A 144179-nucleotide genomic window follows, 5' to 3' on the forward strand; every position below is an offset into this window, starting at 1 on the left:
AGAAGAACAAGCCAATGATCCCAGTGGTTCTCATTTTGGGAGACTCTGGGAGGGAGAATGAAGGAGCCTGTCACTGGGAGAGCTAAGATCTGTGGATGATTCCCACAGATGCGTTAAGTTCAAGTTGGCAAATAAGCTACCCTGGTTGAACAAGCAGGCCTAAATAGAGATGTTCAGATCTTCAATGAGTTGTGTGGGATATTTCCATATGGACAAGACAAAGGGTAAAATGCATTTACAAACTTGCCTTCTCTATTGACACAGAGGACGGATCATTAAAAAAAATAATTCAGAATGATAGTAAAATAGGACAGGCACTCGTCTTTCATGCAGATTTCCCAACTTTGATCCATGGTACCATGTATGGTCCCCTGAGAACCACCAGAAGTGATTCCTGAGCACAGAGCTAGGAGTAATCCCTGAGTACCACCAGGTGTGGCCCTCAAACCCCAAACACCAAAACAAAGCTAAGAATCTAGGATAACTCCTTAAGGTACTTTAAATAGTTTTCTTGTCTCATAAATACACCTAAAATCAAAATAGATTCAGAGATGAAGCAATTTTCTCCAACCCCATGAGGAGATTCCTCTTGATCCTTACATGATCTCTGGGACTGTGGAAAGAGGAAGGTAATTTTTGAAGTGTAGGAGAATGTGGACATCACAAGTTGCACAACAGAGTGGACAGGGAAACTTTGACCAAATGTTGGTGCCTGTCTCTGTTCCCCTGACTATCTTTTAGTGCAGCTGGGTTGAGATACTGCCTCAGTCCTTAAAGCTTGCTAGGTCACTCAGGTTTATAGCCAGATTGAGAATGACCACCTTGAGGAGAAACACGTGTGATGTCATCAGACTTGAAGTTGCTGACACAGTATTTCAGGGGTCTTCATGATAATTTATTAATTACAAATAAATAATTTTCAAACTCTAGCAAATTAAAGAGATAAAAGTAAAGGTTGGCTGAGGAGGTAAGAGATGTTTTATTCCAGTGTTGGCTTACCTTTCCTGCATGGTCCTACTTAGAGTAAAAGTTATCTCTTCTCACTACTCTTTTTTTTTTTTTTCTTTTTGGGTCATACCTGGCAGGCAATGCTCAGTGGTTACTCCTGTCTCTGCATGCAGGAATTACTCCTGGCAGTGCTCAGGGAACCATATGGAATGCTGGGAATCCAATCCAGGGTGGCTGCGTGCAAGGCAAATGCCCTACCTGCTGTGCTACCACTCTAGCCCTTCACTACCTGTTTCTTACTTCCTTTTCTTTTTAGACAGAGAGCTTGAGATCAGTTTCTAAAAGGTCTAATTTTGAAGATTCATGATTTTGTTGGATATATATGGTTGCTGTGTAGGTCTGGCAGAATTGCCAAGTCACAAATTAATTTGAATGTCTAAGGCAACATTTATGACTGTCTTAAGGCACTCTGAATGTCTAAGGCAACACTTTGAATGTCTAAAGGGAACATCAGTGAATTCATCTATCCCCAAAGGACACATCTTGAGAGGCTGAGGTAATTAATTGTAAATGGACTGCATCCAGATACCACAGTACGGATTTGTCAACTCTAATGGAGCAACACTGAAGACTCTAACTTGGCCTCTCTAGACCTGTGGGAAAGCCTTGGAAGTAAATGGGATGTGATCATGTCTTATGCTAATTGTAGTGAGCACTAATTGAGTAGGATTTGTGATAATTGACTTAATAATTAAGCAGTACTGGCATTGAAGAAACACTTTTCTTTCTGGAGAAGATAGTGGGGCTGGAGTTGAGGAGGGCAGTTCTTGTCTGACTGACTTGAATGATATATTACATTGTATACATTATATTTATTTTCTCTCCATGGTTTGGGTTAGTTTAATATAGCAAAATAAAGAAAGCATCAAAGTATAATGAAAACCTATTAATTACATCATCATGGTGTATAAAATAGACAAATATTAACATGTTATATTAACATTTTTTGTAGTGTCATTAAGTCTTCCTTGCTCTTAATATCTATCATACAACATATTTTGAAATAAGATTTATATTTTGGCATGCTAACTAGGGGAAATGAAGCATCATGATACACTAAACTAGAGAAGTGAAAAGAATAGCAATTTTATTTATATAACACTTAATGACTTCCAGAGAACAGAATGAATAAATGCTCATGGAATAAATGCTCCTATAATGTGCCAGACTCTTAATCTTTCTCTCTTTAGAGAGTTTATAGATAAGGGGGCTAGAGAGCTTTGTATTATAGAATCTCATTTAAGCATTAAAATAAACTATTTTTTGGTTGAAGAGACAGGAGCACTGGGTTTATATCCTCTGTCCAGTGCCACCCCTACCCTCAAGTAGTGATTATCTGGATTTGAACTCAGTATGTTTGGGTCCATCTCTCAGGCTAGTCCTAAACACACCATCATTTCTGTTGCTATTAATTTAATTATGTAATGTCAATAGCATACTTTGTTATAAAATCCTCATTAGCTTTTTGCAACTCCACAGGTTGAAGCAATAGTCCAGTGAGTCAGGTACTTGCATGTGGCTGACCCGGGTTCCATCTCCGGCCTAGCAGGGGTGATCTCTGAGTTGCAGGGCAGGAGTAGGACCCGAGCACTCCTCAAAACAGCAACAAACAATAAAAACTAACAAAATACTTGTTTTCAAATCATTAGGGGCAAGCTTTTATTCTGTCTGAACAGATGAGACTCAAAGAAATATCCAAGGCTAGCTATAATAAATGGCAAAAGTGGAATTAAAATGATCATGTTTTCAAACACTAATTCCAGGGTTTTCTACCATACTAGGTCTCAAAGTTTTCAACACCAAGGAGTTTTTAGCCAATGTACCTGGTTTCCCTGCCCCATTGCCGTGCCTCTGTAATAAACACTTTTCTACTTTCCCCCCCCTCTTTCTCTTTCTCTCTCCCTCTCTCCCTTGCAGCAACCTTCAATCAATTCCTCCCATAATTCAACTACAACATTTTCTCCCGAAGCTGCTCTTTTTTATTTTCTCCCCATGCCTCCCCATCCACGCTTCCCCATGGGAAGAGTGATCAAAAATGTTTTTCCAGACTTCTCAACCACTTGCAGCCCACAAGGGCAAAACAGCTGTTAGGTATGTTTCTCCTCTCCTTATACCTGCAACTTAATTAGCATCTTTAATTCTCCTCCCTAATATTTACCATTCTGTAGGGACACAGTAATAGAGACACTTTTAGGCTTATAGGGTGACTCTCCTGGGGACATCTTACCATAGACTTGGACTCCAGTGCAGGCCGGATTAATCATTCCTAAACCCAGCAGGGTCCAAATCTAGTTATTACTTTTGGATCATGACAGAATTTGTCAATGACCAAACTCTTAACTTATAGTGAAGCATTAGGGCACTTTGGCCAGGCCCATTTTGATTCCAGGATAGCTCATACTTTACCACTTGCCCTGGGTCTATCCAGTCCCTCGTTGGGACCCTGCTTTTAGGGATCTAGGAAATAAGGGTAACATGCTTAAGTCGAGAGAGCAGATGTCCCGGAGGTAATATTATCTGGAGTCAATCAACTCCCAAACCACAAGCTTGTCTGTTTAACTGTCTTTCTGTATCCATACAAAAAGCAATTGCTCTGAAATCACTAACCATGCAAAGGACATTAAAGAGAAGATAAAGACAATATTTACAAGTCAGAGTCTGATCAGAAGACAAAGGTAATTGACAGGTTGGGGGGCAATCAACAAACACAAGCTCTTAGCGGCCAGGGAGGAAAGGGAAACCAACGTCATCTTACACATAATAACAAATATTTTAAGTCAGGAACTTAACCCTATGTCTGATCAAGCACTGGCTCCATGCTCCCTTCTCCCTCTTTACAGAATAGTGCTTTAGCTGTCTTGGGATTTTGTGAGCATTGTTGAAAGGCTGCAAACTCTGCTTTGTGCTCACCAGGCCGGTTTCCAATTACTATGTTCCAATTTCAAGGTTAGGTGTTTGTCAAATTAACAAGTGAAGAAAGTTACTGGCATGTAATAAAGCTCTGAGGAACTAAGGAGGAGAGATTAAGAAAGCACAGTGTAAAGTTGTGTGTTGTAGATACCTATCTTTGATCCTGTTCATTCTGAGCATGAGCACATTGGATGCTAGGTTTTGATGAAGGCATCTCACAGTATTACTGTTCTAGCAGGTGCCCAGGAAGAGCCTCGATGGTTGATGGTGGAGTGTGCACCTCACCTGACTCTGGGCAGATGCAGGATGGTTTGCTTTGTAGGATGTTGAACTGGAAGAAGGTTACTGACAACTCATTTTTATTGCGAGTATCTGAGGCTTACAATATAAGCATTTGAATGCAGATGGGAAATACCTGAGTTAGAATGGACCAGGAATGAGGCTAAATTGATAAGTGTCATTGAGAACTATTAAAAAACTCAGTCTTTGAAGCGATAACTAATTTATCCTGAAAAGAAACTCTAGTAAGGGCAACGGGGAACTAACTTGCCTAATTAAAAATAGAAAAAAAACTTCCTCCACTTTGCCATTTTCGTGGCAACCATATTGGTTATGGGGACTGCAAGTGGAAAGAAATAAAGAGAATAAAATGTAATAAATGAATGTAAGCTACGACACCACAAAGGCACCAGTCTTTGGATGCAGTGGGGTGGATAAGTGGCTAACATGAGGTGATGTGCAAGGGCTCTAGGGATTTACTACGGCCATCTACTAGCTTTGTGACTTTGGGCAGTTCTCTAAGTTCTTGGAGGCTTGGTGTCCACTCTTTAAAATATCTAAGTTATGGAGTTGATACAAAAATAAAATTTATTGTAATACACTCAGAGAGAGTCTGAAACTGGTTCAGACATTTGTGGACTAGGACTGAGTTTAGTATTTTATTTCTAAATCTGGAGGCATTGTATTTGCAATAAAATAAGACAGAATTGCAAAAGCACTTCAGCAAATAAGACCTTATGAATTTCACAGGATCCTTCCCCCAGCCTAATATCCTTCCAATCTGTAAGCACCTTTAAACACAGGTGTTTTGGTTCCCTGTCTTCTTCTAATTTTCATTATTTCTAGAAATATACATAACCTAGTGTTATGCATTCCTTACCTCTCATCTTCTAGTCAAGGTGGCTTTAAAAATATTGGGGCACACCCAGCAATGTTCAGGGGTTACTCTGGGCTCTGCAATCAGGAATTACTCTTAGCAGTGCTCTGGAGACAATATGGACTACCAGAGATCGAACATAGGTTAACTGTGTGCAAGTTCACATGTCCTACCCACTGTACTATTGCTTCAGCCCCTACTCAAGGTAGCTTTGATGAATGCACTATTCATATGCCTCTCTTCCAATTAGTGGGTTCTCTTGAGTCAAAGACTGCTGAGATATGCATTTGGAGTTGGGCCAACTATGAGTTACACTATCACCTGGGCATAAAGGAGGCACTTAGTTAATCCATCACCATGTCTAAGGTTCTTTTGCCCAGGCTGCTTAATGGTCATGTGACCTATATAGTGTCACAGGGTTTAGCACTCAGAAGGGTCTCATGTATATTTTAATGCTCTACTGTTTTTATCTTGAAATTCTTTTTTTAAAATTTTTTTTTAAATTGAATCATCATAAAATGTTCAGTTACAAAGCTCTTAATGATTTGGTTTCAGTCATACAATGCTCCAACACCCATAGTTCCACTAGTGTATATTTCCCACCATCAATGTCCTCAGTTTCCCCAACCCTCCCACTTCCCAGAATGCCTCTGTGGCAGGCACTTTTTGTCTCTCTTTCCTCTTGGGCACTATGAATTGCAATACAAGTACTGAGAGTTTAACATGTTTTTTCCTTTACCTGCTTCCAGCATGCAGTTCTTATCCAGAGTGATCATTTCCAACTACCATTATTATAATGATCCCTTATCTATCTCAACTGCCTTCTCTCTGCATCATTGAGGCAAGCTTCCAAACATGGACCAATCCTCCTGGCCCTTGTTTCTACTGTCCTTGGGTATTAGTCTCACACTATGTACTTTTTTATAGCCACAAATGAGTGCAATCATTCTATGTCTGTCCCTCTCTTTCTAACTCATTTAACTCAGCATGATACTCTCCATGTCTATTCATTTATAAGAGAATTTCACTACTTCATTTTCCTGGTGGCTATGTAGTATTTCACTGTGTAGATGTATTATAGTTTTTTTATCCAGTCATCTGTTCTTGGGAACTCAGGTTGTTTCCAGGTATTCTGAATTGTGCCTTAGGGAATATATAAATGCAGATGGGATTTCTGCTATGTGATTTTGCACCCCCAGAGCATATTTCCAGAAGCAGTATTGATGGGTTTTATGAAAAATCAATTTCTAGGTTTTTTGAGAAATACCAATATTTTCTTCTAAAAAAGGCTGGACCAGTTTAGATTCCCATCAACAACAAATGAGGCCCTTTTTTTCTGCATCTGCACCAGCACTGATTGTTCTTCTTATTTTTGATGTGTACAGTCTCTATCCTCTCGGAGAGCCTGGCAAGGAACCGAGAGTATCTCGCCCGCATGGCAGAGCCTGGCAATCTACGTGTGGTGTATTTGATATGTCAAAAATAGTAACAAGAAGTCTCACAATGGAGACATTACTGGTGCCTGCTCGAGCAAATCAATGAACAACGGGATGACAGTGATAGTTTCTGTGGTGTGAGATAATACCTCATTGCTATTTTGATTTGCATCTCTCTGATGATTAATGTAGAGCACTTTTTCATGTACCTTATGGCCATTTTTATTTCTTTGAGTAAGTTTATGTTTATCTCTTCTCTTCACTTTTTGATGGGGTTAAATTTTTTTCCTTATAAAGTTCTACCTTATATATCTACGATACTAACTCTTTTGCAGATGGATAGTGGGTAAATAATTTCCCCTCCCTTGGGCTTTCTTAGCATCTTTGTCACCTCAATATAAGACCTGATTCCATAAGATACATAGAAAACGTAAGCAGATCCCTCCATGGCACTGAAGCTAATGATATCTTCAAAGATGAAACACCACTAAGCAAGTGGAAGCAAAAATAAACAAAATGGACTATATTAAGAAGCTTCTGCACCTCAAATGAAGTGGTCATCTTAAAATTCCTAATTTTGTCTTTGGACTTTGGTTTTGAAAGCAAAGGCTGATGAATGAATGTAGGCATGTTGTGTCCATATAGTGTTGCTGTCCCAGGATCATGGAATTCAAGTGGATCCATGGTGTCTGGGACCTCAGAGACTCAAAGTCAAAATGACTATGAGTTAAGAATCTTGAGTCCAGGGAGTAAAAAGCTACGAGAAAGCTTGTGTCCTTGAGGAACTTATTGGGTTCTACATTTTCTCTCTGAGGAAAGTCTCTCCTACTAATATCAGTTATTGAAAAAAATGCTGAATAGCTTTTCCACTATTCCAATCTATTCATGACTAATGGAACGTAGGTTATGTATAGCCTACTTGTGATCAATGTATTTTATTAAGAGATACCCTTCTAGCCCTATGGCATCTGTCATCACACTCTGCACCAGTTTCTTATGCCAGTGAGAGAGAAAGGGAGGCCAATGTCCTACCAAGCCTTCCATTTCCTTTCTCCTTCTTCTTTGTTAGTTCCTGTATTGCTACATTCACTCAATCCCCTCAACAAAAGGCTCTGTGGTGATCAAGTAGTGGAAGGAGACACTGGGTAGAAGCAGTCTCAGACACAGCCCAGAAACATCTACAACTCAAGCTTCTGCCAAGTCCTTTAATGCTATCATCACTTCCCTTTCTTACAATTAAGGTGAGAAGGATAATTATAATCATAACTATAAAGTGATAATGATAGTAATAAAATTATCCAGAAAAAGGGAATGGGCAAAAACCATGACTAGTATCATAAGGAAAACTTAGTCATGAAGAATTTCAGTTACTTTTCGTTTGCTTTTTATAATCACTTTGTCCTTGGTCCTCCACCAAGCCCAGTTTCTTTATCACTAGTAGCCCACACTGTTGTCTCCCTGGAGACTGGAACTTGTGTGATTTCAGCACAGGGGAGAGGTTTCTTAATTAAGTATATAATTTTAGGAACACGAGCGTGAGTGAGGGGCTCTGTTCCTTACTCGCTGGGTTGACACATGGCTGGCTCTTGTTCATCACCGTGGCTGTAATTAGGACATGTTTAATAGGGCAGCTGCTACCACATAGCTTCGTGTGTGTCCATGTTTGCCATGTCAATTTAGCAGCCAGAGTCTGAATTTTTAATAAAAGGGAGTTGGTTAAAACTTAACATTTCCCAGCAAAAACCAGGCATTGTGTTATTTAGCAATCTGCTCTAGCTTAAATATTTACTAGGGACTTTTGAGGGACTCCTATCTCTCTCTAGAAGACTTTGTAATGCCCCTGTTCCGGGAATAGAGGTCAGAGTCCTCACTCATCAGCTTATTGTGGGGTTAACCAGTTTCCTGAGTTAGAGACATTTTCTGTTCTTTCCTCTCCCTGCTTTCAGCGCAAGAAAGACAGAGAAGCATATTATTTGGCTCTCTCTGAACACCCTGATTAACATTTTGGTGGAGACAGTTGAAATCACTGATTGAAAAGATTTCCCACTGAAGATAGTTTTATAATAAAATACCATGGAAACGGGTCCCTTAGGGTTGAAACATTGCAGCTGTTTTAAAGTGTGGATAACATTCTTAGATGAAAAGAGACAGTAATGGGTCTCACCTCACAGGGTTGTGGAAATAATAGAAAGTTAGTTATATCGTGGAAAGGGTAAAGCACTTCACAGATGCAAGATTATCTGAGAAAAATCAATATTCTACTCATTTCACATATTGTCTTTATGTGAGAAATAGGGGACACAATAGTCATTAAAGTTCAGCTTTTAGCTTAGATCTGATTTTTGAATCAAACTCCCTTCCAGGGGTGTTGAGTTACTATAGAAGCTGATCTTTGGCACAAAGGTTTGAGTATCATCATTACTGGAGACATTGTAAAGAAGACTGTTTCTACAGGGCCACATCAGAAAGTATCTTCCAGAAAGTGTCTCTCAGAGAGAGAGAGAGAGAGAGAGAGAGAGAGAGAGAGAGAGAGAGAAGAAAAGTACCTGTGCAGTGGGGGAGGGGAGGAAGGGGAAGAGGGAAATTGAGAGCATTGGTGGTGGGAAACCAATCATTAACAAATTGTATTTGTATATCTCACTGTGATTTGAAGGAAAGAAAGAAAGGAAAGAAAGAAAGAAAGAAAGAAAGAGAGAGAGAAAGAGAGAAAGAAAGAAAGAAAGAAAGAAAGAGAGAAAGAAAGAGAAAGAAAGAAAGAAAGAAGAAAGAAAGAAAGAAAGAAAGAAAGAAAGAAAGAAAGAAAGAAAGAAAGAAAGAAAGAAAGAAAGAAAGAAAGAAAGAAAGAGAAGAAGAAAGAAAGAAAGAACGGACCTCTCACAGCTTGGTAAATAGTAGTTTACCACAACAGAATTCTCCATTGCATTAAAATCAGTGCCCCCCCTCTTTGTGGACCATATATCGCCAAATCTTGCAGATGAGGTCACAAAAAAATAAGATTTGGATGCACTGCAGAACATCTGGGTAAGCCTTATCATCGCTTCAGCTCCTAGAGGCTACTCAAACAGGACGAAATATTAGAATAAAATGATTTTGAACAGGACTTTTGCTATTCCAGTTTATTGAAATGAGTAAATTTATAGCTTTATTTGCATACAGAAAAGTGCACGAGAAAAGAAATATGTACAAAACAGTTGTGTGGCTGATCATTACTTTCAAAATTGTATCTACTTCCAAAAAAATTCAACAAGCTAGAAACAATTGCCTCCAGTTTAGACATGTAGGTATTTGGACATATAAAATACTATTTCAAGTCTGGTTTTATAATGACTGAGTAGGAAGCCAGATGGAAAATTATGCTGTACATGGTCAGTTATTATCATTAAACAAAAACCACAGGACTTTAGCTTGGACTACTCAGGGTTAATCACAGAGGTTTGAGAGGCCACCAACTTGGTTAGATCCTGAGCAGTTCTCTTCTTCCACCTACAGGTGACGCTGCTACTTGGTGCATTAACACCCACAAGAACCTGAGCATGAGGGGTCAAGACACAACATTAAAGTACCCAACATGAACAAAACAAAACTTATTTTGGCAAGAAGTAAACCTTCAGAACTGTGCTAACAATAGGACTGAAGATAAATCGGGAAAGTTTCTAAGGCTATGAGAAGAAAAATATTGCAGGCTAACACCAAATACTTGCTCTTCAGCTGCTTTATTATTGTTATTATTATTATTATCATTATTATTATTACTCTTTTCCCATTTACCTTCCTACTGACTATGACACTGTGGCTTCCAGAAAGTTTTCCAGTTACTTAATAAAGGTCTAGCATAACCTTAAATAAGCACCTTGAATATTTGGCACACACACTTTTCAGCTTTGTGATGTGTTGCTTTGCAGATTATAGTCTTCGTTGCTGAGTTGAGTTTTCTTCCACATTCATTGCTTTTTCTGGAACTTTAGCTCAAAAAGATGGCCTCCAACTCCATAGAAGATAGAAAGGTTGTTCCCGTTTGCAATCCTAGTTACTTGGGTTAGCAATTACTGAGAAGGCAGAAAATCACTAGACTTTCCTTTTTTTTTTTTCTTTTGCTCCTTAGAACTCTGCTGCTTGTGCAAGAGAGGCAAAATGCTATCTGAAGCCAGGAGATAGACTAACTGAAAAGAGATTAGAGAAAAAAAAGCAGTGAAGAGACAAATAATGCTTTTGCCTATTTGAGTAGCAAGCAAGAATTTGGAAAAGGGACAATTTTGTCTTTGAGAGAAAAATTATTTTTACAAAAGCATTTTAGGTCTCATTCCAAAGTGCCTAAAAAGTTGGACTTGCTTCAATTTTACTGCAAAAATTCTGTGTAAGTGATCATTTGAAGTAAGATTTAATAAAGTTCCTTGTTCTACTGCGATCTTGAGATTTTAACGTTCTAAAACAGACAACTTTGAACAGTAAAGATTTTAAAATTTATTCAAAATAGTAGGATCTGTGCGGCTGCAGTGGCGCTATCTTCCAACCATAGGGTATAAGGCAGAGGGCTTGATAAGATTCGAGGGACACAGTAGGCAGGGTTCAAATAGGGAAACTATTTGATTTTGCATTTATCAGAGAGTTCAAGTTCTTAATTTATTTAAAGCCATAGGTTCAATTTGGATTTAACCTAAACAGAGAAAGACATTGTACAAGTGGAAGAGGCCACAAAAAAAATAATAATAAGGCGGTCGATAATATGTCAAAGCTGGAACAAGGGCAGGGGTCAGGACTTCCTGTGACTATTAGCTTTGTCCTTGACTATGAAGGCCAACCTTTGTGCTCCTCTGGACAATCAGCATGCCAGGTGCCTGGAGAAGAAAGAAAACTCATGGTTGGAATTTTTGGATTCAATATCATGGTGTTAAAAACTCTCAAGTCATGGGCTGATGTGACAGCTCAACAGGCTGAGCACATGACTTGCGTGCGGGGAGAGTGGGTGGTTCCATCCTGGCACTACTGCATGGGTGGGATAGGAGAATGACAACCGCTAGGAATGACCAGGAGTGACACACAGCCAGTGTAGCTTGGGAGCTACTCCCATTGGGGATGGGGCCACGGGCTGGGTATTTCAAATGGGAGAACAAAGGAAGTCTTGCATGTGTGATATTCTGAGTGTGGTAGCCAGCACCAGCACCCTCTGACTCTATCCCCTTCTCCCACCCTCCACCCTGGGATCACAACCCAGCACCACCAGAGTTGGTTTCCAGCACCTCAATAGCATCAATAACTACAATCAAAACAAGTCATTAAAAATATGCCTCTTTGGGGCTGGAGCGATAGCACAGTGGGTAGGGCATTTGCCTTGCATGTGGCCAACCTGGGTTTGATTCCCAGCATCCCACATGGTCCCCCGAGCACTGCCAGGAGTTATTCCTGAGTGCAGAGCCTGGAGTTAACTCCGGTGTATCACCCAATGTGACCCCAAAATCAAAAACAAAAACTAAAACAAATAAAAACATGCCTCTTAATGTCAATAATAGTATCTTCAAGGTCTATATGAGAATTGAATAAAAAAACACAAAACATGTTATACAGTGATTAATGCAAGTGCTCAATAATGTTAACTCTTTCCCCTCATCTATGGGCTCATCAGGTTAACAAAATTATTTTTTCCCTCATGTACTAAAGAAAGGGCCTTCAAAGAGGACTCTTGTAAATTCAAATGAATGCACAGTTCCTCCAGGAGTTCTACTGTAGTTTATGCCTTTCAATTTGATGCACTTCCCCTGGAATCCAGAAGAATGAATCTCTGCAAAGATCACTAAGCCTTTCAACATGTTTCAAGGATTTTATGAGCATTAGAATTTATGTGGAGGACTGGGCAGATAATACTGAGAATATGGTGCTTTTCTTGAATGAGACTAAGCCTTGTTTGATCCCTGGCATTGCACAGAACTCCAGCATCTCCAAGAGTGACCCTTGAGCACAAACCCAGGAGAGCTTTAAGCGCCCCTGCCTTTGGCCCCAACCACCCCCCTCACAAGAAATGATTTAGGAACTGGTTTCAAAGAAGCTCTGTGGGAGTGGCTCTCAGAAATTTTCTTTTTCAAGAAGATAACTGTAAAACCATCATGATAAGGCATACCATTAATAATGATAGGGCTAAATTCCAAATAAATTCAGTTTTATTGTATTTGTTTAAGATGCTTATCTATCTGAAATCACTAAATTGGAGTCAAGACAAGATACGATTTAGTTGTTCCATTCAGAATGATGCAGGGTTGAAAAACACAAAACAAAAGCAAAGGATTAGATTCTTTTCTTTCTGCTTTTCAGATGCTACCAGGTCTGCCAGACCTTCTCTAAAATAAAAAGAACTCTTCTTCCCCCAACTCACTTTTTTTCAGCCAAAGATGTTACCACCCACTTTTGAGAATAAAAAGCTTCCATGAGCTCTTCCAGATCTTGGCAGAAGGTGCTATTACCTGATAATTTATTTAGGGTAGAATCCACTGGCAAGAAGAGTTAGTCTGTACGTTCATCTTTACTTTTACTACTTTTGAAAGCAATCACTGTCACTGTCACTGTCATCCCATTGCTCAATGTGATTTGCTCGAGTGGGCACCAGTAATGTCTCCATTGTGAAACTTGTTGTTGCTGTTTTTGGCATACCGAATACACCATGGGTAGCTTGCCAGGCTCTGCCGTGCAAGCGAGATACTCTTGGTAGCTTGCCGTGCTCTCCGAGAGGGGCAGAGGAATCGAACCCGGGTTGGCCGAGTGCAAGGTAAACACCCTACCCGAGTTATTGAAAGCAATATTGGCAGCTATTGTCAGTCCTAGATTTAATACCATTGCACTGTTTCAAACTAACTCTGGATCCTCACACACAAAAAATCCATGCATTTTGGAGCTGACAAGTTGTGCTTATAATCTGCTTCTGCTGTCTCACTGGTGATTTCAGATTTTGAACCTTCTATGGGAGATCAAGTTAATTCTAAGACACTTTGCAAAAAATTTGGTATAAAAGTAAAATAACCCCAAATGCGATGTTAGAGTTTTATTTTTATGCAGAACTAAAATATTAAAATATAAGCTAGACACCATATCATAATGTGTTTATTACTATTTTTGATATTTAAAACAATTCTATTCTTAAATATCCAGCCAAGTCGTTAAATTGACTAAGTATGGATTCCACATCTGTTACTTCTAAAACAGTCCTATTTCTATGGTAACAAAGATTTAACCTCTTCCTAATTCTAAAATTCACCCTTACCCCATGCCACCCTTTCTCATCACTTCTACCCCCCCACCCAATTAGCTTAATAAAATCTTCTACTTACAGAAATTAGGCAAAAGGATTTCCAAAAGGATCCCTATATATACCAGAAGAAGCAAGTTGAGGAGACGCCATCTGAAGAGATAAAAGAACACAGTCAATAGGAATAACAATTTTTTTTAAAAGCCCACAATTAAGACATTCTAGATCCATTAATAATTAGCAGGCTAGAAGAGAGCTCAGTGGCAGTAGCACCTGTCTTCCAACTGAGTCAGGGAACTGAGTCAGAGTAATGCCTTGTGCCTCCACATGCCCCACGCAAAAGTCTGGCAGCTTTTCTGAGATCCTTGGCACCACACATGATTTCTAGCTACAAAGCAGCCAGGAGTGTTCAAACAGAGCAACTATAGGCGGTGGCCCCTAGGAATCACTGCAACTGAAAAGATGTAGGAGCCCCACAGTTGGAAATGTAACTCCTAGCAAGCATGTGTATGAGCACCACGTTGGCACTCAGTAAACATAGATACATATCTGCCTCAGAACTGAGGGAGTGTGACCCTTAGGAGCACAAGAGTGTGATCACCACAACCATGGGTGTGCAACACACTGTCACTGCATACAGCACGAATGGAGGGAGGGGAACAGGAGAAATGTCCTCAGTTTATAGTTAATGAGAGTTAGAATGAGTAACTTGTACTCTCTTGCTAGTACTCGGCCATGAGCACTTAAAATCCATATTAGTGGCATATATTTTATCATTTACATTAAAACCAAGGTCTGTGAATTTGCTTCCAACCAGATAGAAAATATAATTTTAATTTATCTTTTATTTGCCTATTTTTGAGTTTTTGGGCCTGGGTGTGTTTAGGGCTTACTCTTGGTTGTGTGCTCAAGACTCACTCCTGGCTGGAGTTGGGGGCCATATGGGGACCTGGGGATTGAATCTGGTTTGGCTGCGTGCAAAGTAAGTGCCCTACCTGGATGACTGTTTTTCCAGCCTCAGAAAATGTAAATTTTTTATGGGCTAAGGAATTATGGGAAATCAGAAACTTAACTATTTTCAAGATGCTTTAAGAAAGTATTTCAGCTCATGTTTTTTCTCCCCCAAATACACTTGCAAGTTAGATGAAGTGAGAAATAAAATCCTTTTTCTATATAAAATCATTTTTCAAATTCAGAACAATAAGTTGTTCCTGCAAAAATGATCCTTTCCCAGTTTGAATTGCTATTTAGACTGGGATAACTCTTAATGAACAATCTTTATTCAAACATCCTTTACCATCAACAGGTTATTATGGAAGAAATATTTAGTTAGAAGTGGGTAACTTTTTGTGGCATGGACTTGGAGCAGCAACTTCTAGTAGTTGATACTTACAGAGGCTTTTGATGAACTGAAGGAATCTTTAGAGAAAGGGTTCTCAAATGCACTGTCAGCAGATTTGGTAACTGGTAGGACGCCTTGTCTGGTAGTTGGCTTTGGTGGTTCTAAAAGGCGAAAGATTCAAGAAGTCAGCAGACAAGCCTTCGTCCAAAAAAAGTCACAATTCCCCTTGGAAGATTCAGCTTTGAAATTTTGTTCCATTCTTTGAAAATTTGTATCAGTGGAACAAAAATAATAAACAGATACTAGGCATCCTGGATTTTTTAACAGATAAAAGAGTAGGCTGGACCCCTTTACCCCGTATGGAGATTTTGATTTGAAGGTCGTGGAACAGGGTTGAAGTTTTTCTACACAACCGTTCTTAGCGGCCCTTTTATGAACTGTCACAAGAGGGCAGCATTGGGCCAGTCCTTAGAAACAATCAAGGCTAATGGTACCTTTTGCTACCACATTAGCATAAATGTACTGACAAATCATAACTATTGATTACCAAAAACACTAAGAGCAAGTTTATTGGTGGGTGGGAGAAGTTTATTTCAGGAACTCTGTGGGCTTATATGACAGAGGAAATAGCTGTTGGCAGAGTGGACAGGGAAGTGGGTAGCTTACCACTAATCTTTTTCAACAGTTGATTGGCATCAAAGTCATCATGGTCTGCATTCTCTTGAAGAATGCCAACTTTGCTGTGAAAATAATTCGAGAAGGCACTAGAAGTCCCAGAGGAAGACTGCTCTCCCTTCCTGGCGGGCACCACAGGTGGCTGCCGCAGCTGGAAGTCCTTGAACATTTCTTTTACTTCCTTGACTTCTTTATCGGCAAGTGGGTCCAAGGCAGTGAAGGCATCGCTGGAGATGTCCTTTGCAGAGCCAGTTCTGGGAGGAGGTTGAGGAGGAGTGGCCAGCATAGAGGAGAGCATAGAAGGGGATGGGGCAGACCCAGCAGAAGGTGGGAAAATATTGCTCTGGAAAGGATTCCCCAAAGGGCTTGTTGATGACCAACTATTGGTTGCCACTGGTGTTGATGGGCCCCAACCAGCAGGCGCTGGAGGGGAAATTGAGGCTGCCAATGAAGGTTGTGGGTTCCAACCTGGAACCGCTGGATTTGCGGCAAAAACGATTGCTTGACTGAATCCTGAAGGTTGACCACCCATCATGGCTCCTGGGACCACTGAAGTGGGCTGATTAAAGACTAAAGATGTTGGGTTCCATGGTCCTGCCTGAGGGGGTGCAACTGGTACACTGCCTAAAAGAAGAGGGAGCAAGGACTTGTCAGGGCACATGCTTCAAAAGACAAGTTTGAGTTTCAGAAAGTAAAAATGGTGTGTATAAAAGTAACTTACACGGAAAACATTTCACAAACCCTTGAGGATGATGTGGAAATAAACACTCTAAGGTATTTAAATGTCTTTAAAAGTTAACTAGCTAATACAGTATAGCTACCATATATAGTACACAATAACATTGCTATATATGCTATCCTGGTTGTATTTTTAGAGCCATGTTTGTTTTTTTTCTTCCCTTACTATTCTCTATAAAACAAACAAGCAAACAAACAAACAAAACCCAAATAATGCAATCCTTAAGTCAGCAAAAATGAAAAAAGCTCTTATCAGACATACACTGATGAGCTTCAAACCACTTGAGCGGGGTTTGTCAATAACACAACTTTATTTGCTGAGTGACACATTTACATATACAAACCAGGCTCATTATAAAGTAGTTAATTACGATAATCCTCTGGGTACTCTGAGTCATTGGTTTGGGTTTTGCATTTGGCAGCTGGCTCCTGTCTGGAGTCTTATGGAAACCAGCTATCACGCGTGTGCATTAGGCCTCGACATGCTTGCATCCCGAAGAAACCATTTCAAAGTTTCCTTGCTTTTTACTGCTGCCAAGGTTGACACAGTTATATAAAAAGATGATAAAGTTTAGTTGATGCCAAAATAGTTTCAGACTTTTATATATAAAAATGGAGCTGAGTCTGGATATCCTGGGAGAGCTGTTTCAAATAAAAGTGCTTCCTGCCATGTGTCACTCAATAAACCTTGCCAGAAGTTAGAACAGAGTATTCAGAAGAGGAACAGAAAGAAGACCAGGAGAAGCAACAAAAATAAACCTTCCAAGGTAACTGCTTGCCTGTCTGTGTCCGGGCACTGAATTTGGAGGGGGGTGGTGCAGAGAAAATCCCCTCATCAGGAGGATCAGGAATTAGTGATGTCGCTAAAATCCACATCCCTCCGATATTTGTACTTTCCACTTTCCTGAGAGGTTCACTGCCTACATCTTGTTTTAATCACAAGAGCATTTTCTCTCCTGCCTCTTCCCCAGTGAATCAGTGACTCAGTAAAACTGTCACTACTAACAGAAAACCCAAACTCAGGCTCAGACCACCTCACAAAGAAATAACTCCGCTCAAACTCAACTGGCTTTGAGCTCTGGAAGACAGCCTTCTGTATTCAGGGAGATTTCTTGGCCAACTAAGAAAAGGCCTTCAGATTTGAGTTAGCAATATTTTTATTTCCAGACTGATTTATGGGCTGGAGCGATAGCACAGAGGGTAGAGCATTTACCTTGCACACGGCCAACCCGGGTTCCATTCCTCTGTCCCTCTCAGAGAGCCCAGCAAGCTACTGAGAGTATCCTACCCGCATGGCAGAACCTGGCAAGCTACCCGTGGCATATTTGGTAGGTCAAAAAAAATAACAAGTCTCACAATGGAGGGGCTGGAGCTATAGCACAGTGGGTAGGGTGTTTGCCATGCATGCGGCTGACCCAGATTCGATTCCCAGCATCCTATATGGTCCCCTGAGCACCGCCAGGAGTTAATACCTGAGTGCATGAGCCAGGAGTAACCCCTGTGCATCGCTGGGTGTGACTTAAAAAGTAAAAAAAAAAAAAGTCTCACAATGGAAACGTTACTGGTGCCCTCTCAAGCAAATTGATGAACAACGGGACTACATTGCTACAGTGCTACAGAGTGACTTATATTTTGAAAGTGGCATACAGAGGCTGACATTTTACAGTCAGTACTGAAATTGTGTAGTATTATCGGAGATTGATATTACTTGTTTCCGTTCCACTGACACGAGCGCTAACCTTCACCTGGCATCCACACAACAGGTTTGCTAGCATGGTGGCTTTCAGACATGGTTTCACTAAATTCAGAATGTCTGAGGTAAGGGAACTGAGTACAAGAAGATTTGAAACTAAGTATGATTGTCTTCAGGCTGAATAGCAGAGACTGACACCGGTTTTGCATTGACGACCCCAATCCTTCTGCTTCCATTGTGCCCAGGAATGGGGCAATCTTTTAAATCTTGAATGTTAATTCAAATGCCTATTTCAGAGATATAGAAGTTAAATTTTACTTGCATTAAAAAATACACATTCTTCCTTCACAACAACTAATCTAGGGAAACATTCTCTTAGGTCCAGTTAAAGAGGCTTCTAAAAGTCTATATAGTCTGATGCAAGTCACGCTAATATTTTAAAAGAAATTTACCACAATTCTATTAACCAAAGCCAGAATCACTCATTTAATTTCTAGCCATTGGAGGTGCAAAAATGTAGGGAGGAGTTTTATCATCTTGTATGTTAGATTACTTACTTTCCTTTAAGAAAATGTGTGGCTTTAGTTATAGATGGCATTAGTGAGAGTGCTGGTAAAAGAGAAATACATATATATATATATGTATATATTTGCCAGGAATTAAAAGCTTTCCTTGCATATATTATATGACTTCTTTCATTCCCATCTACCAGATTCCATATATGCATTATGTTTCCCAGATATTGCATTTTAAGGCCTTACTGGAGAAAGTAGGGGCAAAGGTTAAAAAAAAAAGTGTGGGTCTGTTCTATAAAGTAAATTTTATTACCTTCTGATGCTAGAATAAAATAGAGGGTAGCTGGTTAAAGCTGAAGGCTCCCCTTTCTACAATAGCCTTTCCCCTCCCCCAGTTCTCCAGAGGAGACAGTCCCCCAGCTGGGTCTAGCGGAAGCCAGACCTACAACCTTCCATGGCTTGGCTGAGGATTCCTGCAAGTGGACAGGGGCTACACTGTAGAGCTCAGTTTGTGTCCCATGTCCAAACTTGGAAGAATCATCAGTATTCTGCAGTTGTCTACCCCAAGGCCTCCACAGGGGCACCTAGCCAAAAAGCTTCACTTCGTCTGAATAAATTAACAGTTATAGGGTCCAGCTGTATTTTCAGGCCAACTTGTTAAATATTGGCTGCAAAAATTCTTCAGGGCATTGATATTAGACTACAAAGCTCCGTGATGTGGTCTAGTCGCTGGCAGTGCCTGCAAGCTCTCTATGCCCCTCAAGGCAGAGCGCTGAGCAGCTCCACCATGGTAACAGGAGAAAGGGACATACCCCCAGGAGGTACATGGGCCTAAAGAAGAATCACTGATGGTGTAAAAGCAAGTAGAGACCTGGACAGGTTGGGTTCTCATGCCCACATATGGATTTCAGCTGTTCAGTAATTAGGTAACAATGCCACTCTTGCCACTCACCTCCAGAAAAGATTAAACAGATTCAATATGACAAAACCAAAGTATTTTCTTTGCTGGAAAATGGCAGAGTTCTAATGATGACAGGAGTCAGAGAAAGTTCCCTGATCAGATTTTATAGAAGGAAGACTTCCTTTATCTATACCCGCCTTATCCTCTCCCAAGCTGGAATCTACCTGGAGCTTGCAGAGCTACCAAGAGGCAAAAAGCCAAATCAAAATCCCACCAGGACAACAAAGATTCTTGGGGCTCCTGAAAACTAACCCATGGAGTGTGGAACATTGTATAACTGCAAGCACGAACAACTTTGTGATTGTGTATCTCTTGGGGATTCAATGAACAAGCAAAACAAAAAACAAAAACAAATATACCATGGAGGCAGGACAACACCTGAGACTGTGGGCAGAGGATGAGGTCCAGGCCAGGCCTGGGAGCAGTGGCTGTCTGTTGTCCTGCTATAATATAGCTCAGTGCTTCACATAAACCATTGACATATTAATGGATGGCAGCGAAAGTGCATCCTAAGAATGGGATAAAAGTCTATGTTTTCCTATATCTCTGTGCCCTTTTAAACTTCAGGCTTCTGGTACGTATCTTCTAACATGGTAGTAAGACACTTAGCCAGCTAAGAGATTGGCAAGAAGCTATCACCGCTTAAATATTTCAGACTGCTCAGGACAGCTAAGCATTCTAAGCAAGTCTTTCACTTGACTGGGAGCAGAACTGAATTATTTTCTATGATTTTTACTTTCTTGAGACTTATGTCCTTTTGGGGACGCATGTTTCCCCAAAGAGAAATTAGTCGAATAAGGGATAGTGCTTTGATGGAGATATATTAAATGACACTGAAGATATATAAGCTGTAACTTTTCCCGACAGAAACATTAGACAAGTGTCTCTTAGTTCATGTTCCTTCCACCCTCGATGTTAATCTGGGCTCAGGAGTCACCTATTACTGTCTTCAAGAAGCCATTCGCACTTGGCACAGGTAAGTGTGATTCTGAAAATAGATTTATTCACAAATCAACTCGTGGAACCAAATGTCAGCACTAAGGCAGGAGTATCCAATGGGGGTGGGGTTAACAGAAGCAAAAGTGGCAGAGGGCTGCTGAGGACATACACATCAAAGAGTATGCCCTTGACACTCCATGGCTAAGAGCCTTCCTTCTGTGCAGTATCATCTAATGAAAACAACAAAGCAAAGCTGAATGCCATCTTGAAGTACCTACCTAGACCTGCAAGAGGTCCCACCGGGATAGCAGCGTTTGTTTTGAAGAGATCCAGAGGGTTGGTCTGTACGGTTGCAGCTTGTCCTGTAGGTGATATCTGACCTGGAGGTTCTGAGATGGGAGGAGCAAAGATGTCTGATGCAAGCAAGTCATTTGCTGGAGACTGACAGGGTAGAGAAGGAGATAGAAGAGTTATTCAATAGCAGTGAAATACATCTTAATTCCATCTCCTACCCTGTGTCTTAAATTTTAGGAGCAAAGGCAAAAATTTCTTTCTGGTACTGATAGACTCACTCCCACCCCCACCCCCACAAAAAAGACATTTTTGTAATGAATGGAATATTTGGTCTTGCTGACAGATTAAAGACACCCAAAGAGAAATCTGCTTTGCTAATTTACACATTTGTAGTTAAGAGCTTGAAGCTGAGATAGAAGGATGAATGAAAATCAGTGGCCTTAATATTTTTGCCACTGGACTGGTTTCGAAACCAGCCTGCATAAAGATGACACAGTAGCCTAATCATTAGATCAATGAGATCAACTGCATGTTCTATTTAAAGAGACACTAATAGGAACTGCATTTTCGACTGCTTTTGAGTGGAATGGTTAAGAGTAATGTACTAGTTTCTCCCAGGACAAAGAATCATTTACTGATATTTCAAAGAAGAGACAAACTCAGAACCACCACCTGGGCCATGAAAAAACAGTGAGAGCAGCATGGAGGTGTGTGTTAGTTTGGGGGAAGGGACAAAAAGGACCACATGAGCCCGTGCCCTCCCCTCCCAGAACATGATGATCAAACTTACCGAGGTATAGAAGCATAGCAGCATTAAAAACGGAAAAAACTTGTGTTTAGTTAATAATAAGGGACAAGGCATGCACACGGAAAGCAGAATGTGACAAACACTGCCGAGTGAGAAGCTTTAGAAGGGCGACAAATTAGAGGAAGGTATTCGTGGAGAACGATGCGCCTTATCCCACCTTCTATTTTACAGCCACACGGGAAACTACTATAGCAGCAGGAAAGAGAGCTTGCATCACACCACCCTTTGGTACCGCACATGCATTCTGCCAATGGCTATGTGGAGAAGACAATTCACCTTAGCAGTCCTTCTGCCTCTTCCTGGTTTGGTACTTTGTGGAGGAGGGATAATGGCAATGGAGTCATGTGTTGAGGACTGGACAGAGCTTTCCAAGTCCTGCTTGACGCCATTCAGTACAGACAGTCCTTTGGGAGGGCTTCCCACAAAAGGGTTCGGGGAGGATTTGATATGGAAGCCGTTCTGTTCTCTTTCAGTTACCCCATTTTGAGTTCTCACTGCCGGCCACGGGCCTGCCTGAGCTTCCTGTTTGCCAGTCCGGTTAGATATTTGGTCAAACTGCTGACCAAAGTAATCAACATCCCCATTCAGGGGCCCATTACTCTGTGGAGAAGGCAAGTTACTCAAATTCTCTTTCTTCTGATCTGGAGAGTTGAGAGAATCAAACGAAGAGGGTGCCGATTGGTCTGGTTGTGCAAAAGGATCATCACGGAAAGGATCAGGATTAGGGGTGGGAAAGAAATTGAGATTGGCAGAAAAGGCATTTTCAGGCAAGAAAGATGCCTGAGGCTTTGGTCGAGGGAGAGAGCAGGAGGTGGCGATGCCATTTGTTAAGAATGAATTTTCTCTTAAAGAATTCTGATTGGTGTCGATTTCAGAGTTTAGATCCACTAACAGGATATCTTTGCTTTCCTAGCATATTTGGAAAGAAAAAAAAAAAGAAGTGTTAGTCCATGTTGTGAGTTTAAATAAGAAAAGCTACATAAAAATGACCAGGATTATCCAAATTTCCATTTGATTTTGATCTTGACAGACTGGTTGGTCAGTCCTTGCTCCATTATACCTTCCTGAGTGTTTTCATTAGCTGTTCAACTGCCCCCTCTGTCTGACCTGTACCCCTTCACTGCAGTCTTGATCGCGCCTCCTTCATTAAATGAGATGTTACTCTGCCGACTTTAATCATGCCTCTGCCTTACAGACTGCTTCAGTTCATGCTCATCATTGTTTCTGTGAATAATTGTCTAAAGGTGTCAAGCTCAGAGGACGAAATGGTCTCAGAGTCCTACTCCGGCCTTCAGTCTGATGTGCATTTCTTTCTTTTGTGCCTCAGACTTAGTAATATCAGCTCTTTAAATGAGTGAATACCATCACATTTTATAGTTCTGGTTGTAAAGCAGTGTAAGGGCAAGTATATATTCTGATACTTGGTCTTTTTTTTTAGTGGGAGGGAAAAGAAAAGATTTTCCCCCTTATGTTATAGCCATCCAAGCAGCGTCTTTAACGTTAAGGGTCCTTAAAGTGTTAGTCAAAAGAGAGATTGCTCATCTTCACATCAAATCTTTCCTCTGGACATGCCTTTTCTTTGTTCTTCAAAGAAAATGATACTCAAAATACTGATATAATCTAACATAATTCACCATAATATTAATCTCTCATATTTGTAGCTTTTCCCAAACCTAGATTAGAATTGTCTGTGCTTTGACAGTAATTTCATGTCCTAAGATGATAAAGTCAACTAAACTTTATTTTATACACAATCTAGTTCTGTATTAGGTGGAGATATGGATTTAAGATTTCATTTGAAAGACAACAAATGTGAGACTCAAAATTCTACTTCCTATCAATTTTTTTTCTGGTCTTTTAATCAAGTTCCAAGTAGTTTGAAAGACATCCTTCTCAACATAAAAGCAGCGAATTTAATAAATCTGACAGGCCTTTCTTTAATTAGGATTCACTGGGGATAGCACTGTCACACTTTCAGTCTTTCTGATAAACTTTGATTGATTAAATATCTAGCTAAGATAGCCTATAAGAAAATAATTTAAAAAATTCGTAGTTAAAATGGGAGTTAGAGACCTTCTATTACTTTGAACACATAATTAGATATTTTGATAATGGAGACAAAAGCAATCAAGGAAGTATAAAGTTCTCAAACTAGTAGCTAAAAAAAATAGGGGCGTACATAGTCCTTCTTTGCCTTAATAAAAAAAAATGAAATTTTGACAGTGGAGGTCCTAAATTAGACTCAAATGGCATTGTCTTTTGAAATCCTTACCAATAAGGTATTATAGTTATACATTTTTTTCAGAAGCCATGTTTCTTCTCATTAACCAGAAGAATTTTTCAGAAGAACTGATAATAATTATTTTTTATTTAAAAAATGATTTCTTTTAATCAAAGAAATGGATTGGAGGGTCTCTCAATGTAGAGATCTTTAGCAATCATAAGGAAGGACAAATGTATTACAAAAGTTTGTGATTTTAATATTTATTCATTTATTATGAGCCACCTCTGGATTAGAACAGGTTGGGTGTTCACAGCTCGTAGAGTTCTCCTTTGAGATACTTCAGAAGAAGTCCTTAGGACACCAAACAGGAGCCACAATGTTAGACTTCTGAACAGTCACCCTATAAGTAAAATGCATAGCTCGCCTCAGGTTGAGTTTGATGTCATTCCAAGATTCAAGGTTTAGTTCATAAACTACAGCTCTAAGATTCCTTATACGTCTCCTTGGTAAGAAGCTCATTAATTCTTGGTTGGGTTGCCAACACAGCTTCTATGAGTGAACATCTGAGAGACAGACACTGGCAACAGGCACAGAAATATAGCCCCTGCTCTTAAGGAGTTCCAGAAAGAGAGGCAAGAAGACACAAGAGCTGTCTGCACCGAGACGAGGCTATATTGATTCCTCTGCCTAGCTTGCTCATCTTTAGGTGACTCTAGCCTCGTCGAACCATTCCAGTCTGCTAAGTCCTAGACTCCTATTCCCAAAGCCTTTTGGTCATTTTCTCCTCCTTCCCCTTTCATTAAATAAAACTCCAGAATCTGGATTTTCAAAACAATACACAATCAGAACAAGGTATTTCTAGTACATTTCTAGTCTTAGCATCTTTCTACATACTTTAAAGTACCAACTGAAATTAAGATTCTTCACAAAATCTCTTCCTACGAATCCTTCTATTTTAAATCTATGCCCATCCATGACACCTTATAGCACACATGACACTTGTACTTTGTGCTCTGACCCCATCCCTGTATCCTTATATTCTTCCTATAATAAAGTTTCCAATGATACTTTTTTTCTTTTAAAACAGCGATCATGCCTCTCTCTCTCTGTACGTGTGTGTGTGTGTGTGTGTGTGTGTGTATTTCCCTGTTGGTTGTTTCAGATACAGTGTAAAAGGATATTATTGTTCAAGTGGTTCTAGTGAAAGTTAAACACTAAGGGGTGTCACTACGCTTGCAATAGGAACTCTATTTGAAATACATAAAACAAATGGGCACAATTTATGGAGCGGGACAAATCAGGGAGCTACCATAAAAAGTCTAATAATATAGATTTCTTCATATATTCCAGATACATTATTGTAGTATTTGAATACTTTTAAACAGGTTGATCTTACCAATAGGGATATGTCCTATGAATAGTAAATCTATATGCATGAATATATTGGCAAATAATTAGCATAGTTAGCATTGCCTTATTTATAAGAAATCCTCTATTTGAATGAAAGTCCCCTATTTGTTAATTTATTATTAATTTAACAAAACTTTGCATCTTATTTCTAGAAACTAATAATTCTTATAATTCATATGAAATGACGCTGCTTTTCATTTGTCCTTCTACAGATGAAATAGATTGCTTTCTTGACCATCCCACCAGACTTCAATTTCATATATTGATAACTCTTTAGCATCTTTTTGAAATGTCAGCTGTACTTGGAAATCAGGTCATTCAGATCTCAATTTAGTTGGGTAAAGGGGATTTTAACAGATGGCAAAGTTTTCTAAAAACCGAAAGGACCTCAGCTATGACGAGCATCGTGGGATTACTTTTGAAGGTTTATCCTTAGAGTAGTAATTAACACTGTGAAGAATACAGGTTCTACAAACAGAAGGACAGAGGCTCTTGAGGGAATAGGTTTCTCTGCTGTCGGGTTTCTAAGGTCTCTAAGACATGCTGTGAATCTCACAGGATTATATGTAAAGAAGTGTACAGAGTCCCTGTCTTTCTCTGTCTCCTCAGGCCTTTTATGCAGTAAAGCTTCATAGGCTCATACTCTGCAACACATGGTGTGGTGAAGCACTCAGTCCCCAATGTGTGGCTTCCTGCACTCCTGTCATCTGCACGGAAGCTTGTTGGTGAATTCCTTGGCATAGACACTCACTCCAGGTAGACATTTGCCCCGCTGTACTAAACTGATGTCTCTCTAGTCTAGGTACTGCCTTCTTATTGTTTATATTCAAGTCCAGAAACTAATCACAGGCATTATTTGAGCATCAAGTTTTGATGCCCCAGCATCAACTTTAATAAGCTTTGTGATTACTTTGAATGCTATCATCATGTCACTGTTATTGTGCATCTCACTCATTTCTGTTTCCTGCAAAGAGAAACTACTTAAGACACTGTTAAGTTTATAACGGACATTGAAAAAAGTCATTCAAAATATAAATCTTTAGGCTTGCTTTAGAAAGTTTGAATACTTAGACTTAAGCCTGGAATCTGGACTTCTTCTTAGGAAATGAAATTTTATTCTAAAAAACCATTTACTATTTTTAAAGAAAACTATTGCTTCATTTTCACAGAAATGACTGTTAAATCAATATTAAAAAGGCTTAATAATCTATAGATCTTATAAAGAATATACAATTTAAAAAAAACAAAGGCAGGTTTTTGTTGAACATAAATTGATTTCCTTGTTTATATCCTACTTCACACCCAGCTTATACTTCTAAATCACAATAGAAAGAATAAGAAAAAAAGAAGAAAAAGAAAAGGCTGGAAGGTTTTACCATTAATTGTTATCAACACACATACTTCCTTCAAATAAGCTGATGCCAAAGATTTTGTTTAAGCTCTTCCTTCTCTTCTAAGCAATACCAAAACATACTACATTGCCTGACCTGTTGCTCAGATTAACCTCTAAGCAATAATAATATGCCTAGTTTATGCTTGATATGTTCCCATGGTGACTTAATATGCAAACTTGTTCTCTTAGTCTTTTACACTTTATACAGAAAAAATAATCAGCCGTCACCTTGCAAGTTTCAATGAACAGATGAAGATTTCTGATTAACTGCCAATTTGACTTATGCCATTTCCATTACATTTCAAACTTAAAAACAGAGACTTACTGTTGGACTATTTAGGTCAGGAGGTGTAGACATGTCCCCAAACAAATCCATCTGGTCAACACCCTTAAAAAAGTATTTAAATTAGATTCAATGTCTACTGAAAAAAGATTATTTTGTATATTGTTGGGTTTCCTAACATTCATAAAAATAATTGTAACAGTTGGACCTTAATTTAATTAATTAAAACAGTTTTAATATAATAATAGGCTATATAGGTCAGGAAGTGTAGTCATGTCCCCAAATAAATGCATCTGGTCCACACCCATAAAAAGGTAATAGTATTAGATTTAGATGTGTCTACTAAAGAGATTATATATATTTTATATATTGACATTAATGTTTAGGAAATTAGTTGTCCCAATTGACTTTTCATACCGATTGAATATAGATTTGGCATTAGCAGTATCTATAGGAAGTAAAACCCACATTCATATGCAAGAATCATAAAACATTACTAATATACATACCAGTCTCAGTTTGCTAGCTTGTTCGTCAAAAGTCAGTAGGGACTCGCTCCCATTCTGAAAGATGGTAAATATTTAAGGGTTTAATTGGTGTTTCCCCTAAGGAGTTCAGTTTCCTAACTATGAGCATCCTTAGCAGTTATGATTTAGGTTATGAACATTTAACAGCCCATATTCCATGATCAGAAGTATCACAGATACATAGTAATAATTTAGGAGAAACATTACTAAACTTGCGTGGCTAACAGAACGGTTTATACACTTTACATGCACAATTCACAAGAAATAAAGATGTATGTTTACCTCTACTGCTTTGTTAGCTTCTTCCATCTAAAAAGAAAGATACAATTACAATGATAAGTCACTGGAGTTGAAGGAAGTTAAACTAAAGAAGAAATATATCCTTGGGCTCATAGACATAACCTAAGAGAATCTTTTATTTTTTTCTTCCCCACATTACTCTCTCATTATTTTGTCACTTATTGGGTCTGAAGAGTTACTGGTCTTTGTTAGCCTTATAAATCCAATTTTTTATTTTTATTTTTATTTATTTATTTATTTATTTTTTAAGATTCACAATCATTTGAAAATTTTATAAGCAATTATCAGCAAAAATGTCTATATTGATATGAAAATCTATGGATCTGTATGGAAAATGGAGAAAAACTTACTTCTAATTCACTTTCTTTTTTTGTTTGTTTGTTTTGTTTTATTTATTTATTTATTTTTTATTTTATTTATTTTTTTTTTGCAGTTACAGATTTATACATTTTTGTGCTCATGTTTCTCCCTTACAAAGTTTGATAACCCATCCCTTCACCAGTGCCCATTCTCCACCACCAGTAAACCCAACATCCCTACCCCCCTCCCCAGTCCCGTCTCCCCCCACCCCACACTGCCACTACGGCAGGGTATTCCCTTTTGTTCTCTCTCTCTGATTAGGTGTTGTGGTTTGCAATAAAGGTGTTGAGTGGCCATTGTGTTCAGTCTCTAGGCCCGAGTGCCCTAGAACAGATGACTGGTTGAAGAAACTCTGGTACATCTATACAATGGAATACTATGCAGTTGTTAGAAAGAATGAGGTCATGACGTTTGCATATAAGTGGATCAGCATGGAAAGTATTATGCTAAGTGAAATGAGTCAGAAAGAGAGAGACAGACATAGAAAGATTGCACTCATCTGTAGAATATAGAATAATAGACTATAAGACAAACACCCAAGAATAGTAGAAATAAGTACCAGAAGGCTGTCTCCATGGCTTGGAGGCTGGTCTCTCATTCTGGGCAACTCAGAGAAGGGAACACCAAGTAAAATGTGGTTGGAGGTCATGTGGGGGAAAGATGATGCGGGCCGAATAAATCCAATTTTTTAGAATCAACGTAAAGATTATAAGGAGAGAAGACAAGAGCAAGGGACTAAAAATCAGAAGTGCTTACTATACCATTCATCTATGCCCCACTGGGCTGAATAGATAATACATTTGTCTGCTTTAGAAAACCTTATTGAAGTCAACTCTTCAAATAGCCTATAAAGTTATATAATGTTTAACCATGGTCCTCAATATCACCTCAAATTTCAATTGGCCCGCAGTGGATAAGACTTACCTTCTTCTTTTCCTCCTCCTTTTTCTTTACATTATAGATAACTTGAAAAAGATCTTTAAGATCAACAACTAATGGTTCAGCCTGAAGAAAGAGAAAGCATCTTTATCAATATTTTTTTCTTACTTTCTTTACTTTCTCCCCTCCCTTCTCCCCCACCCCTGTCAGTAGCTCCTTCCTTTCTCTTATAGATCTTCTGGTTTGTCACGAGTGATAGTGATGGACAAGAGCACATGTTTTGCATGAGGAGCCCCTCATTTGATCCATGATACTGAAACAGTTTCTAGAACATGGCCCTAGTAGCTCCTAAGCTTTGTGCGTTGTGACTCCAGAGCAACCAATAAAAAAATGTTCTTGGGTCAGAGAGATAGTGGGTAGGGTGCTTGCCTGGCATGAACCCAACCTGGTTTCAATTCCTGGCACTTCTTAGTCCCCAGAGCACTGCCAGGAGTGATCTCTAAGTGTGTAGAGTCAGGAGTAAGCTGTGAGCATCATTGGGTGTGCCCCCTCTCCCCAAAATAATGCCTTTGGTATGTGAGGGATTACCACCACTTCTATCCTCATTCCCAGGTACATATAGGACAGGAATGTTGGTAAGTATTTAGACAAAATAAGAAGCAACAATGATCATTTTCTAAGTCTCTTCACTTTCTAGGAATAATTCATTCTTGCTATAAACTCAATTTTGACCACGAGAAAGTCCATTCTAACCGTCCTTGAGTTACATGCTACAAAGATATTAATGAAATTTGTAAAACAATTGTGTAGCCCAAAGAAGGTAGTAATCATTTGAATTGCTGTTTAGTTTTCTCCCATGCAACTGGCTATAGTAGGGCCTGCAGCTGAGTAACCTACCTTCTCTGCGTTCCTGAGGACAAGGCACACTTTAGGTAAACATCCAGGTTTAGAGCTTACCTGTTGTCCTGTTTTAATGGCAAAAAACTGATGCTGGCCTTCTCCTCCACAGACATAACCAAAAGCTCGGTTGTCTGTCACATCACGGGCAATGAAAGAAATCTTATTTACTGGATGCTCATGTTCGATTACCTAAAAAAGGGCATAAAAATGATTGAGAAAACTAGAACTTACTTGCAGGTTAGTGCAACCAAGCATGAGATTCTCAGGCACTTAGAAAAAGATCAAAACATAAAACATTTGAAGAAAGAATTGTTGGCCTCTGGTTGCAAATGACAGCTATAGTCACCTTTGATGGGAAGGACTTTAAAGGAAAAAAAAAAGAATAGGAAAGAAGAGTAAGAAGAATGTAATTTTAAAGCCAGAGTCATGGAACAGCACCTAGGGCACTGTACTTGCACATTGACCCAGATTCAATCCCAGTACCCCAATATGGACCCCTGAGATCTCAAGGAATGAAAGATTTCTGAATGCAAAGCCAGGAGCAATCCTTTGCACAGCTAAGCCAACTTACAAAAAAAAATGTAGCACTTGTAGCACTGTCATCCTATTGTTCATCTATTTACTTGAGCGGGCACCAGTAACATCTCCATTGTGAGACTTGTTGTTACTGTTTTTGGCATATTGAATATGCCACGGCTAGCTTGCCAAGCTCTGCCATGCAGGTGGGATACTCTCGGTATCTTGCCGGGCTCTTTGAGAGAGACGGAGGAATCGAACTTGGGTCGGCCGCATGCAAGGCCGCATGCAAGGCCCTACCCACTGTGCTATCGCTCCAGTCACAAAAAATTGTAACTTTAAAAGTATTGCTACTTTGGAGCCGGAGCGATAACACAGCGGGTAGGGCATTTGCCTTGCACGAGGCTGACCCAGGTTCGATCCCCAGCATCCCATATGGTCCCCCAAGCACTGCCAGGAGCAATTCCTGAGTGCAAAGCCAGGAGTAACCCCTGAGCATCGCTGGGTGTGACCCAAAAAGCAATAAATAAATAAATAAAAGTATTGCTACTTGATGGATTTCTCATAATATACAAAACAAAATAAATTATTTGGCATCTGCCTTTGGGCCAGGCATAAACGGTGGTGGGAAAATACGAAATAATGATGGTGGGAAGGTGTAATGGTGATGAGATTGGTGTTGGAATATTGAATGTAATAAATTGTTGTGAACAACTCTATATAAATAAAAATTAAATATATTACTACTTGATTTCAAAGTTTTGATAACACATAGCAATGAAGGACTGTTACTAGGTCAAGCATGTCTAAAGTGAAGCTAGAAACATAATCCCCAAATTCACCCTCGTAAGTAACTTTTCTATTTCAAAGATAACTCAAGTGAACATCACAATTAAGCTAGGAATGACCATCAGGATAAAGGGTAAATGGCTATGAGTAGTCAAGCAGCTCTTGTAAATATTACTGGAACAACTGTTCTCCAGAATATTCTGGAAATTACCAAATGCCATCATCAAGAATTCCTCAAACTTCTAGAAATGGCCCAATGTCATTATCCAGAAATTATACTTGGCAGGGAGATTATTGGTTCAGTTGTGGCTTTGCCTTTATCTTTTATGCATCTCTCTTTTTTTAAAATATGGCCACAACTGAAAATACTGGATGGGGAAAATACTCTTAGAAGGGTACAGAGTAGGGTATGTCATGACACAGATTGAACTCAGGGTCCTGCACATTCGAGGTATGTGTTATAACACTTCGACCACATCCTTGGTTCCTTTACCTACACTTGTACTACTGTCATCTCTCCTTTACATTGGATCTTATTTTACTGTGCGAGTCACATACAAATTCAGCAGCTAGTCTATGGTGATATTTCCTGTGTTACATCCACTTTCCTTTTTCTTCTGATTTCCTATCCCCCACTCCACTTCCTCAGGGGAGAGGCTGCTAACCCAAAGATGAGAACCCACTAATTTTGATGTGATTGCAGTTGATGGGATTGCTTGATCCTATTGAGTAGATGGCAGCCTTCGGTTCTTCAAAGATATCTATAATTGGGTAAGATGTGTCTTGGTTTTGTTAAGTGCCCAGGACAACTAAAAAGTCTATCTTACATATTTTGGGAGGTTTTGAGGAGAGCAAATGCTTATATGGGAAACCTTCTACCATGTTTGGATGGATTCAGGAAAATAGGAATTGAGAGATTAGAGAGAACAGAAGCATCTGTCCATGGCCAAATGAAAAGGATCCCAAGACTCTGGGCTTGACAGAAGGGTTTTGCTTATTAGATAATGGCCATTTCTAAGAAGGGACAAATAGTAGCTAGTTATGTTCTATAGTACATAGTATTGGCTTTAAAGCACAAGCGTTCACAAGTGATGACAACAGATGTGACTACTGTGAAAGAAAGGTAGATGTGACACAGGTAATATTGCCATAGGTTAGCTGCTAAATTTGTTTGTGATCAGCACAGTAAAATGAGACCCAATGTAAAGGACAGATGACAGCAACATTAAGCAGGAATTATAGTTAGCCTAGTTCTGCATACCCAGGAGCCCAAATGAAATGCTCAAGTGATATTTATATCACACTTGTATTCAAAGACATGAGATTCACATCCACTGTAGGAAATCAGTCATAAAATAGACTCCTCACCTCTACCCTGATCTCTACCTTCTAATTGGGGGAAATAACTGTACCACTGTCATCCCCTTGTTCATTTATTTGCTCAAGTGGGCACCAGTAACATCTCCATTCATCCCTGTCGCGTGCTAGTGTAGCCTGATGGCATATTGGGGTCTCTTTCAGGATGAGGGGAATGAGGACCATCATTATTATAATGATGGGGGAAATAAAAGAAATAAAAAAAATTCCTATTGACTTTTGTAAACAAAAAAGAAAAAACTGAAATTTCAATAGCAACTGTTTTGGTGAGACTCAGGTGGTCAGAAAGGTGTCAGTGAAAGTAGACTCTTACCCCAGTTTTTTCATCAATTATTTTTATTCCCGAAAGAGAAATGTTGACCCAGATCCTTTGTTTGTGCTGTCCCTGAGACCGACCAGCTGCTGCCATTCCCTGATGGGGACAGAAAAACAAGAACAACTCAGTTGAAAGGACATAAACAAAAGAACAAATATATCAACGACAAACATGTTGCAAGACAGTCAGCTTTGTTTTACATCTTTAAGGATAAGGCACCTTTCCTAGGAGACAGAAGGATGGGCTAGAAGAGATGGAGCCAGGGTATTACCTGTAGGGTTTGTGAGCTTAATACTCTTTTTCTTTTTCCTGTGTAATTTTATTTATTTTTCTGTGTAATTTATTTATTCATTTTTTATGTCACACCCAGGCCTTATTCTCGGCTCTGCACTCAGAGATCAATCCTGATGAAGCTCAGGGCACCTTGTGGGCAGCTGCAGATAGAGCCTGGGTAGGCGGCATGCAGAGCTTAATACTCTTTGCCTCGTGATAATTCACTGGTAAAGACAAGACAAATGCACTAGATCTTGAAAGATGTTCCTTATAGGCCTTGTCATTTGTTTGATTAGTTTCAGTGACAAATGTAGAATTTTAAAAATTTTTTCAAAAAAATGGAGCTAATACTTCAGAGCATCATTTTTCAGCTAGAACCCTTTTTGATTTTACTTGAGTGTTTCCGAGACTTGACATTTGAGACAAGAGTCCTGTTCTGTCCGATTCCATCAAGTGTCTGGAACAGTACTGAGTTGTTCAAACCCATGGCTTCTCTTAAAATGTAGAGCTCATGAATTATGGGATCAGAAAAGGCTCTCACAAGATTATAAATATAGGTAAATACAAAAGTCTAAGAGAATTCCCCTGTCGAACATTTGCTTAAAATAAAGATTAAACATTCTTTCTTCTTTTACCTTTAGCTTCATCATGGAATCTTGGCTCATTTTATCACCTCTTGCATCTGGCACATCATCAATGCCAATTAGCTTAGCCTTATATTTCACACCATCACCTTTGAATCTGGCCAAAAGATACTCATCTGTCTTTTCAGAGCCTGAAAAAAAATGTAGAATCAAGTTTATAAAAGTAATTAAATATTCATTTCCGTGTGAGCAAACAAAGCCTAGAATCTCCAAACTGAAGTAGTGCAAATATTGAATGTACTGTAACTGATAAAATATTGTTGTTGCTTACTTTCCCTCAGTATAATTATGCTCTAGAATACTTTTAAAAGTGCAAAATAAACTGTATTATGGGAAATGAAAGAACAGGTCAAGTGGGATGTTTTCCATCAGTTATTTCTAAAAAGATACAGAGAATAATACATGTTTTTAAAAGAAAAGAAGTCACCATTTTGAACTGTCAATAAGGCAGATAAAAATTGTGATTAAATTACTTTGAAAATCATGCAGATAGTTATCCATCTTTATAGTTTAGGAGAAGCTGAGACTAAGCTGATATCTAAGCAGTCAGCTCTTCCTATACCCCAAACCTCATCTTTCTTTTGCGGACACTTCCACTAGCTTCCCACATTAGCTTGAAGAGGATTGCGCCATACCTTTCTTCTTTTCCTTCTTTGAGGGGGCTTTTGTTGCAGCCTGTTGTTGGTCAGGCTGACCATTAGTTGTGCTTGTTTCTACTTCGTTAGACATGGCAAGAAAGTAGGCAGCAAACTCAAGCACCAGCAGACACTTAATGGCACCAGGTGATCACAGATGGATGTCTCAGATGCACATAACCTGCCACAGACACCTGTAGGCAGAGTTCATAGGCGTAATGAGATCATAATAGAGCAAATCCAGACTTTAGAGCATAATAAGTTCCCAACTAGCCGTTAGGGTGCAGTTCGTCAGATTCACTCTGTTCTTTCTCCTCAATTAGACTGAACTCTGGAAGCACGGAAGTGGGTAAGACTGCTTACTTTGTAGTCTCCAAAACTACAAAAGACAGAGTCCCTAACAGAGCTTCAAATCAGCAACTAATATCTGGTAACACTGATTCTCCAGCCAAGGAATTTGTAATGCTAATTTTGCATTAAAATCTAGAATGAAAGATTTGATCCAAATGTGTCACACACAGGAAAATAAGGTTGCATAGCTAGAGAGAAATAAATTGAAAATTTAGAGCCTTAGAAGACTGCAACTAGTATTCAAAATTGAGCACTCATCATCATCATCATCATCATCATCAACCCATTGACCATCGAACTTCTTGAGTGGTCTCAGTTACGTCTCCATTCATCCTAGCCCTGAGATTTTAGAAGCCTCTCTCTACTCGTCCTTCCCAATGATGCCACATTGGAGGCTTTTTCTGAGCCAGGGGAATGGACCCAGCATTGTTACTGGGTTTTGGCTCAATTCAAAATAGAGCATTAGAATTAAAAAAAAAATCATAAAGACATCGGGAAGAGTAAAGAACTGTGCCAAGTTTATATTCATCGACACTGTTAAAACTGATAGGATTCTTCTGTTGTGTTTCTTTTGGAGCCACACTCTGCAGTGCTCAGGGCTTACTCTTGACTCTGTACTCAAGGATCACTCCTGACTTTTCTCTGGGGATCATATGGCATACAGAGAATCAAACCTGCAAGGCCGCATGCAAGGCAAGTGACGTTCCCACTGTACTATCTCTCCAGCCCCCAAACTGTTAGGATTCAGTACAGATTTTCTACGTATGAGCTTATGAAAGCCCTATACTTAAAAAACACTGTGTTTGGCATTCATCCTTACACTATTGGGAAAGGAAAGAAGAATGTGTTATCTGTTGTGCTATTCACTGAGGGGAAAGATTTCTGAGCTCCTACATGGCACTACAGTATAAACATCCTCTAAATATCTGTGGTGTGTGCACTCACAAACTCACTTCCTTGTGCATCATACTAGGCAAAATGCATGGTCACTGCTAGTTCATTTCAAAAAAGTTCTTTCACCTGATACAGCTGGCGAGAGCTAGGGAGAAGTTAAATTTCTACATGGACTGAAGACAGAGGCAAAGAACAGTTATTCATAGTTTTGTATCCTCTCCCCTCCTCCTTTTGAAGTGAAACAATGTTGTTCCTAATGAAATTAATTAAGAGACATGTGAAGGGAGAAAAAGGTACATCTTCAAGGGAGAACAAGGACTTCTCCAGAGAGGAAAAAGCAAAGAATGGCTTTTGGGGAGACGTATCTATACAATCCTGTTGAAACCACTCATTGGGCTACTAACCTTCTCCTCCTCTCAGAATCCTCCTAAATTTGTGCCTAAAGCAAGCCATTTTTAATTCAAGGACCAGATACAGCCCTCATGGGAACAAATGCATGCTAGTATTTTAATGACAAAAATTAAGTCTCAGCTTTTTTACCCTGTTAGCTTGCTTCATAAACGTCAGCATGTTTTTCCTGGAGGTCAGCACTTAAGCCCTCTCCCCAGGAGTCTTTACCTAGCTTTATAGTCCTTAGAGACCTTAAAACACAAACACAAATACGTAAATCTATGTATGACTAATGTTATCTGAGCTATTTCCTTTGGAGATTAAGAGTTAATTTTGCTCAAAGAGACTTGACTGCAGGCAGCCAAGGAGACAGTCCTGTTTACTAGTGAACATCTTACAAATCAAAGACTAAAGGTCTGAGAAACAGAGATAAATCAAAGGGCTTGAGCACAGGCTTTGCTCAGGTTCGATCCTGGGTCTGCTGAGTCCCTTTAGCAACACCAGGAGTGGCCTCCACTTCCTGCCACTTAATGAAATGCCCCCGAGCACTGCCAAGTTTGGCCCAAAAAACAAACAAACAAAACAAACAAAGACTTGAAGTCCTATTTATTTAAGACATAGCTGGCACTATTGGTCTTTTATCTGTATTATCTAAAAAAAAATAAACCTCATAGTAACCTTATGAGAATTGTGATGCAGTATAATTTCAGTTTCCAGAGGAAAAGCCAAGGTACAGAGGTTTTAAATTAAATAGCTGCTAAAGTAGACCAGGCTTCCAACCTAGACTGTTATGGCCCCAAGCTAGAGTTCCTCAAATACTGCACTGATGAATCACATCTGAGAAGCCTAGTCTAGCTACAGAAGATGCTCCAATACACACTTGTCAGGAATGTCCCATTCCACTTGCAAAAATAGGTCCATGTCCTAAGCTCTGAATACTGGAAAGTCACTTGGAGTTAAGGAGTTTGAGTTGGCACCATGTAGAAGTTAAAACGAGTACTGAATCCCCTTAACTGATGTCTTTATAAAGAGAAATCAGAGAGAGAGTTAAAACATAGAAGCACACGGAGTGTTTGTAAATACATGGAGATTGAACTGATACATCTGCAAGCCAGGAAGATTGCCAATATCCACCAGAAGCGAGGAGAGTCATTGTTCTGCCTGAGTCCCCAGAACAGACCCCAAATAACTTGGCTTTCCTCCCTTTAGGGGTATCCAAGGGCATGAATTAGACACCCTGAAAATTTTCATGAATCCTTTTTGTCCCTAGTTTTTGCTCCCACACAACTTGAAAGATCCAATCCATTGCACTGTGTTGGCTAAATTGGTGTGTGTGTGTGTGTGTGTGTTGTGTGTGTGTGTGTGTGTTGGGGGGGCAGATGGATCAAACTCAGGACCCATCACAAGCAATGAAGTGTTCTGCCACTGAGCTACTTCTTGAGCTCTATTCACGGAATTGGAATGATCTGAATTCTAAAAATAATTAAATTCCTCTAGTTCTAGAATAAAATTGGAAGGTTTCCTCGTTGATCTTGCAGTGGATCCAGCTGCATTGAGGACAGATTTTGATTTCTTCATTTTGTGTGGGAGACATTTTTCCCTTTGTGTCTTCAATGTCCTTCTCTTCACTCTTGTATACTAATACTGGGCTGGAGTGATAGCAAAGCAGGTAGGGCATTTGCCTTGCACGGGGCCGACCCGGGTTTGATTCCTCTGTCCTCTCTAAGAGCCTGGCACAACAGTGACGACAGTGCTACAGTGCTATACTAATACCAGTTCTGGTTTTCTTTTTTTTTCCCAGAGATTTTGTTTGTTGACTTCTTACCTTTTCAGCCCTTCTTCCCCACTTCCTACTCACCCTAGTTACCTATATTATCTTTAAAAACAGTAGATAAGTCTATTCCTGAAAATTTCTCCTCCTCCCCTGGAATTCTGGTTGAAAAATAACCTGGAGTAAGAGGTTGTTGATGTGTATGGCTTAGTTGGCTTAGTCAGTAACACAACACAAAACACCTCACAACTCAAGACACACTATTGAAGGAGTGTGTTTGAGTGTTGGCAGACGGAGTCACAATGATTTGTTATACAAATCCTAATGGTTTATTGAAAAATTGATCAAAGTACAAATTCATGTGTGTGTATGTATATATGCATGTATACATATATATGTATACATATATACACACATATATACATAGACACACATATATATACATACACACATACATATATACATACACACATATATATACATACATAAACATTGACCTTTCTCCCAAGGTTGAAAGAGGTTTCCCATCACATACTTTTCAGACATTTGACATGTAGAAAATAGAAGTCTTACTTAGAGGTCATCATAGAAGAACACTCAACTTGAATCTAATATTAAAATTCAAAGCAAACCCTTCTAACAATGTTACAATCTATCAACATTGCTCTTAAAACCTCCAGCAGGTTTTACAAAGAATTGATTTTTGGCAAGGAAAAGAACCTGCAGATGGGATCTGAGAGCCAAATGATGTCTTGTGATTTCCTTTGATTACTTTCTCAATCAAACCAGGGCTGTGCAGAATAAAGTATATATGAACTCTATTTTATTATTTATTTTTTTAAACAAACAGGTATCATTTCCCTTTCACTTATCTAATTTTGGATTAAGTTTTAGTTGGGGTATCATAGTTTACATTACTATGAAACTATTTTATTATAGTTGCAGAGCTTCTATAATACCAATCTATCGATACCTTTAAGTAGAAGCTCTGTTTAAAAGTTTTGGTAAATAAAATAGTTTTGTTGTTGCAGTTGTTGTTTAAAATAAAGGGAAATGATGTATGTATCCTTCTCACCCTTCTCATTCACTGGGTTTATTCCCAAGAATCCTTCTAACTAATAAGCACAAAATAATCAGGAAGCACTCACAAAAATGATGAGTAGCTTGAAAAGAAAAATAGTGTACACTTGGAATCAGAGGGATATCTAAAGTTATTCTCTGTCTCTGTCTCTCTGTCTCTATGTGTGTGGTGTATGCAAGTGTGTGTGTGTGTGTGTGTGTGCTTGCGTGTGTGCATAGCAAGATAGTTTTATTGAACAATCCTAGAAATATGTGACAGGGTGAGAAGGAAAGGAATATATATTCAAGAGAGAACATGAGCTTGAAAAAGTAAGCAAGAAAGCAAAGAAACAGAGCCAAGCAAATGAGAGATGCGTTCAGGGGAGAACACAGGCTTGGGAGGGCAAGCCTTATTATACTTTTTAGCTGCTTCATGCCTAATAGACTCTAGAAAGTGGCAGTTGGAATTATGCTGAGTCAAAATTAGCTCTCTACTGAGTGAACATATCGAATTTAGACTTGGGACTAATAGCAACCCTCAGTAAGAATGTGGAGATTTTCTCTTTCCATAACCCAAGAATAAGATGAGTAGGAAAGATTTTAAAGCTGGCATTATCTGTTTTGGTTTCTGAGAAGGCTCTAATACATATTAGAATACTTCATGAATTATTTGAAGGTGAAGAGCAAAACTCTCCTCTATTATGTTTAGTCCTAAAAGTGATCCAAGCACATGTCTAGTATCTGAACCCTTGGATGCCCAGAGTGGGCATACATGTGTATTAGGGCACGTTTGACTGATATTTTCTTATTTTTGCTTCCCCATTTTCATCAGTAGGAATAAATATGGTGGCATCAGCAACAATACTACTTATTGATTCCAAGGTTCAAAAGAAATAGTATAACACAGGTTTGCTTCATTCTACCGTTTAGCTGAATTATATAGAGTGGAGAGGAATTTTCTGGATAAGTCTTCAAATGCTGGTAAAAAGAGTAACTTGAATCAAGGAATTACTTAATAGTAGCCCCATTCCACAGTCCGTTGAAAATGGTTTTAATATCCATGAAAAATGGGGACAAACACCGAATATTTATCTTGACAGGACTATGAAACAAAATGGGCTTCTAGTTTATGAATAATTAAATGGACTCAGTAACAAGTAAGTCTCTTAAGTTATTATGCTCAAAATTGAAGTTTGTTTCTTTTTTATACTTACATGTCACAATTCATCCATTTTTTAAAAAACCCGCTAATTTTTAACCTCTATTTTAGAAACTGTTTTCAAAGTCATAATCCAAATGAATGTAACATACCAGTCAACTTTTCAGAGATAGCTAGATAAAAGAGACACAGGGAATGAAATTAAGGAGAGTTTAAGAACAAAGCAACATGAATATCTTTGCTAGAGTGTCCAGTACTTTGTACCAGCCAGAAATGTGCTTCCTTGTCCTTTGGAACTTGATGCGTGTCTCAGATGAAGTAGTGATTTAGGACATGTGAAATATTAACCTCTGAGGCCAACTTTAGGGTCCAAGAGGGCAGCAAACAGCCTTCACCACTATCTTCAGAGTAACTCTTTTAAGAATAAGGATGTTGTCAACAGAAAATAAGGGATGATGCAGTGACGTTAAACTTTTTCTGATTTGGTCTAAAGTCGAAAGTGTTTGAATTTTTCAGATTTTAGGATAACTTTTTATCCCCACAAAGACCAAAAGTAACACATTTGCTGCCTGTTTAACTGGGAAAAAGAGAAAATGCTAATGAACAAGGAAAAAAGAGTACTTATAAGACTATCTATTAAGTGCTGACTCTGCTCTTAGGAACTTCAGGAATAAAACATGTCGAGTCAAGAGGTATAGACAAGTTACACATTTACACAGAATATGCATCATTGCTTTTACCCTTGAAAAGTATGTTTTAGGAGGAGGACATCAAAATCCCTGAAGAGGGTAAAAAAAACTTTGTCCTAATTTTGGATCCACATTAGGCCAGGGTGCCCTACAATTCATTTTGAGTAGAGGTGAGAGAACATAACAGCTAAGAATTCAGATTTGGGGGCCCTAACACACACTTTTCAGCATTTGCTAGTCTTGTGATGTGATGAAACTAATAATCATTTCTGGAGAGACTTTAGCATCTAGCATCTAGAGAGCTAGGGTAGCTTTGATTATCAATGCTATGTCTGATCATCAGCATCAAATGGTAGCTACTATTATCAAAGCTAGGTTTCATGCATGGTACTTTGTGGACAGTTTGTGTGTGTAGTCTTCCATCTAATGCTGATTATCCAGAGCAAGTGTTTAAACATTTTTAACCAGACCAATAAATAAAGATGTAATATAGCACTATATTTAATAAAGTGTAAAAGAAAGAATGAGCAAGTGAGTAGTGTCAGAGCTACCTCATGTCCAACTCTGACTTCTAAGCTTATAAAATTAAGTTTTTTTTTTAAATTTTTGGGTCACACCCAGCAATGCTCAGGGGTTACTCCTGGCTCTGCACTCAGAAATTACTTATGGTGGTTCTTGGGGGACCATATGGGATACTGAGAATCAAACCTGGATTGGCGCGTGCAAGGCAAACACCCTACCCATTGTACCATGGCTCCAGCCCCAGAAGGTAAATTTTGATAGGAATAGGACTCTGGAAACAAAATTTACTCTTACCAGAGAGGCTTTGAAATGAATCTTGAGTGAAATCTAAATTTACATGATATTCACCGTCTGTATAGAAAGTCTAACTCATATTACCTGGGGTGTTTTTTTTTCGTTTGTTTTTTTCTTTTTGGGTCACACCCAGCGATGCACAGGGGTTACTCCTGGCTCTGCACTCAGGAATTACTCCTGGCGGTGCTCAGGGGACCATATGGGATGCTGGGAATCGAACCCGGGTTGGCCGAGTGCAAGGCAAACGCCCTACCCGCTGTGCTATTTCTCCAGCCCCTCACCTGGGAAGTTTTATGCAGAGCTCTTAAAAGGACAAAGACTAGACCACGCTCTGAACAATTAAATGAAAATATTGGGGTTAGAGAGAGAAGACAGGGGTTAAGGTGCTTGTCTTGCATGCAGTCAACCCTGGTTAGATCCCTGGCACTGCATTCAGTCCTTCAAGCCCCTGAATGCTTGTGGGTGTGGCCCAACTCCTACTCCAATCAAAATCAAAGACAAAGTCATGTAGGCATCGATGTATCTATAGGGAAAGAGAAAAGAGATATGGGCATCAATCTAATTTAAAGATTCTCAGATACTCTCAACATACTGACAGCTTGTGGTTCAATGATCTACTTCAATAATCCTTTATGCCTCTGCAAATACCAAGTTGGGGGTGGTGGTATTGCAAGGACAGCAAGCAAGGTATTTGCCTTGAATGCAGTCTACGAAGATTCAATCATGGCACCCCATACAGTCTCCTTTGCCCCACTAGGAGTGAACCCTGAGCACAAAGCCAGGAGTAGGCCAGAGCATTTCTGGGTGTAAGCCAAAAATGCAAAACCAAAATAATACCAAGCAGGTAAGAAGACCTTGAAGTTATAAGAATATGAGAGAGTAATTTTGTCACAACCTGTTTTAAAAAAGCTAGGAACATAAAGGCAAGAATGAGCCTATGGCATGCCTAATTGTTAAGCATCTGGTTGGAGCTAGAACACCTACTAGGTGAAATATTCCAGCATGAGTACTATTCCTGAAAAGTATGTCAGGCTTTAAGGTGCTGTAAATAAGCTAAACAAATCCATTTACATCAGACTGAACTGCAACTCCTTCTATTTAGTGTAAATGAACAAGAAAAGCAAAGACTTTAAAAAAAAAGCTTAACAGAGTAGTTTGAAAATAAAATTTCTGAACGAAATCTGAAAAAATATTTTATGAGTCCAGTTTTCTATTGCTGCCAAAGCTTTTATTTTTATTTGGTGGTGGGTGGGTGTGGGGTGGGTGGCTGTTCTAGGAAGCAGGGATCCTTCCTAGTCAAACTGGTGACTAATGTTGGCTGCCTGAGAAAAAATATTTGGCTAGTTTTGCGACGCAAGTCACAGATCAAAGAATTCAAATTTATTTCAGGACATTCTCTACTACACAGTATGTGACTTTTTTAGTCCCCCCCCCACTCCATGTGTTTGTTTTTTTGTTTTTTTTTTTAAACCATGATAGGAAATTTGAGTTCTTGAGTTGGAACTTTTGATATACTTGGCTTATTATAAACTCTCTCAGTTGTGTATCTGCCTCCACCCATTTTTAGTTTTTGAAATAAATTTATTAGAAAGTTCTCCACTAGAGCTTAAGGAACAGCCATGATGATGAGTATTCGGGTGTTCTTTGTCTTCTCCCCTTTCCATTTTTGTTATTGCTGCAATGTCTAGCTTTGCTGCCACACCCTTGCTGGTTGACCGGATCACAATGACAGTGCCAGAACTGACACTTGGTGACGTGGGACAGCGTTTTTGGATCCAACACATACAAGGTAGGTGCTCTACCATTGAGCTACAACCCTAGGACTCTGTTTAAAAAAGTTTACACTTTAAAGGGGAGATTAATTCAACCCAAGTGGAGGTCTATTCTGTAAACTAGGCAATGCCAACTAACTCATTAGAAATGTTTCAAAATTGTTTCACAAGTTTAAACTGAAACATTAAATTTATGATCAATTTTACAATCATATTACTGAGCTACTTCAGTACAAAGACTATTAGTTCAGACACTTAATTAGGGTTGGAAAAAGTGAAAAATGCAGATTCATAATCAGAGAATGCTCTAGCCCATTGGCAAAGCTGTATACAAGTTAATATGCTAGGAGGCAGGGTCTAGAATCCCTCCTAATTTACTAAGTCTATGAAAAACACTATTTTTCAATGTTTTTGAAATCTGGTTGAAGAATCCTTGATCGTTTAAGCATATAAAATCTGTAAAGTCGGACAAACAAGGTTTGAACTGATTGCCACAAGGGAGCAGACCCATCTTGACCTTACTCTCCAAGCCAATCTTTTCTTTTTTTATTAGTGAATCACTGTGAGACAAAGCTACAGACTTACAGGTTTTCATACTTACGTTTCACTCATACAATGATTCGAGTACCCATCCCTCCACCAGTGCCCATTTTCCACCAATAGTTCCAGCATCTCTCCCATCACCCCCACCCTCTCCCCTTCACCCCACCCCGCCTCTGTGGCAGGGCATTCCCATTTGCTTGCTCTCTCTTTTTGGGTGTTGTGGTTTGCTACAGAGGTATTAAGTAGGCATCATAAGTAGGTTCAGCCTATAGTCTATTTTCTGCCCGTATCTCCCATGCCTAGTGGGCCCGCCTAGCACCCTTTGCTTAGTGATCCCTTCTCTATCAGAGTTGCTTCTTCACCTAGCATGTGAGGTCAGCTTCCAAGCTGTGGAGTACTTATCTCTACTATTCTTGGGAGTTAGTCTCCCATTCTGTTACTTTATATTCCACAAATGAGTCCAAGCCAATCTTTTTTATCTCAGCCTCAAGAATGATCCTCTGTAGGAGCTGGAGTGATAGCACAGCACGTAGAGCATTTGCCTTGCATGCAGCCGACCCGGGTTTGATTCCCATCATCCCATATGATCCTCCGAGCACTGCCAGGAGTAACTCCTGAGTGCAGAGCCAGGAGTAACCCTTGAGCATCGCCAGGTGACCCAAAAAGAAAAAAAAATAATGATCCTCTCTAGCTTAATCCCAACAAAAGAGAAAGAAAGAGATCCAACGGCATCATTTGGGGGTGATGGTGTAGGATTCGAGGTGCTAGAGATTGAGCCCAGGGCTTAGTACATGCAGAGTACACACTCTAACCTGAACTTCATCTCCAGCATTGCAACCATATCCTTTGGTGAAATTTTACAAGAAGACATGACATTGATACATTGAAGATTTAGAAATTTGTTTCTGCTACTATTTTACAATGCTGGCACTGGATTATTTAGACTATGCTCTACCATGGTTTTGACACTGAGAACACATTATTGAGGTAATGTATATGTACTCTGTACTTCTCAAACATGCAGGACAGATCATTCTCTTTCACTTAACAGGGAAGGGGGATGGAGGATTTCTAGTAATAATACCTGTATTTCTGCCCAGATCCTTCTACTAATATTGCATTTGTTTTCTTATCTGCTGTTGTCCCTTTTGTGCTTGTCCTTCAGAAGACATTTGTAGGAGGGAGACGGGCAAAGTAATGACGCCATTCTTGAGCTTAGATCAGAATATAAAATAGCATTTTGAATCACCTCATTAACCTCTTCTCTATTAGAGAGATAGCAATTTACCTATGAAAGGACCCAGGGGTGATTCACATTAATTCCAAGAAAAAGCTATTAGGAATACAATGCTTTGAAAGAAAGGATAAATAGGACATGAGGTGATAGTAGTGGTGGATAAAAAGATACCCTTTCTTGGGTAAGTTTGTATAGTAAGCCAATTTCTAGGAAGTGGATAATAAATTGAGGTGGTCCGATATGGGTAGGCAGGGATAAGGAATGTTTCTAATGGATGGGTGGAATGCAGGACCATATTGAAAGAACTGTAAAGACACCTAGACCCAGTGAGACACTGCAGTCTCTGCTGAGCACTTCTCCCTGCTGAACCAGGAAGAGCAGCACCTGCCTTCATCACCAGAGCTTTTGATTCAATACACAAATCCCAAGTATTAGTGGTAGTGCAGTGGCCTAAATAGGACTCCTGTCATAAGGTTAAAGAATTCATGAAAAAATAACAATAGAAGGGGTGACTCCATAGGATTTGATTCTTCTAATTCTGAAGTGATCTCAACCAAAATATATATAAAATATAAAGCAAATATTTGTTGGTGGGTATGATGTTGGAACAATGTATACATGAAACCTTGTCATTAATAATATTGTCAACTATGCTGCTTCAAATAAAAAATAACATTTTTAAAAAGGCATGTAGAGTTAGAAGTGTGTTTTTTTTTCTTTCCCTCTTTTTGAGTTACACCCAAAATCTGTGCTCAGGAGATCAAGTGGTGCCAGGCCCAAGTCCAGGCTTCCAGCACAGAAAACATGCATTCAGTCAAATCAGGAAGATTTAGAAAGCTAAAAAGTTCATCACTGTCACTGTCATCCTGTTGCTCATCATTTTGCTCGAGCAGGCACCAGTAACGTCTCCATTGTGAGACTTGTTGTTACTGTTTTTGGCATGTAGAATATGCCACGGGTAGCTTGCCAGGCTCTGCTGTGCGAGTGAGATACTCTCGGTAGCTTACTGGGCTCTCCAGGAGAGGTGGAGGAATATGGTACTGTATACAGTAATTAATACCTTTAGGGTCAAGACTACCACCTCACACCACAGAGAATGGCACACATCCAAAAGAACAAAAGCAACCGCTGTTGGAGAGGATGTGGAGAGAAAGGGACCCTTCTACACTGCTGGTGGGAATGCCGACTAGTCCAGACCCTTTGGAAAACAATATGGACACTTCTCAAAAAATTAGAAATTGAGTTTCCATTTGATCCAGCAATACCACTTCTGGGAATATATCCTGGAGAGGCCAAAAAAGTACAGTCGAAATGACATCTGCACTTATATGTTCATCACGGCACTGTTTACAATAACCAGAATCTGGAAAAAACCCGAGTGCCTGAGAACAGATGATTGGTTAAAGAAACTTTGGTACATCTATACAATGGAATACTATGCAACTGTTAGAAAAAATGAAGTCATGAACTTTGCATATAAGTGGATCAACATGGAAAGTATCATGCTAAGTGAAATGAACCTGAAAGAGAGGGACAGACATAGAAAGATTGCACTCATCTGTGGAATATAAAATGGCAGAGTAGGAGACTAATACCCAAGAATAGTAGTTTATAATACCAGGAGGTTGTCTCCATAGCTTGGAAGCTAGCCTCACACGCTGGGGGAAAATCATCCCAGATAGAGAAGGGAACACCAAGTAATATGTGATTGGAAACCCTGAGCGGGGAGAGAGATGCACACTGAAAGTGGGCTAGAGACTGTACATGATGGCCACTCAATACCCATATTGCAAACCATGACATCCAAAAGGAGAGAGAGAGAGAACAAATTGGAATGCTCTGCCACAGAGGCGGAGTGGGGTGGGGGGGGATGGGATAGGGAGTGGGAGGGATACTGGGTTCATAGGTGGTGCAGAATGGACACTGGTGGAGGGATGGGCTCTCGAACATTACACGGGGGTAAAACAAGCACGAAAATGTGTGAATCTGTAACTGTACCCTCACTGTGACTCACTAATTAAAAAATCAATAAATTATATTAAAAAAATGAAAAAAAAGACCATACCTTGAGATGCTTGGGGAGCCATATGCATCATTGGGGATCAAACTGGGATCGGCTGCATGCAAACCATTGCCGTATAGCATCTCTCTGGCTCCATAAATCATATTCAAAGACTGTACAGGCCACTGATTCTCATACCAAAAGGTAATTGACAGGTCTATCTTTTTAGTCTAGTTAATGTTTCTCCAGTCTCCTTGGACTAGTCTACGACTCAGGTAACTTTCCTTCTATCATTCTCAATGTGCGAACTATAAATTGGCAGAGGAAGCAGGTAACTTGCCTACTGAATTGATCACTGTAATGAGTGGATGGAATGAGCCAGTTACAAAACCTGAATTTAGAAGAACTCTATTTTATACTATTAGTGACAGTAAAACATGATAATATACCTCATTTAATTTCCCTCCCGTACTCAATCCAAAAAAGGAAAGGACTCTAAAAAATAAACAACTCATATGAACAATTTTAGGATTTACAATGTCTTTTATAAATTCTATAATCAACATAGAAGCTCCAGCATTTTTCTATTGCAGGACAGTGCTTTGAGAAGTCTTATGGGGTTCATATAAAACACAAGGAACATACCAATTTCCCCCCCCCTCTGAATTTGACATCTTAATCTGCAATGGATATTATACTTGATCTTGCAGGGCAAATTAGTCAAAGAAGTAATGAGTACAGTGAGGGCAAAGGACTGTCACTGTATTATTTGATTCCATGGTCAATACCCTGACATAGTTCTAAAATGTCTTTCAATAATCCCCTCTCAAACCTTTCCATTTCTGCATATTATTACACAAATTGACCCCAAATGTTTTCATATTCATCCCTTACTAACTTATTTAAAGATTAACTCTTCTAATTCCAAAATTAACTCTTCCTTGTTCAGAGTTTTACAGTGTGGTATTGGAATGGTAGGAATTACAGGAGCTAGCAGTGTCATTTATTGCAGTCTCAGAGATTACACCTGGCATTTAGAGTGGTGCCAGGGATTGCATTTAACAGTATGGAATGGTGCTGGGGATGAAATTCAGGGGTTCACACATGCATGACATGCATTTTTTCACCGAGCCACAGCCCTGAAGGGAGCCCTCAAGGTTTTTTTTTCTTTCTTTTTTTGGGTCACACCTGGCAATGCACAGGGGTTACTCCTGGCTCATGCACTCAGGAATTACTCCTGGGGGTGCTCGGGGGACCATATAGGATGCTGGGAATTGAACCCACGTCAGCCACATGCAAGGCAAATGCCCTACCCGCTGTACTATCATTCCAGCCCCTCAAGTTGGGTTTTAAATGTCTCACATAAATTCATGATAAACCCATGTTTCCTAAAACACACAACATCAAATTATGCTTTCTTGCTCTCATCTAAAATGATTTTGAGGACTGGAGAGTTAGCTCACTGAGCTGTAGTGCATGTTCTGCATACAGGAGTTCAGGATTTTATCCCTAGCACCCTAAAACTGCACACCCCCATCTCACCCCAGGACTGAGCTGGGAATTGACCCTTTGAGTAATGCTGGATGTGTTCCCCAAAGAAACAAAAATTCTGATCTGACATACGGACTTCAGGACACAAGTTCATTTCTTTGAATCCCTTTGATTTAGTTATAATGCTTATATACATAAATCTTACCTGCTAGGGCTGGAGCAATACCACAGCAGGTAGGGTGTTTGCCTTGCATGCGGCCGATCCGGGTTTGATTCCCAGCATCCCATATGGTCCCCTGAGCACCACCAGGAGTAATTCCTGAGTGCAAAAACAGGAGTAACCCCTGTGCATAGCCGGGTATCACCCAAAAAAGCAAAAAAAAAAAAAACTCACCTGCTAGACTTGCTATTAGGACTGGAGCAATAGCACAGTGGATAAGGCGTTTGCCTTGCATGTGGCCGATCCGGGTTCAATTCCTCGGTCCCTCTCAGAGAGCCAGGCAAGATACTGAGATTATCCTGCCCGAACGGCAGAGCCTGGCAACCTACCCGTGGCATATTCAATATGCCAGAAACAGTAACAAGTCTCACAATGGAGACATTACTGGTGCCCGCTCAAGCAAATCGATGAGCAATGGGATAACAGTCATCTGATTCTAATATAGTTCTGGACTCTAGATGTTTTGTATTCCGTTGCATGCATCTTGTTTTAATGATTAATCTGTTCTTAAGAATGATATTAACCTTTTATGAGATATTTGTCATTGATCCATGTGACATGATTATGGTTGATCCCATCTAATTTGGTTGAGCAAGACGAGTCACAATCAACAGGATATTTGGACTTCAACTCCATGATGACCCTGCTAACCCCTGTGATAAGCACTGTAGCACTGCCATCCTGTTATTCATCTCGAGTTGCTCGAGCGGGCACCAATAACGTCTCCACTTGAGACTTGTTGTTACTATTTTTGTCACATTGAATAAGCCACAGGTAGCTTGCCAGACTCTGCTGTGCAGGTGGGATACTCTTGGTAGCTTGCTGGGCTTTCCAAGAGGGACGGAAGAATCTAAACTGGGTCAGCTGCGTGCAAGGCAAATATCCTACTTGCTGTGCTATCGCTCCAGTCCTTTCAGTAAGTACAAGAATAAGTACAAGATAAAAAAAATGGCAGAAATAGACAAGTACTTTTGAGCTAAAGTTCATATTCTGTCATTAATTCTTGCATCTTTTGAAAAATAGCATTGGTCTAAATAAGTGTATGGGAATAAATGCATGCATTTTTAAAAACAGGGATTGAAAAATTTGAAATCGCAGCGTATTAACCCATATGAAATGAAACCAATTTTGGATTTTAACTGTTGCATAATGAAAGTAACTATAGTGAACAATGAGGTGGTTCATTGTATTGATATATATGTATATAATTCATTAATTGTAGAGAACAATTAACATAGGGAACTCCTATTATAAAAAACATCTAACTACACATGAGACTTTTGCTTATAAAGTTTGAGACAAGTTTTTGTGAATTCAACATATAAATCCAAGTAAATGTAACCAAACAACTTGTTGAATCACATAAATCATCACCATTAGTTGGTCCTTCCTCAGTCATATCTAGACATCTATGTTAGGGATCATGGAGTACAACAGGCAGGAACATTTGGAAAGAGAAGTTCAAGGAAACTTGTATTTTGTAGTGCTTCCCCAAAAAATGTCACCCCTGTATCCCAAACAAGCATTGTTTCTAATCTAAACAAGCTTTCAGGAAGTTGATTTCTAAACCACCTTTGGAAATTCATGTAAGTGACATCTACAAATAAGGTTAAAATAATTGGTGGGAGTGTTTTAGAGAACTAAGAAATGAATTCTTAGGAAATCAATATACAGTTCATCCATCTTTTCTCTCAATTGTGATAATCAAAGAACAAATGGAAAGACCTCAAGTATCACCTTAAATATTTACAGATTTAAAAAAATGATTATAGGATTTAAAGAATGACTGAAGATTTTCTAATGCATATTCCACTGATTATTTTCTTATCTCTTTTAACATTAAACCATTTCAGGACTGAAAAAAAAAAGCCACATTTGTACCAGCAGCACCAAAAAATTCTCTAAGAAAAATGTCCTGATTGTGTCATTAGACAATTTCAAAGGCTCAAGTCTTGAATAATTCACTTCTGATTCCAAGAATAAACTCCTGAGTTGGCATTAAAAAATAGTTTTGAGGAGCTTTAAAAAAGTTATTTTTCTTTCCCGAGTCCTGCATTTTTAAAAACTTCTTATCTAGCCCTGCTCAACATTGATCTTGCGTATTAACTTTAGATGAGTATGGATTAATATTCCATAAACTAAGGTCTTTTTTTTTCAAATCAATCTTATATTGCCAGCCCAATAAACAACTCAGTTTGGAAATTTTAAAAAGCAACAAAGTCATTAATTAAACAAATCACAGGCTGGAGAGACAGAGTACAGCGGGTAGTCTTGCATGTGGCCAAAATAGCTTTGATCCTTGGAATCGCGTATGGTCCCCTAAGCACTGCCAGGAGTAATTCCTGAGCAGGGCCAAGAGTTACCCCTGAGCATTTCCAGGTATAGCCCCAAACCCCCAAAACAAAAAAAACCAACAACAAATCACCACTTCATATGGTACCCAAAAAACTGCTCTTTCCCAAAGAGTTTAACTTATATAAAATTATGTACTTATATACTATGAAAATCTAGTTTTCCAGACTATAAAGATGTGATTTTTAAATTTATGTCTGTGTCTTTAGAACATGCTGTACAAAATCATTCTTAGTTGCAAAAAAGTTTAGAACTAATACTGATTACTCTTTTGTTCCTTCAATGTTAAATTAGTTTGATTTAAATTAATAGTGATAAACTAAGAATAAATTAATTTTAATATTATCAACAATTTTAATATTATCAACATTTGTGAATGGATTGTTCTGCTTTCAGTTTCTCAGACCTTCGGCTAAAATCTGTGCTGGATATCTGTCCTTTGAATAAATAAGAAAGCCCTAGTACAGAGTCAAATGTATTCTTTAACTTTGGGGCAAGAAATTGGTTAAAAATTATCAGGGGGCTTGGGGGTTGAAACTATAGTACAGGGCCGGAGCGATAGCAAAGCGGGTAGGGCGTTTGCCTTGCACGCGGCCGACCTGGGTTCGATCCCCGGCATCCCATATGGTCCCCCAAGCACTGCCAGGAGCAATTCCTGAGTGCAAAGCCAGGAGTAACCCCTGAGCATCGCTGGGTGTGACCCAAAAAGCAAAAAAAAAAAAAAAGAAACTATAGTACAGTGGGTGGGGCATGTGCCTTGCATGCGGTCAATTTAGGTTTGATCTCCAGAACTCCATATGGTTCCCAGGAGTGATCCCTGAGCACAGAGCCAGGAGTCAGCCCTGAGTTTTTCTGGGTGTGGCCCAAAAAACAGATAGAACAGGGGTTAAGGAACTTGTGTTCCTTGTACACAGGTGGCCTGGATTTGATCCCTGGTACTACATATCATTCCCACCATCTGGAGAAATTCCTGAGCCCAGAACAAGGAGTAAGCCTTGAAAGGTGAAAGGTGTGGCCCAAAAACTCGAAACAAAACTATCAGGGGAGTTTAGTGTCATTGTCACTGTCATCCTGTTGCTTGAGAGGGCACCAGTAACATCTCTATTGTGAGACTTGCTATTACTGCTTTTGGCATATCAACTATGCCACAGGTAGCTTTCCAGGCTCTGCCTCTCGGGTGAGATACTCTTGGTAGCTTGCAGGGCTCTCTGAGAGGGGCGGAGAAATCGAACCCTGGTAGGCTGCATGCAAGGCAAATGCACTACCCACTGTGCTATGGCTCCAGCCCCCAGGGGAGTTTAAGCAAATGAAATGAGGGTTCTTTCTATTCTCAAGCCTATTGAATACATAACATTCTGACTGTCTTTTATCACTTTTTAAAGATGACAGATTTGACTCAGGTTCCAGCATGAGAAGGCCCAGTGAAAATGGTTCCTTATCATTTTGCAGGGCTTCCAAAGACACTTCCTGTCCATTAGAAATACGTATATCAAACGACAAAAAAACTTTTGGTTAGACTACACGAATGTCAACATCAATGACTCACTGCAAAAGAGATTTTCTTGGTTCATAAGAAAATGGAATATTTAAGCAAGATATTTCACGAGCTTTCAGAGCAATCTCATCTGTTCTCTGAACCATGAATGACCTGTTGCAAAATTTGGTGCCGACTACGTAAATGGCACTTAAATATTTAAAGAGAATGTGAAAGAGATAAAAGTAACTGGAAAAGGGCTCCATGGGGGGGGGGGGGCTCTCTTTATTAAGACCCTAATTATGGTCTTAAATAAAAGTAACTTGAGTTGGTCCTTGAGGCTTCACAGTAGCACCAGCTATTTTTCTAGTCTGATTAGGTTTGCATATTTAGCATATTTAGAATGCAATTAGTTTGTTTCCTTAGCTGAACTCTATAGCCCTCTGCAAAGATAGGTCTCCTCTGAAAGCCTCTATTAAGTTCCTAATCCAATCTTTATTAAAAATCCCTATTGTAGACAAGGAGTTTAAGACAAATCCTAAAAGTAATAATGATTATGATGATGATGATCAAGCACTGCTACAGAAATCTTCTAGGGCAGTGCAATTTGAGTTAGTAATATCTGTAACTGTAGTGTTTGGGTTTTTAAATTCTATGGGATGGAGTGATAAAACAGCAGGTAGGACATTACCCTGCGTGAGGCCAAGAGAGGTTTGATTCCTGGCACCACATACCGTCTCCCATGCGCGACCAGAATGATCCCTGAGCACATAGCCAGGAGGAAGCCAGAGCACTGCTGGGCATAGCCCAGCATCTCCCTCCCTCAAATATAGATGCAAGTAACTCATTCACCCAAGAAAACAATGACAAAAACAACAATATCAAGGCTTTATTCTACTTTTAGGCTAATTATCAGAAATGGAGATTTTCTCCTTGATATTGATGTGCCCTACCCTAAATTTCATTCTCTTTGTGCCTTTATTTAGAAAATTATCTTAGAGGGGTCTGAGTGATAGTAAAATGGGGAGGATCTGGGTCTGATCTGTGTCTGATCCCAGGCATCCCATCTGGTCCCCTGAGCATCCCTGGGTGTGACCCAACCCCCCAAAAATAACCCACCCCAAACCCCTGAAAAAATGAAGTGGTTAACATTTATGCCCTGGCTTTATTTGCAGAAAATTCTAAATAAAAAAGAAAAAAGAAAAGGGAGGCCAAAGTGATAGTCCAGTGGGGAGGATGTTTTCCTCGCATGCAGTTGACCCGGGTTTGATCTCTGGCATCCCACATGGTCCCCCAAGCACCACCAGGTAACTCCTGATTGCAGAGCCAGGAGTAGTCCCTGAGCATTGCTGGGTGTGACCTCCCCACCAAAAAGTACCCCCCAAAATAAAATAAAATAAAATAAAAATTTAAAAATAATTTTAAAAAAGAAAAAAAAAGAAAAGAAAATTGCCTTAGAGGGGCCCAGAGCAATAGCACAGAGGGTAGGGTATTTGCCTTGCATGCAGACAAACCAGATTCAATCCCCGGTATTCTATACGGTCCCCAGAGCACCACCAGGAGTAATTCCTGAATACAGAGCCTGAGTATGTCTTGAGCACTGCTGGGTGTGGCTCCCAAACCATACAAAACTAAACAAAATGGTAATAACAAACACAAACCTTCTGACTCTAGAGTGTATATCACCAACATCTCTCTGAGTGACTATGCAAATTGTAGCTGTCACTAACTTTGCTCTGAAGCCAGGCCATCAGAAAATTGTCAGTGTTGTTCTGATTTCTGTATATGGTGTTTGGTGACTAATTTCTGTTCAAAACTATTTAGAGACAGGAAACAAAACTGCCTTTGAATGCCAGTGATCAGGTTCAGCAAGTTAATTCACGTAATAAATCTATGTCCCTACTATGAGGCAGACAGTCATCTGAAGCTTTGGATAGAGAGAACAAATGTAAAAACGGGTTAGAAATGCAAGGTTAGAAGCATTAAACTAGCTTCTTAAGACTCAGAAGAAAAATGAACACAAAAAGAATATCATACTTTTAAAAGTTACAGTTACTAATGTTTATTATATACCTGGTCTGATGCTAAGAATTTCATTTAACCTTATATGGAGAGTGTCATCCATTCCCTTGACTTGACAGAACTAAACAAATGCTCTGAATATCAGAGATTTCACACATGGACTCTTCTAAGCTTTATCAGAACAAGCACGTTCTTCACACAGATCAATGTACACTCATAAGAAAATACAACAACAATCTGGAAGAAAACGTTTATATCATGAAACAGCTCTGGATACACCAGGGTAAAGGAAGAAAAGTGGGACAAAGTGAATAAGAGGCGGTGACAGAGGTATGATTTTTTTCTGTGAAAACTGAGGCTTTGAGCAACAGTGAAAAAGTGGAGCACAGAACCTTAGCATCCAAGAGTCAGATTACTGTGCAGTAGGATAGTCCCATGCTCTTACCACTTTGAGTAACTGAACACTACATGTTTCTTCTATTTAAGTAAAACTTAGCTATTCGTGAGAAAAGAAAACCTTGTTTTTTAAATAAAAAAGGTTAAGGTCTAGCAGTCTCAAATGTCAGCTTCAAGGTTATCCCATCTTGCTAAACTATGATGCTCAGTGACCCTCAAACATCAATAATAAAGTGCCCGAAAAGTGACTTTTGAAAAAGTCAAGGACCATTTGATTTTATAACTTTCATTCTTAGATGCATTTCACCCTCTCCACCCAACAGAAGTGTTGACAATTTTTTTTTAATTTTTAGAAAAAAGAAACTTCTATGAGTGAAGTGGTATTTTGAAATGAGAGCACTTAAAGGATGTTTTTTTGAAAAGGTATCTATGAGAAAAGCAGTCGGATCACTATAGATCCTCAGGTTATATAGCTATTTCGAATTTTATGTTTCATCTAATGATTGAAAGTCTAGAAAGCACAGACCATGCAAATGCTGGATAAGGAGAGGGTGCGGGGCTGGAGAGAGAGTACAGCAAGTAGGGCATTTGCCTTGCATGCGGCCCACCCAGGTTCATTTCCCTGCATACCATATGGCCCCCCAGGGATGCCAGGAGTATTTCCTGAATGCATAACCAGGAGTAACCCCTGAACATGGCCCGTTCTGATTCAAAAACAACAACAACAAAGAGGTTGAGCTGAGGGTTGAGAAAGAGATCTCTGTTTTTCTGTTTCTTAAACAGAAGAGTGATATGAGGGGGAAAGATGGCTTTCGGTATTTTTTAAAATTAAGGCTCCTAGAGCTCTGCTGATTTGTCAGATCCCAATGTTGAAGATGTAGGTAAATCTATAGCCTAAAAAAGAATCATAGAGTATAGAAATCAGTCATGTGAAGTTAAATCCAAAGCTAAGATAAGGTAAAAAGTAAACCTCCACATATCACAAAGCATATGGAAGACACCCACAGGAAGCCTTCCATAGGACCGCCTTTGACGTCATTTGTTGATTTTCTATCTAAAGTTGCTCAAGATGTATATATTTTTTAAGTAAACAAATCTTAAGTCAAATGGTAACTAGATTTTTAAAATGTTTTATGCTAGGATTGTGAAAGTTGGTCAGGACATGGTCTACTGTTGGTTTCCAGACTGGAGTTCATAGACCAACGGGGGTCTGGGCAGGCAGTAATGAGCTGGCAACCTAATTTAAGCATTTTTAAACGGCCTAATGGATATCCCATCTTTACCCACAATACAGCTGCACATTCAAATTAAAAAAACAAGAGCAGCTTTCTTTGATTTGGGCAGAAGTAGTGTTAAGTCAAAAGGAATATCCTAATTATCCAGTACTGAGCCAAAGTTTTCATCCATTTGCTCAGCTTTATTAGTTCTTTAGTCAACAGTTTGGTGGGGAATTTTAAAAGGGGAAACAGGAGGATAATAAGGTTTGGATAAAGTATCGAGTTGAAAACTCTTCACTACTACAATTGGTACTGGCCAGGTGATTAGATCTATTGGCTCAGATAGATATAGAGCTATGATGAATACTCCACTGGTAAGAAGTAAAACCATGGGCTTGAAAAGACCACACCATCTGGAGAATTTCAATAACAGCTTGTCTGCCTTTCTCAAGCCCTAGGCAGATATAAAGTAGAGGAACATATGGCTATTGCTCATTATAAATAACCTTAAAGTTTTAGAAAAAAAGGACTCAGAACTTTTATACTTACACCAATAGATAATAAAACAAGTGGAATTTCACATTTTGCTTATTCCATAACAAATTAAAAATTAATATTGCAAATGAGGGTGGCTTGAGCCACTCAGTCACCTCGCCATCTGGTTACTGTTAACCAAACACCTACTATGTGCACTAAGCATGTCAAAGCTGAAGCTAGAGTGACAAAATACACATTGTCTCTCATCTCAGAGGACTTGCTGTGTAGGCACTGAGGAGAGGAAAAGCTAGTAGTAGATATACTTAGTGTTAGGGTAGAAAGCTTCATTGCCATTTAATAATGCTGAATATGAGAAAAATTAGAAGCACTACTTCATTGAATTCTATGTAATTTCCTTATGTAATTATATCAATCACAGAAAGTTGCAAATTCTGTCAAGGGCTCAGTTATCTTCTGCAACAGTTTTGAAAGTATAGCATCAATTAGATAGGCACTGTTTACATTAAATGTTTGAGTCACCTGTGTCTCTACAGTAAGCTGGGAGGATAACAGCCTGAAAAAGGTAGGAAAAAATAATCTTGTGATTGTTTCACTTATTAAAGAATATAAATGGTGTATCTTACAAAGTGATTTTCAATCCTGAATCAACTGTTTTCATCAACACCAGAATCACTGTGCCTATTTGGCATTCAGTTTTGTCATTTCTGAAGTGTAAGCAATTCAGAGAAGATACAAACCTCTGTTCTGAGACACTCTAAATGATCAGATTTTCTTTCTTTTGTTTTTTGGGTTACACCCTTAATGCTCAGCTGTTACTACTGGCTCTGCATTCAGGAATCACTCCTGGCCAGGATCAGGGGACCATATGGGATGTGGGAAATGGAAAGTGTTTGGTCGTGTACAAGGCAAGCATCTTACCCACTGTATTATCTCTTCAGCCCCAGTGTATCAGATTTTATTTAAGAGTAAAACAAATTTTGTTTGGTTTGGGGGCCACACGATAGCAGTCTCATGGCTCTCTGGCTCTGTGCTCAGGGATCACTCCTGGTGGGCTTTGGGAACCATTTGGGGTTTTGGGGATAGAACCGGGTAGGCCGCATGCAAGACAAATGCCCACCTACTATACTATCTCTCCAGCCCTAAACTGTCAGATTTTCTAAGGTGATGACAGTGGTACTTGCATATTTGACCTTAGATTGTTGAATCTCAAATTTCAAAGAGGAAAACCAATACATGATGGCTTCTTGAAACGCCAGATCGAAAGGCAGAGCATGGTATCGTTCATTAATTGTTTCTTCATTGTTCTTGTATAGAAAACTGAAAATGTGCTGTCTGTTTTCAGAACAGCAGGCCTGACTTCCTACATGGATATAAAAGAGCCACAATAGCATTGTGCAGTTTAGCATGAGTTTGTTCACATGTCTGCTGAACCTGGAAAACTCTTGAGCAAGCATTTCCCATAATTGCCTTTATTTCCCTCTTCCTTTCCACTTAAAAAAAGTAGTTTCTGTAATTCTAGCATTCCTTCTGCAATCTTGCCTATTGCCACTACAAGTTTCTGTCTCTAAAAACCTTACATCACTAACATCTGATCCCTTGCATCTAGCCAACTCATTTTACATTATTTTAAATCCCTAAGCACAGAGCATAAATACTTCTTAATATATTCAAATACATAAAGAAACTCTCTGTAGGTTGAATTAGTTATTCAAACTTCTCAACAACATTCAATGAGAATCTGAATTATAAGAAACTACTCATAAATGACCAAATTTTGCAATCTGCTCTATCGGATATCATGGCTTCTTGGTTTTGTATTAGATACCAATACTTAATTTTTCTTCTATTTGCAGTCAAACAGAGATTCAAAGTCCTCCATAGGTAGAAGTATGCCATAGTATGCACATTGACACATGCACACCACACATAATCCACACATACACACACATACACAAGCACTCCCCCCCCACACACGCCATGCTTTCTCATATTGCCTTTCTCACTTCTAACTCTCACTTCGCCCTTCTAGATTTACTGTCATCCCAAATCCACTGCAGTGAAGTTTTCAACCTACCATTTCCCTGTGACCTGTTGCTGCTCTCTGATCTAATAGGAACTCTTTTACAAACTCAACGAGGTTGAGGTCAGTGAATCATTTCTCCTACCTTTCTAAGTCCGACAGTCTGGTAAAGTGCAGTGCACTTAAGAGATTATAGGTAATACACACTTTTCCATTTATTCCTTAATAGTTTGGTTCTTTGCTGATTTTTCATGAAATTAAGGCTTTTCTTCAATCTTCACTCAAATCCACTCTGCAAATATATCAGGTTAATTTATGAGCCAGCATTTTATTTTCCTGAATTGAGTTTTTAAAAAGAGCTTCTGCTTAGTAAATAAAGATCTAATTCTTGCCCTGTCATGTAAAACTCAGTGAAAATCATCCCTTTCCGAATGACAACACCTTTTACTGTTCTGTTACTTGTACTTTCTTTTGCAGAACTAGTGAGACAGTAATCTTTGTGCATTATCCATACAACATTTGTGTATGCACTTCTCCTTTCCCTTACCATTACCTTTACTGACTTAACCAACTCCACACTTCCTTTAGAAATCAACTCAGTTAAGTGCCTCTCTCAGGCCTCTGAAGATTGTACTGTTTATTTTTTATCCACTTTCCAATTACCACCAACTTTTTAGTCACTAGGGACTTAGTTCCAGTTGAATAAATGGAAAAAATCTCAAAGAAAAACCCATCAGACAACTAAAATCATTCTTTGCATAAAAGTAATCTCCTGAAACAGCTTGGAAATTCAGTAAAAATATTCTCTTCATTTAAAGACATCAATGTTTCTGAAAAATCTTAACTATAATTGAACTTTGGCCCAAGGATAAAAAATATCAAACTTCCTTTTAATCAACTATAGATAGAAGAAAAATTAAATCACACTTTTATGATATTTAAATTTAGAGGGAATGCTAAAATAGGACCAAAATAAATCCCCATAAAGTAAAAAAAATGCCACCACCATCAAAAGCTGATGTAATAAGCCAATATATATAGCTGCCACTTTTGCTTAATTAGAAGATATTTGAGTACCAACTGTATACTTCTGATACTCTGGTACAGTGTATGTTTTCCTGCTGAATTACCATTGTGTCCCCAAAACAAAATAGTTCAGAATTCGTTTGACTAAACTTGTCTTCTGACAAACATTCAAACATATTTTGGATTATTTTGGCTATTATAAATGTTCAAATATCATCTGGCATCTGTATTACATATCACAGAAGACTTAAAAAACTCTTGACATCTTAAGATACTTAAAATATGGAAATAAATGATGTCATTTGGGTAAAATATTTAGAACAAGGAGGGCAGCTGTGTCCAATATGGACACATTCAATGAAGTTTGTTTCCCTCTCAGGTTTTTTCACTATAGATTCACTTTGGACCTTTGGAGGACTCAACTGTCCTGTTCAGGTGAGATTTAAGGAGGTCTAAGTGGTAACTGCAAGTGGTTACCATGTGTGTATCTGTATTGTTTATAAAATATTGACACATTCTACTATTTCACACAACTCTTAATAGCTTCTTAGTCTGTAGGAGATGGTCTCCAATTTCCAGCCTAGTTCCTTCTTCAGATTTTAGCTTGCCTTAAGCTCAAATAAGAACAACTTCATATCCAAATATCAGCTTATGAATAGAGGGGTCATTTTGATAGGGATAGTACTGGAATTATTTATTTTTTCCTTTGGGCTTTTTGGTTTTGCCCCCAGAGATGCACAGGGGTTACTCCTGGCTCATACACTCAAGAATTACTCCTGGTGGTTCTTGGGAGACCATATGGGATGCTGGGAATTGAACCTGGGTGGGCCACATGCAAATGCCCTACCCGCTGTGGTATCGTTCCAGCCCCCCTGGGATACTACTAGAATTTTTGTGGTTTGGGTATAGTGAGACTTGAACACATGTAGAAATTTCAAACCTTAGTCCTATCATTGTAAACAAATGATAAATTCAAAAAATTCATAAAACAGACCAAAACTTTGACTTAATTACTGCATTAGATATTACAGTTTAAAATAGAATCATTTCTGAAACAGCAGTTTTAAGAAAGCATTTTTATAGCTTCTTTCACATCTGAAGGCAACCCATTTTACTTGTAGAAAAAATTGTTCAGGCATCATATTTCTTGTTGTAAGAGGCAAAAGCTGGGTTGTGGACAGTCATTTGTAGCACAGAGGCCAAGTTCTTAACTATTACCCTATGCTGCTTTTTCAAAACCAGAGTTCAGATTTTCTACTGCTACAGTATATGATTATATTTTTCACTTTAGGGAATAATCTCTGCTCAACATCAGTATCTGATTAGCATCCATCATTCTTAGAGCTCTTTTGCAAGGTAAAGCAACTGAGGGTCAGAGAGATTGAGTCATAGGTCTAAGAAATGGCACAATTGTGCTTCCAATATCAGATCCGAAGGTCAGTGCAGACTCTAGATTCTAAGTTCTCTGCATCCCATAGTTACTTTTCTTTACAATTTACCTGCTGACAGTTCTTTCACTGACAACCTTACAACATAATAAATACTAAGCATTCAGCTAGACACCAAAGTTCGAGCCACAATGATTCATACTTGAATTCTAGTTCCAGCCTCTAAAAGATAGGGCCTTGGGCAATCTGATCATATGGAAACTAAAAAAAAAAAAAAAAGGAAAAGAAAAGAAAAGAAAAAATGGAGATATCTCTTCTATTGCAAGTTATTTATAGGAAAAGTCAAATTGGAGAATGGAACAGTGCTTCATAAGCCATTAAATTCTATAAAAGATAAATTGCCATGGTAGATTCATTCACCAGGATAGATGGGTCTTCACTAGAACTCTGGCATGACACAAAATACATGCATACAAAAAAAAAACCCTTTTTATTTTTATATTAGAGGAAATCATATGGCTCAAGAGTAATAAACTTGTTTACTGGAATTTTTCTTTAAAGAAACAACGGTGAGAGTCTGCTGATAAATTGAGATTAATTGTGCTTTTTAAACACCGTAATCAAGGGGTCAGAGTGACAGTTCAGTTGGTAGGGCACTCAATTTGCACATGGTGGACGCACGTTAGAACATCTCAAATGGTGGGGCTGGAGCGATAGCACAGTGGGTAGGGTGTTTGCCTTGCACACGGCTGACCCGGGTTCGATTCCCAGCATCCCATATGGTCCCCTGAGCACTGCCAGGTATAATTCCTGAGTGCGGAGCAAGGAATAACCCCTGTGCATCGCCGTGTGTGACCCAAAAAGCAAAAAAAAAAAAAAAGAACATCTCAAATGGTTTCCTGAGCCCACCAGGAGTGAGTCCTGAGTGCAGAACCAGGAGTGATCCCTGAGGAAAAAAACCCAATGCAATTAATTAAAAAATATAGACAACAAAGGAAAGGAGAATATTTGGATTGAGGTGATAATATATAACTAAAGAGCACATCCGTTTTCCTAGAATTAAAAAATGAAATATTTAAAATTTAAGAGAAAAAGTCCCAAGCCTGTGATTCATCTCTCTGCATTCTGAGATTCTATTAAACTGAACTGCACTTAATTTTTGCTTTGTTTTTTCCATGACTGTAGGATTGTGGATTATGCTTTCCACCCAGCAGAGTTATGAAACAGCTCAATTATGAAAGTTACTCTTCCATCATGTGGATAACTTGTTGGAATACAGCTGGATGAGCCCTGCAGCTAGAATTTGGTTCAGGAGATCTGAGATGGAAACCAAGAATTAGAATTTTCAAAATAAGTTACCAGGTGGTGCTGCTGTAGTCTGGTGGAAAATGCACATTTAGCCAACTCAGTTTCCAATCTTCAATGGTTAATTAATTTTGCTGTTAAATGGGAACTTGCCACAGTTTGCCACATAAAGATCTAATTCCATTTTAGAGTAACATTTTGTTCAACATTACTAGGGAGAAAGAGATTTATATCTAGGATACTATCAAGCCATAAAGCCCTCACCAACATTTTTTCCAAGTTGAAAGTGTCTAGTTTTCCCAGGATTATTACTTTCCCTTCTATCAGCTTTTTTCTTTTGTTACCTAAAAACAAAAATGACAGCCCTCACTTTGCCTCCTGGTAAGTAAAGTCCCTACAACTAAACACTTTACCAACCTCCAACTACATTCAAATGCTTATAAGTTTAAGGCAGTTAAAGGTCATCTGCCTCAAGCTAGTTTGAGAGCAGTCTGAGGGAGTTATGGCCCGGAGGAGAAAAATTGCCAGAACGCTACTCTGTTGCAGCAATAGATTTTGCATTTTTGAAATGTCATAAAATGTAAGAATTAGCAAGTGTTACACCATTAAAGTTAAGAGTTAAATCAATTTAGAAGAGGAAAAAGATGAAGTAGGTAGAAGAGATTCTACCTTACTTAAGAAAAAAAAAGTAACTTCCATTTTTAGCCCAGGAAGCAATTTGTTCAGATTTTGCTTATCCCAGATGGCAGGGTTCCGTCCAGGATAGGAGAAGGATGCGGGAAAGGGGAGTAACCATGGCAACTTGCCCAGCTATGTGGGCAAGGACAGTCCGGGCTGCACGCACTTAAGACTTGATTTCTAGCCTAGGCACTCAGTTTAGTATGGGTGGTCCCTCCCTTCCCACTTCCTTCTGCTATAATGCTGACTTCAGGGGAAAGGACTGCTCCCTCTCTGAGGGAATCCAAAGTGGGGGTGTAGGTGAAGGGGGGAGCATTTCATGTTCAAAGAGAAGATTAACTTGACCAAACCAAACTGCCGCTTTCCAGGAGGAGAACAGAGAGAACGCCCTGTGTTTTGGAGCCTGAGCAAACACAAGCATACACGGAGGGCTTTGTTACTATTAATGTGCTTGAATGAACAACATTTTTTCAGGTAGGAGGAAAGGTGTCCAATTCTGACAAAGAAATTCTTTACCCCCACCCCCACCCCCAGTTTAGAAGATCAAAACCAAACCAGAACATCCATTTCCCAACTCTGACAAAGAAATTTTCCCCACTCCCCCTTTAGTTCAGGGAAACAAAACCAAAACAGACCATACATTTCCCAACTCTGACAAAGAAATGCTCCATTCCCCCTTTAGTTTAGGGGGTTCAAAACCAAAACAACATACATTTCTATGTCAAGCAGGATAATAAGTGTATTAGATTAACAGTCTTTACTACAGGCACGAGGCAGGTACTACTCTCTCCAGATAAGGAAGCCTAAGTATTGAGAGGTTATGCAATTTGTCCAAGGTCACACCAGCTGGGAATTGGACTGAGGCAATGATCCTCCAGATGCCATAATTCTATAAGGTATGTGCTAGGGGCAAGGCAGAATCTGACAAAAACCCGTAGAGTTTATGCTTAGCATTCTTAGTTCTTCAATCAAAAATTAGCACGGGATCAAAGTGATAGTACAGTGGCTGGGCCACTTGCCTTGCATGCAACTGACCCAGGTTCCATCTCTGGAACCCACATGGTCCACCAAGCTTTGCCAAAGGTGATTCCTGAGGGTAGAGTCAGTAGCAAGCTGGGTGTGACCCACAAACAAACAAACAAAAACTTTTTTTTTTTGTAAAAAATATTGGAAAACCAGCTTTCCCTCTGATTCACAGGATTAATGCAGTCAAGACACATTACTTGAAGAGGTTCTCTTTATACATATACCTGATGTCGCTGATACGCTGATATTTTACCTAACTGATTTGGCTACCTTTGTGCAATTCAGAGGCACAGCTCCAACTGTAGAATTACTCAGAAGTGCCAGAAGGAATTTTAAAATGCCACATTCAATACTCAGGTGTTTTATATTGCCAGTCTGGTTCTTTTTTCCTTTCCGGTTGTTGGGTAGAAAACCATACCTGTTTGGTCAGTTACCCCAAACTCCCCAGACCAGTCTGGATTCAGGACCTTCCATCTGAGGAGGCATGTTCTAATAATGACCAGTGAGGCAATCTTCAAACCCCAGAGAGCTCAGACTTTAGCCATCTTCTCAAATGTTTCAGCATATTAGTCGTAGTATAGGAGTAGGGCTTTTGCCTTGCACACAGCGACCTGAATTCAATCCCTGGCACCCCAATGGGTCTCCTGAGCTCACCAGAAGTGATTCCTTAGTGCCGAGCCAGGAAAAAGCCTTGATCACTGCCAGGTATGGACCCCAAATAAAAACAAAAGTATTTCAGCATCTTAGCTCTGATTTTAAGAAAGGCACTAATTAAATTCTCAAGTCAGCAGATACTGAGAAAGAAAGAAGTATGAAGCCTTTAAAACCTACCCAGGTTTAAAAACTATAAGCATAGCAAACTTCTGCAGATGGAAGAACTAGAAGTCAAGCAACATTGCCTCAGTATTCCACCAAAATGCAACACATGGGGTGGGAGTGATTGTACAGTGGGTAAGGCGTCTGTCTTGCACGAGGCTGGCCTGGGTTTGATCCCTGGCATCTCGTATGGTCCCGCAGCACCACTAGGCATAAATTCTGAATGCAGAGCCAGGAGTAACCCCAGCGCATCAGCGAGTGTGACTCCTCTCCCTGCCCCCTTTCCAAATGCAACATATCCTATTGGCCAGGGCCACTCTGCAAGATTTCTGTTTTCTCTCTGAATCTCCAGGTCTCTGAGGATTGACTGTGGAAGCCAGTGAACATCAACCCCAAACCGCTGTCACTAGCTCCGAGATGCCTGCACTGTCTGCAAGCCAGTAAGTGTCTGAAAAGCAATTCTCTCCCACCCAAACATGGTGGATGAACCCACTTACTCCTCTGAACATGGCAACACGTCAATCAGGCTAGTGCATAGCAATTTGGACTTCCAGTTGAATCTTAAAGTATAAAAGGTCTTGAAAGAAACTGTGGACTCTGGATTATGTTCTTAAACCAGGCAAGGTTTCAGCAGGCACTGAGACCCTTTTCTCCCTCATATTCTTAGGTCCAAGACCAGTCACAGACAACTACTAAGACATCCCCCTACTCACTACGTACATACATAAAGATTAGGAGAACGGGTTTCTAGGTAAGTCTTGGAATCCGAAGGCTTGGAGATGAGAGTAGAAAGGGTAGGTGGGAGTTAAGTTATTGCCTTGCGACAGAAAAAAAAAATCTAGTCTGCCTTAGAAGGAAAATGAGAAGGAATTTAGAAAGCTTGTCCTAGAAATACCCATTGGAAAAGACCATATGGCCTTCAGGGTGTGTTTCTCTAGGAGTCTCTCCATATTACACCTGAAGTGTTTGGGTAAATATGGCATTGCTTTATTGTCAATAGACTTTACCAAAAAAAGATGTTTCTCCAGAGATTAAAGACTATTCAACTATCAAATATTCCTATCTTCCTAAGGAAAACGTACCTTTTCTTTTTTCATTTATTGGGGGGGGTGGAGGATAGGTTTGTTTTGGGCCACACTTGGCTATGCTCAGGGCTTACTTCTGGCTACCTGGAGGCACAGGGGACCGGATACTGTGGTACTGGGGAATGGATCAAACCAGTGTCAGCCGCTTGCAAGGCAAGCAAAGGCAAGCACCGTAACCCACGTGCAATCTGATCTCTCTCTGAGCAATAAACTTTCTAACAGGTTCTTGGAGGCCCGACTTCTTCCAGTGAGAGCAGAGACAGAACCTGGGTAGATGGGGCGGAGAGCTCAGCCTAATCGTGGCCTGGCTGCAGGTGCAAGAAGCAAGCACACGCACAACATGGAGCACGGAGACAAGCCCTTTGGCAGCTGCCATGCCTTCAGCTAGCTGCCCCTCCCAGAAGGCAGTACATGCATCTGACTGGGAGCCAAGCTCCAGCCCGCACGGCAGGTCAATACTATAGCTCATCAAAACTATTCTGGAGCCTAGCTGTGTGACACTCTTTGCCATCTTTCCCCTCCACTGTGAGTTAGCTCTGTGCTACTTCCTTCTTCCCCTGCGTCCTTTGCTTTGCCTGATTAGGGCCAGAAATTTTTTCATTAAGTCACTTTATAGTGCAATAACAACATTTACTATTCATGAAGTCGTCCCTCCATAATTTTTAAGTCTTTCCATGTGTCTGGAAGCTTATTTCTGCTCTTCTCATTTTACAGAGTACCTCTCTTCCTTCCAAACACAAATTCAAAAGAAAGAGGAAAAGGTGTGTGTGTGTGGGGGGGGGAGAATGAGTGGAGGGGTGGATGTGGGGGAGATAACATCCAGATTCTTTAAGTGTTTTTAATCCAGTTACATTTCCCTGTGGACTCAAACAGCTCCCCACTGAAATGGACCACGGACCTGAATTCCAGGCTAAGAATTAAGTCAAGAGGAAAAGGAGGGCAGAAACAAATAACAGAGTCAGCTCTATGCTATGAAAACCGCTATGTTGACTGGGGCTCCCTGGTTTTAACCCATTCATTTTCCCCTTTTTCTAGAATCCTGACTTAATCTTTCCAGTCCCTTTATACAGCAAGCCAGCAAACAAAATGTTCCCTGCGTCCAAGGAGATTTAAAACAAGTTTGTTCAGTCTCTCTCGAGCAGATACTTTCTTAAGAATGTGGTGTAAGACAAAGTTCACATTTTAATGTCATAGGTTGTCAGAGTTGTGCAGCTTGTGGGCACAAACCAGGTCCCTAGCTTTTGTCACCCCGCAAAACATAAACACCCTTGGGGGAGTTAATTAGGCAGCCGGGAACCACAGGAGTATCCTAGCCGGCTGCCCAACGGAGCTTTGAAACACACACACACACACACACACACACACACACACACACACACACACACACACACACACACACACACACACACACACACACACACACGGCGCTTGGGAAATGTCAGGAGCTGACATCTGGAAGTCGGACCCCAAAGGTAAATGCTTCCCGAGGAGGGGGAGGCATTCCTCGGCTGTCAGGCCACAAAAGCGTGCATCCCCCCCCCAATCCCCCACCCACATCCATGCCCGGTCTCATCCCCCCACCCCCCACCCCTCACTCCTGCAACCGTCCCAGGTCTGCATACATCCCAAGAGGGGGAAAGAAAAGGGGGACCAAAAAAAAAAAAAAGCAAAGGAGGGGAAAGGAGAACGGGGTGGTGGGGGTGGTGGCGGCGGGGTGGTGGTGGTGGCCAAGGAGCCCGAGAGGCAGAGCCGCAGCTACTCACCGGCCAGCTAGCGCCGCTGCGAAGCGAGCATGACTCCGCCGCCGCCGAGCCTCCGGGCTGCCGCGCGGCCGACACGGCGGGCCGCGCTTAAATAGCCGCGGGCCCGGGAGCCTCGGAGCGGCGCGGCCACTCCCGGCGAGATATGGTTCTAATCAGATGCTGGCAGCTGAGGACTCCCCTGGAATGCGCCGGGATGTTTTTGCTGCCTGGACTGGGTAACTCCCCCTCAACGTGTCTGCGGAGTCTTCCAAACTTAACTGTTTAGGAACTCGAGCGGCCGCCCTGGGCTGGGCCAGCGCCGCCAGCGGGGGGCGGTCGCCGGGAAGCCGCGGGGACCCGGAGAGGAGGGCCAGCACCAACCCCTCACCCCACCCCCAGCCGCGGCCCCAGGCTCGCCCCGAGTGGGCCCGGGGGGTCGGGGAGGGTGCAAATAAGGACAGGAAAGGGAAACTCTCGGCAGGAAAGGGGTGGGATCCAGCCGACCTGCGTTTCACGGATTCCTTCCCGGGGTTGCCACTTGGGCAGATGTGGTCCACGCAGTCCTCCGAACCCCTTGGGGGGACCTGCGGACAAAGGGCCGCCTTTACCCTGACTCTCTCGCCTCCTGCCAGAGGCGCTGGGTCCTAGCAGAGAGCTGCCCTGGGCCAGGGGTTGGGCGCAGGACTGCTCCCTTGGAAGGGACCTTCCTGCCGCCTTCCTTGCAGCTCTGCACGGAATCGCTGGCGAGTTTCGGGCGAGCAGTCTGTCACACTCCCCTTAGGAAACTGATACAGATGAAAACGCGCGTGTCTGTCTCGCCTCGGTAAATAAACTCTCTGTCTGACACAAACAAAGTGAAAAGCTGGCTTCCCTCACACTCCGCACAGCCGCCACCACCGCACAAGTTCTCCTGCACCGATTTCCAGAGTTTTCCATCCCTCTATGAAGAAAGATAAAATCAGAAATCAAGAATTTGGAAATAGCTGCTCTGCAGTGCCCAGCCAGAGACGATGCTTCCAGGACAGACTTGGATGAAGCTGAAGAATCTCAGAATTTTTCTCCATAGTTTAGAAGCACCGCCCCAAAGCCCAGCTGCTTTTTAAGAATTAGGGAGTGATGCTTTTCATTCTTAGGAAAAGCGTGTCTTCATGTGCCCCCCCCCCCCCGCCCCACTCCTCACCTTTTTTTTTGGGGGGGGGCGGTGGGGAATGTTAGAGCCAGAGGCAGTATAGAGTAAAAGTGAAAATGTGAAATTGTGGTGCCGAGGGGAAGGAGTTATTGATTTTATTGAGAAAGCAACACACAATGGATCGCATTTTACCTCTGGAAACTGGAGGTTCAAATCCGGCTCATGGGATTCCAAGGATATATTTTGTGGTCCCAGCCTAGCCCCGACGGCGAAGCCACTGTGTAATTTGGGGCCGTGCAATATGAGTGGCTGTCCCTGCACACAAGTAGGTCAAGCTTGGAACTGGTCCGGAGCGGTGGGGGATAGAGGCCAGAGCAGCAGGGCCAGGGGCAAGGATGCCTCTTCCTGGTCTCCTCCCTCCTTACCTGAGGCAGCGGGAGGGGGACAGTTTTCCACTTTTTTCTGGGATACTTCGAAGGTGGTTTTTGTTTTTTTGTTTTTGTTTTTTTTAAGACTGTATGATTCTGAGAGATAGTACTGAGGTGAGGAGCTTGACTTGTTTGCAGCCACCTCCCTGGGGGCCCCTCCTTCCATCTCAGACACGCATAAACTCCCCAGAGCACTGCCAGGAGGGAGCCCTGAGCATCTAACCAGGATTAAGCCCTGAGAACCTCAGGGTGTGATCCCCAAACTCAAACAAACAAACAAACAAACAAACAAAATAACTGTGGGGTGGTAAGAGATATTCAAACTCCAGTCTTAGATTAGCCTTTTATTTATTTATTTATTTATTTATTTCTTTATTTTCTTTTTGGGTCACACCCGGCTATGCTCAGGGGTTACTCCTGGCTTTTGCACTCAGGAATTACTCCTGGCGGTGCTGGGGGGACCATATGGGATGCTGGGCCTTACCCGCTGTGCTATCACTCCAGCCCCCTAGATTAGCCTTTTAAAAAATAATCTTTAAGGGCTGGAGCGATAGCACAGCAGGGGAGGGCGTTTGCCTTGCACGCAGCCAACCCCGGTTGGATTCCCAGCAACCCATACGGTCCCCCAAGCACAGCCAGGAGTGATTCTTGAGTGCAGAGCCAGGAGTAACCCCTGAGCACTGCTGGGTGTGACCCAAAAAGCAGGGAAAAAATTAATCTTTATGTTCTTAAGACACTGTAAGTTGCAAAGTGATTCATAGTTGAGTTTTAGGCACACCATATTCCAGTCCCACCACCAGAGTCAACTTTCATTCACCAGAGTCCATCCTGTCCCCAGGTTCCCTTCCACCCATCTATCGAACCCAGGTCATCTGTGTGCAAGGCAAGCACCGTACCCGGTACTATCCCCTTCCAGTCCCAATAGACACATGTTTACGTTTGGTTGTTGTAATTTGGATCTTCTGCCCTCATTGTTACTGACTCTAATTTGGTTCTAGAACTACAGGACTCCTCTACACCACCCTTGTACCTGAGGCCCTGTCCCTTGCCCCATTTTATGTATCATTGCCACAAAGAACTTAAATTTAGTACATCTCAGGACTTGGTGCTTTATTTCCAAGATCCAGAAATCTGGCGGGGGGATTCACTTTCAGAGGCTAAGTAGTAAGTAGCTGGGGAAATGACACCCGATTTTAGGCAAATAGGGGATTTTTTTTTCTTTTTGGGTCACACCTGTCGATGTACAGGGGTTACTCCTGGCTCTGTACTCAAGAATTACTCCTGGCGGTGCTGAGGGGACCATATGGGATGTGGGATTTGAACCCGGGTTGCATGCAAGGCAAATGCCCTACCCGCTGTGCTATCGCTTCAGCCCCGCAAATAGAGGATTTGATGATTGAAACTAAATGACTCTCTTTTAATTAACCTTAATATAATGTAATATTTTCTCCACTCAGAGGGGATCACTCAAACTTATTTAAAAATTTTATGACTTTTCAAGAAATGTTAGCATATGTTTGCTCTGCCCTACCAAGTGGGAGGGATTTGTCTAAGAAGCCAGAGGAAGAAAATAATTTCATCCGCAGTGAACTGCAGGTTCAAAGGGCTTTGATGAAAATAGTTTGCTTATGAGCACTGGATTCACGCAGCTTAAAACTGACAGCTCTGCTGTTTTACGTGTAAAGCTGAAGCCCACAGTGGAGTACTCTGATTTGAAATGTGTTTTTGTATCTCTGGAGTGCTGATATTGTTTCTGGCAGGGATTCAATGTCCTGCTCACATTAAGGTGAAAAAAAAATCAAAGAAAATAAATTTAACCCCTTTTATTTCTGGTCAAATAGTGTCTCTGTCTCGGTTCTCTCAGGGCTTCATGGGTTTGTTTTGGGTGGTTCTTTTTTTGGGGGGGAGGAAGGGAAAGGGAGCAGAAAGATCATACTAGGTGGTATTCAGGGATTACTCCTGGCTCTGTGCTCAGGGATCACCCATAACAGTGCTCAGGGGACATAGGAGATGCCGGAGATCGAACCAGGGTGAGTCTTGTGCAAGGCAAACTCCCTACCCACAGCTTCTCTTTTTAATGTGTTGAAAATAAACTTCCTTGGGGCTAAAGAATCCCACTATCCCACTGAAGCCCACCCAGGCATTAACCCTGCCTAAGCCAAGGTCTTTTCTTATCACCACTGATCGTGTGTTTATCAAATTAAGGCGAGGACAATTTAATGTAGGCTGGGAGAAACTGGTGCCTGCATGACTTTTCACTTTGCACAAAACCTGGGAGGGAGAAGGGAGGGGAAAAACCTGACAACACTGTTCCCAGTCTAGGAAAGCGGTAGTTAATCCCGTGATGGCTTGCTGAAGAATGCATGGTTTATTATTAAAGTAATCTCTTAAGATTTTCCTGGAATGTGCTTCCACAGCAACTCTGCCTGTGTGAGCGATCCTATGTGTGTGTGTCTTTTCTTCCGTAATTGAGCTGACTTTTTCCTCTTTTGCTCAGAGATCTAGTTCCTCCTCCCTCTTTCTCTCCCTTCTCTTCTTCCATGCTTTTCTCCGCTGCTCTTATCTCTCTTAAATGTGCCACTTGGATGTCTGCTCTTTGTGGTGGGTTGTAAATGGCATCGGAACTTGGCCCTAGAGAAACTGTCGGTGCCTCCTGATACCTTGCAGGGACATTTCACAGATGTTAAAATTAAAGAAAAAAAATCAAAGGGAGGCCACAGTTAGTACAAAGGTTAAGGCACTCACATGTGACTATGGCTACTACAGTCCTGGTTTGAATCCCTGCACCCTCCAGCCCCCTGGCACCTCTAGGAGTGACCCTCAAAGTGTGACCCCCCAAGAGAAAAAAAAAGGCTCAAATGAGGATTTGATTAATTTTGTGCATTTGTAAGGTTACACTTTTTCTTTCCCTCTACTGTGCCCAAAAATGAGAGAAAGAAAGAGAGAGAGAGAGAGAGAGAGAGAGAGAGAGAGAGAGAGAGAGAGAGAGAGAGAGAGAGAGAGAGAGAGAGACTAGTATTGTTCCCAGAGAGTGCTCTTTGACCTTGACTGGTCCAGCATATTTATAGACGCAGAAAAACTGGCTCTATTAGATTTGACTGTTGGCAAGGCCTGACAAATATTGGAGACCTTTCCCTACCTATCATCAATCTACTATTGAGAACCTAAACTATTCAGGGCTAGTCTCAGGGAAGGCAATCTGGTTTTGTTTTGTTGTGTTGGCTGCTTTCATTTTCTTGGTTTCACCTGCATCGCACATCAGAGCTCAATATCTATTGTTTGTAATTGAAGTAGTAGTGGAAATCCAATGGTGAGTGCTAAGTACTTGAATAGTCAGAATAGTGTAAACGTTAAAAAAATTAACATTAAAAATATATAGTAAAAATATATAGCTAATTAAATTTTGCTCTCAGTGTAAAAAGTAGAACAATATACATCTGCCATAAATATAATTTTTTTGAGGGGTAGGGCCACACATGGCAGTGCTCAGGGTTTACTCCTCTCTCTGTGCTCAGGCAGGACCAATCCTGGTGGTGCCAGGGATCAAATCCTTATCAGCCATATGCAAGGCCTTCCCCATTGTGCTATCCCCAGAGCTTTGTGAGGGTTTGGCCACAGGTGGCAGTGCTCAGGGGTTAGTCCTGATAATACTCAGGGAGATCATATGTGATGCTGGGAACTGAACTGTGTCAGCAAGATCACATAAGGCAAATGACTTAGATGTTGTGCTATCTCCAATATATTGCAGGCAATATAAATTTTTACATGAGAAATTGCATACGGAGAAAAGAATTACTGGTTAAAATATTGTCTATTTGGGAAGCAAGTTGGAAGTAGTTATTAATAACAAAAACATATAATCCTATACAACGAATACCAATTATTATTATAGCAAATACTCTACATTTCTGTAGCCTGAGTAAGAATCTACCTCTAGAAATAGAACATGTGTATTTTATATATTATATAAAGATGCTGATTGCTGCCTTCTCCACAGGAAAGAAAGTATGTCTATAAAAGAGAAAGACAGAATCACAGTGCAGTTATAACTCATCTGCAGTGAAATCGTACGCTGTCATTTAAAATAATAAATTAAATTGAAGTTAAACTTTGTGACATGGAAAGATTCTAATTAGGTATTGTTGAGTGAGGAAAGCAAGAAACAGGAGAAAGAAAAAGAGTAAAATCAGTTTTTTTTTTTTTAGGAATGTGAAGGGCAACACCTATCCATACACATCTGAACATATGTATGTTTACCTTGTATGTTTACATTTGTGTGTACATACGATTATATGAAAGTAAGACTTGATTGCAATATAATTATTGGTGACCTGCCGGAGGTGAGAGAAGACAGAGAAGAAAAGGAATGTGATTTGCCCATCAAGTAAAGAAGGAATCTCCAGATACGGATCACATTTGTGTGTTGAGTGAACTGATACATGCATAGGTCTGCATCAATTTTTTTCCTTGAAATTACACCAAATGACTTTATAATTTAAAAAGGGAGCTATGTAAAATAAATCTCACAAAACAGCTTTCATTAAATATCTTTCCTCAAAAGTGATTGACTCAAGAGGACAGTCCTCAAACTTAAATGTTCACAAGTCATCCTGAGAGCTTGCTTTGAGGGTAAATTCCTCAGGACTCCCACTGGAAAGGTATGTGTGTGTGGTGGAAGGGATAGACTGTCCTTGGCGAGAGTCCTACCCTACGGAAAGAAAGTGAATTACTAAAATCACAGCTCATCACTAAAGGGATCTCAGGGACCAGAGCAATAGTATATCGGGTAGGGTGTTTGCCTTGCATGTGACTGGCCTAGGTTCAATCCCCAGCATCTCCTATGGACCCCTGAGCACCACCAGGGGTAATTCCTGAGTACAGAGCCAGAAATAACCCATGAGCATCACCAGGTAGGACCCCAAAATTCCCCCCCTCAAAAAAAAAAACCTAAAATAAAAATAAAGGAATCTCAGCTATCAGTAAGTGCAGGTAATTACTCCATTGCTAAGAGCAATGGAGGCTGCCCTCATCTCTCGCTGCACTTAGCTTCAGTGAAAAGGACCTGTGACTCTTGGACAGTTCTCTGTCATGCCTGAAATCATGCATCTTGGCTTCAAAGTGGTTGTTTGGGCGACCAGAGACATAGTATAGGGGTGACCAGTATAGCCCTGCATGCATCACTAGGTGTGGCCCTGGAAACCCCTCAGCACTGCTGCCCCCCACCTCCAGCCCCCAGCCCTCCAGCCCCCAGGCAGACAGCATCCTCAGGCTCTGCTGTTGAACCACAGGCCTGAGATAATAGGCACGGAGGATCCCTGACTCAGCCAGCCACCGTTTGGGAGTCCCACAAAGAATAAATAGAATAAATGTGGAAACTGAAACTGGATTAGGAGTTGTATTTTGGTGGTAGAACACATGTGTCATATGGACGAGGCCTTGGTTTTCATCCTTGGCACCATCCTCCTCCCCTTCAAAAGCCTAGAAAACCAAAACTAGATTAAGTACATGATTTTGAATTATGGATATAGCCAAGGAAGGTGGTATTATCAGACCTGGGTTAAAGTTTAATCTCCATCTCTCACCAACTGCAAGATTTTGGGCAAGTCACTTAACTTCTCAAGGACTCAACTGTCTTATGTAAAATAGCAATTCTCCCATCATTTGCTCCCTTCTGGCTTTTGGTGGAAAGCAAAGGAAATCATAGCCAAGATAGGCCTTAAGCAAGTCCGAGATTTTACTGTAAACCATGCAAAAACGATCTAAAAGTATTGCAAGGAAGGTACTGTAGTCTTAAATGATTTCTATCACCAAAGCAGAAATTCCTTCATTACTAAATTGTGTAAATTGTCTTGGATAATACACTTTAATGGCAGGAATGAACTCCCCTAAGGCTTAAGTGTGAGGGGTGGGGGAATGGTGAGGCGTGGGGCTCAGATCCTTACTTTCTCATATATTAGTGCAGGATGTTTAATGGACCAATTTTTTTTTTTTTTTTTTTTGTCCAAGAGAAATGAGTTTCTGCTGCAAGAGAATATTGGGAATGGGAATGAGAAAGCAAGTGAGAAAATGGACACTAAAGTCAATCTCCTTTCTTTTCTTTTTTCTTTTTTGGTTTTTGGGCCACACCTCATGGTGCTTTGGGATTACTCCTGGGTCTGCATTTAGGAATTTCTCCTGGAGGTTCATGGGGTGGGGGTGGGGGATGCTAGGGATCTAATCTGGGTGAGCAGCTTGCAAGGCAAGTGCCTTATCTGTTGTGCTATCGCTCTGGGCCCTCGAACTCTTTTCTTTGGAGACCTGCTGTTAATACTGGTAAAAGGCACCCACCATTCATAGAACCACCACTTCCATTTTTTTTTTTTTTTTGCTTTTTGGGTCACACCCGGCGATACACAGGGGTTGCTCCTGGCTCTGCACTCAGAATTACTCCTGGCAGTGCTCAGGGGACCATGTGGGATGCCGGGGATTGAACCGGGGTCGGCCATTTGCAAGGCAAATGGTTTACTCACTGTGCTATCACTCCAGGCCCTCACCACTCCCAATTTTAAACCCCTTCCTCACCGCAAATTTTCACTCTGCTCCAATGACGGCTAAATGCTGTTCTTGGCTTTCTGTCCTGACTAATACTCAGTTCTAAATTTAATCTATTCTTTTGTTTGTTTGTTTTGGGAGGGGGTTGGGACCACACCTAGCTGTGCTTAGAGCTACTCCTGGCTCTATGCTCCTCGTTGCTTACAATAATGCTAGAGGACCACATGGTGCCTGGGATTGTACTGGGAACAGCCACATGCAAGAGAAGTACTCTCTCACCAGCCCCTGATCTGACATTTTCATAAATCAAGAAAAAATTCTATTTCTTGTACTTATTTAATGTGGAAACCTTAAATCACTTAATTAGAAAAATGGGAAGATAATGGATTGGTGCACATGCTTTGTGTTCCTGCTAGAATGCCTGGTCCCTGAGCATCTCCTGTAGTGATCCTTGAGCACTGCTTGAGAGTAGCTCCTGAGCAACACCAGGTGAGGTGTGCCTCCACACCCAGAATAAACAAATAAATAATAAGAGTAAAAATTTTTAAAGTAAATAGATGATGTATATTCATGCCCAGGCTTCTGCACATTTTCTAGAAAGTTGTACTATAGATTTCATTAGATCATCCATAGAACAGATGGCATAAAACCAAGCTAATATAAAGGGTATAATGGTCTGTGACCATTATATATTCTTTCTTTCCATTTTTATCTGAGGTCTTTTTTTTTTTTCAGAATCTTTAGTACCAATCTGATTATTTGTCATCAAACCATCATTGTCAAACAAGTTAGGACAGGCAATTGTATTTTTAAAGGTTAAGCACAGGAACCTTGGTTTACTGCTGTTTACAGAGTTAGGGACAGAGCTAGAACTATTACTCAACTCTCCGGAATGACCTAGAACACATTGCTCAGACATTCATGGCCCAATCAGGACTCCGGTGGCTAGTGATAATTCTCAGGGTTCACTGAATTCTGCATTGGTCTGTGCACACCTGGAAAAGAATCCCTACCCTGGAAAGTCCCTTCATGCGGAAGACACTGGCTAATGAGAGGGAGCCCAGAGCAGTGTGACCAGGACATGAGACAGTGCTCCTAGTGATTGAGAACGACTGGGAGTTCTGCCAGTGTCTAACTGAACTGGCGTCTATAGCCAGGTTAAGATACGCTTTAGGCATAAAATGTAGGATAGACTCTGCTGCCTGTGAATAATAGAGCTCTTTGCAAATATTTGAAGACGTTGCAAATATATGAAGACTAGATTAAACCTTTCTCTAGTTGCAGGTGGTAGAGAAGGAGTCTGTGTTGGGTTGAAGAGTGCTCCCTTCTCCCAGCCATCAAACCCATGTCTCCCTGGGACCTCAGAAGGCACCTTATTTTAGACAGAGGAAATGCGATGTGTAACTGTAATTGGCTAAGATGAGATCATACTGAATTACATGAAGTCTGACTTCAGTGCAACTTTTTTTTTTTTGGCTTGTATTGTGATACGTTTTGGTCAGGATACTATTATTTCCTTTTCACATTTAGCACAAGTCCATGGTTTACCAGTTGTGGTTTTTGTGTAATTTTTTTTTGTTGCTCTTGTTTGTTTTGCAGCCACACCCAGTGGTGCTCAGGGCTACTTCCTGGCTCTGCATGTAGGGATCACTCCTGGCAGAATTTCCAGGACCAAGTAGGGTGCCAGGAATCAAACTCAGGTCAGCTGCATGCAAGGCAAGCATCCTATCCACTGTACAGCCCCAGGTTGTAGGACTATTAGGAATATTGTTGAACCTGTTTACAAAGCAAGGGAAATAATATAACGTTCATTGTGATGTTATTTTATTTTGATGGGACTGTTTGGACACATCTGGCAGTGCTTCCCTGGCTGAGCTCAGGAACCATATGTTGGGCAAGAGACTAAACAGAGGTATTGATATATCAGGCAAGTGCCTTATCTCCTGCACTATCTCTGTGCCTCCACATTGTGGTATAAAGGGATTATATGGCTCCAGGGGCAGTTTGTGGGTGTGGCTGCCAAGCTACTGGAAAATGGGGGGTCTGGGTGGAGGAGGAGGAGGAGGCCCAGTCCTGATCCGAGCAGGCTTGGAGATCTCAGCCCCGGGTCCTGCACACCTGAGTTCCTCTGCCTGTTAATTCATGCGTGAGGCTCGTCCAAGTAGTGAATGGTGCTCATTACTTAAAAATACAAATATTCAGGGTCAAAGAGATACTATAAGGAGCAAGGCTCTTCTAGTCTTGCATGCGACTGACTCAGGTTCAATCTCAGGTACTGCACATGGTTTTCTGAGCACTGCCAGAATGATCCCTGAGTGCAGAGTTAGGAGTAAACCCAGAGCACCACTGGTGTGATCCAAAAACCAAAGGACCGATACTAGGATTTTCCCCTTAGGATTGTTGGGGGTCCATATTGTCTGACATTATGTCTTCATATACTGCCCTGCAGCAGACACTCGTCTCTTCCACTTGCTTGTTCCTCTTTTTGCTCTGCCCCGTCCCGATCTGTCAGACTCTGCTTTGTACTTTTCCTTCCTGTAATACTTCTCTTCTTCATAGACCAGTGACCTCACTTTAATTTATTTCTCTGCCTTTGATCATGGCCTCCGCACTCTTTCAAGACTGTCCTTGGTGACGGACGAGACTTTGACCCTAAAGAGAAAGTTCTGATCTGATCTGAAGTCTGGCTCTGGTCTCGACTTGACAATGATTGGTGAGAGAGAGAGAAAGAAAAAGGGAAGTTCATGTACTACTGCTGAGCACAGCACCATGTGGCCACTGAAATAAAAGAAGTGTTTTCCTCAGTAATATTTCAAAGGATGCTGGGTAAAAGTGGAGGTGTGTGTGTGTGCGCACACACACACGAGTATTTATTAATTTATAATATAAACTGTTGGGTTCTTATCTTTTGTTTTTTTTTTAAAGAAATGGTGGATAAAGAATTTATGTACGTGCAATGGAACACCATGCAACTGTATAACAAGATAGAGTCAGCCTGTTTGATCTAGAGCACAAAGCTAGACGTAGCATGTTAAGGGGAATAAGTCAGAGAAAAGATGAATACTGGATAGTTTCAGACATGTGACCTAGAGAAGATGCAATGATAAGAAATCCTTGGAGTTGTTGTTTTGGCTTTGGGGGGAGCCACACCTGGCTATGCTCAGGGCTTTACCCGTAGTCCCCATAGTCTTGTGCTCAGGAATCATTCTTTTGTCTTTTTTTTTTTTTTTTTTTTTGCTTTTTGGGTCATACCTGGCAATGCACGAGAGTGATTACTGGCTCATGCATTTGAGAATTACTCCTGGCGGTGCTCAGGGGACCATATGGGATGCTGGGAATCAAACCCTGGTCCGCAGCCTGCAAGGCAAACACCCTACCCACTGTGCTATCACTCCACCCCCTCAGGAATTAGTACAATCTTACATGTTATATTTTCTCTCAGGCACTAAGAAATCCGTGGACCTTGATTACAGAACTGAGATGACTGAGTGGCATTGTGGAGGAGCTTGGGAATGGGGACAGTGACACAGACATGACACCAGGAAGCAGCAGAGGATCTTCGGCACTTTGGTGGTGGTAAAAGGGCCATAATTTTATACGACAAAAGAGTCGACATTAACACTACTGCAACCATATCATCTCAATGGCAATTTCAAAATAAAAGCAAAAGAAATATTCCTGGAAGGTACAAACTGTGGAATGAATTCAAAGTCATCAGTAATCGTGAATCATTTCGACCTGACTTTGAGAGATAATCACTCCATTTAAATGGGAGCAATTTATGTCTTTCCCTCCAGGGAAAAAGAACTGTAGTTATTTTGCTAAGTATTCAGATGGAGACTCCTCCAGACTCATCTCTCTTCCGTGAAGGAACATTCCTCCAGGCCAGCACAGGGAAGGAAACTTCACCTCTTGTTTTTTGCTGGGAGAGAAGCCAAGGTTCCCCGAACTCATGCGACAGCCCTCTCTGCCTGGACTGCCTTGACTTTGGTCCTCCATGGAAGAACTGAGCTCACCCAGAGTGTATTTGCTAAAGAAACAGCACCTGCAAATGTTGGGTTAGGTTTGGGCGAGGAAACCCGTCTGGAACTCTGCAGTTGTTAAGTCCTCTAGTCGGTTTGCTGCGGCCAACCAGGAAATGTGTAATCATAAATTTTAAAATGTGTTTATCTGTTAAGTGGATACTTTCTGTTATTTGGGTTTACACTGAGGCAGATTTGACATTAATACTCACCATTAACCACGCCCAGTCATTTGATAATGGGTGAATTCATACTCACCTTCCCCCACCCTTCTCTCTTTCTCTCTCTCTCTCTCTCTCTCTCTCTCTCATATGCACCATTATATTTGGTCACAATTGAATTCAAATTTTAGTCAAGAAGATGCTGCTAAATGAGGCTTCTGAATAGAAAATTCAGAAATGGAGCGATAGAGCAGCAGGCAGGGCTTTGCACGTGACTGACCCAGGTTCAATTCCTCTGCCCCTCATAGAGAGCCCGGCTAGCTACTGAGAGTATCTCTCCTGCACGGCAGAGCCTGACAAGCTACCCATGGCGTATTCGATATGCCAAAAACAGTAACAACAAGTCTTACCATGGAGACGTTACTGGTGCCCGATTGAGCAAATTGATGAGCAGCGGGATGACAGTGACAGTGACAGAAAATTCATAATTTATGAGGATATTCATCTCTCTGGGAGAACCACCTCCACAATGGCTTATTTCAGATTCTCAGGTACCGTCTCTTCAGTGAGAGAGAACACGATGGGCCCTGTCAACTCTTGTGTGCCTCAGTACCAGCTCTGGCAGTCTTGGTTAGAAGGTTGATTTGCCTCTCTCCTAATGCGCTGCTACTAAAAGGTGTTTTTCACAATATTCTTGGTCAATGGGAATGACTAGTCAGTCACTTTCAGAGAAAATTGCCTCAGGATCACGGTGTTTAAATATCTGCAAGTTCCGTGATCAGATTCTCCAACAGAAGAAAGGGTGCTTAGTTCCCACCGCAGGCCACAGACAATTGCAACCCATGGAGATCAAGCACACAGAAAAGAGAGCGCTGGCTCTGCTGTCCGCTGTTTGTTAACTGCATGCAAACTGTTGAGCCTCTATGAACCTTAGATTTATTATTTGTAAAATGGACAAACAGTGCTTGTGCTGCAGATTTTATTTTGTGGAGTAGATTCCTTAGCAATAAACATGAAATGTCAAATTGCTGGCAAGCAGCATGTTGGATGGTGACTATCATTGCAAACTGCAAGAAAAAGGAGACACTCACTAGGATTAGTGAAATAACCTCTAACAACTTTGATTTTTATTATTTATTTATTTGTTTATTTGTGTTTTGCTTTTTGGGTCACACCTGGCAATGCACAGGGGCTACTTCTGGCTCTGCACTCAGGAATTACTCCTGGAGGTGCTCAGGGGACCATATGGGGTGCTGGGAATCGAACCCCAGTTGGCCGTGTGCAAGGCAAACGCCCTACCCGCTGTACTATCCATCCAGTCCCAACTTTGATTTTTAATGTGACCACAGTTGGTGAGAAGATAGAGGCCAGTGGGGCTCCAAAAATATGTCCATAATGTCACACTTTTATTTAGAACCCTTTATAAAACCTAAAGAGTCAGAGCCTAAATTCTTAGAAATGCTCTCAGTGGCTATATTGATCTGCCTTTCATCTGCCATTACATTGTCACAGCTCTTCCTGATTCTCCCCTCCCCCCCAACATGTCACCTGCCATACTCACTCACCTCTCAGATCTTCACGCTTGCTAATCTTAACCTGGTCTCTCTTTCTCCAGATTTCTCACTCCTTAGATTCTCATTATGCTAAAGGGCTACTCAATTGTCATCTTCTCAAGCAAAGCATTGTCAGTCATAGTACTGGGTTGAATACTGCCCTTCAAAACTTTATGTCTCCCTGGAGCCTGTGAATGTGACCTGATTTGGAACTAGTTTGCAGATATAATCAAGGTAAGATAAGGTCATCTAGGGAAGGGGAAGATAAGGTCTTACTGGTGTAGGGTCATCCCCAAATCCAATAATTGATGTCCTTCCATAAGAATGGGAAATTTGGACACAGGCCCACAGGGAAGAAGGTGATATATTGTAAAGGTAGAGGCAGAGGTTGGAATAGTGCAGCTGTTAAATGAAGGTATATCAGGATTGCAGATGTTCAGAGAAACTAGGAAAGAAATATAAAACAGATTCTTCCCTAGGGCCTTTGGAAGGTTTAAAGTCCTGATGATTCCTTGATTTCCAACTTCTAGCCTCCCAAACTATGATAAAATGCATTTCTCTCATTTGGTACAAAAGGCCAAGAAAGATAACCAAATCATTTGCTTTTGAAATAGTTCGTCTACTACTTCAGTCTCTCAAGTGTGATTTACATTTTCTCCATAGAGTGTCTTAGTAACTGCCAGGGACAGATGATTTCTAATATTCCCTTAAGCGATACCTTTCATTGACTGTAACTATTAGTCACCCACTGTGGTCACCGAACATGACTTAGTTTTCCTTCTTGCCAACTCCTCCAAACTGGAATTGTTTATTCTTAAGTGCATGACATTCCTTTTTTTAAGATTTAGAATACCTGCAAAACTTGCCTGATTTCTACCGTTCCTCTTGTCCCAGGTTGGAGAGGATAGCTATACATAATCAATTATGCTGAGAGATCCACTCAAATAAGTAAAAAAAATAGCAAGTGTCCAATTGTGGGATTTTAATATAACATAGTATAAGACTAATATGCAAGAACAGGCAAAACAGGTTTAGAAAACTAGTTCATGGTTGGGAGTTTGCCACAAGTCTGTGGGGGACAGAGGGCAGTAAGGATAATGAAGGTACCACTATGACAATAAGAGTTGAAATGATCACACTGGACAAGGAGAGCTGAAAGTAGGTAAAAGGATATACAAGATAACCTTTCAGTATCTGTATTGCAAACCAAAATGTCCAAAGAAGTGGGGTAGGGAGAGAGAGAGAGAGAGAGAGAGAGAGAGAGAGAGAGAGAGAGAGAGAGAGAGAGAGAGAGACAGAGACAGAGACAGAGACAGAGACAGAGACAGAGACAGAGACAGAGACAGAGACAGACAGACAGACAGACAGAGAGACAGAGACAGAGACAGAGAGACACAGAGAGAGGGGGAGAGTGAGAAGGGGAGAGAGAGGGAGAGAAAGGAGAAAGGAGAGAGAGAAGTGAAAAGTGCCTGCAAACAGTGGGGGTGTGGGCAGAAGTGTCAGGAGGGAAACTGGGGAGATTGGTGGTGGGAAATGTGCACTTCTGAAGGGAAGGGTGTTGGAACATTGTATGACTGAAACCCAATCATGAACAACTTTGTAACTGTGCATCTCATGGTGATTCAACAACAAAAAAAATAGCAAAAACATTCCGTTTCATGGAGTCATTTGAGATGATTATTTACCTACTACCATCTACACTTGTACCCAAACCAAATTAATTGCCATTGGTGTTTGTTTAAATGCCAGTTTTCTGAGATGCTGTTGGAAGTAGAGCGCTAACAAAGAAGTATATTTGAAGTGAACTGAATCTTATGAAGCCTCTGGATACATCTGCCAATTTAGGAGAACTACAAAGGTGGCAGAAAACATGAAATCATACCAACCCTCCTATGAGCCAAATCCAAACCATGCATGTTCTGCTTGACAAGTGATCGATTTTGTTGTTTTTAATATATGAACTAGTAAGAATAGGCTAGAATGGGAAAGATAACTATGGGATTTAAGCATAAAATGATAAGATACTAGGAACTTGCTTCAAATATAATCTAATCCAGAGAGGGGAAATAGACAAGATTTCTGAAGCAGAGTGATGGCATATATGAATTCACTGCACAATTATCTTTGTCTATATTTGAAAAAATTCTACAATGCAGTGAATAAAAGTTCACCGTGATGTTAGGTGTTCTGTGAAATTTATTCAGTCGCTCAACATTTTCTATGTGCCAGTTACTGCTGGGTTGCCAGTGCATGCTGGAGATTAGTAAATCATATTTTCACAGCTTTGGATTTCTATAGTTTAGCTCAGAGAGCTCCCCACATGGAATTACTTCATTGGAATACCAAGATTCTCTCAGTGCTGGGAACCTCAGAATTCAGTCTGAATATTTTAGCACCTCTTGATCAAAGGGTGACTTTAGTTCCCCAACTTCTCTCCAAGAACATCTGTGTGTGCAGGGAGAGTAACTTCCCAGTTTGAGGATTAATTGAGCCATATTAATCACTCTCCATTCCACATTAGGTCTTATCAGAACAAACAGACGTGGCTCCTCTTTGATGCTCCTGTGCTCTCAAGTGCTTTTTCTCTATGTTACTGATTTCAGGCTGGAGTCAGATGATTTACAAAATACCCTTGGCTTTCCTGTCTGGTTCACACCACAGGGGTGAGGAGAACAAATAAGGTACAAAGTCTGTTTGGCTGCTGAGCCCTAGTAAGAGGCCAGTATTGCTGTCATGTGCTTGTCTGATGTGATGTTCCAAAGTTTGTTTTTATTTTTCCTGGCTTCATAGAGTCAGGAAATTAATCTACAAAACTTCAAGTAGATTTTCTTTCAGGGGTATCTTTTATAGTCAGGGCATGTTTAATGATCCCATCCTACACAGTGAGTTCACTGATATTGGCGGGGGAGAGGGCTTCATTTCTCTTAATCTTTCTGGTGCTCAAGTATTTGTAGCACCTGTAGCACACATCGGGAATAGGAACAGCCTAGAAGTTGGAAAAGACTTTGACCTTGGTAAAGATGTTGCTGATTTTGCAGTATTCCAATGCAATTTTACTGTAAAATAAACTTTCAGATATAGTCTCGTTTGATCTTTATGTTCACCTTGTAAGTTCAGCCAGTATAATTGTCTCATTGGCAAGATGATTAAGTCAGATAATAGAGATCAGGAAACTCCTTCAAGATCATGTAGATTACTAGTGATGCTGACAAGATTTAACCAAATTCTAACTTTCATAATTCTTCTAACTAAGCTGAATGATCTTTTAAACATTTTATAATCTGTCACTGTCACTGTCATCCCATTGCTCATCAATTTGCTCGAGAGGGCGCCAGTAAAGTCTCCATTGTGAGACTTGTTACTGTTTTTGGCATATTGAATATGCCATGGGTAGCTTGCCAGGCTCGCCTGTGTGGGCAAGATAATCTTGGTAGCTTGCCGCGCTCTCCGAGAGGGGCAGAGGAATCGAACATGGGTCGGCTGCATGCAAGGCAAATGCCCTACCCGCTGTGCTATCGCTCCAGCCCTAAACATTTTATGAAAGAGAAAAAATACGTAACATAGATATTAGAAGTGTAAAATTTGCACAAATGCTGTGGATTTAGTGATGCTGTTGTTTTTTTTTTTTTTATATCTCTAGGTATCTCCAAGCATTAGAAAACCAAAGCAATGTCTCCTATTTTGTCTAAAATATTTTGGTTAGATCAGAAAATAACCATGGTGCTATGGGTAATACATGAGGCTACTGGGACTTCCTCCATACAAGTCATATCTTAAACAGGTTAATTTCTTGCAAGTAGAGGTACTAACCTTCTACTTTATGACTGCTTTTTTTTTTTAATAGGACAACTGCCCTTTGCTATTTTGATTAGTGCAAATCTCAAAGTAGTGGTAAATCAGCACACTTGTTCCCCGTGATGAAGGATTGCCCAGTGGTCATATGAAGGGAACATTAATGTCTCTTCATGGCCATCTGGTTCTTTTTAGCTGAGGAATGCTCATGGTTATGGCAGTGCTGAGCACAGCTCATAGAAAGAGATACAACTCACAAGCCAAGCGAGGAAAACAGTGTGAAGTGACAGAGGTAGGGTTGGCCAGAAAGTACTGCTCACATAAAAAAGCAAATCCTGAGATGAATCAGGTAGAAAATTCGCCATTTGGATCGAAAAATATTTAGGGCTGAAATAATTTATTTTGGAGTTTTTGTACAATTCGTTATTATTAGTCTTTAAACTAAAATGCCATATTAAGTCTGGATATAATAAACACTCAAGAATTTTTAAAACAGTAAAGTATTATATTAACTAAAGAAGTCAGCAAAGAAGTTTGTTATTTGTCTGTGTGGATCGTAAATCTGAAAGAAGAAACTTACTCTAAAGAACACAATCTCAGGTTCATTTATTCTTAACAAGAAAAACTGACATTTGAGATTCCTAATTAGAAGTGATACTTTTTCCAGTCAAATAAAGGTTACATAGGGTGGGGTCATAGCTGTCTTGATGGCTATTACTGGCACAGCCTTTACTTTGTGTCTTGTAGGAAATGACTAATCTCTGTTTGTGGCATTCTAAAATTTGAAAAATACCAATTTATTGTGACATGCAGAATTGGTTAAGATAAAATAAATCATGATAGAAGTGTCAGATAAAATACTTTTACAGCTGAAGGACCTATCATATATCATTATATATTTTTGCTGTGAAAGGCAGAATTAAACATCAGATTTATGCTTTCAGTTGATTTGTATAAATTGTAAATAACTCTAAATTAGAAAGAATTTAGCAATGCTATGAGCTAGGGGTCAGTTTGCTAATTTGGGGGATCTAAGCTTGCTTAGTTAGCAAGGTTCATGTTTATTAACCCCACTCCAAGTTACAAATGAAAGACTAGAGAAATATGTTGTTACTGGCATTGATTATGCAGTCTGCCGTCTGCAGTTAGAATAAATACACCCACTTCAAAGCAACTGGTGTTACAAAATTGAAAATAGATTTGACCTGCTTAATAGAGAATAAGAATAAATTATTTGTGTTCCTTAGCAAATAAAAAAATATGGACAGGGAAGAAAACTTTCTGAACATGCCTATAATTGCAATTTTTGACATTGCATTATGAAAAATATAGGAAAAGTATACCTGCACATATTAACGTGTGTGGCCATATAGTTATAACAAATATGAAGAACCAAATATTAAGTTAGATAGAAATGAAGTCAGATATAATTAAACTCTCTAGGAAGTAATAATGTGAACTCATTTTTATTTTTCCAATAACTCTATGGGCAAATATGGAATTTGAAAAGATACTTTTGCTCCTCTAATAGATGTGGAATTTCTCATAAAAATTTTGTTCTCACATGAGTCCTAATTTTACTTACTTCATACCCCTTCAAATTCAATGTCTATATAAGCTGAATGTTCAAAATAATGATAACCTATAGTTCCTCTTTAGATTGTTAGATTTTATTATAAGATTACTACATACATCTTATTTAATAGCATAAGAAAGATTATGCTTCTTAAGATTACTTTATGGAACTTAGTAAATACTAATCAATGTGTCAGAAAGTTATGGTTCAAATTCCAGGATGTATTTCACCTTCAGCTTAAAGTTTTTGGGAAAAGGTAGGGTAGAATAGGGCAAGGTGCCCCAAATCTTGTCCCTTTAAAGGTACTATGGCAATACTATTTGCAATTGAAATTGTAAACATTAATAAAAGTTTGGAAGATAGCACTCTACAAAAATATTTCGGTCCTGAATAAGACTTGAACCAACATTTGTACAACATTTAACTCTAGGCAAAAACAGGAGATTTAGACATCCAAATAATGCAGTCCTTATTAGAAGACAAGCTTAAAGGGAAATGGAAATGATATTGCCTTGTACTTCTCTCCTTCCTTGCTCCAGAAACAAGAGAGAGAAAGAAAGGAAAAAAGAAAAGAAGGGTAGAAGAAAAGAAGAAAGAAATAAAAAGCCAAAATAAAAGAAAAAGAAAGTAAAAAAATAAGAAGAAAAGAAAACCAAGTTGAATAAAACAAAAGCTATCGGCACATAGCTTAGGAATGTTGTACACATGCATGTGTGTTTATGGTTGCATGGGTACGTATGTGTATGTTGAATTTCAGCTAGAGAATATTTTCTACATCTCTACAATTTCTACACCAGCTTGAAACCAAATAATATTTAATCACTTCCATAAAAATGCAAAAATAAGAAAAACATGCATGCAAAAGGCAGCAATAAGAAGGCATGCTATATATGTTATAGCTGACCACAAACGTTATTCAGAAAACAAGCAAGTGGCCTAAGTAGGAATTTTCCAAATGCTTTTTTTGGGAGCAGTTAACTCCCATACAGAGAGCTTCAAAATAGAAAAGGAAAATGACAGGTTAGGGAGACCCTTTTTACTGATTTATTCCTTAAAATAAAGACCACATCTTGAATTAAAAATTCAAGTCCCTAGAGGATATTTCTAAAGAGAGCATTGTAAATAAAACAACTAAGCATGCCAACCCCTTTCATAGAAATGAAAGCCCAGCCTTCCCGACCAGAAGGACACCTCTGTAAGAGAGCAACAATGCTTTCCTAGGGGCCGGAGCAATAGTACAGCGAGTAGGGCATTGGCCTTGCACGCCGCCAACCTGGGTTCCATCCACAGACGTCATGTGATGCTGAGCTCACCAAGAATGATCTATGATTGCAGATGCAGGAATAAAGTCTGAGCACAGCTGGATGTAACCCCCCCGATCCCCCAGAAACAAACAAAAAAACCCTACTCTTCCAGCTCAAACTACCCCTCCTGCCTCCGAGCTACATCTGCTTCTTCTGACTCTTCAGTTCACCTTGTGGTGAGTTTAGAGATCAATAGAGTTTGTTCCACAAAACATGGCATTGTTTTATAGCAAGACTTCTGTTACTCTGCTTGCTTGAACGTGGAGGACTACCATGTGGTTTTGCTGAAAACTTCACTAAGAGTTTTGAGGTGTTATGCATAGTATCAGTTTAACATTAGTTACATTTGGGGAGAATTGAAGTGCTCTGAGTTTGCAAAATTCCCAGAATCATAAACTCCCAGGATCTTCAGGAACCTGGGGTTCATCAAGCCCCGACTCTTCCCAGTACTTACATTTGTTCTACAACCCAGTTCTCTTTTCCTAAGAGGTAATTCAGATCACTCCAGAGCACATTTTGGAAGAGAATTTCCCGAGGCCCTTGATTCTGTTGTGTCCTTACTTAGGTTAAATACTTTTTCTTTGGGTCCTCACCAAAAGCAGATATGGATAAGATTCTGTCTCTTTTTGTCAACTACAGGTTTTGCTTGCATTTTTTTAAAGGTTCAGAGACTTTGCAGAAAGCTAACCCAGATGTCAACTGATGATTATGAACTTCAAGTGGGAACCTTGAGTTCCTTCCTGTCTCTCTGTGGATTCTCCAGGGTAGATGATTTATAGTTTTCCTGGCCACTGCTGGCTGGGAGCTCATTTGTTCCTGTGTTCCCCTTCCCTCTCAGTCCATGCTTCACTTTGTAGTTCCTTGTCTGCCTTCTCTGTTTTGTACCATTTCAAACTCAACAACTTTCCTTCATCAGTTCATTCTCCTCTCCTTGTGAAACCCAATAATAAAGACCTTTCTTTGTACTTGCAATAGTCTTTTCTAACTGTGTGTAAAAGTACTTTGCAACTGTATATCTCATTGTCTCATTGTGATTCAATTAACATTTTTTTTTAAAAAATCTAGGTTGTGGTTAAAAAAAGCGTGTAAAAATAAACAACATTCGTTTGGACACATTAATTTTTATTTTGATGCATTTAAATAATGTATTTTAATATACGTTGATTATGTTAAAATACCTCATTCGACATATGTAAGAGTATTTAAGTATTTGTACTTGGACATCATGTATACTTGAAAACTGAACAACCTCATTATTAAAGTCCTATTCTGGGCTCCTGGGTGGAATCATGCTTTTTTTTTGTCCAGACTTCAAAATTCCTATACTTTTCATATGTGAAGTGATTTAGAATCCTTGTCTTTGCCTGCTACTAAATTCTTGTTGCTGACTCCAGACATATCTTTATCTCTTTCACCTTAAGCCTTTTCATACCCTGTCCTATCATCCACTCCAAAGGCTTATCCAGACATTTTAAATAAAACTTGTTTTCTCCTTGAGGGAACACATCTGTGCATATTTAAAACTTTTTTGGTGCTTGAGAATCTTTCCTGTTTTGCCCCATCTAGAGTGCATTTCTTGAGGTTAGAAGGGGAAGGGAAGAATGCAAATAATTGAACAAAAGAATAATAAGTACTAGATTTAACTAAGTGACCTCTCACTACAAAATAAAAAGATTTAAAACCATAGCTATTGGTTCAGCTGTGCCGTGTCATGTATGAAAATGCAGAAAGATATGACCTTTTGAGCTAAGAGTGGAAATGTTGGCATGTATCTAGCTTGAAAATTTTTATAAATTTGCAACCACACTCTTTAAATCCCGTGAAGCATTGGAATAAGCACTATGGAAGGACAGAGCAGGGCTGGGAGTTGAGAGTTGAGAGTTGCTTGTTTTCTAACATTTTGTTATTTCATTTTGGTTTATGACTTAAAAAATAAAATGTATGCTATAAATCTTATAACAATAGAAAAAAGCAGGATATAGGTATTAACTAGTAACTGTGGCCATCCACTTCTAAGATAGTTTTACTTCCAATGTTTTATATTTATATCTTTCATACTGTTCATATCACATTTATTAATTTACCACTGTCACTGTCATCCCGTTGCTCATTGATTTGCTCAAGCGGGCACCAGTAACATCTCCATTGTGAGACTTGTTACTGTTTTTGGCATATCGAATACACCAAGGGTTGCTTGCCAGGCTCTGCTGTGCGGGCGAGATACTCTCGGTAGCTTGTCAGGCTCTCCTGGAGGGGCAGAGGAATCGAACCTGGGTTGGCTGCGTGCAAGGCAAACGCCCTACCCACTATGCTATCGCTCCAGCCCAATCATTCTTGTATCTTATCTAGTTGAAATCATGAGCTTTCATTAATCTATGGTTCAGAAAATATACATATTCTACAAATGAGCCTAAGACATTATTTGCTCTAAAACATTGCACATCCAAATTGAGAATAGAGCAATAGAGTTTTCTTCTTCTTCTTCTTTTTTGGGTCACACCCAACAATGCTCAGGAATCACTCCTGGCAGTGCCATGTGCAAGGCAAAAAGCTCTACCCTCTGTGTTCTTGCCCCAGTCCCAGAGCATTTAGTTTTAAAGGGGTGGGTTGAACTCATGTTTTTCCCCCCTCGTTTTCTCCCAACTTCTCACTAGGCTGTTTTTAAGTGAGTAAGAGATTATATACCCAGAAAGTAAAGAGGACTCCCACAGGCAAACTACTTGAACATATCATCAAATAATGAAAACTGAATCAAGTCACACAATGCTTTGTTAGGGTGGAGGAAGCTAGAACTAGAGACTCTCCCCCCACACACACACACCTGCCCCACATCACTAACTTGAAGAGACTATAGGAGAAGTGGTTTGCACTTTCAGAGCCCTGGAGAGATTTAGTGGATAAAAGTAACTGGTATGGTACATACAGTAAAGTTGGAGTTGAACTAGGGAGTAAATGGAAAAATCTGATAAGTGGATCTTCTCCAAGGATGAAAGTGGGTGAATCCTTCCAACTCCCTGTTTCCTGCTCTAGAGTGAGCACTCATACTTCCTCCTCTCCTCACATTCCATCATCACCACAATTGACAAGAGAATTATTTATTAATTAGAGACATGGGAGTGGCTGGTGATTCTAAAATACTAGGTCTGGAAGAGGGTTAACGACAATGAGGCTTAATAGTTGGAAGCCCTACTAAGATGGTCAGTTCTGTATCAAATTTCCTGGAGAAATATCAGCTAACCTTGCCCCTGTGTACTGAAGTTAAAATAGACACACAGATCAATGGGATAGCATTGATACCCAGAATTACCCTTTCATGCATACACTCAACTAAATGTCAACAACAACAAAATCATCACAAAACAGAGAACATTTTCTTGCCAATGAATGGTGTTAGACATAATGAATAGACATTTGCAAAAAATAATCAAGCTAAAACCCTCTCTCATACTACACAAAATTATTAAAAATGCATGAAAGGGGCCAAAGAAGTAGTATAGTGAATAGGGTACTAACCTTGTCACATACAGACTACATATGGTTCTGCAAGCCCCACTATAAGTTAGCCAGAGCCAGGAGTAAGCCCTTAACACTTCATGGTATGAGCTCTAAGCCAATCAAGCAATAACTAGGCAAGCCAAAAAGGTTACAGGTTTGGAAATTAGTACTGAAACCACACACACACAAAAAAAAACCCAAGAGCGATAGCACAGCGGTTGGGCTTTCGCCTTTCATGCAGCCGACCCGAGTTCAATTCCTCTGCCCCTCTTGGAGAACCCGGCAAGCTACCTAGAGTATCTGAGCCCATGAGGCAGAGCCTGGCAAGCTACCCGTGCATATTGGATATGCCAAAAACAGTAACAATAAGTCTCTCAATGAGAGACGTTACTAGTGCCCACTCGAACAAATCGATGAGCAACGGGATGACAGTGATGAATGTCACAACACTGGCTTCAATGATATCTTTGGGAGCTCAATTCCAACATCATGGGAATAGAAAAGCAAGATAAAGCAAAAATTAAAATTTTGGGGGATGGAGCAATAGTACAGTGAGTAGAGGATTTGCCTTGCATGCAGCCAACCTAGGTTCAATTTCTAGCATCCCATATGGTCCCCTGAGCACTGCCAGGAGTAATTCCTGAGTGCAGAGCCAGGAGTAACCCTTGTGCATTGCTGGGTGTGACCCAAATAGCAAAAAAAAAAAATTTAAATGTTCTGCATAGTGAAAGAAACTAGGGACCGAAGAGATAGCACAGGGGTTAAGGAGACTGTTTTGCATGTGGCCACTTCATTCCCGGGTATTGCATATGCATTGCTCACCAGGAGTGGTCTCTTAGCACAGAGTCAGGAGTAAGTCTTGAGCACCACAGGATGTGGCTCACTCCCCCAAAAAAATGAAAGGACACCCTACTGAAAGAGAGGTGATAATAATTGTACAGCTTACATCTCAAAATACTAATATTTAAGATAAAGAAATTACAAAATTCAATAACAGTAAAGCAAATATTGAAAAGCTAAATAAACACTTCATAAAAAATACATACAGATGGGCAATAAAAAACTTAACAGGCACATAAAAAAGTTAATTATTGGTAGAGAATATTTGTTATTAGAAACATAAAATAAAAAATGACAAGGAGATATTATCTCTCATTTGTGAGAATCACCTATCTCAAAAAAGGTCAGAAATATAGAAAAAGGACCCTCATATACTGCTGGTGGGGATGTTCATTGCTCCAGATTCTTTAGAAAATAGTGTGAATATTTTCAATATATTAAAATGGGCCTACCATATGACCAGCAGTTCATTCCTAGATATCCCCAAGAACACAAAAATGTTAATTTGAAAAGACCTAAGCACTTAATTTGTGGTATATAAAAATATATATAGTAGAAGACTAATATCCATGGCCAGGAAAAACAGGAGTTTGGAGGGCTGGTCCATGGTTGGAACTAATACAGTGTGTGGGGCTGAGGGTAGGTAAGATAGAGAAGAGACCGGTATGACAATAATAGCTGGGAATGATCACACTGGACAATATCTGAAGGTTAAAAGTAGGTAAAGGGATATTCTTGATAACCTTTCAGTATCAATATTGCAAACCACTTTCCAATATCTCTTTGGAAAGAGGGAGAGAGAGAGAGAGAGAGAGAGAGAGAGAGAGAGAGAGAGAGAGAGAGAGAGAGAGAGAGAGAGAGAGAGAGAGAAGAAAAGTCATAGAGTCTAGCAGGGAGTGGGTAAAGTCTCCATTCGTCCTTGCCCTGAGATTTTAGTATTTTAGTAGCCTTTCTTTGCTCGTTCTTCCCAGCAGTGCCTCATTGGAGGATCTTTAAGGGTAATGGGAATGAGACCCATCATTGTTACTGTATTTGGCATACCAAATACACCACGAAGAGCTTGCCAGGCTCTACTGTGTGGGCAGGATGCTCTCGGTACCTTGCCAGGTTCTCTGATAGGGAGAACTAGGTTAAAAGAGGTCCTTGTTTTATAATCTCTGGATCTTGGCTGTTAATGGGATTGCACTGCACTGGGGGCAGTTTGTGGGTGTGACTGCCAAGCTACTAGAAAAAGGGGGATATGGGTGAAGGAGGCCCAGTCCCGATCCGAGCAGGTTTGGAGATCTCAGCCCCTGTTCCTGTACACCTGGGTTCCTCTGTTGGTTCCTTCATGCGTGAAGCTGGTCTGTATGTGTGGAGAGTGGCCTTGAGCATGATTGTGTCTCAAGGTCTTTGGCTGCCAGGGCTCTGCTTGGGTTGGGGAGGGAAACTCAATCCTTCCCCCTCCGAGGGGCCCCGGTAAAGACAGCCAGACACATCGCTCTCTTCCGGGATCTTTGTTTTATCGTCTCTGGATCTTGGCCGTTGATGGGATTACACGGGCACTGGGGCGGGGGCAGTTTGTGGGGACAATGGTGCTGGAAAATGTTACATTGGTGGAGGGATGGGTGTTGGAATACTGTATGACTGAAATCCAATCATGAACCACTTTGTAAGGGTTTATCTCACAGTGATTCAATAAAAAAGTTTCAAAAAAAAAAAAGAGAAGACCTATGCACTTCAACGTTTACTATCACACCTATGCATATCTATGTGTTATTTGCAATAGCTAAGATCTGGTAACTATAGTGCCCAGTGACAGATGAGTGATTAATATACTCCATGGAATATTACTCAGCTCTATACATAGTGGAATACCACTCAGCTTTACTATAAGAAATAATGGTGTCTTGTGTTTGGGATCATGAAAAGCATGTTCATGGAGTGGAGAGGGACATGCTAGATGACATAATTCGAAAGAAGAAAAACAAATGGTAGAAAATCTCACTTATATCTGGGGAATATAGAGAAGGAAAGCAAAGGAACATAAAAAGCCAAAGAAAAACAAATGCTTGGACTGTGACCACAGAAATGAGGCTACCAGCAGTGAGGAGGAGAAGGTATTAAGGGGAAAAGAAATTTGTTTGACTTTGGTGGACAATATTGATACTTTGTTGGTAGATGCAATATGATAGCATGTATCTGATAGCATGTATCTTGAAGAACTGTAACATAGCACCCATAAGACATGTGCAGACTTGAAAACCAACATTACAGCAACAAAACTTTTGTTTTAATAAGTAGTTGCGTAAAATAAGACTTGAAAGATAAATTCTAGAAATGGTCCCCAAAGTGAAACCATAAAAGGAGAAGATAGAAAATCTGAATAATATTAAATATACAGGAAATTTTGGAAGCAGACACTAGTCGGATGGAAATTTCAGAGATACTAGAGAGATAAATGATAAAGAAATAGATTAAATATTCAGAGCAATCACAGTGCCACTTCAGAAGGCCTGGCTATGAAGAGGTCCCACATTTATTACTCACAGTTGTAAAGGCAAAAATTTAGTTTGACTTATTTGGTTGTATTGAATAACAAGTTTCTTCAGTTTTTGTTTTTGCTTGTTTGGGGTCACATCTGATGGTACTCAGGGGTTATTCTCAACTCTGTGCTCAGAGGTTACTGCTTGGTTCTGCTGTAGTTCTGAGAATTTAAACCAAAGCCTCCAGAAGGCAAAGCACGTATTTAACGCCACTGAACATCACTGTAGCCTGAAATAACATGTTTTAACTAGATTTCACAAGCCAATCTGCCAGAAAGAGGAAAATTATTGAAAAGAAAAACAGGGATTCTTGTTTCAGGATGTATCATCAGTCAGTTAAGAAAACTTGGAAAGTGGAAAAACCCTCCATGTTCTTAAAGGCCAGGATGCCAAAACCCAAACCCAAATTGGTCATTATAAGGTAAAACCCCTGATTTTGCAAAACCTAGCTCTAAACCAACCCTGGTTAAGTATAATCAAGCAAGGGACAATATTATAGAAGTATTTTTGAGTGAAATAGCAGAATGTTCAGTCCTAGAGGAAAAGAAAAAAAAATCCTATTACTGAACCACTAGTGAAAATCAGAACCCAACAAAGTACTCTAAAATCATGAGAATATTTTGTAGTACTCTTAGACACTAGGTTGTGAGAAAAAGTATATGTTTTGGCAAATTGCAAGCAAATTGATAGCATTCCTCTTTTAGATAAGTGTCACTTCCATCAGTGGTCTTTGATAATGTACTGTCATGAGTTGCTTAACGACCGGAATATTTTCTGAGTAATGTGCCATTAGGTAAATTCATTATTATGTAACCATAATAGAATATAATTGCACTAGCCCAGGTAGTATAGCTGAGGCTATATATGTGCTTATTATGACTAATGTCTTATATGCTCTATGTTGATCCAAATACAGTTGATGACACATGACTTACTACATGGAAGGCATTGTTCATTCAAAGTCAAATGTATTGTTATCATTACTGCAAGTATCCCCTCCTTTTACTATGACTTTACAAAAGATTCTAATTTTTTATATCTTTGGATTTTATATCATTCTAAATGTTCAAGTCATAATTATTTGTATAAAAATAATCATGAAAGGGAAAACAAAGGCACAACCCAACAAAGCACTTTAAAATCATGAATTTCTAAAAGAGTAATAATAATAATAAGTAAAATTGGTATTTGGCAGTAAACTCACTCTTAGCAATAGAATCAATTATTTCCCTGAAGGAAAATTCTATCTAAGTCCACCAGAACACCACAACTGGGTGATGCTTATTCAGAGAGATAGATGATAAAAATGCTCACAGATGAACTAAACATCAGTTTTTATTACAAATCAGTCATGGATTTTATTGTCAAGGGTTGAATTTATGTTGTTTTCTTTTTGATTTTTGATTCATAGAGAGCATAAATTTGGACCTCCTGTTCCATAAGCCCCCTTATTGTATATTAGAGTAACAAAATGACTGTGATCCTTAGTACAATTTGGCTTTTTAGAACTTCATCTTTATAATACATTTACATTTTCTTTCTGTTGCTGAGAGTCCAAGTGACTCATGATTGCATTTTCCTGAAGTATTTCTGAGGTCTCTAGAAGTATGTCTTATTTCCAAAGAAGTACCATTGTTTTTGTCAAGGTATGAGTTCTGTGTAATTGGTACTTCAAGTAAACATGCATCTCCAAATCGAGTCAGTGTTTCTTGAACAAAGATGGTCATTGTAACCTCCAACATTCTATTTATTTGGGTGAAGGGAATATTTTATGAAGAAATGACAGGCTGACATATATTTATTAATGTCTCCCATACTGTGTGACAAAATCTGGCAGAGTAACTGTGAATGGAGCAATTTGTCACACGTTTATAGAATCCTTTCACACAGAGAATTCATGTCTTTGTTCAGGATGCCTGAAGCATTTACGCTTTCTAAAACATTTTTGGACAAAATTTCCACGAAATTTCCCCTTTTATTTTCAGCTCTTCCTGATATACACAAAATAGCATTTTTGTTTTTTAACATTCTCCTTGGGAAAATATGTTTCTCCAAGAATATTCTGGAAATATAACTTCAGTCTTCACAGAAAGGTTAAAAATGTATTGGATATTTTCTTATAAAAATATTAGTCAAATTATATGTCAGCATTTTCTGGGGGACAAATATATTTGCTGGGTGTGTTTGCTTGTTTGAAGGGTACACAAGACTGCTCAGGGCTTACTTTTGACTTTGCTCAGGGATCTCTGCTGGGGATCATATGTGACAGTGGGGATTGGACCTAAGTTGGGTGGGTGTAAGGCAAGTGCCTACCCTGTGCACTATCTCCCTGGTCCTGACAGGTATAGTTTCAAGAATCAATGTCAGTGACAATGTGGTCACAAATATATAACTAATGACTTGCTTCTTGTTTGTGCCATCGATGCCTCTGCATTGGCTTTTGCTGACTGTACTAAACTGCTCTTTCTTTATATGGATGCTACTCCTATAATTTTTTAGAGGTCCACCTACTCTCCTAACTGTGATCACTGAAGCTCTTCCCAGTAATGCTCAGTTTAGTAATGCAGGTACGAATGTTTGGTGCTCAATCTCAAGGAGCTTGAGGAGTAACAGGCCATGCCAAGTAGTGGTTATAGGATCATGTGGTGATGGAAATTGATCCGAGGGCTGCACACGTGCTAGGCATGTACTCTATACCTTGTGTTATCTCCTCAGTCCTTACTCCTGCAATTTTCATTTTTGATATTTACCTCTAAGAAGAAATGGGAAATTCATTACCACTGAGAAAAGATATGAAATCAAAACAAAATGATCCCCTGATATTTTAGTAATTATGATATATGTATATTTTTAATATATATTAAATGCAATTACCATATTTTATAACGTGTTATATGCATATATGAATATCACTTAAAATTTGGGTATATATGATTTTATAAAGATAAAGTGTCAGACCAATGACAAAATAGGAACTTCAGTAAATATTTTAGGGAGAGAGACTTTGACTCAGTCTTTGTATCTGATTTCTTTTTTTTTTTTCTTTATAGATCACAACCAGTGATGCTCAGGGGTTACTCCTGGCTTTGTACTTGGGAACTACTCCTGACAGTGTTCAGAGGACCATCTGGGATGCAGGGAATCAAACCTAGGTTGGCCATGTGTGGGGCCCTTCCCGCTGTCCTATGGCTCCGGTCCTCAGTATCTGATTTCTAGGCATTAGATTTCTCCTGCCACAAATAGGGGTAATTTAGGGAGTTGTGTGGGCTTTTATTCCTAGAGGGATTCAAGCAGAGACTGTCTCCTGCTCAAAATTTGCAGGCCAATGCCAAAAGTTTTTTGAGAATTCTTTTACCTCAGAGACACCATGAAATAAAAGTATCATTTGAGAAAAAGACAATTTTAAGTATATGCTGTTTTTAACAAAAGGAAGTCTTCTGAATAGATGGGGAAAATGTAAAAATTAGTTAAATACCAAATGTTGTGATTTGGATAGTTTATACAGTATGGTATTTGTTGTCCAAATGTTTATCTTAGAAGAGATCAAAACCATAAATATTATTTAATCATGTCTGCATCTCGTAAGCAGGAGACCTTTCTTGTTAACTAATTCTTAACCGCCCCCCTGCCCCCCGACCAGAATGGCCCTCTCCTCCTTTGATGGATTGATTTATATCCCTCAAAAAAGATACACTGAGGACCCTAGAACCTTAAGTGGAAATAGGTCATTGCAGTTAGACTGTCCTTAACAGAAAGAAGTCCTGTGCAGACAGAGACAGCGATAGGAGTGACGGATCTACAGGTTAAGGAACACTGAAGACGGCTGGCCTTCACCAGGACTGAGAAGAAAAGCCCAGAGCCTTGTCTCCCCAAATAATGCACCTTCACTTCAGATTTCTAGACTCCAGTACTAAGAGACAATAAATTTCTATGGTTTCAAGTCACCTAGTGCCAGGTAGAACAGGAGGAAGGTGTTAGATCTTTGTTGTTTATCTCTTTTAAGAGATATCTATGTATTTGAAGAACTTTGTATGCCTTTATACCATACAATTTTTTATTTCCAAGGTAAGTGGGAAATATAAAACTGCTCTGCATTTGGTTTTTTTTTTGTTTGTTTATTTTTGTTTTGTTTTAGTGCCTAAGGTCTAACCCAGGCCCTCATGCATGCAAAGCTACCACTGAGTAACATTCCTGGTCCTATTGTTTGTCATTTAATTAGCCTCACTGAAGTTTTTTTCTAGATCAACACAGGAAGAGCTACTTTGTTCTTCCACATAGCTATTTACTAAACCATTGCAGGGACTTAACAATATATGTAACCTACCCTCTATTGACAGGATTCCAATTTTTTAAAAATAAACAGTGCTGCAGTCGACATTCTTGGAGAGATGCCTTTGTAAACACATCCAACTATGTGTATATGATAAATTCCTGGAAGTGAAAATATCAAGTTCAAGACATATGCATTTTGAAACTTAATATCAGTATTTGAGAAAACTGTCTTTAAAAAAAAAAGGTAAGTTTTACTTTACATTCTTACTATAGGAAAAGCTTTATTCTGTTGACTCCCTCATGAGTACATATAAATTTACTCTTGGTTATTTTCTTTTCTTTAACTAGGCATGAAACTAAGTATGTTTCCATAATTTTTGTTGTTTGCATTTTATCTCTTTAAAAACTGGCCTCTTTCCCCAATGACATATTTTTCTTGATATGTAGGAGCTTCTTCTAAATTTTTTATTTCTTTGCCTTATTGAATTGATATGAGATAATCCAGTGAGCATTTTGAATGTGAACTTTTTTTCTCTTAAAGCAGTTTTGTACATAGAGATTTACTTTTTTCTTAAAGGTTAGTATTCAAGTTATTAAATGCAAAAATGTAACGTCTCGTTTCTTTTTTTCTTTCAGTTTTGGTTTTGGGCTATACCTAACCCAGTGCTCAGGGTTATACCCAGTTTAGCGCTTGGGGATTAGTTGATACCAATGTTTTTTCGGGGTGACATGGTGCCGGGTGAGAAATCCATGCTCTTCTGACTGCAAAGTTAATGTTCTAGTCCAGAAAGCTATCTCTCTGGATCATGATAAGCATTTTAAGGACAATTCTGAATATATTTTAAAATTCATTTTGTAAATTTGAATTTAAAATGTTTGAATGTTTCATGTAAATTTAAATTTTAAATCCTTTTAAAGAATGCCAGTAATCCAATTGAAAAACTTTCCTGAGTACTTATTATTTCTTAAAATCTTAAAACACACACACAGACACACACACGTGCACAGTATAATAGAGCTTAATGTCTTTACGCGTTTCTAAGATTTTATAAACATTGTGTTAGAACCATATGACTATATCAACTATTTCATTATGCACTTTAAGTGGAAATGACCTACCTCACCTCTCATTTTAATATGGCATGTCTCCTTACATGCAACTAATATTTTCCAGTGACCAAACATGAATGTTTCACTTAACCAAAGCCATCTTAATAAGATAGTTTTGATCCTCATAAAAATTTATATACTTCTAAACTTTTGGAGGGATGGAATTCTATTTTCAAACTTAATTCTAAACTGTACTTCCAAACTTAACTCTGCTAGCTATTAAATACATATCAACAGAACTTTCTTTCTTTCTTTCTTTCTTTCTTTCTTTCTTTCTTTCTTTCTTTCTTTCTTTCTTTCTTTCTTTCTTTCTTTCTTTCTTTCTTTCTTTCTTTCTTTCTTTCTTTCTTTCTTTCTTTCTTTCTTTCTTTCTTTCTTTCTTTCTTTCTTTCTTTCTTTCTTTCTATCTTCGTCACACCCAGCAATGCTCAGGGGCTACTCCTGGCTCTGCTCTCAGGAATTACTCCTGTGCTCAGGGGACCATATGGGATGCCAGGGATCGAAACCACATTGGCTTCGTGCAAGGAAAACGAGTCACCCACTGTACTATGGCTCTGGCCCCTGTATTTTCTTATGACCTTTCCTTATTATTTTGTTGCTGCTTGAAAAGAAGTTCTACAGACAAGATGAATAGCAGAACCTTGCTTTGAATCCATACGTATATTTTGACTAATCACTTAATTAACTGTCTGATTATAGAGTCTTATATACTCCTTGATACTATGGGAATCAATTGAAAGTCATACACATATCATAAAAATATATTCACAATAAACATATTTACTAAAACAATTATCCAGAATACTCCTCTTGCAATGCTTTCAAAGACTGGCAGCTTGGTGCAGAGAGAGCTCCAAGGGTAAGGAGGTTCATGTTCGGCACAGAGGAAGTCTAACTTATCCTTGGCACTCCATGGCCCCTAAAACCAATGGGAATGACTCCCAAGGACCAAACTGGAAGCAGCCCTTAAGCACTGCTGGGTGTGTCTCCTCTAGGGGGTAGGGAGAGAGGGATCAATCCAAAGGTGTGTCAGCAAAAAACACGTAGCACCTATTAAAAGATACCCAGGATTCTGCGGCCGGAGAGATAGTACAGTGGGTAGTGTGCTTTCCTTGCATGCAGCTAACCCGGGTTTGATCCCCCCCAATCCATATAGTCCCCTGAGCACCACCAGGAGCAACTCCTGAGCACAGAGCCAAGAGTGTGCTCTAGACACAGCCAGGTGCAGCCCCAAACACAAACAAATAAACAAACAAAAATAAATAAAGAGGCTCTTCAAAAAAAAGATGCCCAGGATTTTGCTTTATATATCAGGAAGATGAGATTCCTTTGCTCTGATGCATTGGCCTCTTGCAGGCTCAGCTACAACCTTCTGACTCTGCACTCAGTGATCCTTAGCTCAGAAGGAAGCAGTCTGAATTGCTGATGCAGGTAAGAAAGAAAATGTATTTAGAACGAAAATTGTCATCCTGATAGTTGATTACACTGCTCACAGCATAATGATCCTATCTACAGCTTTCTATACACTAATGGTGAGAAAATACTCAGAACTTGGAAAGAAATGGATCTGAACATCCTTTTCACACAAAGGATAATATTCATGATTATAGTTGTCAGTGTGTGTGTGTATGTGTGTGTACATATACACATATATACATATACATCTATATTTTGTGTATTTTATATATTATATATAAATATATATGTGTATATATATACATATATATATATAGTGGGGACAGGCACAGCAGAGCTCAAAACTTACTTTAAAAAATTTTTTTAAAAATTTTTTATTGAATCACCATGTGGAAAGTTACAAAGCTTTCAGGCTTAAGTCTCAGTTACACAATGCTCAAACACTCATCCCTTCACCAGTGCATAGTCCACCACCAAGAACCACAGTAAACCCCCTCCACCCCCCTCCTCCCCAGCCCCCACCCCGCCTGTGTAGCTGATAAATTTCACTTTACTTTCTCTTTACATTGATTACATTCAATATTTCAGCAAAAAACTCACTATTATTGTTTGGAGTTTCCCCCCTCCCCCCCAAAGTCAGACCTGCTGGAAAGGAGGCATTTGATAATTTGTTTTCCATTGCTGCGAATGAAGAGATATAAGGTTGTGTGGCTACAATAGCGGCCATGAGGTTCAAAACTTACTTTTGGCTCTGCTCTCCAGGATATGGGATGCCTGTGAGGAACTGAGTTTGACTTCCAGCACCCTATGCTTGATCCCACCACATCTCAACTCCACTCTGGGATAGCTCCACCCTTGGGCAGCATGGACCAGAGTATCTCTAGGCCCAGTGCTCCCCTCCTCAGCTTGCTGGAGGTGGCCTCCAGAAGAAAGGTGCATCCATTGTAATGATGAGTGCGGAGCCAGGCAGGAAATTACAACTTTCTTCTGAACCACAACCAGTACTGAATTTCACTAATCCTCACACAGATAGATTTGAATGAAAATCTAAAAATCATAGTAAAAGGATAAAGAAAGCAACCCCCCTCCCCCAGCCCTGCCTCCCACGGCTTTCCTTTCTTTCCTTTTAAAAAATCAATTTGTGGGGTCTGGAGCGATAGCACAGCAGGTAGGGCATTTGCCTCGCACGTGGCCAACCCTGGTTCGAATCCCAGCATCCCATATGGTTCCCTGAGCATCGCCAGGAGTAATTCCTGAGTGCACAGCCAGGAGTAATCCCTGTGCATCGCCGGGTGTGACCCAAAAAGCAAAAAAAAACAAAAAACAAAAAACAATTTGTGAACTTGGTAAAGAAGGGGTAGGATTTCTTTCTGTTTTTTGAAGGGGTTGAGTTGGGGCCACATGCAGCAGTTCTCTGAGTCTACCCAGCTCTATGCTTGAGGGTCAGTACTAGAGGTGTCCAAGGGACCATGTGGTACAAGAGGTAAAAGCTGGACCTCCAGCTTGCAAAGCAACTCATGAGCTCTCACTCTTGTCAGCAAGATGGGATTTCTTATCTTTATGGTAAACTCTGCGTGGGTTAAGGGCTGGCATTCCAAAATGCCACATTGTCTATTTTTGATTTATTTGTTTTGGGTTTGGGGACCTGTTTGGAAAGACTCGGGGTCTTCTGCTCCAAACTCAGGACCGAATCTAGAGTTCCTGCAGGCAAAACGTGGGCTCAGCTTGGTGAGTGCCTCTCTCAGGAGCAGTACTGGCCACTGAAAATTAAAAAGGTTATTATTATTTTTATTGAGACACTGACTTACAAAGTTATTCATGATTGAGTTTCAGGCATACAAAGTTCCAATTTCTTCATGAGTGTCCACTTTTCTCCCACAAATATCTCTAGTTTTCCTCCTACCCCACATCTTGCCACTAGACAGACACATTTTTTTTTGTCCCTTTAGTCACTATGGTTTGTAATTTTATTACAGACGGGTTCCCTGCCTCACACTTTACCACCTTCCAACATTCCTTCTCCTCTGAATGAACACTAGTCACTTTTAAAAGCAACCACAGGATTTTGGTTGATATAGGGAATAGCCAGGATTTTGTAGAAGTAAGGGAAGTAAATAAAGGGAACAAAAGGAATAAAGTAAATAGGGAAGTAAATAAAGCCTCTGAAATTTTAAACAAACATTTGTACTTAAGTGACTGTATCTTGATTTTGGTTGGGTAGAAGAACCATAGTTTTAAAAAGACTCTTCATATGCTATGGAATGAAGAGAATAAATATTTCATCTCAGGTTCTCTAAAATTCTCTACTGGCTGAAGAGGTAATCTCCTCTGAATATAGAGATTGCTAAGACCCTTATATTGAATCCATAATTTAGTAAATGCTTAAATTTTTTTCCTATAGAGATTATAACTATAAAAAAATAAGAATTTCAACAAAGAAAATAATGACTTACTATTTTTGCAAGCTATAAACACAATGAAAATGAAATACACCAGCCATGAAAATAGCTGCATGGGAAATAAATTTCTCCCAGTGAATTTTACTATTATTGTTAAGCAATGCTTGTGTAATCAAAATGTCAGTGTCATTTTTTCATTTGTTCTTTTGAACCATACCCAGCAGTGCTCAGAAACTACTCCTGAATCAGTACTCATGGGTCATTACTGTCCTTCTGGGGGAACATACAAAACAGGTGGGGATTGAACTTGGTTTAATGCCTGCAGGACAAGTGCCTAAACCTCCATACAATGTCTTTGTCCTAGAACCAACTTGAAAAGATTTTTATACTTTTTTTTGTTTTTGTTTTTTTTGGGCCACACACAGTGGTACTCAAGGGTTACTCCTGGCATATGGGATGCTGGAGATCGAACCCAGGTCAGCCACATGCAAGGCAAGGTTCCTACCCTCTGTGCTCACCCACTTTTTAAGATCTTAATTAAAAGTGATCCTCATTTCTTCTCACATGTACATAGCCAGCTGCTGCACTGTATGCGATATATATTTTTCCTTGTTCTATTTCATACTTCTTCTGAGAATTATTCAGTCCTATTTCCCAGTTCTCAAAAAATTATGTTTCTATTTCAGAAAGAGTGCCTTGTGATCTTTGGGGATATTTTTTATTTATTTCACCATGATCTGCCTATATAGAGGGAATAATCCCATTCTATATTGGTAAAACCATCCTCCAACCCTAAGATATGTCCTTTATAAGGAGAAGAAGCTATCTGGGAATATATGGCCAACTCATTCTAGTTTTCTATTTCTTCTTACTCTTTACCAATGAGCAATTTACAATGCAGCCTTTTAAATAATCATAATCTTTTAAAAAACTTTAGCATTTACTTAAGTACAGGTTATCTTTTATTCTTAACAGATTTTAAACAAATTTGCCATGGAAATGCCCTACACTATTGACATAGCATCTAGTGATGTGTGGAGATGCCAGAAAGGATGGGATCTCTGGTACAGTGGTATGGATGTTCTCTTGGAGGATTGAATTCAGAACTTGTGTTGGAAATAAATTAGAAGACCATTCTGGGCTTTCCAAGAACAGAACAAGATGCTTGTTTGGGAATGGCAGTGACAGTAAGCATGAAGGGAGTGGCATTGCAAAGGGGGTGACCAGAAGCGGAAAGTTATACCAGATAAGAGAAGAGCATCCAAGATTAGGTGTCAAGGGTGATCTAGGCACCTTCCTTTTACTGCAATGCATCTCCTCCTCCGGTATTCTATATTACACAGATTAGTGAGGAAATGGACAGAGAAGGAAAGAAATCAACAGGGGAAGAAGTGAAGGAGAAGTCACGGGTGAACAGGCATCAGGGCCTCAGTTATGCCAGTGATAAGAGTGAAGGGTACAGCTATATCCCGCCCCCCCTAAAAAAAATCAACAAAACTGAAAACATGAGTCCTAAGTGACAACCACCGAAACTTTTTAATGTGCCTATCAAGTTGACAGTTGTGGGTGGAGTGGGGGCAGTGGGGGGAATCTGGGAACACCAGTGGAGGGATTGGTGTTCAACTATTGTATGCCTAAAATGCAACTCTCAGTAATTTTGTAAATCATGTCTCCTTAATAAAAATTGGGAAAAGAAAAGGATATTTTGAAAAAAATAAAAAGAACTGTAATCATATGATCAGAGTAGAACAGGTGAGAAATATAAGATATATATATAATATATACACACTACCTTATATTTATATATATGTAGATATATACATATATATATATATATATATATATATATGGTCACTTGGTCAGTGGACTAAGAGTAGACTGTCAAACAAAATAAGATGAAGATTTTGCAATACCCAGTATCAGTATATCTGAAAAATGAGGCACTGCTTACTGAAGTAAAGATATAGGAAATAGTTTGCTGGAAAGATAGTACAGCAGGTTGGATGCTTGCATTGCATGCAGCTGAACCAGCGTTGAATCTCCAACATTACCTTTCTGACCCCTGATTACTGTCAGGAGTGATTCCTGAAAGCTGAGCCAGGAATAAGCCCTGACCACCATCTGGTGTGGCCCAAAAATCAAACAAACAAAAAGGATAGGAAACAGAAAATAAATCATTAAAGCTCTGTTCTCATGGTCAGTTGATATTTGTACACTCATTTCAGACAGTGCATCAAATGTGACTGATTTCCTAGGAAAACTTGCCTCAGAAGAAAAAGAATTTCTAATTAGCATCTGTTTCATTTAGACCATGTAAATAGCAAAACCCATTCAGGCAATCTGTCATGTGTCCTGAATTATTTGAAAAGCTGTCTACATTAATCAGATTAATTGTGTAGAGCTAGCCTTTGATTCTTAGAATATTTTTTTAAATATGGATATAAAATGTTTTCACTTGATCTTTTAAAAGTATTTTTAAAAACCTGGTTGTGTACGACAAACCCCCCCTTCAAAATTCTGTGTTTAGAACAGTCGCTGATGGCTGTTTCCAATTTTGTTCTCTTCTTGGGCAATTTTATTTAAATCTGTGGTCTTAAAAATCACTTATATGCTGACAATTTCTACATTTATGTCTTCTGCTCTAACTTCTCCTTTGAAGTCTAGACCAGTGCTTGCTTCTTGTATGAACTGGTCTAAGAAGCGTTTTCAGGGTCAGAGAGCTAGTATAGCGGTTAGGGAAAATATCCAACCTGGATGTTATCCATGGCACCACGTAGCTTTCCAAGCCAGGTATAATTCTGAACATCCCTGAGCACCACCATGGAAGCTTTGGTGGTCTTTGGCACCACAGGGCCTGAATTGCATCAAATCCTCAGCCCTGGTACTGAACCACTGGTCAATTGGCAGAGCATTGCCACAAGTGACTCCTGTGTCCCTTGAGCACATGTTGGGTGCCCCAGTAATTCCTCACAAAAGAAGTACTTCAATCTTGAAGGACCAATACATTGTACTGAATTCGCTTTTTCCCATCCCCCCGCCCCCCAACTGCTTTCTTTCTTTTCCTTCCTTCCCAGTTGATGATGTTAGCATCCTGATGGGTGCTTAGATAAACATTTACAACTCATCTTGGTTGTTCTCTTTCTCTCATTTACCACACTGAGTTCCCCAGTATTTTGAGTAAACTCTATCCACAAAAGTTTTCGCAAATCTATTTTTTTCACACCTCCTCAGTTGCATATTCCAATGTTCAAATCGAAGCATATCTATCTTGGTATCCCAACATGATCAGCATGATACTCTCTGGAGAGTATCCAGGTCTTTCCATGTAGCGACAAATTTCATGCCTTTATCTTTTTTTCTTTTTTTGGTCGAGTAATACTCCATTGTGCATATATAATCATGCATAACTTTGTAATCTCATGGTGACTAATTTTTTTTAAGCATACCTATCATTTCACTCTTAAAGCTAGGAACCTATGTGAAGGCCTGAGATACAGCTCAATGGACTGGAGTGTTGCATGCAGGAGAACGGAGCTGGATCCTTCAAGCATAGTCAAGAGTCATTCCTGAGCTTTCAGTCAAGTGTAGATGCTGAGCACCACTGAATGCAGACCTAATCAAACAAAAATCAAACAAACTAAAACACCTGAACTTATGTAAGCATGTATCCATCTCCTCTTTGGTTTGAACTGATCGTCCCCCCTTTCTTACATGATGGCAGAGTCATACTGATTTAATTAATGCTCCTGGCATGACCAACTTTATCCATATCTTATAAACTTTCACTTTGTTGTGCTTAACTTCCTATTTCTAGAAAATAAATGTCATGATCCTTTCAGTTCTCTGCTTCATATCTTAAATCCCTTTTCCTCTGTTACATTTCATCTGAAACTTTGCCATCCTCAGACTACACACGGGAAAATGAACTCACTCACTCTTAAGTATTTAAACATCATGGAACATTGTTTACACATGTGGCAGAAGAAACAAAAAAGTCAAATTGTATGCTGAGATAACCCAGAGTAGAAAGGGCAGAAAACCACCACCAGCTCTAGGCTGGAGAGAAAAAAAAGAAGAGGTGAATTTACTAAAGTCCAGGGACCACAGTTAAAGTCGGAATCATCAGGCAAGTTTGGGAAGAGACAGAGAGGAGATGTGTCCTCTGCAGCTGACATCACTAAAGCAAGGAAAGAGAATAAACACTGAGTTCTTTCTTTCCAGGATTTCTTTCCAGGGTTCCACACTCATGTCATTGATTCTTTTGGTTAAACTTGGTCATCACTAACCTAGTAACCTATATAAAGGAACCTACTAAGGTCAGTTCACTGTGGTTTACAGCAGACCAGGATAAGGGGAAGGAATTAATGTCAGTGGAATCACTATAGAGATGGTCATGCTACACAACTTAGGGTATCGCACAGTGGGTAGGGCATTTGTCTTGCATGTGGCCGACTCGGATTCGATTCCTCCACCCCTCTCAGAGAGCCCAGCAAGCTACTGAGAGTATCTTGCCTGCATGGCAGAGCCTGGCAAGCTACCCATGGCATATTAGATATGCCAAAAACAGTAACAACAAGTCTCGAAATGGAGATGTTATTGGTGTCCGCTTGAGCAAATAGATGAGCAATGGGATGAGAGTGACAGTGACAATTATCTGTCTCCTATAGCTCAGATCATCATGGCCTCTGACATATTTAATGTGCTCAAGAAAAGATGATCAAATAAACACAATGATGAGAAAATTGTTCTGGAAAGGTCACAATAGAAAAATACATTGAGGACTCAAAAATTTATCAAGTTTTTTGCACAATATAACTAGAAATCAAAGCTGGGCTAATCACAGTAGAGATGCATATTTCTTATGGATTATCTATCTTGGAAGGAGGGTTATTTCTGCTGTTATTTTATATGAAGAGACGAGTATAATACTATTTCAGTAACTGTTTATTCAGACTTACAGGTTAGCTTTTGTTCCCTTCGCCAACATCTTTTTTTCAAGGAAGCTATTAGATAGTGATGTTTTCAAAACATTGTGGAATACTTTGGTCACTAACAATGGTTCTAAAATAAAGAAATGAGGGCCCGAGCGATAGTACAGGGGGTAGGACATTTGCCTTGTACTTGGCCAACCCGAGTTTAATCTCTGGCATCTCATATGGTCCTCCAACACTACCAGGAGTAATTACTGAGTGCAGAGTCAGGAATAACCCCTGACCATTGCTGGGTGTGAAACAAAAATAAATAAATAAATAAATAAAAAGCAAAAAAATCAAGGAATTCCAAAATAGACTTAAATACTTAAACTATTTGGCATGTCTCCATTTTCTTCAAGTTACCAACTTTACCAAATAGTAATACATTGTGTCCTTGCAATCTATAACACCCTTAATGCAAAAATCTCAGCCCCAATGTCAGTGTATTATCATCATGTAGTTTAGTGTTATCATGATACTCTACTATTTTTAATTGAGAAACATGAGATTCAGGAATACCAAAAGATTTCTGTCAGGATTTTAGCATGAACCAACCTTAACAAGATAATAAAATCCACTCTCTTTGCTTCCAAGATATTCTTTGAATTATTGAGTTAAAACAGCATCATTAGGGGCTGGAGCGATAGCATAGCGGGTAGGGCGCTTGACTTGCACGTGGTCCACCCAGGTTCGATTCCCAGCATCCCATGTGGTCCCCCGAGCACTGCCAGGAATAATTCCTGAGTGCAGAGCCAGGAGTAACTCCTGAGCATCTCCGGGTGTGACTCAAAAAGAAAAAAAAACCCCAAAAAACAGCATCATTACTAAGTCCTCACTTGTTAAGAACTATCACAGGAGATTGTAATGACCCCATTTTAATAGCATTTATTATTTATAAGTGTTTCCTGATATTTCTTTTGTTTCTCTTACATAAAATTTTAAGTCCATTTGATCTAATTTCTTTATGACCTTCAACAAATTTCTCAATTTGGTTTGCCTTTTATTTTTTCACAGCTGAAAATCCTAAAAAAAATCACAATAGATCATCATAAAAAATTATATTGTTCTACAGCATTTTAGTTCTCTCCAGAGTAAGGTTCATAAGTTTTCCAACTGTTGTACTAGTTGATGCATGTTTTATACATTTAGAAGTTAGAAGTTTCATACAGTTTGGTATAGTGCCAAAGATTCTTTAAAATCAAATCATTTGGAAATTTCAGGGTTTTCAGGGGCATCAGGTGTTAAAAGACATCTATTATTTGTCAATCCCAGCAAAACTTTTCCCGGAGTAATTAAGAGGGTCAGGATCAAATGCTATGGTAGTGTATTTTCTTACTTTATGTTTGCATTCATGTTGACACATAGAGGTGTATATGCAGAGAAGTTCTCACTTAGTCAAATTATAATAGTAATGATTGCAATTAGAACTTATTTTGAGTGGAAAAACTTAATAACTAATGAGTGATGTCCTCATGAAATCTACATAATAATTAGGATGAGAGACAATATTAATGATAGCAATGCTTCAATCTTTATTGAGTACTTAACAGTCAAATACTAAATCTTTTCTATGTATTAATTTAATATTGACAATAATTTGATAGGTTGGAATTATTATCATCCCATTACAAAGAATGAAAGCTGACTACAAAAATGATAATTGTCCAAGCATGGAGCTGGTAAATGACAATACTGATGTTTTAAATCTAAGAACCTAGATACCTAACTACTCAACTACAACTTCTGTGGGTAAAGGGAAGGGAATTTTGTTTGGAAGTGTCCAGGAAATGGCACATGGTGGTACTGGTTTCACTTCTCACTACAAGAAGAAGTGACTGTTGCTTGCCACAGCAGAGAGAAGACTACTGATCTCCTAGAGGAAACACAGCTGCCAGGGTATGCCAGTCAAATGCTCTACATACAGACACAGATGAAGCGCAGGAAACCTGTGAATAGTGTTTGAGGAACCTATTGGAAGGAAGCAAAACTTTATGGAGAGCTCGGTTGATAATTATTGTGTTTTGAGTGATTTCACAGGTTTAGAAATTACAACATTGAAACAAGAAGTCAAAATAGCAAGCCACATAAGATATTATAACATCCAGATTACTGCACATACACATAAGATCATCCGATGGCATCAGATATGTTCTATAGACCTTAGCCATATATGTCAGTTTTTTTTTCTCTTTGGGTCACACCCGGCGATGCTCAGGGGTTACTCCTGGCTCTGCACTCAGTAATTACTCCTGGCAGTGCTCAGGGGACCATATGGGATGCTGAGAATCGAACACGGGTCGGTCTCGTGCAAGGCAAATGTCCTACCCTCTGTACTATCACTCCAGCCCCTATAAGTCAGTTTTAGACCTAAAACATGTAAGTTAGTTATATGTCTTACAACTAACTTTGTAGTAAAACAGGTTAGGAGTCTTCTCTTCTTCAGAAATTTTCATTTACAACTAAACACCCAAATCACATAATTCTCAGATGAAGTAATCATTTTATTATTTCAAACCTTACAAAGATCTAAGTTAAAGCAATGTTTCTATATATTGCTAAATATGAGTTCCTAGATAGAAAAACAAAGTGAGCACATACTCTGAATTCAAAATTCATTCTGGGTTGATGAGGTTTAAGTTCAACATGCTCAGAGGAGTATTATATATGTTGGCATCATATTGATAGCCTAAGTTTCAAAAATTTCTCTAGCTATTACATACACACACATAGACACAATAATAACAAATTCAGGGCTGTGGAGACAACTTTAAGTACCGAAGTCCCAATTTCCAGCCATGTAAGTCCCTGTCCAACTTCCTTCCCCAGCACAAAGCCAGGAATACTAAGTACCACCAAGTATAATCCAAACAACCTTTTCACCAAATAAATATAAATAAATGTGTACACTATTTCTACAAGCCCATACCAGTTACCTTGATTATAAAAACTTCTCATAGTTCTTCCTAACCATAGAATATCATTAAAAATTTTTACCTTACTAGACACATACCAAAAATCATACTCCCTCACGCATATCCCCCAAGATTGTTGTTTCTGCCAAGAATGACCTTCTATCCAAATATTTTCAAGTTTCAAATCAAGTTTTGGTTAATGAGATGATAATCTCCACTGATCCTAATCTTAGCACCTCTATCCTCCTTTGGTACCTCCAGTGAATATCACTTTGGTATCAGTTGCATGATTCTCTGAACATTGCTGTGTTTCATATGTGTATGACTTGCCTGATAAATCAACTCTATATTTCTTGGTGCTAGGAACTGACTCTTCAACTTTTTGCCCTCAATAACTCCTAGGGCAATGGCAGACATATAGCTCATTCTCAATGCACGATTGTTTGCAATAAAATGAGTTGAAAGCACTTAATTGTTTTACTTGGGATTGCTGACGTCAATACGTAAATTATTTTTGAAAGACTTTTTACCCCCTTGGGTTCCAGAAGGACCTACAGGGCATACTTAATATCAGGATCAGAACTGCCTTTAAATCCATTGCTTGCTCAATGAGATTGAGCATATCTTCTTGTCGCCACATACTTTTTTTTTTTTGGTGAAGCAAGAAAGTTTTTGAAACTTATTTAGTTTCAAAATGATATGAGGGGTGAGAAAAGGAGACATACGTGTTTGAGAGAGAACCCAGGCTCTTCAGAGTGGAAGACCAATCAAGCAAAGAAACATATAGACAAGAAACGAGATATGTATTCAAGGGAGAATGCAGGCTTAACAAGCAAGCCTCTACATACTTTTTAATATGGGTGATGCAAGCATCCTTTATGTTAGACAAAAAAAAACATTTCATGGGGAAGGAAAAGAAAGGGAAAGGTCCTAATATTATTTAAGCATGCAGTTACATTAACGCAAATATATATTTTTTATCATTTGCAATTGAACTCTCTTATATGGAGCTGAGACCTATGTCAGTCTAGGACACTAATTTTTTATGTGTTTTTATTTTTGTTTTTGGGACACAGTCACATGTGTCCAGGAAATAGTCCTGGCTCTGTGTTCAAGAATCAATCCTGGACATTGCTCAGAAAATCAGATTGATGCTGGGGATCAAACCCAAATCAGCCGCATGCAGGAAAGCAATTGCCTTACCCAGTGTACTATAGCTCTGGTCCCAAGCAACACTAGGTTTAGGTTTAAAATGGATAAGTCTCAGTTTTGCTGGTGTCGTTATTTGGGCAGGAGGCTGTTGGCTATTAAATAGACTTATGGGAATTAATAAACACAAGATATAAAATTTCCCTAATTAATTAAATTAAATAAGAACATTACCATAATGATATGCCACAGTCTCAAACATTCTCCCTTCCTCAGGGGAGAGCATGAATGTAGTTCCCCCAACAACAAATCATACAATGAATTTTCCACATTTGTTAAAATCAAAGAATCTCCTGCCCCTGTGCCAGGTTGCCCCTCAGAGGGGGGTGGGTTGAGTTTCCTTTCTCACCCTAATCAGGACCCCGGCAGCCGAAAACCCCCAGAACCCAGTGGCCTTGAGCACAGACATGGATGAGCTCCACACACTTGGATGAGCCTCATCCATGAAGGAAACTGACAGAGAAATCCAGGTATGCGGGATCCGTGGCTGAGATCTCCAAGCCTGCTGGGATCGGAATTGGGCCTCCTCCACCAAGATCTCTTCTCCAGTAGCTTAGCAGTCACATCCACAAACTGCCCCCAGTGCCATGTAATCTCATCAGTGGCCAAGATCCAGAGACTATAAAACAAAGTTTCTGGAAGAGTGTGATGCACAGTCTCACGGCAGAGCCTGGCAAGCTACCCGTGGCATATTTGATATGCCAAAAACGGTAACAATAATGGACTTCATTCCCCTGAGCCTGAACGTGACAGGGACAAAAGGAGACATTACTGGTGCCTGCTCGAGCAAACTATCAGCAATGGGACGACAGGTGATACAGGTGATACAGGTTGAAATCATAGGGGTCAGCACATCAAGGTGCAAGGGATAAGCCTCTTCCTGGGAAAAACACTTTCGTGATCATGGTCTCTCCCTGCCAGGTAAGTATAGACACAAACATTTTAACTCACATTTATGCGTACAAAATTTGTGATCTACTGATTTTGAAGTCCTTAGAATTTTCTTCACATAATTTTTTTTGCTTGTGCTTTCAACTACATCTGAAAATGTTCAGTTTCTTCCTCTTCTTCCTCTTTTTTTTTTTTTTGCTATAAGTTACTTGCCAACATTCATGGATGTCACAGTCAAACTTGTAATTATGCCTTTGATTGTTCTTCGGAATGTATCTTTATTTTCTCAGCCTTCAGTACTTTGAGTGAATTTACAGGGTATTTTCTTCCAACTCTCAATAAGCTATTATTTCACTTGCATTTCTATGGTTGTTGCACAGTTCTTTATGATCTACTTAAAAGAGATGGTGCTAAAAAGGGAGTGGTGCTAAAAAATACATCTTGTTTAGACAGAAACACAGTTAATCTTTGTATAGAAAAGGCATAATGACTCCTTGAGCCATACCTTACACATGCCCAGAAGTCCTCCCACATAATAGTTTGATGTATGTATCAATTATAAAATGATTACCATTATAAGTTTAGTTAATATTTTTTATAGCTTCGCATTAGTTATAGAATATTTTTTCTGCTGTCTTAAAATAATATGAGGGCATACATGTATTGGAGTTACTTGTAGAAACCTGAGGCCAGAGAGATAGTATAGTGAGTAAGGTGCGTGCCCTCTACATGGTCAACGTAGATTTAATTCTTGGCATCCCATATAATCTCCCAAGCACCAAAAGGAGTATTTCATGAATGCTGAGTCAGGAGTAACCTCTGAACACTGCCGGGTATATCCCCAAAACATAGGTGTTCACTAATAAGATAAAAAATAAAAACAAGTGAAGCTACACGGATATTTCCTGGATCATTTTCTTGAGCCCAAACAGTCATTTTAAATTTTCACTCCCTATGTCTAACTGGATTAATGAGCCCCTGTGATACTCAGGCCTTACAGTATTTCCTAACTCAGTGAAGACATCACTCTATAATTACGCAAGACATATTGCATACATGGCTCAAAGGGCTGGAGCACACAGCCAATATGCACAGGGCCCCGGCTTCAGTCCTTGGCATCATTTGGCTTCCTAGTGCTTTCAGGTTTAGCTGGGTTGGTTCTAGCACCACCAGAGAGGCACCTCCCCACAAGGTAGCAGCTGTGCAAGCCTCTTGCCTGTTTATTGCTTTGCCTTCTGCGTTTCTCTCAGCTCAGACTCCCCCACGACTTGCAGTAACCCATGTTCATCATCACATCTTACTGACACTAGTGTGGTAGCTTCCCAGACAGTCCGCCTCTATATCCCTTTCCTCCTCTCTCTCCAACCCAGTCACTCATGCATAAATTTAAATCTGATCATGTTCCCATTTCCTCAGAATTAAAGCATGCAACGTATTCCTTTTGACTATGATGAAAACAGAACTCTTTAGCTGGTCTGCTGGTCTTCGAGGTCCTATCTCTCCTCTGCTCCGTCTCATCAGCTCTTCCACGAAGGACTTCATTCTTTGTGATCTCCACACCCTTCCTGTCCTCCCTTTGGTGTGTCATGCTTTCTCCTGGCATGTGTATTCCCTGGTATACTCCTCCCTCCCTTTAAAAAAAATGTTTGGTTTGGGGCTACACCTGGCAGTGCTAAGAATTTACTCCTGGCTTTATGCTCAGAGATCACTCCTGATGGGGCTCGGGAAACCAGAAAAGGTGGCCTGAATTAAAACCAGGTCAGCCATGTGCAAGGCAAGTGCTTACGTGCTGTACTATCTCGCCTCCCTTCCTAACTAGTGTGCATCCTTCAGAAGTCAGCTTCCTTCTGGGATCTTCTTCCTGTCTTCACATATTAAGTGCAGATAATTATTACGTTGTCTTATTCCTACACTGTACATTCTCATTCCATTTATTCACTCATGCATTCATTCAAGTGTTTGAACATACCTACTGAGCAACTCCTCTATGATAGGCTCCGTGTCAGGTGTAGGCACACCAATGAACAAAGCAAAAGGTGTTTGAGAGCTGGAGTGATAGTCCAGTTGTGTAGGGAGCTTGCCTTGCAAGTGGCCGATTCAGGTCCAATCCCTGGTAGCCTACATGGTCCCCAGAACGCTACCAAGAGGAATTTTTGAGTACAGAGCCAAGAGTAACTCCTGGGCATCAACTGGTGTGACCCCCAAATTAAACAAAACAAAATGAAAAAGGTATGGTTCCCTAACTCATTGCTCAATATAGAAATCAGAACAGAAATTTCTCTCCTTTCATGCAATTGGATTCAGATGCAATTGCACAGGTAACTTTATGAAGTTAGACTTACATTTTTTTCCTCCCACACAAACATTAAGTTCTATGCTGGTGAGGATGTTGTTTCTAGAACCTAGCACCAGCCTGGCATAAGACAGGTAGTCAATAAATACATATTGTTGCCTGAGAAGTTCATGTTAAACTTTTACTTTTTTTTTTGGCTTTTTGGGTCACCCAGTGATGCATAGGGGTTACTCCTGGCTCTGTACCCAGAAATTACTCCTGGCGGTGCTCAGGGGACCATATGGAATTCTGGGAATCAAACACGGGTCAGCCACATGCAAGGCAAATGCCCTGCCTGCTGTGCTATCGCTCCAGCTCTAAACCTTTTGTTAAATTATTTATTTTTCTTGGTCTTATCATTTTTAGAAATTATTGCTTAACATCAATTACAAATATGGATTTTTAATGAATTCATTCCAGAATAACTATTTATTTCTTATTGATCGGTGTTGGCATATTCCTCTCTATAATGTCTCCACCTAGTAAATGTTTTATTTTTATTGAGGCGTTGAGGGTTTACACCTGGTAGTACTCAGAGTTATGTCTAGTTCTGTGCTCAGGAACTGCTGATGTTCTGGGGACTATAGAGAGCCAGGGATTAAACCCAAGCCTCCCAAATGTAAAGCAGCTCTTTGAGCTGTATTCTGGCCCTTCCAGGTATTAAATAATGTACAGGGAAGTGTCCTGAAATATCTCAGAAATTTACTTGCTACACAATACTGCAGAAAATAAGTTCAATCAATCAATAAGTTAATACTTACTAACCACATTGAGGTTTCTATTTTTAAGCCTCACTCAAAGTTTCTTATTCATATTCAAACATTACAATCAGCCCCACAGTGACTAAAGTTCTGAGACAGATTTTGTATTTGCTCTCATTTTCTAAATATATTACGCATATTTGCTACTTCCTTTCCCTTTCTTGAGAAAATACCATTTGTCCATTTGTGCTCAAAATGTTCCATGGCCAAATACTACTGGGAAAAACATGCAAAATATTGCTTCTTGCAGTAGAATTTATTAGAACCTTTTAACTGACAATGTCTTACGGCCTTTAAGACTAAATGTGTGTGTGTGTGTGTGTGTGTGTGTGTGTGGTGTGTAGAAAAATTGCAGTTTCAGAAAAAAGCTTTATTCAAACATATTTGAGAGTAGGCCCCCCACTTTTTTGCTGAAAACATTTGTCCAAACACCTTATGAAGTGGTCCTTTTTAGTCAGCTTAAATGATTTCAGATGAGGGCTGAAATGCCAGTAGAGCATTGTTTTGGTTTTAGTTAAAAAATGAACTATTTCCATTTTTCTTCTGAAAGTCAACTGACTCATGGAAGAAAGTGTGTTCAGTTCAAGTCAACACATGGTTCTGATATATCTCTTTATCCAGACCGAGCCCTGACTTAGAAGATGCTAGCATCATCCTTGATCCTGAGGCATGGGGAAGAGAGCATAGCTGGGGCTCGGTCACTCTTACGCTCTAGATTTGCCACAAACAGGAGAAACTGCTATCCCTCATGGGAAGAGAAGAGGTGCTCAGGATCGCGCAGATGGTGGGCAGCCTGGGAATTGAAGCAAGAGATTATAGGTCTCCCCTTTACCTTGTTCTCTTTGCATCCAAATTATAATCTTGGGAGGAAAATTACTGAGAATAATCAGAATATTATATAAATGAATAAGCTAATCTTTGGAAACCACAGGAGCTATTTTTGCTCTTTCCAAAAGATGACCTTTTCTTTTTTAAACTGGAATTTTGTTGTTGTTTTTGAGACTAGCCAGCAAACCTGTTGCTTTCACCATTCTGTCTTCTTTCAGTAAGTTGTGAAACTTCCACTAATGCAGAAGTAGAACTACTTCTCAGCAAAAATTCATAACTTGTGTTTGTGGTTTATATTGGTGACAGATGTGATTTCCTTCATAAATCTTGGAACTGGAAGGAAGTGGGGAGATTGTCCTGAGTTCCCACTCACGCTTAGCCAAGACAGTTAAAGCCTAGAAAGAGCTAATGAATTGTATTTGTTTAGAAATATGCCAGAATAAAAATATAAGTAAATATTAGTATAATTGTAACAAATGAAACTTTTTGTGGTTAATAATCAACAGTATTAATATTAATAATTGTTATCATTAACAATAAGGGTAAAACCAAAAATTCTGTGTAGTAAAAGTCTATTGGATGTCATGTCTTTTATGACAAACTGTCATTTCCCCCCATATTTTCCTATTTTCAAATTGGGTGTCTGAGGCTCAGAGAGGTAAAATAACTTAGTCATGTTCAGACGGTCTAGAGCTGAGTAACTCTAATCTGGAAACAGGTTCTTCCCATGTTCTTCCCATGCTCTTTCCATGCTCTTAACCTGTTTCTAACTATGGATTTATCAAGATAAGCAATAAGGAATCAATATGTTAAATCTCAACTCTAAACCAAATGGAAACTTTGAGGGGCCCAAGAAAGCCTTCAAATGACATAATTTCCATGTGGTATGATTAAGAACAAGAGGCCTACTTAGAAAAAAAAAGTCAGAAGTCAGTGACCTAAAGTAAAGGAGGGTCCCTCCACACATAAACATCATAAAATCAAAATTTACATGGTGGTACCATAACCTAGAACTATTTTGAAATTATTTATTAACACTTTTGTAACCTACTTTAAAACACACACACATACACACACACACACACTCAAAAACAACAATAAAAAGACACAGTTTCATGCAGGTTAAACAATTTCCTTTGGGAGCAGGTTTTTTTTTTCCCCCCATGGTTGGGGAGGGGATGCTGTAGAGCCCAATAAGTGGGGACAGTCTGGGTCAGCAACAATATCATATCATGAGATGAGTATTCGAGACGCAGACTCAAGCATTTGTCCTGAGTTCATCTTTGTCCTGGCATCAGCGGAAGAAACAATGTTATCCAACATTCTCTCAGATCTTCTTGGAATCAGAGAAAGTTTCTGATCTCGTCTAATAATGTTGTATAGGAGGGAATCTGCATTCAAAAACAACTTTTATAGGAATAAGAAACCTCTTTATTATTCTTTTTTTAATTGTCCTTTATTTCATTTTATGATGATAATATAGTTACTGAATTATTTTCCATGGTATAGTTAGTTCCTTGTTTTGAATCTTAACAAGTTTCAAAGGTTCAACTTACTTTAGGGCAACTTCTTTCCCCCAAGTCTTTTGAACCATTGTATTTGTTTTCTGCTCTAATGTACTAGAATGTAATCAATTAAAAGTACATTATTTTGACCTTTATTTTATTTATTTATTTTTGCCTTTAGTGATATGTTTTTTTATACAAAGACTGTAATTTTTAAAGACAATTTAATTTGTAAATTTTGGGTCCGTAATTATGTTGACTTTTTCTGTTTAGTTTCTCTTGGGGATACACTGCAAAATCAAATACTTTCAAGAGGCAATGCTCCTCTCAATGACTTCCTCATTTTTTTTTTTTTTGCTTTTTTTTGGGTCACACCCAGCGACGCACAGGGGTCACTCCTGGCTCTGCACTCAGGAATTTCCCCTGGCGGTGCTCAGGGGACCATATGGGATGCTGGGAATCGAACCCCGGCCGGTCGCGTGCAAGGCAAACGCCCTCCCCGCTGTGCTATCACTCCAGCCCCAACTTCCTCATTTTTATATATCTGCTTTCTAAAGTAGAACCAGAGTTCCTGGAAGAGTATTAAATATCTTCTTCCTCTTGACTGTAGTCACTCTGATCTATGATATCCCTGAAAAGTACAATTTACTCACATTTTTAAAATTGAATTCAATTTTATGAATTTTATATATATTTCATTTTTATCGTGTCTTTCCCAACCATGCTGGGGGTGAGGCTGGGGTAAACTCCCAGACATTTTTGACCTAGTCATTAGAAAAAAAAATTAGAAAAATTGTATGCATTTTTATGAGCCAGATAGCATTTCTCTTCTACTACTTTAAGAAGAGACAGATAATTCTTCTTTAAATTTATGGTCTGAATGCCCTCTGCAATAAAGTTCTATTGCTGCTGTTTTAAAATAGAGGTCAAGTCAAAGGTATTTACTGACAGGTATTTATAAAACACCAACTCTCCTCCCAACCCTTGCAAAAATTTTTTTTTCAGCAATGGTAGGTTAATTCATAGCTCTAATTCCATTCGGGGAGAACCTTAGAATAAATTGAGACAATTTGGACTTACACTTGAATCCTAGAATTTAAAATCTATCTGCTCTAGGCAAAGGAAGTCACTGGTGGGTGGGAAATGGAGTTTTAAAAAGAAATGTGCTGCGTCTAGGAAAGACTGGAGAAAACTGCAGAGAGGGTGTCTTTCTACTTTTTCCATCAGAAGGAAGAATGAATTTGGAGGCATGCAAAACCACAAAACATAAAATACTGCTGGCCAAGAAAATAAGCACATTTAGAAATCAGGAAGTTGACCCACTGTTCCAGGAGGCCCCATAATGAAAGGCGTATCGGTAATGGAGGTCTTTGGAGGGAAGAGGTCTGTTTCACATGGCTTCTAATGGGAACCTTGGGAAGAATGAGTAGAGAGATGAGGAGGTCCCCTATGCTAGGGCTTGAGATTTCTATCTCTACTGGAACTCAGTGTATAATAACCTTTGTATCTCTGAATGAACATTCACAGAGCATAGTCAGAATTCCAAAATCTGAACACAGGCTACCTTTCTCAAAGCAGTCTCGTTACCCTGTAAACTTGACAAAGAAAAGCCCTCTAGAAAACAAAATTGAGTCTTGTTTTGCACCAAACACAGACAAGGTAATATATGCAGTGAAGATGAAAGCAGCTTGGAACTGTGGTCCGACCTAATAGATTATCTATTAGAAAAGTCAAAATGTGAAGTGTCAGAATTAGTCCAAGGAATAGTTGCACTATAGCACTGTAGTCACATTGTTTATTGATTTGCTGGAGCAGGCACCAGTAATGTCTCCATTGTGAGACTTGAACTGTTTTTAGCATATTGAATACACCACAGGTAGCTTGCCAGGCTCTTCCTTGCAGGCAGGATACTCTCAGTGGCTGGCCGGGCTCTCTGAGAGGGTCGGAGGAATTGAACCTGGGTCGGCTGCATGCTCTACCCGCTGTGCTATGGCTCCCAATCAATTGAGAGGATTTCCTTGTTAGGTGCTCAAGAAATGCCAATCTCTGTACTTTAGTTTTCTATTGTACCGATCTTTAACCCACTTCCTTCACTTCTCACCCTTAGAGGTTTGATCAATCCCTTTGTGTTAGGAATCTTTTTCTTTGTGTGTTTGTTTTTGGTTTGGGACCACACTGAGAGTGTTCAGGGCTTACCCCTGGAATCACTACTGGTCGGGCTGGGGTACCATATGTGGTGCTCAGGATAGAAACTGGGTCAGCTATTTCAGTTAGGCGCCTTTCCCCCCCTCCCCACAGTATTCTCTCTCCAGCCCCAGCAATCTATGTGTTTGTTCTTGTTTCTAGGCTACACCTAGGTGGGGCTCAGGGCTTACTCCAGACTCTGTGCTTAAGAATCACTCCTGTTTCATTTTCTGTACTGGCTTCTCATTTTTTTTTAAACAATTCAGCTCAAATGGTAGATTTTAATATAGTGGGACTTCTTATCTTTGTACTACTTATTGTCCCCAAGATATCATACTGGAAATTGAAATGAACAGAGAAATTTGTTACCATTATTCTGATTTTTAAATCTCATGCTAGACATTTTTCTGTTCCTGTTATGGATCTGTTTTTTTTTTTATTTTTTTGTAATTTTTTAGGATATGTCAATAAATCCTTGTACAAGAATCCTTATACAAGTATTTGTTAAGTATTCTCTTATTTCTGAGGGGTAAAGAATTGACCATTACTAAGTCCTTAGATTCTGATCTTAGATTTGAGTTACCAAATATAGCATAGTGGAGAGGATCCACCAAACTTTGGTGGAGAGATATTGGTACTTGAATGTGAGATATGATGTCATAATATTGTCCCCCTAAAACATATAATGTCTTGTTAACTAACACTACCTCAATAAAATACAAAAAAGCAAAAAAAAAAAAAAATCACTCCTGGTGGGTCTGGTGCAAGGTAAGTTCCTCACTTTCTGCACTACATCTTCACCCATCTCCCCATACTGTGACCCCCCCTCAAAAAATAAAAGGTCTTTTTTTAAATGTTTTTTTCTTTTCTTTTTGGGTTACACCCAGCGATGCACAGGGATCTCTCGACTGGCTCTGCACTCAGGAATTACTCCCTGGCGGTGCTCAGGAGACCATATGGGGTGCTGGGAATCGAACCCGGGTCAGCTACGTGCAAGGCAAACACCCCACATTCCCCCAAAACAAAGTCTGTTTTAAACAACATCTAGACAGTCAGCTTTGGGAACCTCTGTCAAGAGAGCCAGTGTTTTGCTTGCCAGTGGTTTTCCATTCTGGTTGTGCACTTGGGGATGATTTTTCCTATACCCGTGTTCAGGGTTTCTCTCCCAGGGATTCTGATTTCATTTATCCAAAGCATGAGTGTCTTAAAAGCCCTGCAGTCATTTTGTAGCCAGGATGGTGAACTATGGTCTTAAGCCAAATCTCTCTCCCAAATTTTCCGTTCTGAGTCATTTCACTTTTGAAAGAGTGACATCCAATTTTTAAAAATGTCACGTCATTATTTCTACTATTGATCAAAAAATTCCAAGCATAGGTTTATCTTTAAAATCTTCACATGCATTTTGTGTCCATGACTGTTTTCCTTCCTTGAGGCATTTATTCCTTGGCTACAGTCACTGAAAGAGTGGGAGAGTCTATGACACAGGAACCCTATTCTCTCAAATGTTCAAATTTCTCTTGCAAATCCCCTAAGGTTTTGTGCTATTTTAAAGGGGAATTTACTAACTAGAAGGTAGACACAGTGACTCCTGTTCAGAATAGACGTAAGATCACTTAAACTCCAAAGGCTGGCCAGGAATAAGAAAACTGAGCACGGTGCCTTAGTTGTCTTAAGAGAAAAGGCAGCAGAAGACTTCTGGAAACCACAATACTTGCCCGAGTCACCCTGCTGCCAAAGCCAAGCTCTGACTCATGTGACCAAAATCTTCTCTTTCAGACACCATTATTTCACAGTTAAACCGTCATTTAAATTTACATGAAATTAAGATGTATTTTCTTCACTGCAGTTGAGTCTTCAAGATCCTGGGTTCGGCCAATATCTTAACTACACCATGCCTCAATCTCTCTCTTAGGATCAGTAAAAATTTATATTGCCAACCTGAAGAGTATAACTACCTTTACCCACTCTACTGGCCAGTGGGCCAAACCCAATAGCATTTTGTTCTAATCCTATATGGTCATGCCACTCTCTTTCCATAATCTCTGTTTGCCTTGTCTGGGACATGGCAATGCTCAGAACTAAACAGTAAAGATTTTGGGGTAAGAATTCAGGGCCATAACTATTTTGAGTACATGAAGGAATTCTTGCTGTCAGAAGTTTGTAAAATGCATGTTGTGAATGAAGCAGTTATAAAGGGCTTCTTGTGACAAACAAAACTTCCATAAGTGTTTTAGGAAAGGGAGGGTATGGGAAGGGAAGATGATAGTCAACTATCCCAAAATAGCTCGTTTATTACTACAGGAAAAAGATAAGATGGAGGCAGATTAGTCACATTTCCTTATTTGTTGTTGTACCACAATTATCCTGCAAATTACAATGTTATTTTTCATTGTTAAAGAGACTTCTTAGATACAACAAATCTCTGAGAGTGGAATTGAAAAACAAATCAAAACACAAGTCTTCATAATATTGTTTGACTACTGTCATCAACTTGTATTTTCGTCCGTCCCTTGTCACAAAAGACACCAGTATTCCATTAAGCTATCTGACTTAGTCTATCTAGGAGTATAAGGCTGACATTAAACCAACCAATCTTTGAATATTTTGTCTTGCTTAAAACTTATTTTTAATTCATAATATGTACACATTTCCTTCATATCTTCTTGGGCTATTATTGAGATTCTTAGTTATCAGTATGGGCTGGAGCGATAGCACAGCGGGTAGGGTGTTTGCCTTGCACGCAGCCGACACAGATTTGATTCCTCCACCCTCTCAGAAAGCCCAGCAAGCTACCGAGAGTATCTTGTCCACATGGTAAAGCCTGGCAAGCTACCCATGGTGTATTCGAGGGGCTGGAGTGATAGCACAGCGGGTAGGGCGTTTGCCATGGTGTATTCAATATGCCCAAAACAGTAACAAGTCTCACAATGGAGAAGTTTCTGGTGCCAGCTCAAGCAAAGATGAGCAATGGATGTCAGTGACAGTTATCAATATAATTAGCATGTATTTATTGATCACTCATATTGTGTAATTTACCACTCTCTAAATTATCATTTTGGCTCCTGTCACCTTACATGTAGGAGTTTGTATATAAGAATAATGACCCTGGCTTTCCTTTTCCTTCTGTAGTTGAAATTATATATAGATTAATCACAGTAGCTAATACTACAAAGCATTTACCTTGTGCAAGGCATTGATGCAAATGCTTTAACTATTCTGTTTTTGTTCTCTTGAGATTCTCATAAAGAAACTTTACTCATTTCACTTTTCAAAAATCACCTCAAAATACATCTATTTTGTCCGAAAATTCAAGCTTTTATCTGCCCCCCACTGTTAGGGATTGAACTCAGAGCTCATAAATGTGAGATATACTATACTACTGAGTCACATACCATGCTCAGTGACTTTATATTTTCTAGTGGCAGAGTGATGTTCCATTCAGTGTATCTATATTATAGCACTATATATCATATATATATATGAACATTATTTTTTCCAGTCATCTCTTGATGGATTAATCCCAGGTTTTGACTGATGTGAATAGTGGTGCTATGAATATAGAGGTGCAAATATCCTTTTGAATCAATATTTTCAGGTATTTTAAGTAAATGCTTAGAAGTGGTATTACTGTATCATATGAACTTTTCTGTTTTTTGAAGAAATACCCATATTGTTTTCTGTAAAAGCTGCACCAATATACTTTCCCACCAATTGTATTCCAGAATTCCTTTCTCTCCATATCCTCACAATATTTATTGTTTCTAATGTTTTTTACACAGTCATTCTCACTAATGTGACGTTATTATATTTTTGAATGACATTTTCCTAAGTATGGATGCCATATACTTTGTCATTGTTATAATTTGAAGTCATAGTCAGTGGTGCTCAGGGCTTCCTTCTTACTGCTCACAGAATTCTGCTGGTGGTGCTCAGGGCACCAGAGGCAGTGCTGGGAATTGAACAGTGGCTAGTTGCAAGACGAGCACCTTACTTGTTGTACTACATCTCTAGCCCCACTAGTTCAATGTACTTTTTTTGTTCAAGCACCATACTCTGTCAATTACTATTGCTTTTTAATGTATTTTGAAGTCAAGGAGGATGGTGCTTCCATTCTTCTGATTTTCTCTCATAATTTAGGATTTTTACATTCAAATTTTAAAATTGTTTTGTATCTGGAAAATTCCATTGATATTTTGATAGAGATTTCATTAAATCAATAGATTTCTTTGAATACACAAGCAGTTTAATATTTATTCTGGCAATCCATGAAACCAGAATTTTTTTTTTCTGGGCTTTTTGGGCCACATCTGGCATGCTCAGGGGTTATTCCTGGCTCTGCATTCAGGAATTACTCCTAGTGGAGTTGGAGGATCATATGGTATTCTGGGAATTGAACCCAGGACAGCGAAATGAAAGGCAAATGCCATACCTGCTGTACAATTGCTTCAATTCCTGATAAAGGACCAGCTCTGGCTGGGCATGGGTCCCCAAGAATGTTTTCTTGGACTTGCACTGGTTTTTGGAGGTGGGAGAACCCACATAGGTAATGCTTAAAGTTTATTCCTGGTTCTGCATTCAGGAATCTCCCCTGGTGGTGCTTAGAGGACCCTATTGGGTGCCAGAGACTGAATCTGGGTCAGTGCCAAGTGCAAGGCAAATGCTATCCCCACTGTGCGATTTCTTCAGTCCCCAGAGGAGAAGTCTTTCTATTTCTTTACACTTTATTCTATGATCTTCATAACAAATTATAATTTTGTTTTTCTTTTTGGGTCACACCTGGAGATGCACAGGGGTTACTCCTGTCTCTGCACTCAGGAATTACTCCTGGCGATGCTCAGGGGACCATATGGGATGCTGGGAATCTAACCCGGGTCTGCCGCATGCAAGGCAAATGCCCTACCTGCTGTGCTAATGCTCCAGCCCCACAAATTATAATTTTTGATGTAAAACTCTCTTATCTCCTTTGTTAGGTTTCTTCTCTGGTATTTGATCTTCTTTGATAAAATTGTAAATGGGATGGTTTCACTTCCCTCTCTTCCAAGTCATAGTTTGTTCTTAGAACTGCAGTGGGTTGGGCTGGAGGGAGGGATCAACGGGCTGAGCACATGCTTTGCACGTAAAGGTCTGAGTTCTATTTCTAACACAGCATAATTCCAGGACACCCCCGGCCCCACCCTCACCTCACCACACACACACACACACACACACACACACACACACACACACACACACACACACACACACACACCAGCTTCCCCCTGGGACCACAGAGGCCCCTGAGCTTCACGTCAGGAATAGTACTCAAGAACCACTAGGAGTGTCCCCAAACCAAAAGCATAAAGAAAAGTTACAGGCATACATATGTTAATTTTCTGTCTTTCCACTTAACTATATTAATCATCCCAGTAGTTTGTCATAGGGATTTCTATGTATTTTATCATGTCATCCACAAATAGGAGCAGTTCTATTTCCAGCTTGGATTCCTATCTGTCTCTCTCCAGCCCAATTGCTCTAAGAGGACTCCTAAAATTATTTGGCAAGAGTGGTAAAAGGGAACATCCAAATGACAAGTCTTTTTAGCTCCATTTTCTAGATGAGAAAACTAAGTCATGATTTAGAGCTGTATTTCTTTTTTCTTTTTTGCTTTTTGCTTTTTGGGTCACGCCCGGCAATGCGCAGGGGTTACTCCTGGCTTTGCACTCAGGAATTAGTCCTGGCGGTGCACTGGGGACCATATGGGATGCTGGGAATTGAACCCAGGTCAGCCGCGTGCAAGACAAACGCCCTACACTCTGTGCTATCGCTCCAGCCCCTGAGCTGTATTTCTTGACTAGGGGACATATGGCCTCTGGGGGTCCCAAAGAAATTCCAAGGAAACCAAAGGTAAAAATTACATAGCTGGGGGTGGGGAGTGGGGCACAGCATGAAATTAAAGGGATGGGGAGCAAGGAAGGAAAGAAAGCTGTCAGGGGCCCATGGTCAGAAAAAGGTTGTGAAATACTGTTTTAGATCATTTTTCTAAGAATTGCACAATTTTTAAGTGGTATAAATTATTAAATGCGATGTTACAAGAGTCTGTATTCTTTTGGGGGGGGCTCCACAGCAATGCATGACCCCGCAGTATAGGTTGTGACATCTGTTGGTTCCATGCTCAGGCTTGCCAAGGCAGAGCTGATAAGACTAGCAGTGATGGGGACACAAGGGTCATTTCAGCAGTGCTCAGGGGAGCTGACTGTGTCATGAACAGAACTCAGGACTTATGCTTCCGAGGCATGCGCCCCTTGAGCTATGCCCCCAGTCCATCTATTTACAGAGGAATCTCTCACTTTGTGGATAAATCTTTACCTTTCCAGGGCTGGAGTGGTAGCACAGCGGGTAGGGCGTTTGCCTTGCACGCGGCCGACCCGGGTTCGATTCCCAGCATCCCATATGGTCCCCTGAGCACGGCCAGGGGTAATTCCTGAGTGCAGAGCCAGGAGTGACCCCTGAGCATCGCTGGGTGTGACCCAAAAAGCAAAAAAAATGATACATCTCTACCTTTCTTTAAACTTAGCCCTCAATGAGTGCTTGTGCTTCTCCTTCACTCATTTTAAACTCTCCAGCAGGATTCAGAAAGAATATTTGGAATTAGACACACCTTTATTTGTCCATTGCATACTTTTATTTTCTTTATTTAAAAAAATTATTTTGGCTTTTTTGGTCACACACTTGGTGATGCTCAGGAGTTATTTCTAGCTCTGTACTCAGGAATTAGTCCTGGCATTGCTCAGGGGACCATATGGGATGCTGGGAATCGAACCCGGGTCGGCCGCGTGCCGGTTGGCCACGTGCAAGGCAAATGCCCTATCCATTGTACTATCACTCCAGCCCTCACTGCATACTTTTATACAGCTTCTGCAGATAAAATATTTTTTTTTCTAAGCAGGTAATATTTTTTTCAACAGCATTTAATAGAATGTTTGCTTTTCCCCAAGAGAAGGCTTTATTTTCTTATTATAAAGATATCATATGTTTCCTTCCTAATTAATTCTAAGATTATTTGTTTCTCTAGTGTCAAATGCTTTTCTAAATATGAAATCTCTCTGTGTACTTGATTTTTCTTGGCTAATATTGAGCATAATCATTTACACATTAAAAGAGTAAAAGTTGTAATTCAGGTCAAAGCCTTAGAGCATACTTTACAGTTAAATGGCCCCTTTGGGGCAGAAGTTATGCTGATCAGCTCATAAGCCAAAGATGGCATATGGGCCAGTATCAAGTGGCACATGAGTCAGTTGTCAACACTGCTCATTTCTTACTTTCCTGGGTTTTAATAGAACTTCTCCCCCCCCAATATTCCTCATCTTCTGCTCATGAAATTTTACTAATTCACACTCTATTTTCTACCTTTTAGCTGGAGCTTACTACTGGCATATGAGCTAACTAAGATTTTAAATATAAAAATATATCAAAGAGAAAAAAGTTTTTTCAACATCTTAGAGCCTCAAATATTTTCACAATGTCTTAGTAACAAAAGATAGCTACTAGACCTTTAGGGCTGTGGTGCAGTGCCTGTCTCATAGGTTTAAGGTCTTGAGTTTGGTCTCCAGCGCCATCCCACAGGACCAGTACAATCTCGGAAGACACAAGGTGTGTGCCATCCCTAGTATACCACAACCAAGTGAGAAATCCCAGACATTGCAACAAGACAACAACAAAAAGCAGAAGGTAAGGGGGAGAAAGCAGAAAAAGAAAATGCTTAAAATATGTCTAGTTACATAAAAAAATAAAGGTGTTGGACTTAATTGAAGGTAATTACTTTTGAGGTACATGTGTTGAGAAAGAATTCCATTATTGTTGGGATCTGGGTCCCATATCTGGCTATGTTCAGGACTTATCCCTGACTCTGTGTTGAGGATAACACCTGAGGCTCCTCGGGAGACCATATGTGGTCCAAGGGGTATGTCATGTGCAAGGCAGGTATACTATCTCTGCAGACTCTGGGGGAGAATTTTGTGTGCATGTTTTAAATATGATGTTTATTTTCTCATGCAGAGAGAAATAATTTTTTTTAGAATTCAGGGTACTTGATGGTAAGAACTAGAAGGTAGCACCTTCCCTGAGTTACACATCCTGAATCTAACTGTGGCATGCATGAGTTATCAAGGAAATTCTAGGAGCACACACACACAGAGTGCACAAACACACACACACACACACACATACACCACACACACACACCCCTCACCTATGTCTGTCACTGTTTTCTTTCTTTTCTTTTCACCAAACTTTGTCATATTCTTCTTCCAAATAGGCAGAGGTACAGGCATTTAATTTCTAGTGATTCACTGACTTGAAAACACTACTTGATGGGTTAACTTGACAAAATGCCTTCATGAGGAAGTGGTAGCATCCAGACAGGAAGACAGGAGAAGGCATTGTTGTCCCAGCTTATAGGATCCATCTCTGGAGACAGATACATGAAATTATACAAGCAGGAAAAAAAAATCACTCTGAGAGCTGAGTCATCCAGTTTGTACTTTTCATTGATCCAATAAACTGGACACATGCCAACTCTCCATTTGATTTTGTGCTGTGAGTGCCTTTCTTTGGTATGTATTGTGAAAGCTCCCTGGGGTTCCTGGGAGAAAGGCACCCTGTGGTACTATCAGCAGTTTTTCTCCTTCTGACTTGTTATGATAATAAATCTTATTTTTATAGTAAACACTTAGAAATTCAGGATAATGTGAGACACTCTAAACTTATGACCCACTTTTTCTTGAACTATCCTGATTTGAAATATTTTTATCTTACCACCCTCATAAACCGTTGTTTGCAAAAAGAAACTCTTACAAATCTTTCCTTTGGATTTTAGTGAACTGAAATTTGAACCATAGCTTCTGGGACTATAGGTAAGATACTTAAAACTTTAAAATCTCATTGTAACATTCTATGACCGAAACCCAATCAATAATAACTTTGTAACTGTGTATGCCAAGGTGATTCAATAACAAAAGAGCCTCATTTTCAATAAAGCCCCCTCCCTCTTATGATTTACAAGAGACTTAACTAATGATATGTATTTTGCAACATAATTGCTAATATTTAGAAAATGTTCAAAGATTTCAACCATTAATTTCAATATTTTTTGTCATAGTACTTATGTTTACTGTCTCTCATATCCAGAAACTATTTTTTAAATTTTATATATTTTATTCATAAAATAGGACGATGTCTATAGAGAATGGGCAGTCTATAAAAGAGATAATCTTTGTGCTTAATGTAATATCTTGAACTTTCTTCTCCTTGGTTAGAAAGGATAAATAACAAAATGGGCCTATTTGAAATTTGAGTTGTATTCCTTCGTTATTGGTGCTTTAGGGAGTTGGTAACTGAAAGAATCTAGGAAAAGAAAAAGAGAGGCAAACAACATAAATAATCAATTGCATAATTGTTTTCTGAAAATTTAGATAAAAGAAAAAACATGTCAAAATAATTTCTATTCACTCTAATTGCAACCGTGTGACGTGGTAAAAGGGAAAAATGATTAGGTAATTTTATAAAGGGGGAAATTGAATTATGGAAGTTGAGGGAGCAGATTCCCAGCAAATCCTTGACTCCATTGTTCATTGTTTAATAAAGCTGTTTCTTCCAATCACCAAATCACAGTTGATTGGCTGTTGTCATTCGTTTACTTTTAATGAGTAAATATCGAGGTTCTGCTAGGGGCTTAGGCAGCACTCTAGATGCTGAAGGTAGAGGGATGAACAAAGTAGACTTAAATACCTAGCCTCATGGGGTGACAGAATAAATAATAGAATAAGTTATAAGTCAAAACGTTTTGTGTTTCATAAAATGGTGCACTGAGTAAATTACAGGATGGAAACAGGATTGTTTATTACACGTTGATGCAGAATTCTTACAGGTAAGATGTTTGAATCAAACTTGAAGCATGTGAGAGATCCATGTGGGGTTCTGACATATATAAATTTTAGGCAGAGGGAATACCATGAGCTAAGACTTTTCGCAAGCAGAAAGAAAATGCAAGTTCTGGAGTAGAATACTGTCCCAAGACTGAGGGAACAAAGGATGAAGTGATGTGGGACTGGTGGGTAGGATTTGGGTGGACATCAAAGTGGCTTTGGCATTGAGTGGGTGACCAAGTTGTGAAAGTACCTGGAAGTGTCTATGCACAGGATGGGCAACATTGCACTTAGATTTTATTGGGATCACTGTGTACTCCGTGGAGAGTAGTTGGTGAGGAGTTAGGTCTGAGGCAGGAAACCAACTCTGAAGCCACTGGAATAATCAGACAGGCTCCAGCGTGGGAGGTGGGGAGACCAGTCACTGAGAGTATTGGCTGAACGTGTTGGATGAGATTGGTGAGAATAAGAGAACTGATTATGACTCCAGGGATTTTGGCCTAAGAAACAGGAAAGGTTGAGTGGACATCATTATGTGGTTTGCTAAAGAATGCAATGCCTTGGTTCCCAAAATAAAACTGCAAATTTAATCAATGGTAAAACCATTTTACTTGCACAGTACACATTTGACACATATACATTTAATTTGAGTAGGAGTTGAGATGACATCTACTATTGTGCTTTTTTCTAGAAATAATAGATTGCCTAAAGAAATAAATCATATAAACGAGATGCCAGAAAGGATCATTGGATAAGAATGTGTATCAGAATTTACCAGAATGATTCCTAAGCAACCACACTCCCCTGGCTCCATTGTAAACTTGATGATAAAGAAAAAGACAATGGAGAGGGTAAACAGAAGTTTGGGTGGTTAAAAAATTGATTGTTACAATACAGAGGCTCTCAAAACTCAGTCATCTCCTCATGGCAACCGCTTCCCTTCAGTCTGGTGAAAACTATTATATTCTATGGTACTAGCCCATGTTAAATACATGTATAGCAACTTAGAAATGGTTTATATATTATAAACCATGTACTGGCTACAGTTTTACATTCCTAAGAGTGACTTGTTTCAGGATCCATCAGCATATTGGAATTACAGTGCTCCCAGAAACTTTGAAACCATCTAGCCCCATAAATAGACTTAATAGTGTGTGCTGAGACTGACAGATTGATGAATGCTTGTTGGAACTCTGTGTTAAAAACATTCTGAGGCAACTTCTGGGGCTAAAACCAAGTTTCTGTGATATATTAGTAAAGTTGCTCACGGGACCTAGATGGAGAGTGACTTTGAATATTCCGTGTATCCTACATCCATTCTAATTCAACATCTCATTTTAGGGAACTCTGCCTGAACCCCCCCCCACCCCCCGCGCAAACACACCTATGAACCTCCCCAACTGTCAGAGGTCTCTTTCCTCCTAATCTCTGATTCAATGCTGCTTCTAGCATACTACACATACTAAGTCATCTGTATTATTCTAGAAAATAAACATGCCAGCACACACATGCACACATATTTCTACATTTGATATCACTTGATTGTTGGAAATCAATAGCCTGAAATCCAGACTTTTCACTAATCTAAACGTATCTGAGTTACTGAGCTTTTACTCTCTGAAGGGAAATTTTCTTGAACTTAAAAGAAACTTTCTATAACTTTTATTTGTTTTTATCTTTTGTTTTATTTTATTAAAATGTTTTTATGATATGGAAGTGGAAACAATAAAATAAAAACTATGTTTTATAGACTTCAGTGGAGTGGATTTATAGCAAAATCTATGATCTACAAAACTGGCATATATATATGTGTGTGTATATATATGCATATATATATATTTATATTTTTATATTTCTGTCTCCAGGGCTATGGAATGTAAAGGAAATGGCTGAACAGCAGCTGCAAACAATTACTAAGCATTTTCAATGGTCTTGGGAAATGCTATGAATTCAGAGAATCACTTCAGAAGCCCATATTGAAGAAGAGCATCACCATTGTGGGAGAGGGGCAAAACTACACATCCAATGAACAGGCAACAACACTGAAAACATGAGATCTAAGCTTCAAGCGCTAACTTTGCAATATCTTATCAGGGGTATAGGTGCTGTGAGGAGATTGGGCATGGACTATGGGGACAATGGAGGAGGAAAGTTGACACTGGTTGTGGGATTGATGTTGAAATATTATGTGCCTAAAACTCAGCTAATCAATAATGTTGTACTTGATGGTTCTTTAAATTATACATATGCATATATATCAGGGTATTTGTATACCAAGTGAAATAAACATGCCCTCTAATAAAAAAATAATAAAGAAATTCATCACTACTGACAAAACCCTGTCTGCCACTCCTTAGATGACTTTAATGAGGTGCTGACTTCTGACATCCCTCCTTTTTTCCTTCTTGATCTCTCTCTCATTACCTTGCTTTCATGCTATCACTCAGAATATATGTCATATGATTATTTTTATTTTAGCACATCACAATTCTTGAGTATAGAAACTAGCTTCTTGGGACCCACAACTCCATTCTGCACATGCAGAAAAAAATTTTCCTTTGCTCCTGTCCAACACCAGTGAGCTAAGCATGAAACACTGCCCATAAGAACTTCTTGATAATTGTACTGGGAATTTCTGAGTTTTAGTTGACTTCTTTTAAATATTTTTGAGAGAAACTTAACTCCTAGGACAAACATGAAATTTGCAATGTAAAATGCAATTGTAAAATGCCATTGAAGCATGCATAGTCAATTACAGTTTCCATAACTGCAACTTGTATTCAGAAAGAAAATGTTCTGTGAGTGGCTGGTAGGAACTGGAGGCTTCAGAGAAAGATCAGAGTATTAATGGAAGATTTGATGGGAGGACAAAATGGAATGATGGCATTCCAGGCCCCTTCATAAATATTACAGCTCTTGATTATCAGATTCTTAAAATTTTGTTTGCTTATTTGTTTGGGGGTCACACCTGAGTATGCTCAGGGTTTATTCCTGGCTCTCTGCTGAGAGTTATCACTCCTGGTAGGGCTCCAGACTCTATATGGGATGCCAGGGGTCAAACTCGGGTTGTACATGCAAGGCAAGGGCCCTACCAGTGTACTATCACTCCAGTCTCAATGATCAAACTCTTGATTATTTAGAGGCCCCAAGCTATGTCATAGAGACCAAAGAAGGTCAACAATTATGGTCTCATCTTGTCTGTTGTTAACTATTTACCTTTTTGCATTGCTACAGTGAAAGAATAACTTTGCACTGTAATTATTCAACTAACCAGACCAAAGAGCTGGATAAATAGAAAACTGGCAGAAGCATTAAAGATGATACTTTGATCTCTCTTTAAAGGATACAGAATAAGTAGTTAGAAAAATATGAACATTTTTCTTCTGGCTACCCTGTACTCTACTATCCTATGTATAAGAAACAGGTGATAAAGGTCAACTATGTTAGTTTCTACAAGTAAGGGGTTGGTTTTCTGTCATCTCTTCTGTCTGTGAGGCTACATAAAGGGTCTGCCTGAAACATTAGAGTGTGAAAAGGTGGAGACCTTATTATTCTGCCCATTTTCCAGGAGATATTCTTTGTTGTTGTTATTTAAATTTTAATATTTTGCATCAGTGGTGCTTGGCAGATACTCCTCACTTGGTGCTCAGAAATCACTCTCACATGTACTCTAGGACCATGTGATGACAGAAGTTGAACTCAGAGCTACATTATACAAAGTATGTGCTACCTGTCTGTTCCCCACAAGACATACTCTTATCTACCATCAGAAAGAAGCTGAACTGGAGGGTATAGAGTTAGCAAAGCCTTAGGATCATTTTATTTTAATACAGTGGCTTCAGATTCCAGGCAAATCTCATTTAAACTAGCTTGCTTATACGTTTCCTTCTCCATGTGAGTTCAAAGCTAAATAAAATCTACTGATGATCTGTTCTCAAGTATGGAAAATATTCGTGATACTATCATACAGTAACTTGAGCAATGGGGAATTTGATTGTAAAGTATCAAAGCTAAACTTCAGGATACAACTGGGAAAGTGGAATGAGTGTTTAAATTGGATGACAAAGCACAGAGTTATAAGTCTAGATTTAGGGTTAGAAACAAAACTATTTCTGGAACTTAAGATGACTTATTAAAAACAAGCATTTTAAAGTTAAAAACCTCTGAAGCAAGGTTTGCTTGCTACTTGTCTCTTCTTTCTGACCTCTGCCCACATTAGCTGACCCTTGTCTTCACACAAAGTATTTTTTCCTAATGGAAAGCTGTGCATTTTTACTTCTCCCCACACACTGTGTTACTTTCCAGTGAATTACACAACAGGAAAATTCTTTTTATTAATGATAGATAAACATCTGCACAAAAATACGAATCTATTCTCACATCAAAATTTTTGATAATAAATGCCTCCCAAATCTCTTGACCCCATGCCTGGCTGTCTTTACTGGGGACCCCTTGAAGGGGTGTGGATTGAGTTTCCCTCCCCGCCCCAAGCAGAGCCCCAGCAGCTGAAAACCTCCAGAATCCAGCCACAACCATGCTCAAGGCCACTCTCCACATGCCTGGGCAAGCCTCACCCATGAAGGAACCGACAGAGGAACCCAGTTATGTGGGACCGTGGCTGAGATCACCAAGCCTGCTTGGATCGGGAATGGGCCTCCTCCACCCAGATCCCCCATTTTCCAGTAACTTGGCAGTCACACCCACAAACTGCCCCCAGTGCCATGTAATCTCATCAAAGTCCAAGATCCAGAGACTACAAAACAAGACTCCTGGAAGAGAGTGATTCAGAATCTTGCAGGGAGAACCTGGCAAGCTACCTGTGGCATATTTGATATACCAAAAATAGTAACAACAAGTCTCACAATGGAGACGTTACTGGTGCCCACTCGAGCAAATCAATGAACAATGAGGCTACAGTGCTACAGTTTGTTTGGAGGCCATATCTAGTTCACTTCAGTTGTTCACCCTGGCTCTGCTCTCAAGGATTACTTCTGGTAAGCGGTGGGGAAGCATAAGAACGACCCGGGATAGGAGCAGGGTCACTTGAGTACAAGGCAAATGCCTTAAACGATTGTACTATCTCTCCAGCTGCTATTTCACATCTTCAAATTTAGTAAGCAATCTATATAAAGAGAAAGAAAATCTCTGCCATATGGTTGTAGGTGTTATAAAGATTTTCAGGAAAAGAACAACCCACCCCCTCAATTCAAAGAAATACAAGTAGTCAACCACTACTGAAAATGAATAGAAACTACCCTCCAAAGATCCATTTCAGTTTAAGCAGCCAAGACTGATGACACTGCATTATTATTGAAAGAAATTAAAACCTCTCTCCCTCTCCTCTCTCATCAGTTCTCACTTTTTTTATTTGATATGTACCAATTAAATATAAAATAGGATAATTATGGGATGGACTGCTGATAAAAATAGGTAAAAATTAATGAGCTATGGTTCTACTAAGAATTCAAATGAATTAATTGTTTGTAGAACCTGAAGAGAGTAAGTCCTTCCCTTTACAATTTTTCTGTCATTATTACAAGCTCTAAAGATATTTTCAGAAAAGTTACTTATTATATTAAAGTTTTTAACTTGTTTAAACATATGAACGTAGATGACTGTTTACTCTCAGTCACATTTTACATACAGAACCAGTAAAACCCTCTGAATTCTTTGTGAGGAAAATAAAATAAAGTGAAAAAAAAAACCCAACACTTTAGCTCATTATTTTTCTTGCTCTGAAAAAGAAATATATCTCTTAATCTCAGCAGTAAATTCTCCAATTTTCCTTCATCTAATTCTAGATGTCTTTCACTTAGTGACAAAGACCTTGATTTCTCCAGATAGATTCTAATTTTATCCATTAGCATGTTTGGTTTAATAAACCAACAATAATTCCTGGGCCAGAGAGGCAGCGTGAAGGGTAAGTAGAGGCATGCAGCTAACTTGGGGTCAATTCCTCACACCCCCGATGGTCACCTGAACCCGCCAGAAGTTACTGTTTTTATGTTTTCAAATGAAAAAATATTTTCATATGTTCATCAAACATTTTTTTTTTTTTTTTTGCTTTTTGGGTCACACCTGGCGATGCACAGGGGTTACTCCTGGCTCTGCACTCAGGAATTACCCCTGGCGGTGCTCAGGGGACCATATGGGATGCTGGGATTCGAACCCGGGTTGGATTCAAACCCGGGTTGGCCGCGTGCAAGGCAAACGCCCTACCTGCTGTGCTATCGCTCCAGCCCCCTCATCAAACATTTTATGTTCCCTTTTTCTTGGTGATAGGAGTATCCAGGTGTTTTAACCAATTTTCTTCTTTTTCTTATTGATCTGAAAGTCCTTTTCACATTTTGACATCTAATGTTTTATTAATTATATCTGCATATATGTATCTAGCTATATAGACATATCTATATCCATACATTCTAATATTTTCTTCATAAAAGGGAGAGTTAATATTTTGCATAAAGGTGTAATGCTTTTGTTTTGAGTCATATCCAGTAGTATTCAGGGGCAATTCCTAGGGTCTGCCAGCAGATGTGGCTTCTGTTGGTACTTGGGGAATCATTTGCAGTGCTGTGTGGGCTTGCAAGGCAAGCATCTGACCTCCAGTACAACCACTCTGATCCCAACAAGATATAACGATTAATATCAAGAAAAGGATGCAAGGATCTGCAGTACTTGATAATAGTGCTAGTGTGTTTTACTATCACCATGAAAAGTTCATGGGCATGATATAATTTGTAGCTTACTCTTATGTCTCTGAAGAACAAAAGAAGATTCTAAATCCAAAAGATACCCTAAAGAAAAAAAGACAAATGTCCCATAAAAGAAATATTTCACCTAGCAGATTTCAACATTTGACTTAGCGGTGGTGGTTCATAAAGTGTCCAAGGACTCAGAGTGGGGTAAAAATGTAAGTCTTCACGACATTTTGTTTTGTAGGTTTCCACCCTGTGCTTGTTTTGTTTAGACTCATTAAGTTTTAAGGGAAAATTCTTTTTCTCAATTCCTGTTAGTTTAGAGAACCTTTATGAGGTTGCTCTCAAGAAGTGTTTAATAATTATAATTCTTTTTAGTGTTAAGTATATATACATATATGTACATATATACACTTATAGAGAGGGAAGAGCCTTTAGTTGTTCTTCACAGTTCTTGACTTTTTTAAAACAGGAAATACTTGGGGAGAAAAGGTCTATATTTATTTCCTACAGAGCACTGGTTTCTCCAACTTCCTGATCAGGCTTCCTGCCTAGGGGGCTGGGGGCTGCCACTGCAGCAATCTGCCTGGCTGATCACATCCAGCATCCCTCTGTGGGTGATGGCAACTGCATAGCGCAATCCCATTGGCCCGTAAGCATCTTCCCTCCTGCGCTCCCAGGCCTGAGAGCGCGTGTTTATTCAGGGCCTTGGCCATGGGCGTTTTCTCGGCACATTCAGTGAAATGGAATCTTTAATGGCCACTCTGCCTGCCCAGTGCCAATCTTGCAGCTGGGCCCGAAGGAGTGGCTGCTGTGGGGAAATGGGACTAGCACTTGGTAGAGAGGAAGAACGCTTTGAAAAACTTGAACTTTTAACATTTTTTTTTCCATTTAATTCTTTCAGGAGTTCTTTTGTTTTCAGGACGGCATTGACAAAAGCATGTGTTGTGTTTTGCTGGAGTCTATATAAATTATATTTTATAGGATGGGAAAATGGAAGACTCATAAAATTAAAACTAGCTTTATCTCCCTATAGGGGAGAAAAACAAGGAGAGAATCTGGCAGTGTCTACATGAGACCTAAACTGGTCATGAAGAAATCATAAAACTGTGTCATTTTTGAAGGCAGGCTCACTATTGGGACCTATAAATAGACATGAAATGGTAGTTGTCAAAGTGTGGGCTGACGAACCACTGGTGGGCCCATGAATCCTGCAGGTGGCCTTTAGGCTGGTCTCTTGTAATTTTAGCTTTTAACTACAAACACATTTATACTTTCTTTGTAGTCTAGAATAAATCAGTTTATAACCCTCATTAATGTCACTTTAAAAAGAGCATATATCAATAATTTTGGTCAGGGTATGTGGTTTATGATGCCTTGTGCCAAATGGGAAAGATCTGTGGGCCGTAGACATATAATCCTAGTATGAAATGGATATATCCAGCAAATGAATCTAAATATTTATTACATACACATTCTGTGCTAGAAATTGCACTTGGTAGCCCTAGAAAAGAACTGATTGTTCCAACTATTTATTGCTCCATTCCAATCTACATAAAAGGGAATCAATCTTGAAGGGTTAGGGTTATAGCTTGTGTCCTTTATTTTTATAATCTTCCAAAGGCTTTGACATTTTTTCCATAAAGCACACATTTGTATATTCCTTGTAAAAATCTCTGAAATATATAAAACTATCTAAAATGGAATGTTTAGACACGATCAGTAATCATTCTAAAGTCTTAAACATATTAACTTATTTATTTTCATTTTAAAAAAATAACTAAGTTTGCCCTCTTGGAGAGCCCGGCAAGCTACCGAGAGTATCAAGCCCGCACGACAGAGCCTGGCAAGCTACCCATGTGTATTAGATATGCCAAAAACAGTAACAATAAGTCTCTCAATGAGAGACATTACTGGTGCCTGCTCTAACAAATTGATGAGCAATGGGATGACAGGAACAGGAATTAAGTTTGGGGACTAGAGTGATAGTACAACAGATAACGTACTTACTTGCCATGTAGTCACTTCAGGCTCAATCGCTGGTACCACATAAGGTCCCCTAAGCACTGCCAAGAGTTATTCATAAGCGCAGAGCCAGGGCTAAGTTCTGGCTATAGTCTACCTCCCAAGCCTACACCCCAGAATATAAACACCAAGAAAAAAATCACTGAGATTGGAATTATTATTCCCTATGACTACATTTTATAACTGAGGAAATGGGTGGGTATAAATGTTTTAGGATTAGATACTTAGTACATGATGGAGTCAGAATTTTATCTCAAATGGTTTAACTCCAGACTGCCTCACAGTCAACTGGGACTTTGATTTCAGAATAATTTTATTTATGGGAAATTAGCAATGCAGAATTAAAAAAAACAACAAAAGTGAAGGTTTATCATAAGCAGTCATAAATTAAATTTTTTTGTTTGGGGTCAAACTCAGCGGTGATCTGAGCTTACTCCTGGCTCTGCACTCAGGGATCACTCCTTCTGGGCCTGGGGGACTATCTGGGGAGCCAGTGACCAAACCGGGGTCTGCCACATGCAAGGCAAACATCCTACATGCTGTACTACCTCTCCAGCCTCTCAGCCTAGAATTTAGGAATGGTGGTGTAGAATCTACTTGGAATTGACAACAACGCTTTCTTCATGAAGGTGGGAGGACAGCGTTCCCAAGGGCCCTGAGGGTCCTGCCTAGTGATTCTTGGCCAGCTTGGCCAGAGATCCAATGCAAGGGGATGAGATACTGCTCAGGCCCTGCCAGAGATGCTGGAAGCCCCCATAGCCATACTTGATCATGCTCAGGAATCACCAGAGCTGTGCCGAGTGATGCTCTGGCATAGTAGAGCCTTTGTTCCCAGGGAGTCAGGGATAGTAGACAGGTGTGTGCATATGTGCTCGCATGACTGTGCAGTCTCTCAGCCTTGAGAACAAAGAATTGACGCTTTTACATCTGGTCTCAAAACGATTGGCCCAATAGCCCTATTAAAATATTATCCTCATGTGGTTCCACAGTTGTGTCTTGGGGCAGAGCAGAGCAGCACTTTAGTACCTGTGGGAGCCTTGAATTCCTATGATGGGTGGGGAATGCAGAGAGCAAGTAGTGGAAGCCACAAGAATAAGAACAGAACCTTAGAAGCATGCGCAACTGCACTGGGCAGAAGGCTTCTCAGTCACAGTCACCCTCGGTACAAAGATCCTGGGGCAGCAGAGCCTCCGGCCAGTGCCTGCTGCTCCAGCACGGAAAGCTGTGCAACAGGAGTTTTTCAGAGTTGTCTGCTCCTTGGGATTCTTCCTGTTGCCGTCCTGAATTCCCAGAGGGCTGGTAATCCAGATAAGGTGATTCTCTGATTAGTAGCCAAGAAAGGATTTTTAGAAGTAACCTAGGCGCCTACAAGCATCTTCCATCCCATTTAGATGAACTTTTAGACCCAGAGGTACATTTTTCAGTTTTTGCATAGTAACAAAACTAACATTCCCCAAGCTCCATGGAGTCTTATTTTTTTTTTCTTTTTGGGTCACACCCAGCTATGCTCTGAGATTACTCCTGGCTCTGCACTCAGGAATTACTCTTGGTGGTGTTTGCATCAGAAATTACTCCTAGTGGTGTTTGGGAGACCATATGGGATTCTGGGGTTTGAACCTGGGTTGGTTGTGTGCAAGGCAAATGCACTACCTGCTGTACTATCACTTTGCTCTCACGCCCCGCCCCCATCCAGGGTCTTCTAAAAGTTTTTAGAATATGGATGAAAACCTGTGAAATTTGCTGTCAAAACTACAAGCAGTTACAGAAGTAAGAATTAATTTTAAAGTTACTTGATTTGATTCTTAATGTGAATCAAGAACATGTTAACTCTGTGAAAGAAGAGATTTATGAGAAATTAGACAGGAAACTGGGATTTTCAGGCAAAACTAAATAAAACAGAACAAATCAAAGCAAATAAAGCGTTACCATTGGGAGACAAACAGAAATAAATAGGGCACCAGAAGCTGATAGGCAAGAGTAAGTGACTACTAAACTAAATGGTGGTCAGAGGATTATTACATTTAAGTCAGAAGAATAACTAGCACAATGGAAACTGTTAGATAACAAATGGATTTGGAAGGCACATTTGAACATCTGTTCTAAAAATAAAGAGCACAAAGAAATAAAGATAAGTCCAGAAGAGGTGAAATGTGTAAGACATAGAGGAAATCTCCAAATGTGAATAATCAATACCCCCAAGGAAGAGATGAGACTAAATGAGTTATCAATAACAAATACAATGAAAAAACTCCAAAATACTGAAATCAAATCCAGTACTACAGATTGACTATTGTTTCCCCATCTCTGATAAGATCCACTTAGACACCAACACTTTAAAGTATTTCTCTTATTTCTACTACCAAAATTCTATTCTCTATCATAAATCAGTTTTATTTTTGCTTTTACTAGATTTCTATTATACCATAGGTAATGTGGTTATAATAATGTTAACATTTATGGAATTGATGTACCGAGTTAAAGTCCCCATGACCCCTGTCTTTATGTCACCCTTGTCTTTTCCAATCTTTTCCTTCTTTAATATTTTGAAACTGGGAGAACCTCTTAGTAAGATTTTGGGAACAGAAATCAGATAAGAATGGTGGGGCTAGAGCAATAGTATAGCAGGTAGGGCATTTGTCTTGCACGTGGCCAACCCAGGTTAGATTCCCAGCATCCCTATATGATCCCCTGAGCACCACCAGGAGTAATTCTTGAGTTCAGAGCCAGGAGTAACCCCTGAGTATGGCTGGGTGTGACCCAAAAAGAAAATAAAAAAGAATGTAAGAATACCTCTTAGACATGATTTGTGTTTTAGGAATATAGCTTATATATAGCATAGGTGTGTCACCAGGTGTTTGTGGACTTCTTTGTAATCTAAGCAGAAAAATTAATTGGAAGCTTCCAGAACATGTATCCAGATGTGATGTGTACAAGCTCGGAGCTACGAGGAACTAAACCCACTGCCACTTGTTTTCCTTTATCTTCTCTCTACCTAGATAACCTCCCTTATAAAACTAACTGGAATGCAAGTAACAATGGTCTAACTTACTGCGAAATGGTGTTCTGAGCAATTGAACAGAAGCACATATGCAGTCTTCCCACAAATGTAGGCATATTAACGGTCCATTGATCTTCAAGTCAAAACTGGTAACTGGCCAGCATCACTCAGGTAGAAAGAGCCATACCAGTAGAGTTTTCCAGGAGTAACTCAAGTTTTAAAGCAAGAGCTGGATTAAACAATTTTTTTTAATAAAGAAACATACACTAATCTAGGTCATTGCATTTCCATAGTTTTGGGACACATCAGGCAAAATGTCCACTAAATATACATCAATCTTAAGAATAATAGAAAGAGTCACAATAATGAAAAGTTATTATAGGGTCCATGCCTCCTGCTTTGAAAATAAACATGTCAGCTTTGCTTCATCATTTGTT

General features: G+C 39.7%; 1 protein-coding gene across 3 annotated transcripts; it reads right to left on the reverse strand.

Annotated features, from left to right (window-relative positions):
• Positions 1-9627: 9627 nt before the first annotated feature.
• Positions 9628-68970, reverse strand: DAB2 (DAB adaptor protein 2). Of its 3 annotated transcripts, none has more exons than XM_055123703.1 (15): positions 68476-68970; positions 34533-34726; positions 33889-34028; positions 32978-33076; positions 30040-30171; positions 29128-29208; positions 27826-27852; positions 27526-27579; positions 27059-27121; positions 21983-22615; positions 20883-21045; positions 15750-16382; positions 15135-15244; positions 13824-13894; positions 9628-11345 (listed from the first exon to the last, which is right to left on the reverse strand). In XM_055123703.1, the coding sequence occupies exons 2-14, from the start codon at positions 34624-34626 to the stop codon at positions 13829-13831; spliced, it is 2295 nt and encodes a 764-aa protein (XP_054979678.1). In that variant the 5' UTR covers positions 34627-34726; positions 68476-68970; the 3' UTR covers positions 9628-11345; positions 13824-13828. The 3 variants fall into 3 exon arrangements, with proteins under 3 accessions (XP_054979678.1, XP_004605596.2, XP_004605597.2); XM_004605539.2 differs by lacking the exon at positions 68476-68970 and adding an exon at positions 67993-68422; XM_004605540.2 differs by lacking the exons at positions 27059-27121; positions 68476-68970 and adding an exon at positions 67993-68422.
• Between the last annotated feature and the right edge of the window lie 75209 nt (positions 68971-144179).

Source organism: Sorex araneus, chromosome 1 (genome assembly GCF_027595985.1).
Source record: "Sorex araneus isolate mSorAra2 chromosome 1, mSorAra2.pri, whole genome shotgun sequence".
NCBI lineage: Eukaryota > Metazoa > Chordata > Mammalia > Eulipotyphla > Soricidae > Sorex > Sorex araneus.

Bases quoted from the DNA above. Each gene is read 5' to 3' on its own strand.
- DAB2 (XM_055123703.1), bottom strand. From the start codon at position 34,626: ATGTCTAACGAAGTAGAAACAAGCACAACTAATGGTCAGCCTGACCAA. The intron at 27,853-29,127 runs GTAAGTCTTATC...CTTTCTTTTTAG, and splicing joins AGGAGGAGGAAAAGAAGAAG to ATGGAAGAAGCTAACAAAGC. The intron at 27,122-27,525 runs GTATGTATATTA...TACTTTTTTAAG, and splicing joins AAGCTAGCAAACTGAGACTG to GGTGTTGACCAGATGGATTT.